The sequence below is a fragment of the Myotis nattereri genome (assembly GCF_964212035.1).
Source record: "Myotis nattereri genome assembly, chromosome: 1".
Taxonomy (NCBI): domain Eukaryota; kingdom Metazoa; phylum Chordata; class Mammalia; order Chiroptera; family Vespertilionidae; genus Myotis; species Myotis nattereri.
This window is the reverse complement of record NC_138075.1, coordinates 58,666,350-58,810,528: the sequence shown is the minus strand read 5'-3', so window position 1 is coordinate 58,810,528 and position 144,179 is coordinate 58,666,350. Positions and strand designations below refer to the sequence as shown.

At 43.7% G+C, this 144,179-nt stretch overlaps 1 protein-coding gene and 1 pseudogene across 2 annotated transcripts; both read right to left on the bottom strand.

Moving 5' to 3' along the window:
* Nucleotides 1-68,517: 68,517 nt before the first annotated feature.
* CYP19A1 (cytochrome P450 family 19 subfamily A member 1) lies at nucleotides 68,518-101,569 on the bottom strand (the record flags this gene model as incomplete). Its single annotated transcript, XM_081094144.1, has 9 exons — nucleotides 101,401-101,569; nucleotides 95,042-95,192; nucleotides 83,508-83,662; nucleotides 80,311-80,487; nucleotides 77,394-77,508; nucleotides 74,231-74,345; nucleotides 73,625-73,787; nucleotides 70,474-70,715; nucleotides 68,518-68,769 (listed from the first exon to the last, which is right to left on the bottom strand). Exons 1-9 carry the CDS (start codon nucleotides 101,546-101,548, stop codon nucleotides 68,518-68,520), a joined length of 1,518 nt encoding a protein of 505 aa, XP_080950270.1. The 5' UTR covers nucleotides 101,549-101,569.
* A 7,588-nt stretch (nucleotides 101,570-109,157) lies between these two features.
* LOC308518691 (large ribosomal subunit protein uL22-like) lies at nucleotides 109,158-111,028 on the bottom strand (annotated as a pseudogene). The gene is made up of 2 exons: nucleotides 110,965-111,028; nucleotides 109,158-109,804 (listed from the first exon to the last, which is right to left on the bottom strand). The product of its transcript is annotated as a large ribosomal subunit protein uL22-like (transcript).
* Between the last annotated feature and the right edge of the window lie 33,151 nt (nucleotides 111,029-144,179).

Here is a 144,179-nt window from a genome sequence, read left to right as displayed (position 1 = left end):
TCTATCTCTCTTTCTCTCTTCCTTCCTCTCTGAAATCAATAAAAATATATTAAGAAAAACAGAAATATTGGATTCCAGGGTCCCATCTCCAGAGAGTCTGACTATTTGGGTCTGGGATTGGCCAAAGGAATCTGCCTTTTTACTAATCAGTGATTCCAATACAGGCGGTCTAATACAGGCCACCCTCTCAGAGATCCTGCTTTAGAATCATAAAATTTCTGAAGGCAGAGCTGGAAGGGACTCTAAATTACCTCATTCAACACTCATTCCCCACTGTGCTGAGAGAGACACTGAGCTTAGGTGACTCACCCAGGGTCACACAGGGAGGCAGTGGCTGAGCCAAAATGGGAACTCAGGTCCCCTGACTCACAGGGTGACTGGCTACCCCAGGAGGCTACCTCCTCTTTATCAGGAAACAGAGCCGTTCCTGGCTCAAGCTAAGGTTGCCCTGAGCCACATCTTGGCAATGGCTTCAGTGCTCAGCCTTCTTTGTCAAAAGGCCTTCTACAAACTGTTTTCTGTAAGGATTGTGTGCTCTCGTAGAGTGGCTTTTTCTTTCTTTCTATAATCTTGTTGAGAGCATCTTCAGGTTAGGAAACATTTCTTCAACTATTTCTTTGATTGTAGCAGGTGCTTTCCTGCACTTATTTTAAAGTTTCTTCTGGCATCCTTCTTAATTAAAGACTGCAATACCTTTTCATGAGAAACCTTTCTTTTGGTTTTTTTTAACCCTTTCATTGTGAAACAAAACATAAATAGAAAAACAACAACACAGAAAACTAATGATAGCTTCCTGGATTGTTATAAGGCAAACATCCTTCTACTTACCACCCAGGTGAAGACCTGGAATTCTGCCAGCGACCCCAGAAGCCTTCCACATGCCCTGTCCCATTGACAACCTCCTCCGTCTCTCCAAAAGTAACTATAATCCTGATTTCTTGGGTAATCACTTCCTTGCATATCTTTATAGTTTAACAATAAAGTTTAATTTTTCTCTTTAAAAAAAAAAAACTGATGTTTTTAAAATATCTTTTAAACTACATTCCCCGCCCCCCACCCCTTTCTTCTTCTTACAATTTATCTTTTGAAGAATCTGATCTATTTGACCTATACAGTTTCTTTCACTTTTAATTTTGTTGCTTGTCAGAGGTTTGGTCAAATTATATCGGATCTTTTTAACTGGATTATTAGTGGTACGTGTTCTTTCATCGGGACACACAGACTGTCTATTTTTCACTCTTTTTCTCTTACATCTGAATGCCTTGATCCATTCATTTATTGCAGGTTGGGAGGTGGTACTATCCTCTCATTTTGTTTTCATTTATTTACTGGAATAATTTTATAAAAGGAGACCACTCCTCATTTACTACTTTTTAATTGGTGACTTTGTCACCTGAGTGAGAGACATATTCCCCAGCACCCCTTGTAGTGAGGCAAGACCTGTGACCGTGTTCCCGCCACTAAGCTGTAAATGGAAGTGTCAGGTGTGACTTCCAGAAAGTCTCTTTAAAGGGAGAGGAGGACATTGTTTTGGCCTCTCCTCCTCCCTGGTGTTAACAGTATAGTTGGAACTCAGCAGGCATTGAGCCATCCGGTGGTTTTGGAGGCCTCCTGTTAGGATGGTGGAGTGAGGAGTAAGAAGGAGCCTGGGCCCCTGATAACAGCGGAGCTTCCACTCCAGGCCTGTTTCCAACACCTGGGCTTCTGCTAAGTGAGAGAAATAGAAACATCTATCTTGTTTAAGGCACTGTAGGTGGGTGTCTGTTATATACAACTGAACGTAATCTTCCCCAGTACCCTCCCCTGATACCGTAGAGGAGGGACATGTGCCAAAAGACATTGGTCAGGGAGAATTGCCCTAATGAGAGAGGCCACATCAGGGAAGGCTTTCCTGAAGAAGCTGGGACCACGCCAAATCTCAAGGAGAGTCAAGAGGTAGCTGTTTGAGGGGGAACTCAGGAGGATGTAAAAAGCCTTTGGCAAAGGAATGGTTTGTGCAAGGCTCTGTGGTGGGAGTGTGTCGTATAAAAGAACCCCAAAAGGTGGAAGAGTAGCTAGTCTCAGACAGTACCTCCTGTGGCTGGAGAAGCGAGAAGTTTTATCTTCCTCCTAAGAACAATGGAAGTGTTTTAAGCAGGAGTGGGGACCCACGATCAGAGTTTTTTCAATAATGCCATTCTGGCTGCTGAGGGAGAAAGATTGGGCAAGAATGCATGTGGGAAAGCCAGTTGGCCAGGTGAGGGATAAAAACTAACTTGGTGTGGGGGAGCTGAAGAGAAGGGGCTGGTTCCAGAGATACATAAGAAATACAGCAACAAAGCTCCATGGTGAATTGCAAGTGGGGGTATGAGAGAGAGGAAGTTGCCTGCACTGCTTGTGGGTTTCTGGCTGGAAGGCGTGCTAAAAGCACTGAAAGAGTCCAGTCTGGAGGACAAGATCATGAAATCAGATTTGGTCTTTATAAGGGTGGAAAAATCTTTTTTCCTTCCACCCATCTTAGGTCCATTGGCTGGGGCGCCGTAAATTAGACTGACAAAAAGACAGCTTAACAAGAGGAAAACAATCAGAAGTTTATGAACATGTGCAGTGTGTATACACATGGGAAGACTCAGTAATAACTCAAAGGGGTGTTTACAACTTGGGCTTATACAGCATCTTAACAAAGAATAATAAATTTTTAGAGACGTGACAAGACAAAGGAAAAGGACTTTGAGTTTCTAGGATGACAAGTTGCGGGAAGGCAAATATATGGGGGAACTAAGGGAAGACAAGGGCTAGGTAGTAAAGTTATTACGTAGATTCCTTTGGTGCTAGCTCTGGGCTGACAAGGGCCTAGAGTTGTCTCTGCTGATTAACTTTTGTCCTTCCTTGTAAAAAAATTTTTTGTCCTGTCTTGGTTTTAGGCAAATAGGGGGAGGGCAGAGAGCTTTTCTTAGATCTGCTGTTTCTCAATTGCCGTCAGCTCAAAATAACCCTTATGCCAAAAGAGCATATTTTAGGATGACATATTCTGCTACCCTTCATCTTGATAGGTATAAAATGTTTGTATTTGTTTGCAAAGTACCACAAATGGGGTGGCTTAAAACAACAGAAATCCATTATCTCAGTGTTGGAGATTAGAAGTTTGAGATCAGGGTGTTGGCAGGGCCATGCCCTCTCTGAGGGCTCTAGAGGAGCCTCTCTCTCTAGTTTTTGTGGGTGCCGGCAGTCCTCGGGATCCCTTTGCTGGTAGCTGCATCACTCCAACCTGCCTCCACCATCACACGGTCTTCTCCCTGCGTGTCTGTGTCTCTCTGTCTTTACCTTTGTATCAGGACATCAGTCATATTTGACTTAGGGCCCACCCTAATCAGGATGACCTCATTTTTAACGAACTAAATCTACAAAACCTCCACTTCCAAATAAGAACAATCTCACAGGGACTGGGGTTACCACTTTAATATATATATTTTGGGGGGACACAATTCAACTAAAACAATGTCTATTCTCCAAGTGGAATCAATGGCTAATGGACAGTGGGCCGTGAGAATCGTAGTGATAGGGCTGTGGAAAGAGGGGAATATGGTGTTGATTGTTAACAAATAGCCCGATATTTCTCTATCAAAATTGGTTTATTTGGGAACAACAAAGATTTGAAATTAGGAATAGGCAATCTAATGGCAAACCATCCAAGTTTAAAGAACAAAGGAGTGGAATGCTCTTTATAGACTTGATATGTTGTAAAGAAAGAGTCCATTGGAGGAAACAGAAAGTTTGAAATATAGTGACTTTTCGTTGGCTGAACTATGGCAGTCTCCCATGGGCTGAGTGGTTACTGGGTAGGGAGGACTCTTCTTGCCGAGGTAGTCAAGTAGTATCACTTCCTGTCTGAGACGCTAGGTGGGTCTCTTCCTGTTGGGGTCAGTGGAATGCAGTTGGCGATACCTATGTGAGAGTCCTCTCTTCTAGCTTCCTAACTCCATTTTAAATGAGGTTTCTGCTTATTAATTTTCAAAATGACAAGAAACAAATGGTGACAATGTAGCATGAAAATGGACAAAGTAAGTGTAAAAAGAGAATTACAAGGTGGGGTCTGTGGAGGAAGGAGGACAGAGGGAGTCCACAGAGATGTTAATTGATTGGGAAGCTGAGTAGGACCTTTCTGGGAAGGCAAGGGGCAATGTGAGCAGAAGCATGAAGAGGTGAGCGCTCACCTGCAGCCTTTGGGGTCTGTAGAGTGCAGGGAGTCACCTGGCTTGGGGTCTTGAGAGATTTGGGGTTTGTGCTATATGCTTTGAGTGCAACCCTAAGGCAGAGACAGCTGCTGGGGGCTTCCAGTGGGATCCACAAGATCAGATTTGAGTTTTAAACCAAAGCTATCAAGCTGCATTGTAAATGGACTGAAGACGTTTTTGTGGGGGTTTGGTAAGTTAGGATACCAGCACCCTGGCTGCCCGCTCTCCCATGCATTCTGACTCTGATTCCCGATTTAGATACCCACCTCTTACCCTAGTGGTTTTGCTGGCCTCAGATGCTGTACAAGAGTTTTAGCTCTGTTTATTCCCCACCCCATTAGCCAGCAAACCAGGTTAACTCAAACTTGGTCCAAAGCCAAAATGCTGACAGTACAAAGGTCGCATGGCACTACATTGCATCAGAGACTCAGGAAGTTACAGAGCTGGGAGGACTTTGGGCAACAGGTAGTCTAAGCATCTCATTTCCCAATATGGAAGTAGTAACCCAGAGAGGTGAAGTCACTGGCCCCCGGCCACACAGCTAGAAAGTAGGAAGCAGAGCCCAAGTTCTCTGATGCCTAGTTCACTGCTATTCCCTCTGATAAATCTTTTGCCTCCTATTATCTTGATAGAAAAAGGAAAGTGTCAGTTTGCCACATAGAATTTTGAAAGTATTGTCATGTGATATTTAATCCATGTTTGGGCCCTTTTCTTCACACTGTCAGAGGGATTATCAAAAGAAAATTATTGAAAAGTGTTAGCCGTGTATTATGGCTTCCAAACGCACGAGCACAGATGTCCACTGGCAAAGTTGAAATAAAATTGGAAGAAATTAAAACTCATTTTGTTTTCCAGGCCCTGCTAATTCTTGCTGCAGATGAGTGCTCAAGCTTAGTCTCCTCCCCCTTATTATTAAACAAAAGCAGAACACAACAAAAATAGATACTAATGCAGAAATCTGCTCCAGTTTCTTCTTTTGTGTACCAATGTTTTTGTTGGCCAAATCACATTACAGAACGTCCATTACAATGGTTTATCTTTGTAAGCCTCAAAGTGACTATTGGAATGTGAAGGGATGGTCTGTTCTAAAGCAAGATGGTGTGACACCCTTATCTCTTTGGTCTCTATACCCCCAAACTAGTGGTGCAGAGAGTAATTAAGCATGAAATCCATCAAAGGATGAATAAGATGAGAAGCCATGTCATCTGGTGGTTAAGGCTACAAGCTTTGGAGCCAGACTTCCTGGGTTCAAATCCCAGCTCTGTCATTGACTAGCAGTGTGACTTTGGGCAAGATGTTCAACCAGGTGGTGCTTTCATTTCCTTATCAGCGAAACGGGAGGATGATTTTGGTTCCTGCCTCCCAGGGTTATTTGAGGACCTAGACCACGAAGGCCAAGTGCTTGGCTTGGTAACTGTTAGCTGGACCATCATGGCACATGACCACACTCCTCTCCTTGACCAAACTGTAGTTGGGCTCCTCTTAGCCCTCTTTTTGATTGAGCCTCAATCTGTGCTTCTGTGTCTATTCTTGCCAAACCCAGTTTTAGTAAGAATCCTGCTAAATCAACTTAGAGGAAATCTCGCCCTCCTACCGATATCTGGTCATCCTTGATAGATGACCAAACTCTTCATCCCCCACCTTTGGTATTCCTGGCCTGCCTTCAGCAAGAATCTTATTAAGTCAGTTTAGCAAGAATCCCTCTACTCTTGATATCTCCTCTTAGAAATTTTTCACCCACTCATCACTGAATACCTCCTAGGCCCCAGGCCCTGTTAGGGGCTATGGTAGAATCAGATGAGGTTTCAGCAGCATGGAGATTATGACTGAGTGCTCCTTGGCTATAAATCCCCACTTGTCCTTGTTGTATTGGTGCTGAGCTTATCTTCTCTCTCTTATTGCAAGACCCCTATTGCAGTGTACAGGGTCGTTTCTGTTCACTCTCTCATTTAATTTTTTCCAAAAGCCTGTGGGTAAGCACTATCACCTAATTCAGAGATGAGGAACTGGAGTCAGAATGGTTGAATGACTGCCCAAAGTCAGTCAGCCCATAGGTGCAAGGGAAAGGGTTTGGCACTAGAGCCCATGCCCATGCCCCTCTGGCCCTGCGGGAGGCCTCATGAGTGGTGGGCACAGGAGTACAGGAGAAAACAATGGGAAATAGATCTCACATTTGATGTAACACAGGGCTACATATGGGGGTCTTTGAGGAGTTGTTGGGGGGCCAGAGATTAGACTTTCTTGACTGACACTCAGACCAAAGCATTTGCTAGGCTAGTAATGGTGACCTGAGAGATGAGAGGGGGTGTGTGTGTGTGTGTGTGTGTGTGTGTGAGAGAGAGAGAGAGAGAGAGAGAGAGAGAGAGAGAGAGAGAGAGATTGGATAAAATTTCTACACCATCTCCTACATTCCAGTCCAGAGCTTATTCACCACCTCTTCCTCAAAGAGGATTCTTGACTCCCTGGGCTGGCATCCACAGACTCCATGGTCTATATTGGCATGAATCCCACTCTCCTCCATGAGAGGGTGTGCTCTAGCAGGTGGGGCCCTCAGCTTTGGGGCCATGCACCTGAGCCGGAGATGGTGCAGTCCAAGCTCTTCAATTTACGGATGATGAAAATGAGATCCCAAGAAGCTAAATTGATTTGTTTGGATTCACAGAGAAGCAGAGTTAGATGTCCTGATTTATTAATTTATCTGACAAATAGATATTGGGCATAGCGTTGTTCTGGACCCCCAGACACAGCCTTTCAGGAACCTCTGAGAACCCTACCTTCTCTATTTGAGCACAAAATTCCATTTTCTTTGTTCTTTTCCTAACTCATCATTGAATTCCTCCTAGGCCCCAAACCCTGTTAAGGACAATGGTAGAATCAGATGAGGTTTTAGCAACATGGAGATTGTAACTGAGTGCCCTCCTGTGTTCCCAGGCCTTTCACTTGCTTTGCTTGTCCACTGCCTTCAGCTCTCCCCCACCTCCTTCCAGATGTCTGCTTGTTTCCCTCTGAGCTTCCACATCCACGTTCCTAGCATTTGTCATTCACATCAGCAACCTCCAGTTTTTTCTCTCTGCCAATTCGTTTCTGGACTTTCTCCAATCTGCCTCTTTCCAACGGATTAAGTGGCTTGTCCAAGGTTACACGGCAATTCCATCATGGGCTTGTCTTTGGACTCAGACTGGAGATGGATTTGCTCAGAGGGAAAAGGATCTATTATTTTATGAAAAGTTTCCAGAAATGGCATATATTCCATATATACATTCCTTTCTTTTAGAAATTCAAGCTTTAAAAAATAGACTAAAATTCCTTATGTCCTGCTTTTCTGCTCAGCTCTGCCCTTTCCTCATGCTGTTTCTTTCCCAAATCACCACCTTGGTCCTTCAGGCCTTTGCTTTCTGCCCACAGATGAGACCCGAGTTTGAATTCCAGTTCTACCCCTCAGCAGTGCTGTGACTTTGGGCAAGTTACATAACTAGCACTTGTGGGCCTCAGTTTCCCTTTTCGTGAAACTGAAAACTATTACCCATCTCACTGGCTGCTGAGACCACATGTGAAATGCATGGCAAATATGTAGTAAGTGTTAATTTTTCTCCCCTTTTAACTGTCCTAAAAGGATTTCTTCTTATAGAAGGGAGCATCCATCTTCCTTTTTCTGTTTTAGAATGTTGTCACTCACCCTGTGTGCCAGGAGTGGAGGTTGGCACCGAGACCCAGGCTTGGCCCACTCTTCTCAGAGCGGGGAATAGTGTGAGGGAGTTCGCAGAGACTGGAGGGCCCTGGGAAGGGGCTGGCCACCTGCCCCTGCCTGTGGGGACTGGCTGCTGTTCTCTGGGGGAGCCTTTGTCTCGCCCTGCAGGAGAGGATGTTTGTGGCCCTTCTCTGGACCCCACTGTGATCTGCTCTCTATCGCAGGCTCCAGGGAAGCCAAACAGGAAGTGAGCACTGACACATGGGCAACACCCAGAACCACCAGCCTGGGTCAGGGCTCAGCTCTGCATCTTGTGTGTTCACCTGTGTGTGTGTAAGCATGTGCACATGTGTGAATCTACCTATATACGTGTGCATGTGTGTACATGTGTGTGTTTTCTCACAGCTCCACAGGACCCTGCCAGGTAGAAGACAGGGAAGGTGAGGAAGAAGGATTTAGTGCAGATCTGGGGAGCCAGGAGACCTCTGCCCATGCCTCCTCTCCCAGCCCTGAGGATTGGTCGAATTACCTCTTCTACTTTGATTCTGGATGCCCACGGCACTGTGCTCTCAGCTGGCTGCCAGTCACCTCATTTGGGCAGCAGGGTTGCAGGTCAGCTTTGTGGCCTGGAGGGTGGCCTGATAGTGATCTGTGCAGGCCCTGGTCTCTGAGTGCAGAGCCACAAGGGGCTGGAGGGGCAGCGGTTCGGGTAGACAGCTATTGAGGGGCAGCTGGGTAAGGTGCCTCAGACATCGCACCAGTTGGCATGGAAGCCCAGAGCTGGCCCCACAGACCTCCACGGAGGATGGCTGGCCCCTTGCTGCCTGTCCCATCCTCCTGTCTACTCCTCTGCCCTCTCTTCACCCTGGTCGCTATCATCATCACTCTGAGCGCCAGCTCTCCTACTCATTCTCCACAGGAACGTGTATCTGCTCCTTTTGTCTATTTGTGAAAACGCAAGCACAATGCTGCCTGAGAATATGTGGGCCCTCTCCAGGCCCCAGTACCACCCCTGGTACCAGGAGGCTCTGTTACAACACCAATAACTCGAGTTTGTGGGCAATAGTGGCTTTGCCTATTGTTTCTAAGTGCACGTGCCCATATCCAAATGTCTGCTCTGAGAGGGACTGCAGAAATGTCTGTATCCTGTAGTTTAGTGTACAGGGGCCCTGGTGCTGGGGGTGGTGTTGGGGGAAGGCCACTTGTTGCTTTTTTCCTGTGGAGCTATAAGACCTGAACCCTTCTAAGCTCCAGGATTGGCTATAGCTCAGGCTCTGATTTCAGGAAGATACTGGTCTTCAGACCTATTCATGGGGTAGTCCCAGTGGATACCCCTGAAAATACTTCCCCCAACACTTGAAAGCTTAATTCTCTTTGTTGCACAGCTCTATGACCCTTCTTTGTAACACTAGTGTGTAGCAGAGTACCTGGCACGTGGTAAGAGTTTAATACATGAATGTGGAACAAATGAGGTTTGGATGCCTGTTAAATGGTATCAGTCATGCTTATCCTAGTGTAAAGGAGCGTTCAATCTTTCCCGGTAAATAAGCACGTGGCAAGGCCACACAGGGTGACTGAAGGCAGCTCTTGTCAGTTTGGGAGTTGGTCTATGCCAGCCTTCCTTTCCCCTCCAATCAGCAGATGCCAGTTTTATATGATTTGCTTTCAGCCACCTTCAGGAGCCATACGAGGTGACCATGGGTGGCCCAGTCTGAGCGTTCAGAGCAGAATGATGCCCCCAAGCTGTTGGTGTCTCAAGCTCCCCGGGTTCTGTCTGCAGACAGTCCAGGCATGACTTTCTAGGTCATTGCTGCTGCCCCTCCTGTGTGCAGCCTCGGAAATGGAGTGGCTGCTGGCATTGCGCTGGTAGGGCTCGTGGGAATCTGGACGTCTGTGGATGCTTCCCTGGTGAAGTTACACAGTCCCCAAGTTGGGGAAAATGTTTATTGAGGTGCATGAATGTTGTTTGCAGAGCCCCGGGAGGCAGAGGGAGGGAGGAGAGCAAGTAGGAGCTTGTCCTGCTCTGCCCAGGAATTCTCTCTCTCTCTCTCTCTCTCTCTCTCTCTCTCTCTCTCTCTCTCCTCTCAGAAAGAAGGAGGCAGGGGCTGATAATCCCATTAGCCTCTGAAGACAAGAGGAGAAATTGCCATAGGGCCTGCACTGCTCAGCATGAAGTGGAAACTTGGCAAATGAGGCGTTCAAACTCCAAGACCATCAGACCTTGAAGGTACCCCTGAGAGCATCTGTCTGGCCTCCCCATTTTAGAAATGTGTAGCTTAATTTCCAAACAGTTGGGGATTTTCTTTTTATTGGTTTGTTATTGATTCTAGCTTGATTCTCCTGTGGTTAGAGAACATACTCAGTAGGATTTCAGTCCTTTGAATTGTGTAGAGACTTACTTTATGGCCCCAAGAATGGTCAATTTTGGTAAACGTAAACATTTGGCAAACTTGGAGAAAAAAGTGTGCGTCCTACAGTTGTTGGATGCAACATCTTGTATACGTTAATTAGATTAAGTGTGTATATGTATATTAGATATTTTTGTGATCTTTTTCCTGCTTGTTCTATCAGTTTCTGAGACATATTAAATCTTCTACCATTACTTCAGAGTGCCTGTTTCTCTTTAATTCGGTCAAGTTTTATCCATATTTTTGAAGTTGTGCTATGAGGTGCAGTTGAATTTAGAATTGCTATGGCTTCCTGGGAGACTGACTTTTTATTACTATGAGTTGCTCCTTTTTATCTGTAAGAATGCTTCTCACCTCAAAGTCTACTTTGTTATTAGGTTCCACTCCACTGTGTTCCTTAGGTTTATGGTTATATGGTACTAGATGCCTGGTGCATGGATTCGTGCACCGGTGGGGTCCCTCGGCCTGGCCTGCACTCTCTTGGATGTTGGATTGCTGGTTTCGGCCAGGCCAAGGGACCCCACCGTTGCACAAATCCATGCACCGGGCCTCTAGTTTGCATATAAGATCTTTGGTTAATCTCTTCCCTCCTTCCCCCATACTCCCTTCCCTCTGAGATTCATCAGTCTGTTCCATGTTTCCATTCCTGTGCATTGAGTATCTGCCCCCTGGTGGTCAGTGCATGTCATAACTACTGGTCGAACGGTCAATTAGTTGAATGGTCACTTAGGCTTATATAGATACTAGAGGCCCATTGCAGGAAGATTCCTGCAAGAATAGGGCTTCCTCGGGCCTATTCCTGCAAGAACAGGGCTTCCTGAGGCCAGAGCAAAGCAGAGAAAGGAGCAAAGCCAGAGGCGGGCTGCGCTCCCTCCCTTCCCCACCACCTCGGCTCCCTCCCTTCCCTGCCGCCTCGGCTTCCTCCCTTCCCCGACACCTTGGCTTCCTCCCATATCCTCTGCTTCGCCTCCCTCCCATGTCTGCCACCTTGCTCCCTCCCGTGTCCGCTGCCTCAGCTCCGCTCCTGTCTCTGCTACCTCTAATTCGTTCCCTTCTCTGCCGCTTGGCTCCCTTCTGCAGTGCTTGGCTTCCTTCTACACTCTCTTCAGTCTTCGCTGGGTGCCTGTGTATGCAAATTAACTGGCATCTTTGTTGGGTTAATTTGTATACTCTTCTGATTGGTTGGTGGGTGTAGCAAAGGTATGGTCAATTAGCATCTTTGTCTTTTATTAGTGTAGATAGATATCTTCTTCCTTTCTTCACTTGACCTTCCTGTATTTTGATATTTAAAGTGTGTCTTTTATAAGCAGCACATAGTTGGGTTTTATGATACTCTCTGTCTTTTGGTGGATATATTAGGATCACTTACAGTTAATATAATTATTGCTACATTGGGTTTAATTTTATCATCTTACTTTTTACTTTTGTCCCACCTGTTCTGTATTCCTTCTTCTATTTTTTTTTTTTTTGCCTTCCTTTGGATAAACCAAGTATTTTCAATATTTTGGTATTTAAAAATTTTTATTAAAGTGAATCATATAACATAAAAGTAACCATTTTAAAGTGAACAACCCGGTGGCCTTTAGCACATCCACAGTGTTGTGCAACCACCACTTCTACCTAGTTCTAAGACCTTCTCATTTCCCTAAAGGAAACCCCATACTCATTAAGTGATGCTCCCCATTCCCTCCTCCCCTTGTCCCTGGTAACCACAAATGTGCACTCTGCCTCCATGGATTACAGATAAATCAAATACATTCATCATTCCATTTCCTCCTGGATTAGCCTGTTATTATATAGTTTTAACTCTTCTTTTAATGGTTACCACAGAGATTAAAGTACACACTCATAACTGGCTAGATTTTACTTTAAATTAGTACTTTTATTGCTTCCAGATCACGGGAAATATTTTAGATTCACTGCATTTTTGTCTATTCAACTGTGCTCAGCCAGTGAGAGCTGAGTTTAGCTTGCTAAACTCATAGGTTCCCTTTTCTGCTTGACTTCTTATCCATCACTCCAAACTACTTATGAATCATCAAGAACATTGTCGGGCAAAGTGCTGGCAGATTGTTGAACTCACTTCAGTTGCTTCCCTTCTCTCTGAAATCCTGGCTCTTCAAGTTCTGGCTGCCAAGGTCTCTCTCCAATACCTTAAAAACATTTTTTGGCCTTTTATATTTTTGTCTAGCTATTTGAGATATTCTCAGTGGTGGGTTGGTCTGTAACAGACTACTCTGACATTATCAGGAGTAGAAATCTTGCTCTCTCATGTTATAATTAAGGAAGCTGAGGTCTGGAGGGGGATGGCAGTCTAGTTTCACACGGCTGATTAAGCCAGAGCTGGAAACAGAGCTCCCCGTCCCTGAGAGCTATTCCAGTGCTGTTTCTACCACAACATGCTGGGCAACAAAGTGATCCGAGTCTATCAAACGCTCGTCCAAGCCATCATTCATTCATTCCACAAATATTTTTCAAGGACCTGTTCTGTGCCAAGCAGTGGGCAAATAAATGTGTGTTTTTTGTTTTCCTCCCAGCTGCTTTCAAGGCTTTTGTCTTGGTTTTCAGTAGTTTTGTTATGTTATGTGTAGGTGTGGTTTTCTTTGTATTTACTCTGCCTAGCATTCATATATCTTCAAATATTCTTTCTGCCTCATGCTTTTTCTTCTCTGATTCAGAGATGCCCATTACGTGTGTGTAATCCATTCAAGAATTATACAATCTTGGTAGCAGGGGAGTTTGGAGGTAGACAAGTATATTATTTAAGAAATAGGTTTAGTTGCTTTTTTTAGTGACACAGGATAACAGTGGCTTAAATAAAATGGTTAATTTCTATTCCAGTGATGGCGAACCTATGACACGTGTGTCAGAGGTGACATGCGAACTCATTTTTTTTGGTTGATTTTTCTTTGTTAAATGGCATTTAAATATATAAAATAAATATCAAAAATATAAGTCTTGCCCTAACCGGTTTGGCTCGGTGGATAGAGCGTCGGCCTGCAGACTGAAAGGTCCCAGTTTCGGTTCCGGTCAAGGGTATGTACCTTGGTTGCAGGCATATCTCCAGTAGGGGGTGGGGGGGGGTGGGGTGGGGGGTGTGTGTAGGAGGCAGCTGATCGATGTTTCTCTCTCATCAATGCTTCTAACTCTCTATCCTTCTCCCTTCCTCTCTGTAAAAAATCAATAATATATATTTTAAAAAATATAAGTCTTTGTTTAACTATGGTTGCAAATATCAAAAAATTTCCATATGTGACACGGCACCAGAGTTAAGTTGGGGTTTTTCGAAATGCTGACACACTGAGCTCAAAAGGTTCACCACCAGTGTTCTATTCTGTGACAGAATGGAGGTAGGTATCCCAGGTTTGGTATGGCGGCTGTGCTCCATTGGGTGTTGCCCTCATCTTCTTGAACCAAGATGGTTTATAGTACATCCCTGCTCCACCCAGAAGGATGGAGGGAGTGGGAAAGAAGACCGACCACAACCTCCCCCCCCCCACCTCAGTTTCTCCCTGGAAGTTATCTATCTCTCTTGCTTTCACACCCCATTGCCTGGAATTTGGTCCTATGGCCACAACTAACTGCCAAAGAGAGTGGGAAATGTAGTCTTTCTTCTGGGAGATCACTTCTTGGGCTAACATTTAGGGGGTCTATTGCTATGAGGGAGAAGGGTATGCGGAACATTGGCAAACAATTAGCAGCCTTCTCCACAGCAGGTAATCACCATAGAAGGCAACAGGTGTCAAGCTGACGTCTCAGAGGAGGAAGTTGGAAAGATGTCACGAAAGAGGTAACATTTGACTGAGTATTGCAGGGTGAGTAGGAGTCCATTGAGTGAAAAGTGATCAAAGGGCTCTCCACGCGGGGGCACTGGCATAGGCACTGACTCCTGGGAGCACAGTCCACACAGTTTCATCTTTCTGACTTCAGTGCCCAGCACGGAATAGGCTGCTGTACAGGTGCTGTCAGATAGAATTCATTGCGAGGACAGCAAGAGGGAGGCTTTTGCTCTGGAGAGTGGAGGCCTAGTGGAATGGAAAGGCGCTGCTGTGGGGGTGGGAGAGGATTTATGGCATTATAGACATATTGGGGTTTAAGGTGAAAACAGGCGTGCCCAGCGGAAATTGTTCGGCAGGCGCTGAGAGAATGGGGACTGGAGGTGTGGGTTTTGGAGCTGTCCTTGGGAGAACGATAACTGAGGTTGTTATAGAGACTATTTTCCTCTAAGAAGAAAATACATGAAGAGTGAAAGGCCAGGCAAGAGCTGAATCATTGTGATGGAGGGGAAGAACGCGTAGGCAGAAAGGACTGCAGTGCAGGGCAGGCTGTCCTTGGAGAGCTTTCAGCAGCCTTCTCCTCCAACGGGCTTGCCGACACGTCCAGCCTCGTCCACTCCCCTGGACCTGGCCCCGCCGTCTTCCAGCGACTTGTTCTTCCCTCGATCCTGGATAGCTTTCAGTTAATGATTAACCCAATTTTGTGTTTATTAAACTTCACTAGGCAATTTCATTTTACTCCTAAAATGATTTGAGGGAACATTCTGGCTTCATTTTTATTACACAAGTAATCCACATTCACTTTAGAAAAATATCAAAAAATGTAGTTAAACAAAGGAAAGAACATTAAATTACCCATAATTTCTCTGCCTAGATGAACATTTTGATATATATATGTCCAGACTTTATCTATGTTCTCTCCCTTCCTAATAATGTGAATATAAACAACTGCCAATATTTATGAGCCCTTACTTTGTGCCAGTCACTGCTCTGTTTTATAAATGTATGATGTTACTTAAACCTCATAGCAATCTATAATAAAGTTATTATTATTACCCCAATTTTAAAAATGAGAAAAGTAAAGCATAGAAAAGATTTGACATTTACCCAGATCGTTGAACTAGTGTGCCATTCTAATCTATACATACATATTGGTTTGTTTTTAAACTTTTGACTATGAAAAGTATTCAAATTTATACAAAACGAAAGGGAATAGAATGGTGAAGTCCAGGGCAGCCCAACACCCCGCTTCAGCAACCATCCATTCACAGTCAATCTTGTTTTACCCATTTCCCTCGCCAGCTCTCACCCCAATTATTCTAAAGCAAATCCCAGACATCTTCCCACTTCATCCACATTACACGTCTTTGTAGACAAGGGCCTTTTCTAAGTGGAGCCACAATAATGTTGGCACCATTCATCGAGGTGAACAACTCCCTCACACCACCTACTTTCTACCAGTGTGCGTTTCCTCACTTGTCTCAGAAATATTTCCCATTTATTTGAATCAGGACCGTACATGCTCCCCCATGTGGCTGGGGCTGGAATTCATACCTAGATTGGTCTGGCCTCAAACTCATGCTCTTTCCAAACACCAAACTCACATTATGAATGGAAAAATCTATATGCTTTATACTACAGTTAACTTGAGCATATGCATGTATAGAAATTAATAAGTTTTAGGTGTTTTTTTGGGCAGTCAACTTAAGGGATAATTTGCAATTTCTAATCATAAGGAACTGATGAAAACCTTCTATAGTCTGCCAAATTTCTCTTTCTATATCCTGCAGGGTGTTTGATCTCTAAGTTTTCTACTCTATCTTTTGTCCTACAATAGATTGTTATTTCACTATATAAGGATCTTTATTATGATTTTTATTTACCCATCCATTCATCCAAGAAATTAATTGAGCACTATAATTTGCCAGAGACTCTAATTGGCAGATAATGGTCCCTACTCTTGAGGACTTATATTCTATGGGGGAGAGAGACAAGCAAAAAGTAAATGGATGAATAATTAAAACTTTCAAATTGTTATAAATACCATGTGAAAGCAGTAAGGAGTGACTCTAGAAAATGATGGTGAAAACTTTCAAAAGCATTTAGGAAATGATTTGTTTCACTTGCTCAAAGCTCTTTCTAAACGCATCCTCCATCATTGGTGTTGTTCAATCCATAAATATGTTTTTAATTGAGTTGCCATGTACTTATTGAAAAATTTAAATGACATGAAAGTTTGTACATAAAGTCCCTATGAAGCCCTACTCCTTCCACTCTCAGTCCTCCAGGACCACCCCAGTGGCATCTTGGTGTGCCTCCCCAGCTCCTTTCCTACGAGTATGCGGTCAGCGAGAGGAGACTGGAGAATGCCAGCACAGATGGATGTGTGGATGGGGCGTGCCCATAGCTAAGCTTATTACACGAACCCTCTCTCGTGAGCATCCAGAGTTGTCAGTGGCCATCACACTCCAGGGCACGGTGAGCTTCCCTTGCATTGGTCTCTGTGCTTACTGTGCTTTGAGAAGTGTGCCTTTTGAGTTGGATACATTCACTTGGCACTTGGCAAGTTTGGAGGTAAAAATATAACTTGTGTGTATGGCTATCTTGTCATTGTGGGACTTTTAACTAGTCTTCCAGACTAAAACACACCATGCATGAAAGGAGAGGCTTTGACCCCATCCAAATAATCAATCAAATTGAAGGCAATTTCAAAAGGGATGTTCAAATAATATTTCAACAGGCACCACAGCTGCTGGAACAGTGTAAATATGCAAAAGTTAATGAAAAAAAAAAGAGAAAAAATAAAACAAAAGAAACACAAAATAAAAACAAACAAAAACAAAAGTAAATGAGTTTAAAAAATATTAACCATGTAAGCACTGATTATAAAACAAAAAGCATTTTGAGTATATATGTGAATTTATGCATAATGTTCTGCAACTTGCTGTTTTCACTTAACAATATCCATAACACAAACTTTTATCTCATTCTTTTGATAAAATGCATAACATCCCATAGAATGAATATCTTGTACTGTATATAACCATTCTTCTATTAGTAGGCATTAAGAGTGCTTCTGATTGGGTACTATTACCAATAATGTTGCAACAAATATCTTTGTACAGATATCCTTGAATAGGATAGATTCCCTAAAAGTGCATCTCTGAGCCAAAGGGTATAGCTATTTGAAATGTTGTTAGACTTTATCAAATTGCCTTTCAAAGGTATTAAAACAAAACACAATGTGTGAAAGTGACCTTTCCTTCAGTATTACCATGTCTTTATATATTCCTGATATGATAGGTCTAACATAGCATCTTATTTTATTTTATTAAAAATATATTTTTATTGATTTAAGAGAGGAAGGGAGAGGGAGAGAGATAGAAACATCAATGATGAGAGAGAATCATTGATTAGCTGCCTCCTGCATGCCCCACACTGGGGATCGAGCCCATAACCCAGGCATGTGCCCTGACTGGAATCAAACTGTGACCTCCTGTTCATAGGTCAACGATCAACCACTAAGCCATGCTGGCTGGGCTAGCATCTTATTTTAACGTGAATTTCTCTGATAACTGGGGAGGATGATCATCCTTCAATGTATTATCCCTTTGCATTTTTCCTCTAAAAGTTTCTTGTTCATTTTTCTGTTGAGCTGTTTGTTTATATTGATTGGTAAGAGCTCTTTTTGTCTGGCAGAGATATTAGCATCTGGATTGTTACCTACATTGTGAATTTTCCATTTTATCAAATGTTATTTATCATGCTTTTCACTATACAGAAAGAAGCCTTTTCATTTTAGGGAGTTAAGATTTCAGTCTGTTTATTTCTGGCTTCTAGGTTCTGTTTCTCCCAAGATGAACCATTAACCATCTTCTTTCTCTGACTGTAGTTGCTCAAGTGGTTCCTATTTAACTACTTTATGCACATAAGTAGGTAGGCTATAATCAGAAGTGGAGAGAATGGAGAGAGAAAGACAAGAAGAAGAAGAAAAAGGGAGAGAAGAAAGAGGTAGAGGAGAAGTAGGAGGAGAACAAGAAAGAAGAAGGAGAATGAGGTATGAAAGAGAGAGCTGAAGCCAGGAATTCTTTTTTTTTTAATATATATTAACTCCTTTAATTTCATTTTAGCCGGGAATTCTTAGCAAAACCTGCTACTCCCTTTCTTGTCTCTAAACTTTAAATGGTTCTTGCAGCCAGGCCAGTGTGGCTCAGTGGTTGAGTGTGATCCATGAACCAAGAGGTCTTTTGTTCAAATTTGGTCAGGGCAGGCAGGCTTGATTCCCTGTAGGGGGCAGCCAATTGATGTTTCTCTCTCATCAATGTTTCTATCTCTCTATCCCTCTCCCTTCCTCTCTTTCTGAAATCAATACACACACACACACACACACACACACACTTTTAATTGCTCTTGCTTTCCCCACAGATCCTCCTAGGAAAGCTAATCTCAAGATGGGAGATGTTTGCATTTCTCAGACTGCATCCCTAACTCTCCCTCCCCAGCCATGCTACTACCTCCTGGAAATTTTCTAGATTCCCTTCTCAGCAACAACCCCCATTTCTCATGGCTTCTCTGGGGTGGAGCTTTGGGCCCCTTTCACAAAAAGCAAAACCTGATGCTCTTTACTTAAAAGGACATGTCCCACTGGAGGTGTGGGAGGTACTTTTAGGTGGTCCATCAAGCCAACATAAAATAACTTTGAATCACAGGATTTGAAAGTTATTCCCTTTTTAATCTGTTTCCTAATCTTTTAAATCGCATCAAGGATAAATTTAGCCTGGTGGTAATGTTTGTCATACTTCCCTAACTCATGCTAATCTCTCTCTTTAACAGAGAAAATAGGCCTCCTGGCTGGCATCCTTTGGCAGACAATCATTTAGTTAGAATTTAACAACATGCTATTGTTTTCATTGTATTTATTTTCTACAATTACATTCTATTTATGGCTAATGATTCTGGTAGGGATTTAAAGTAGAGATATAAAGTTTCCTTTAACATATTTATTTTTAGAAAAACAAAGTCAATAATAGTGCTTAAGTTACCAGAATATAAAAAAAAAAATCATGCTGGTGAGCCCTAGCTTGTTTGGCTCAGTGGATAGAGGGTAGGCCTGTGGACTGAAGGGTCTGGGTTCAATTCCAGTCAAGGGCATATACCTCGGTTGCAGATTCGATCCCTGGCCCTGGTTGGGGTGCATATGAGAGGCAACCAATCAATGTTTTTTTCTCTCTGTGTCTTTCCTTCTCCCTTCCACTCTCTCTAAAAATCAGTGGAAACATATCCTTGGTTGAGGATTAACAACAACAACAACAATAAAATCATGCTGGTGATACCCCATGGAAGGGAGTCTGGGAAACGGCTGCCTCAATCAGAGTGTACACAGGCTCCCATGACCTCTACTCCCCTTTACACTACCCCTTATCCAGGGGCCTCCACTGCCTTCTCTTTGCTGCCAAGAGGCCCTTTTCCCTCCTGGCCCCAATTTTATCCTGATCACATCAATACTGACCCAATCTTGGGGCGCTTTTTTTCTAAAGTAATCTATGTTGGGGTGTTAATGGGTGATACCTGTTCAATTTAATAATGTCATTTTAATATTGATAGTTCTCTTAGCTCAAGAGAGAGAGGGTGGGAAGAGCCCATGAGTTCTGTGGTCAGATAAGTCTCGGTCTAATGTCCACCTGAACCAAGCTGTGACCCTGGACAAGTCCATTAACCCCAAAGAAGGTTAGCGTACGGAAATTTGGGGAAGGAAGAAAGACAGCCAGGAAGGGGGCAGAGGCAGAGCCTTAAAAAGCCTCCCCTAGTCCCAGCTAGAATAATTAGACAAGAAAAAAATCAGTAAAATGTATCCAAGTTGGAAAGGAAGAAGTAAATTGACCTCTGTTCACAGATGACATGAACTTATATGTTGCAAACCCTGAGGATTCCACACAAAAGAACTGTTAGAACTAATGAACCAATTCAGCAAAGTTGCAGGATACAAATCAACACTCATAAATTGGCTGCATTTCTATACACTAACAATGAGCCCCACAAAAGGAAATGAAGTCCTGGCCAGTGTGGCTCCGTTGGTTGGGCATCTTCCTGAGCACCAAAGGGTTGCTGGTTGGGGCATGTACCTGGGTGGCAGTTTGATCCCTGGTCGGGGTGTGTATGGAGATTGGCCAACTGATGTTCCTCTCTCTCCCCCTTCCTCCCTCTAAACATGTCCTTGGGTAAGGATTAATGAAAATGGCCGGCAAGGCAGAATTCAGAACCCGGAAGTGGAAGCGCAAGTGAAATCCCTGTGGCAGAGCATCTTGGCCCATGTTGCATTGCAGGCAGCCTCAGGGGTGACTCCACCTCTGAGAGGAGAAGGAATGTTCATGCTTCTGTAGGTGTTGCCTTCATTAGCTATTTTCACTCGGGGCTCTGTGCTTTGGCAGCGCCAAGCAGCCTGAGGGCCACTGTGAGGAAGCCAAGGGTGTGCGATGTTGGGAAGAAGTTGGGGACTGGTTGGGCCAGGTCTTGGAAAGAAAGATGTTTGGGCTCCAGGAGGCAGGGAGTGCACACAAGCTGAAGGTTGGAAGCTGAAGATTGGGAGGGGCCCAGGGTGGGCCAAGGAAGAGCAGGGAGGTCCCCTGGAGGGCTGATCCCCACCCCTAAGAATGAGGAGAGGACCCAGGGAAGACTACTGCTGGCTTACATTCACAGGCATGTTGTACTTATGTCCCCACGTGCTTTTGTTCTTAAAAAAATTTTTTTTAATTATGAAACACACACACACACACACACACACACACTATTATAGGCTTTAGAATCCCCTCTCACTTTAGAAAAATAGAACATGATGACTAAGGCAAAGCCCCCTTCCTCTCCCCAGAAGTGCCCACTCTCCAGAACTCAGGGCTTATTCTGTGTGTGTGGGTCTGAGCACCCTCCCATCCTCTGCTGGGACTCCAACAGGTGTGTGTGTAATCAGAGGTCTTGGCCTTGCAGAGAGAGCGAAGGTTTGGACACACAGGTTCAGAGGCAGGAGCTTCTGGAAAGTAGGGGTTGCTTAGGACAAGGAAGTGGTGGGAAGCTCTGTGGGAAGCTCCGTGGGTCCCAGGGAAATGAGAAAGCAAAGGGCAGGTCTGCAAGTGGTGGTGTCTGAAAGGGCAGATTTTCCCAGGGAAGTGCTGTGAGCTGTGCAGTGTGACCGCTCCCTGTGACCCCACCGTCATCAGAAAAACTGCAATGATAGTGAAATGCACAGAACCGTGCTGGTCGGTGTGAGCGGGGGGTCGGGGGGGGGGGGCGTGGGGAGGGTGAGGGTGGGGGGTGGGTGGGTAGGGTGGGTAGGGGGGGTGTGGGCGCGGGGGGGTGGGGGGAGCACAGGGAGGGGCACCAGTTGCTTCGGGTCACTCCCAAAACGCTGGTCTATGCACAGGAAAGTATGTATGCATCTGGGCCCCACTCCCTCTTCTGTTTTCCTAAAATGCTGGGACTGAGATGTACATGGGATGATTAGAAAATGACCTAATTATTCCATTTCATTGATCCAAAAACACTCCCCTAACACTGTGTCAGGCGCTGAGGAGTGTACAGAGATGGCCAGGCCAAGAGGCTCCGTCTCCGGGGTCACAGCCTGTGCCCCAGGCCCAGGGAGAGGCCTGCTGTGGGAGGGAGGTCTGGGCTAGTGCTGAGCGACCACAGAGGTGCTCGAGGTTCCCGTGGACGGGCAGGAAGAGCTCCCCGAAGGAGAGGTGCTGAGAGGAATCTCTAGGTACAAGGCGGCCTTGAAGCCGAGTCAGCAGGAGTGAGGCTGGAGAGTACGATGTGCACATGGAGGGGTTGCAGGGAGATGGCGGGGCTTGCTGAGAAGCAGGGGTGTCCCCCTGGGCAGTGGGGAGACACTGCGGATTTCTGGAGTGATGTGCATCCATCAGGAAGATCGCCAGGAGTGGAGGGGTCAGTGAGGAAGCACCGCCCTCTTCAGGTCAGGGCAGTGAGGGACGGACAGGAGGCGCTGGGGATGACCCAGAGCAGCGCCACTGCGCATGTCCACCGAGGGCTCCTGGGTGTCAGGAACCATGCCAGTTCTTCACTCATATCCTCTCATGCGTGCCTCTGTAGGCGAGATTGCTAGTCTAGCATTTTATAGGTGAGGAAACTGAGGCTCAGGGAGGTGTAGTCACCTGCCCAGGGTCCCCAGCAGGTAAGCGGCAGAATCAGAATTAGAAGGCAGGTATGTCTTACATTCTGCACTGACCTCTGCCACTCTGATCCATGCCCAACCCAGACCCCCTGCCATTCGGCTGTCACAGAAGAAGGAACATCCCCTGGTCCCCTAATGGGCAACAGGTCATAAATGCTCAGCATTAGGTATCTGTGTGTGTATACAGGGTGGGGCAAAAGTAGGCTTGCAGTATGCAAAACAGAGTTTATTCTTGTATTCATGTATTAATTATTGTATTCTTTTCTTTCATTTTTTTTTGGGGGGGGGGTGGTTAATCCTCACCCAAGGACATTTTTCCATTGATTTTTAGAGAGAGTAGAAGGGAGAGAAAGAGAGAGAGAGAAACATCAATGTGAGAGAGACACATCGATTGCTTGCCTCCTGCATGCACCCCGACCAGGGCCTGGGAACCTGCAATTGAGGTACATGCCCTTGACTGGAATCAAACCCGGGAGCCTTCAGTATGCAGGCCAACAATCGATCTACTGAGCCAAAGCGGCCAGGGCTATTGTATTCTTTTCCATCTAGACAACTGTAACCCGACGTTTGCCACACCCTGTGTACCTTCCAACCACAATGCCCTCTGCCATCATTGGAAAGAACTATCATCTGTGTGTCAGGGCTAAGTGGGAGGTGAGGCAGGGCCGGGACGGCTGGGTGAGAGGCAGGACGGTGGGCGTTCTGGGGAAAGGCTCCCAGACGCAGCCAGTGGGAAGTGGCCCAGGGCGGGATCCTGGCCGACTCCTAAGGGGAGCCCTGGGCTCGGGAACCACCGACAGCGGTGCCCTGTCATTGAAAGGCACCGTGAGCCGTGAGAGGACAGGGCGCGGGAGGCTTCGGCCAGATCCAGGGGGAGCCTGCCAGGTGTCAGAGGCCAGGAGGGAGCAGCTTCGGAGACAGTGATGGCCAATTGCCTCTTTGGATCCTCCCCACTCATCCCTGCCTTAGGGGCCTTCACAGGCTTCCTCCTGGTGGTGTGTGGGTCAGCCGCAGGCTTGGACACTACTGTCCTCATTGTTTAGATGGGAAACGGAGGCTCAGAAGTTCCCCTGACACGGCAGAGTTTGCACAGCTGGGAAGCAGCAGAGCTGGCGCGTCTGTTTAGCTCAGGGCTCCTTCCATCACACCTTTCCGTTCCTCTCTGCACACCTCCCCACGGTGTGGAGAAGGGAGTACTACCAGGAGTATGGTGACATAGAGTTTCTGAGCTGGTACTGGGATTCCGGGAGCTCTCAGGAGACCTTGGTTTTCTTCCCACCTCTACCCATCCTTCCCCTGGACCCCTCTCATCTGTGAAGTGGGAGGGTTGCTCTGCTTAACTGCAAGGCTCTCCCAGCAGTGACATGACCTGTTTTGTGGCTCTTTACCCTCTGGCCCTCCTCAGGGATGGTTGGGAGACCCTGAAAAGATGCCGTTCACACCCCGGAGTGCCATGTGCCATGTTCCATGCATGAGCAACCGTATGCCGGAAGGGCTTTTAGGATAGGCCTGGGCTGCTTTCCTAAAAAGAGGAACTGGCCACGGTGGCTGGAGAGCTGGGGAGGTAAAGGGCTCTGCCTTCAGGTGTTTGGGGCCTTGTTTTATGTTTAAGGGAGGCATATTTTTTCTTTTTATCTTATACACGGCCAGCTTTACAGTAGGAAGTGAACAAGCAGACAGCAAATACACAAATCTATGTGACAATTCTGCCTGGCAAAAGCAGGGCATTGCTGTTTTCTAAGGAGACTTGGCAGCCCCTGACCACGTCATCTTGGTGGGCCCCGGCTTCCCCGTCTGCTCAGGAGGGGTCTGGTTAGGCGCGGGCGGTCTGGCGTCCCCTGGCTCTGTGAATGAAGTGGCAAAGGTGAGCAGCAGCAGGACCAGCTTCATGGGCACATGGCCTGTGCAGTCTCGGGGTCCTGTACTTAGACGGGCCCACGCTTGGTTGAATGCTCTGCTCTCACTGTCTTGAAATTCATATTGTTTTTTGAGCTCCGGGTTGTGAATGTTGTATAACTGGTCCTGCTGGCAGTGCCAGCCCTTGGCCACGCTGTGAGGTGGGGACGCTTGCCCCTGGCCCCTTTCTCCGGCTTTTCTAAGTCCTCTCTGTCAGCGTGGAGCTGAGGCCTCCTGCAGACACGGGTGCTCCTCTGGGGCCGCCATCACGTCCATGTGGGTCTGTCTGGCTCCACCCACCCAGCCCCTCACCGTCCTGCTCCATTCTGGGAACCCCGCTCTGTGCGTGCCCACGGTAGGGCTTTGCGAGGATTTGTTGATTAAATAGGTGATTGACCGGTGAGCAAGCGAAAGCAGAGGAAGGAGTCAGATCTGGGCTCTGTTCATGCCACTCCCCTGAGCCTCCTGTTCCTCGGGAGCAAGAGAGGGCTGGGGAGGCAGCTGGGGCTCTCTTCCAGCCCTGCGGTGCTGAGGAGGCCTTGCCGGTGGCGCCTCTAAAGCAATGCCACCAGCCCTACACCCCTTTGCAGGAAGTCACCTCAGCTGACCAGCGATCAGAGGCCACACATGTACCTCTGTGGTAGACCCTGGGGACCCACGCTTCAGAGTGAGGCTTGAGGAGGGGGATTAGGGAGGATATAAAGGTGGGGGAGAGATGAGAGTGAGTTCCTAAAGTTCCAGTTTTCAAGGATGGAATCTGGAAGGTCACAGCCTGGCCTCCTGCTCGCGGGGCCTGGGAGCTGAGTGGATGCTCCTCATGGACACCCAGCCGGCTTGAGAGATGTGACTTCATTAGTTGTTTACTTATATCAGTTACTTTACTGTTGAAGTTTTAAAGTGAAGTCAGAAAACAGTTACTACCAAAACCATCTCCTGTATTCCAAAGGGATTATTTATGAAAATTCTTGCTTTTAAGTATATGGACATTGTCTCCTCTGTCTCCTCACAATAGGGCCTTGGTCATGCTTCACTCAGGGTGTGGGGGAGGGGCTGTGCTCTCAGTTCCCTTAGTTTCCTTTGCGTGGTTGCCTCTAAGTTAAGTCTATAGATGTTTGGAAGTCAAGGCTGAGCTATCATAAGAAGCAGTGGACTGTCCACCAAAAGGGCCCCAGAAGGGTGTTGCCATGGTGAACTGGCCATCATCCAAGGTTTGTGGGCTTGGACATATGTCTTTCTCACTGACTCAGCGCCCAAGAGCCCACTCAGGCTGACAGAGTTTGCAAGAGACTGACTCCAAGCCTGAATGTCAATGTGCTGATTAAAAAATAGCTGTAACTGACAGATGGACTGCCCATTCGGGCACCCTCTCTCTGAAATGAGGTACAAAGAGAGGCAAATGGGAAAATGTCTCTTGGTGAGCATGATCGAGGGGAGAGAGGAGTTACAGAAGGTGGGTCTCATTCAATGGCCCCAGATTCCAGCAGCCCCACGCATGCAGCTCCCCAGGAGGGAAGAGTCCTCCCAGTGGAATGAAGCTTGCGAGGCCCTGGCCAGGCTGGGCAAGCACTGCCGGTGGCTTCCTCCTTGGGGCTCCCATGGCTGCCCTGACGGGCACTGTCTTTCTTAAACTATGTTAGTGCCATGAGGTCTGATCCAGGCTCCCTAAGCTCCCTGTTGCTCATCAGGTTCTCTAGAAGCAGACTCTCAAGTAGAGATCCATGTGCAGGGAGCTTTAAGGGACTGTGCTCTTGGGATCACCATTCGTGGTGGACTGAAGGAGGCAGGATGGGGAAGAGGGAGTTGAACTGCGATGCAGATGTGACAGGTCTCAGTCAATCCCATCCGAGGCCCTGGAGCTGGAATGGCCTCTTAGACTTGTTCTGTGTGGAGCCACGGGCCCTGGCTTGCCCTGTATTTATTACCGGATGTGGGTTATCTGTGGGAAAGAGTCATGACTTTGGATGAGGCAGCTCTCTTCATCTGGGAGCAAGTCCTAGAGGAAAACTCGCCAGACACTCTTGCATCGTGGGCAGTCGGCGCCTCAGTCCTACAACGCCCACGGTTCAGTCGGCACTGTGACTTGTGAATGTGGGCCTTGCTCCCAGCGCCCGACTCACAATGACTGCTGGGTGCATACAGCACCAGCCATATCAGTGCAGCAGCATGTGAAATGAGAATCAGAAGTGGCTGCCTGAGATTTCATTCACTTAAAACCTTATTATTCTTACAGCCTCGGGAAGACTCAGGGATGATAAATCCATATGATGGGGTGAACATATGTCCACCACATCCGGCGATACTACGGAATCTGGGTCATTGTCACACCAGTCATGCATCTCCCCTCCCTCCCTGCAAAAGGACCACCACCCTTCCACCTGCAGTGCCCTCCACCCCCCTCCCCCACCTCCAGCTGGTAACCTCCTACTCATCTTTCAGGGTCCAGTGTGAATGTCACTTTCTCTCAGAAATATTCCCCGGCCACCTCTCCCCACTGCCCAGCAGAATTGTCATGCCCTTTCTGGACCCCAGAGCACCCATGATCCCTGCCTCAAGCAGCTCTATTGGTACTGATGGGTGTGCTGGCCTGTTTTCCTCTTGATAATGTCTTTAGGGCCTGAATTAGATCTCGCCCCATCTGTATCTTGGAGCACAGAGCAATACAGACTCTATGGATGAGCTAAATGAATGAAGGAGGGGACTTTGAAGGCTCCTGAGTCAGGAATGAAGGAGGGAAGTCAGGCTGAAGAGGAGGCCTGGGAAGAGTTCATGCCAGGAAGCTCAGCAAGGAAGCTACTCATCCTTCTTGACCTGAGCTGCCCAGTTTCTCTATCCGTGTCCTCATCTCTACCTGTGCCCAGTCAAAATAGGTTGAATAAATGAATGAATCCAGGATTTGAGGACAAAGATAAGGATTGGGATGTGGCAGTAGATTGAGAGGATTCATTTAAAATATATTTTGAAAGCAGAAATGAGAGGCTTGGGTGACAGGCTGTAGTAGCTGGAGAACAAGGAGGGCAGTATGTCACAGGTGAAGTCAGGTTTGGAGGCTGGAAGAATCAGGTAAGTCAGGTTCGGGCATAGAGAATGGGCAGTTCAAATGGCCCATATACTGTATGTGAATATTAAGCCAACAAATAGCTCTGTGGTTAAGAGAAAATGTGGCAATAATATTGGAGCCCCGAAGAGGAGTATGACACCCAGATCAGGGGAGCGCTCCTGTTCAGTTTGTGACGCTTCACTTCAAATACTAGAAGCAACTTTTCAAGATCTTTTAACCAAGATGTGTTTCTAATCAGAAATGTCACTCAATTGTGGTTTGGACTGCTAACACCTCTGTGGCCTCTCAGTGGCCTCTCAGTGGCTGTCTAGGTGTGTCATTCGGGCTCCAGACACCAATGCGAGCCTTCTCTGCTGTTTCTTATTTAGAAATGTCCACTAGGTGGCGACATTGTAGAGCCAGTGCTTTTTAAAAATGCGTATAAGCATAACCAATGGACACAAGAGGGGGGGGGTAGGGGTGGGTGGGTGGAGGGGGGGGGTGTGGAATGAGGGCATGGGGGGGGATAGGGGAGGCCCGGGGAAGGTCAAGGGGGGGGGCAGGAAGGGGACATTTGTACTACTATCTGTAATACTTTAAGCAATAAAAAAATAAAAATAAAATAGAATTAGCCTGAAGATAATACATCCAGCTCTATAAAAAAGTTTCCTCTTTGTAAAACACAACACAGAACTTTATGGTATAAAATAATTGGAACTTTAAATATATGGAAAAAACAATTCAAAATAAATTTAATGACCTTTTCGCTCCAACCAGGCACTATCCTACCTGACTTTTCCATTCAACTCCTAACTCAGAGTTCTGTCCGTTGGCCTCAGCTTCTGTCCTATTGTTTTGTTGGAGTTTGTTTCTGCCTGTCCCTGAGGTTTGATACAAACAAGCTGCACTGTTTGGCTCTTCCCTCTACAGTCACTTGCACAGCCTTTGGAAGATGGACAGGGAAGGCTTTTTTAGCTTCTTGAACAGAAGCACTTACTTTGTGGAGCTCAGGCAAGCCATGGCTCTCTGATCTTAGCTTTCTCGCCTGTAAAATGAAGGCATCATACACTTTCCACAGGGGTTGTTTTAAGATTGGGTAGGAAGCGGCCAGGAGATGCTCCAAAAATTGTAAATCACTGTGCCCATTTGTCGATTTACAGATCTGTTTTACAAAGATGCTGCTCTGGAAGAGAAACCATTTAGTTTATTTTTAAAAACATGCTGGCTTTGGAGGATTCTTTCCACAAAGATGACATCTACTAGTGTGCAGGGCGCTCCGCCCTCCTTTGGGGTCTAGAACATGGACCTGGCCGCTCTCGTGTTAGAAGCCATCGCAGTTGCCCCCGGACAGTTCGCCCAGGATAAGGTGTCACATCTGGGCATCACTGAGAGGAGGCTGTTATGAAATCGGCTGGTTCCTGGAGCCGGTCATCGCCGGGATGAAATAACGTTAAAATTGAGAAGCTAATGTTCCACTTCTGTTTCTGGTGCAAAGCAGGCTGTTCATCACCCCATCATCGTGGGGTGGTGAGGCTCCGAGTCCAGCGGGGTCTGAGGTGGCCTGTGCTGCGCGCCTCCATGGTGCACAGAGTACAGTGCAGGCCGGCTTGCGGCGCAGCCTGGAGGTGCCGGCGAGAGGGTCAGAGCAGGGAGGAGCTCACGCTGGTCGGCCCGAGGGCCTGGGTTTCATCTGGCCTGCACAGTGTTTCTGTTTGTTTTGTTTTTAAGAATTTGAGCCAGGATTTAAAAACTGGGAACTTCCATAGGTTAAATCTCGATTTCTGTCTTCTTTTAAAGCATTGGAAAACTCAGAAACATGGATCTTAATTGCCACATGGAAGCAGCTGAGGGGCAGCTGCCCTTTACTGGGTGGGGCACCAGGTAGGCTGTTTGCCCCCGTCCCCACCGTTCCCTGTTTTATCACTGATTTCTTACACCTGCCTGGCCCCCTTCTGCGTGTGCATTTTCAACCTCTGAGTCAGACTATTAACAGTTCTTGGAGTTATACTTGTCATTTTTAAACTTTTTCTTTTGTTTCTTTTAAGGGCAGTGTGGTAACTGCAAAGCTCACACACTAAATGGATGTTACCAGCATTGCAAAATCTTTCACATTTCACCCCTCAGTCTCTCCTTTCTCACTCTCTTTTCACTTTGCATCATTTGGAACTTCTATAGTTGAGACTAGCTGGAGAAGTTTTTTTCTTTAAAAGATTTACTAATTGGAAATTTATACTATATACTGTCCCAAAGTTAGCATTCTGAATGTTCTATTTTATGAGAGAGAGAAAAACAGGGAGAGGGAGTGGGAAAGAGAGAGGGAGAGGGAGAGGGAGAGAGAGAGAACTGCCGGAAGTTGCTTTTGGTATGTGGCCCTAGATTCACTTCCTACTATTGGGGGGGTCAGCGATTGATATAGAAAAAAATAAAATCCTCTTCCTCCCATTAAATGGTATAAGCTTAGAGAACTTAGGAACTATTTAACTACATATAAAACATTTAACTATATGTAAGCAGCAATCAGAAGATATGATGGGAGAAAAGAATCCATTTGCAATTGTGACAAAACAGATGAAATCCACACCAGTAAAGTTAAGCATACAAAGAGATTTATATGAAAACACATTCAAATGCTATTTTAATAAAAAGGGAAGATGCAAAAAGAAGCCTTAAACAACAGAAAGGTCTGCCATACTGAGCATCCATACTTGGGAGATTCAGTATCATACAGATGTCAAATGTCCCTAATTTAGTCCAGAAATATGTTACTTTCCTGATAAAAATCACATTTTAAAGTATATAAATGGAATCTAAGGTCACATGAAAAACAAGCACATTCTTGAAGAGAGAAATTGTGGAATAAAAAGGGTAATGAAGAGATAATGGTCATACCAGACATAAACCATTATAAATCTACACTTATTTGAACAGCATGGTAAACATATATAACTAGGTCAATAATATAGACTGAAAAATTAAACCAAATGCGTAGGGGAATTTTGTATATGATAAAATATCCTTCAGTAGGAAAAAGGTAAATTATTCATTTAATGGTGTTGAGACACTAGATTATTATATAAAAAGTTGGATTTATAATTCACTTATTACAACAAATTACAAGGTGGAGCAAATATACAAACATAAAAAAATAAAATCATAGAAGTAGTTTGTGAAAATATGAGAGATTTAACTAATAATACAAGAATGGGAAAGGCTCCTTTAAGAAACCACACACTCACATTAATAAATTCTGCATAGAAGCAATGAAAAAATTATGTATAATAAAGGATACTCAAGCAAAATTGAAAGAAACAGGGCAAACACAAAACTGGGAGAAATGTTTGCAACTTGTATAACTTATAAAGCAACATCTTCCATAATATATTTCCTTATTCCATAATTATTTCTTTGTATATTAAAAATAATCCTGCAAGTAAATATGAAATGGACAAATTATAAGAACAATTATCAAAAGAGGAATACAAAGGATTCAAACATGACAAGATGCTCATTTTCAGCCTATAGTAGTAGAAAATGCAATTACAATGAGATATTTTTTGTTTTTAAACCTATTGGATTAACAAAGATAATCAAAATAAAAGAACAAGGAACTTTTTCAAATATGAAAGCTTGTTTGCCAAACAAATGGGTTCTATACTTTTCAAGAATTACTCTGAAGTCTGGACTTCTTGAAGAAATGTCGATTCTGATAGTAAAATTAGCATTTTAAAATAGTTTGCAGCAATACCACAATAATAATTGTTGCAGGCAAAAATCATTAGTAGGTGCTAAAATTAGTGGACAAAAGCATGATTAAGATTTAGAATATTTTCATAGTCTCAAACTATCACCCTATAAGCTACATATTAATTACAAAGTGACAAGTAGTAACGCCACAGTGGTAAGTCCAGGCAGCCTGCAATGTAAGGAAGCTCAACTAGCCACATGGAGAGGACCTGAGGCTCCCAGCAATAGACATCAGCTGCAGGTAGGTGAGTAAAGGAGGCTTCAGGTGGTTCCAGTTACTAGCTTTCAGATGTTCCAACCGAGATCCCCAACATCATGGAACAGGGACAAGCTGCCAATGATGTTCTCTCCATGATCCATGAGCATAATAATTAACTGTTTAATGGTATTGAATCAAAGGGTAATTTGTTCTATAGCCATAGTAACTGGGGCAGATGGTGTCTGCTAAATTTCTCCACCATAAAGTTACCATTTTCCCTTTTGTTAGTTATAAGTAATTTGTGGGGGAAAACTTTGAGGCTTTGTAAATATTCTGTTCCTTTAAGGTATTTTAGTGGATACACATTTTTAAACTTTCACCCTTATTAAACTAGTATTATTCTCCACCGAGGAATTTCTAATTCCATCATTCCTTCTATGTTTATTAGTTAGTATATTTTTCATTAGGAAGAGCTTTATCTTTCCCCCTACTTATATATACGTATGTATGCATGTATGTGTATAAGAGTATGATCTCATAGATTCCTATTTTATTCAGTGAATATAATGCATTATTGTCATTGTTGCTCAAAGTCCCATATTTTGCCGGTAGAAGTTCCTTCAACCTGATCCTGGGTCTTCGGTATTCTCCCAACTATTGATTATCTCTTTAGTTTCTGGTGCACCAAGATGTTCCAGGTTCATCTTGTGCTTTTCATGCCCCAATCCTGGAATATAAGACTTTTCTCCAGGGAACTCTGGTTTATTTTAGTGGCAAATGATATTTAGAAACGAAGATCTAAATGCTAGATGTGCTTATTGCCATAGGGGTGTCATTGCTCCTAGGAGCTCTCGTGGACAGGGCTAAAACTATATTTATCCATGTATCTATCTATTGAAAAGCTCACACTGACATTTCCAATTCCAATCTACAACATCAGGGAACATTCTAATCTTCCTCCTTTTCCATATTTATAACTCTTTTCTCTGACAGTAAGAAACCTGGTTCCCAATTCTTCTTACTATATTTATTCATTTGCTCAAGCCTAGGATATGTAGGAAGTAGTTTCAGAATTGCTATCTTATGCCACTGAGAAAAGCAAGCCTACAAACTAGAGTCCAGTTATATTTTCAGTTATATTTTAAGGTAAAATTTCTACAGAGTGAAATGTACAAATCATAACTGTACAATTTGCAGTAATTTGACAAATGCACACACACACACACACACACACACACTTCTATTAAAGCATAGAATATTTCCATCACCCCAGGAAGTTCTCTCATATCCCTACTTAGTTAATCCTCCTAGAACCAATCACTTTTCTATTTTTTGACTATAGATAGTTTTTGAGGGTTTTTTTTTTTTTGGCAGAAATTCATAAAAATAAATTTATACAACGACTACTCTCTTTTTTTGGTTGGCTTCTTTCACTCAGCATAATGTCTATGAAATTCATCTATCATGTGTCAGTAGTTTGTTTCTATTTGTTGCTGAATAGTATTCCATCTGATAAATATACCACTTTGCCTGGGGATGAAAACTTGGGTTGTGTTCTGTTTTGACCATTCTGAATAAAACTGTTATGGATATTCTTGTACAAGTATTTTAGTGGATACACATTTTTATTTCTCTTGGATAAACACCTACGCACATAGTGCAATAAATACAAGTTAAACTGTTTAAGAAACTAACCTTTCCAAAATTGTATGATTTTACATTCCTGTCAGCAGTGTATGAGAGTTCCAGTTGCTTCTCATTCTCATCAACATTTGGTGTTTACAGTACCTTTAATTTTAGCCATCCTAGTAGTTTTAATTTATATTTCTTGGATTGCCAATGTCTTAGCACTCTTCTTCTACTTTTTAAGCATGGGCATCCCCAAGGTTTGAGTTTTGGCTCATTCTCCACTCTCTCTCTTGAGCTGGATTTAGTTCATGGAGTGGGAGTAATTGTGTGGTTAAGATTTTCACAATTAAGCTTGAAGAAATGGATCAAAAAGTTCAAGGATGCTCTTTACATTCCTAATTCAGATTTACATAAGCTTTTGTTAATGAGACAAAAGTGTAGTAATTAGTCACGTGCATATAATTTAGTTGTGTTTGTTCTGTTTGGTAGAGCTGATTTCAATTATGGATATTTATAAAGAAAATGAGTATCTGGCATTGTTTACATGCTAACACTTCCAGAGTTTTTATGAAAATTTTACAAGTGGAAAGATGAATTCTCATAAATTTTTCTTAGCAGCCTTTTCTACTTTTAGGAAGTAATACAAACTGCTCAAAGCTAGCACCAACATATTGCGAGACTGATCATTGTACTGGTGTTTTCATAATACTTTCCTTTGTGCATGCAGTCAGTATGCCCACCGCATCCCCACATGGTATTATGTGGACTTTACAGGTAGAGAAATGGGGGCCTTGCTGGAGGCCTTGTGCTTGGTAGCAGATCTGGAATTAAAACTAATGAATCTGTGTTATGGCCCATGTTGACTCTATCAGGAGTTGCCAGGGCCTGTCAGTGAACCCAATGTGTACCATGGCCCTAAAAGCAACTTGTTTGTTTGCTTCATTTGAAGAGCACCATGGAACAGCCCAGGGAGCCAGATCCAGCCAGGATGGGGAATGTCTATATTTAGTCTGAACCCCAGAACTATCAGCAAGGGGCTGATGTCTCTACTGGCTTTCTATAGAGCGGGACGTGTCTTTCGCTGAGCATCAGCGGGAGCAGCCCTCCTGGCAGAAACAGTTGCAGGATGGGGGCTGAAGGAGGTCCTGCTGGAATCTTTGTAGGAAGGCAGGGTCTGGGTTGGGATGTCCAAGTGGGGTGAGCCCACCCTCTGCTCCTGGAGGCAGCACCAACAGTGTCTTCCTTCTCCTCCCTGGTTCTCTGGTTAGAGAACTTCAGTTCTTTACAAGGCAGCCTCCATCTATATTTCTAGGCCCTTCACCTGGGGTTACATCCAGTGTAAACACCCTTTTCCAACGTTTTCATTCCTCATTCTCTTTTTTAAAAACAATATATCTTATTGATTTTTTACAGAGAGGAAGGGAGAGGGATAGAGAGGTAGAAACATGGATGAGAGAGAAACATCGATCAGCTGCCTCCTGCACATCCCCCACTGGGGAAGTGCCCACAACCCAGGTACATGCCCCTGACCAGAATCGAACCTGGGACCTTTCAGTCCGCAGGCCGACACTCCATCCACTGAGCCAAACTGGTTTCGGCCCTCATTCTTAATTAAGAGGGGTAGGGTCATGACAGCTCAGGCACTGCCCTGTAGCTTCAATCTGCAAGTTGTTTGCCAAGGAAAGCCTCACCCTAAATATTTATAAGTCTGATCATATACTTGTCCCATGTAGATGCTTCTCAGACTATGGAACAACTTTGACTGGAACTATATCACCAGTATACAAAATAATTTGTAAAGAAAAAAAACTAGAAAGTATTTCAAAGAGAACTAGTTATATGCTGAATCTTATGGCATTTTTTAAAATTATTACAGACTTTTATAAAATAGAAACATTTATAGTTAAATCTAAAGATAGCTATTTGGGTGCTCATGAAAATACTGTATCTTTTGATGATACAAATTAGTCTAAACTTGTAGGCATGAGGCCTAAGGGTGTTATGTTAAGATACAGAAGAAATTGTTGTCAAATGAGAATTTGGCTACAAATTAAGAATAAAAATGAGAACATTTAAAAAAATCAGTATTTTATCAATGAAATCTTACTTTGTGTAGTCAAATCTCAATTCATCCTTGAAAAACATAGAGCTTGAAAATACATTGCCGGCCCTAGCTGGTTTGGCTCAGTGGATAGAGCCTCGGCCTAAGGACTGAAGGGTCCTGGGTTCGGTTCCCCTCAAGGGCACATGCCTGGGTTGCGGCCCAATCCCCAGTAGGGGGTGTGCAGGAAGCAGCCGATCAATGATTCTCTCTCATCATTGATATTTCTATCTCTCTCTCCTCTCCCTTCCTCTCTGAAGTCAATAAAAAAGTATATATATAAAAAAGAAAATACACTGCCAGACATACAAAGTGTATGGAAAGTCGGGAGATGGAAGTGTGATTTGATGACTTTCTTTCACGTGTCTGAATAGTGTGTCAAGCCTGAATAGTGTAATAGAGCCAATAGTCTTTCTGACATCTTTGGTAAATGGGGAAAGGGGTCTCAGGCAGTTGGAGTTAATGTTCTTAGAGATCAGGTGGAAATAAGGGCCAATGAATGGGATTTGAACCTGAGAAGTCTAGAAGACAGGGTGGGGCAGTCTCGGGCCTGGGGTTTTGCTGTGAAGAGGGAAAGAATAGAGCAGTGGTTCTCAACCTTGGCCTCACATTAGAATCACCTGGGAATCTTTTTAAAGTGCTGATTTCTGGGCCTCATCCTCCGGAAATTCTGTTTCTTTGTTATGGGTGAGGCCACAACATTAGTAACAAAGAAACAGAATTCCCGGAGGATGAGGCCCAGAAACCAGGATTTTAAAAAGATTCCCAGGTGATTCTAATGTGCAGCCAAGGTTGAGAACCACTGGAATAGAGGAATCGTGGATGGCAGCATTCTGCAGTGGACAGGCCCGGGGCAGCACCCAGCACAGCATCGGGGGGACCCTGGGCTTAGGGGCCAGAGACGGAAGCCAGGGGTCAGGGGCTGGGACAGGGAGCAGAACAGATGCCCAAGGCCCCTCCTGTTCATTTCTCGTTTGCTTCCTCCTATAGAGTTGGTTGTTTAAGTATCATAGGGAAGTTTGCATAGCCTGATGGGTTCTCTCTGCAAGGGCTACAATGCACAGAAACTGTTCCATTATATGGAGCCTATTTCTGGCTATAGACCATGACTTTGTACAATGGCAACTATGATTTAAAGGGGAAGAGCTTTAAAAAGAACCCTATCATAGGGTTGTCCTCTGCTGGGCAGCATCTGGGTCAGATTCATCTCTGTGATCCCAGAGTGGTTATTGAGGACTGTATCATCCAAAATGAATAGACCCAACCTACCTAGCAGGTTGCTAGTTTTCCTCTCCTCTCCATGATAATCTGCTGAGGGTGCAGGAGGGTGGATTTGTCAAGGCTGAGGACCCTAGCAGGCAGAACCAGTGGCTGTTTTGGTGGACAGCTCTTGTCCCGGTCTATTTAGAAAACCCCTACCCCCACCCACAGCCCTTACTCCAGTCATGTGGCACTCATAGGGCACCAACAGAGGGCCTCTCTCTGCTCTGTACCCCAGGCCCAGGAGGACTAGTCTAGGCTGGAGATTGAGTATCTTTTCTGGGATAAAGACTTCAAAAGGCAAAGACTTTGCTGAAGCCAGAGGGGACTGGCTTTGCAGCAGGCATCTTCTCACATGCGGTCCCAGCCATTTGGCTTGGGTGAGGCCTAGCAGATCACATTAGTGGTCAGAGATCTAATGGGGTTAACATATCTTAACCTTCTTTTTCTCTAGTTTCTCAGCCAGGACTGATACCTAGGGGATGTCAAATCCTGTTCAAATAAGAAAATGGGTGGTAGAAAGAGAATTTTTAACTGCCTAAGAATAGCGAAGATAAGCGAAGTCCAGCCATTAAACAGCTGGAGGAAGACTGAGTCTGGAATATAATAAGAGTCATTATCCTCACTAGGCCTCCGAGGCACAGGGTTGGAGAGTGTTAGTGGAAGCACTGACTAAGACAGGGTTAGAGAAAGGCTAAGAGAGGGTTAAGGAAAATATGTGGAACATGGTTAACCTCCCTAGGGGGGAAAGGGCTTGAAAGTTGGCAGCAGAGGTATGTACATTTCTGGACTACTTGAACACTTTATAATTCACAGGTGCTGGTTTTCTATAAATAAAAATAATGCTGCATCAGTAAGATTCAGTGTGAGTGAACTGTGCCAAGATAGCCTTTCTTAAGTACCGGCCAACAATGCTGGGAAGTAATTTGGCAACATGTTTCAGGAGCCTTAAGACATGCATGCCCCTTTGCTCTGGCTCTGCTTTTAGGAACTTATCATATGGAAATAATCATTGCAGCGGTTTGGGGTTTTTTAATAAGGAAAATTGAAAGCATCTTCCTAAATATCCAACAACAGGAAAATTCTAAAAATTAGATTAGATACAAAATGTTAACATTGGGAATCTCTGGGTATAGTACAGGGCCTAATTAAAAAACTTTGGGGTCCGATGCTGTTATGGACTGAATGTTTGTGTCCTTCAAGATTCATTCGTTGAAGCCCATGTGTGGCGGGGCCTTTGGGAGGCGATAGGTTTCTATGAGGTCAGGAGGGTGGGGTCACCATGATGGGATTAATGACCTTTGAAGAAGAGGAAGAGACATTCGAGCTTCTTCTCTTCACCATGCGCGGACACAATGAGAAGTCTGCCACCTGCAAGTCAGGAAAAGGGCCTTCACCGAGAACTGAATCTGCTGGCACCTGGATCTGGGACTCCCAACCTCCAGAACTGGGAGGAAGTGTCATTTAAGACAGTTCAGTTCAGCCCCCATCAGCATCTCTCACTTCTGTGTGGAAAGTCATGCAGGCCAGGCTTCCTTTAAGAGGCAGGGGCCTCTGAGCTCCCGCTGGCTCCTGGCGCACGTGAGTGAGCCGGTGGGTCTATGCTGCAGGCCTTGCCTTTTAGGTTTGGGGGAATGGTGTGGAGGAAAGAGTAGAAAGCTTTTTATTTCACACTTAGAGTTTTATTTCACACTTAGACAGTCCTCCTAGCAGAGCATCCCAGAGGGAGATCTGGGCACGCATCCTAAACTCCCAACAAACTCCTTAGTTAATGCTTTATCATGGCATATTTGGGGAATTTACCCAAATTATTTGTTAGTTTTTCCATCAGATCGCCATCTGAAAGCATCAGGTCTTTTGTTTCTTCTCTTTTTTGCATGCACATTGGCACTGGCATCTCTGTAACAATCTCTTTGCTGTCCTTTGCTCACCAGGGCACATTGCCCTGGAATGTTCCCCGGTTGTATGCTAGTATACTCATTGTGCCTAAACCCAGCTTAGTCTCATCTTCACATTTGTTTTAAATGTATAAATCCCAGAGCTTCACCATAATGCTCTTAATTGGTAGAATTATTTCCAGAATACAATTCACTTGCTTTCTCCAGGGGAAGGTAACTTTGGTAAGCACACTCCTTAAGGTCGTTAAGACCCAGACTCTATAATGGTAGATGTTAGCTCGTAGAAAACTGAAAGGTGATGAATTATTTTTGCCTGGTTGAAATGTAAATATTTGTGTTTGGTAGAGAAGGTAACCCTAAGAGTGACGGTTTTACTGCTCGGTAGGGCATTAACCAATTTTTGTATCTAATTTTATTCCTGTTTCCTTTGATCACTGACTCTATATATCATTTTTGGGGTGTTGTTCTTTAACCAGCTTTTTTCATCCTGCCTTTCCTCACTGATGAGTTATGTAAATCTTTCGACACATACTCCTTATGTATTTACATGAAAATTACATTTTTAGCATTTTGAAGATTATTCTTTGATACCCCCAAATATGACTGAGATTGGATTTCTCACCACTCAACTAGATTTATTTGAGTTAGAAAAATTCAGTGATATGGAATTCCTGCTCCTAAGTAGTGATTTAGAGATCAGCTTTAAGAGAAGGAAATCACAGGGTTAGGGAGCAGTCCCCAACTCACCTGAGGATACTGTTCACAGCTTAAGGTAATAAAATGGAGGTTGGTCTAAAAGTGGGTATGATAGTCTTCCACTGTGCAGTGCATATTACGTACTCATTCATTTATTCAAGCATTTTTTCACCCAGCACACATTTATTGAGCACCTACTATTTGCTAGGCACTGTTCTAGAATTTAGATAGGAATTGGGAATACAGAAGTAATGTACGCAAAGCTCCTGTCCTAAGAAGCACTCAGAGTGCTAGATACTCTGGAGATGGATACATATAGATTCAGTGATGTAAGACTGAATATCATGGGAGCAACATATAGTGGCCAAGAGCATGGGGTATTATGGAAACGTCCAGAGTTGCTCCTTGAGAGTTGCTTAGACTGAGTCTTAAAGTGCGAACAGGACTTAGCTAGATAACGATGAGAAAAGGTCATTTGGCAGAGAAGCACTGAAAAGGGAAGAAAACAGCACAGTGTGTGTGTATAGAGGTCTTTGTCTCCAAGGCATTGTGTGTGAGGCAGAGAGTGGCATGCGCTCCATAAACAAGCTTTTATTTATGTGATGGTTAATTCTATGTGTCCACTTGATCTCCCAGGATGCCAAGATATCTGGTTAACCGTGACTTCTGGTGTGTCTGTGAGGGTGTTTTCAGAAGAGATTAAAATTTGAATTGGTGGACTAGGTAAAGCAGATTGCCCCCGCCAATGTAGGTGGGCATCATCCAACCTGTTGAGGGCCCAAATAGGACAAAAAGTTGGAGGAAGGGTGGAATTTCTCTTCTATCTGATAGCTCAAGCCAAAATAGAAATCTTCTCCTGCCATTGGACTGGGACATACACCATTTGTGCTCCTGGTTCCAAGGCCTTTGAACTCAGAGTGGAATTTCCATCCCCTTTGCAGATGGCAGACCAAGGGACTTCTCAGCCCATAATTGTATGAACCAATTCCTTGTAATAAGTCTTGTCCTATTGGTTCTATTTCTCTGGAGAACCTTTTCATACAATTTATGTTCAAAATGCTAATTGATCTCCTTCACCCCATCCTGTGCTCATCTTCCCCTTCCCCGCTACTTCTATCCAAACCCTCAGACTGGACACACTTCCACGGCTCTGGGGAGGACAGCTACAATAGAAGCACTAGGAAGAGACTTGAGGAGTTTTATCTTTTCCAGCTCAATTTCTCAGTTGCAGGAGTCCTGAGGGTGTCAGTTTTAATGAAAAAGTGTAGTTGTCCATGAGTGAGGCCAGTGAGGTTAGCCCACCAGAGGCATTTGGTTAAGGGATTCTTTGTCTAAGCTCCCAGCTAATTCACACGTGCAGCCCACTTTCCATGGCCCAGAATACTGGTAGGCCCCTATGTAATAGTTGGTGGGACTGGGAATACCTTGGTATAAGGTGCTGTGGAATTGTACCTGGGCACATTGGGAGAAGAAAGAGCTGGCAGAGATCAATCCTCAAGTGGAGCGAAGTAGACTTGTGTCTTTGATTACAGCAAGCATCAGTGTCTAATCCATAAGAAGGGTGCTGAGTGTTTCACATAAATCCAGCAAGAGGTGGCAAGAAGAGGAGGGGAGCTGTGCCTCTGAGGATGGGAGTCTGACAACCTGGAGAGTATGATCATCCAGGTGTCACTGTGGTCATGCCAAGTCGACCCCTTAGGTTCTGTATCATTTAGAAACTGAATATGTCTAAGTGTTAGTTATCTATTGTTGTAGAACAAATTTAGGGTCTTAAAACAATGACAAAGATTTATTATCTCACAGTTTATGTGGGTCAAAATTCAGGAGCAGCTTACCCGATGGTTCTTTCTTGGGGTATCCATTGAGATTACAGTCAAGATGTTGTAATTTCTCAGTTGCAGGAGTAATGGGGCTTCAATCATCTGAAGGCTTGATGAGCTAGTAGGGTGAGCAGCTGAAATGAATAACATCCAGCCCGAATTGGCAAAGGAGATTCAGCTGGGAGACGGTTGCAGCCGGGAAAGGCAGAGGACTCCTGGAGAAAGGTAAAATCAAGGCTCTGGGACGGATAATCTGCCAGACCTCTGAGCCCTGAGGATCAGAGGGAATCCACACAGCACCGACTTGAGCCACGGCCCTTGGGACAGGCACAGTGGAAGGAAGGTACGCAGAACTACTGGTCAGCAGGGGATTCGAGATCTGGGTCCACAGTCAGTAAAGGCTGAAGAGTGCTGGCAGGAGAGGAGCACGTAGAGGTGCAGCCTCTCCGGCCTCTGTGACTTGTGCCTTTCTTCATAGAGTCTAGTGCATAGGACCTTTCGGATACAGACACTTACCCGTGGCTGGAGTGTGGGAGAAGGTGTGGAAGTGTTGAATCTGAGGAGGTAGGGGGGTCCAGGAGAAGTGGCAGTGAGTTTGGTGCTGAGTCATGCCTGAGCCTGGGACCTGCGCAGCCATTTTGTCCTGAAGAGATAGCCTCTCCCTCCAGTGTCCAGGCAACTAATACAGCCACACCCAGATTCCACCCTGAATGGTACAAAGGATTAAAAACAAACCTAAATAGTCCCTGAGAGTCCAAAGGGACTGGCCTAAAGAAACCAGTCACATTAAGGAAGGAATGGCATGTTAGGCACTGGGTAGATGGTTCGGATCTGGGAGGCTTACTAGTGGAAAGTTACTAGGAGGTCCGTATGCCATTGAGAGGGCTTCCCAGGGGAGCAGCTCATTCAGCCTGACCAGGATCAGGAGCCAGAGGCAAAAAAAAAAAAAAAAAAAAAAGACTCCAACAAACAGAACTCCACGTCTTGGAGCAAAACCAGCACTCACAGTTTCATTAACAACAAAGTCACAAGAAAGATTTTACAGAGGACAAGGCTCTCTGAGGAGAGAGAAGGTTGAAGTGATTAGAGATTGGAACTTTCAGTCCCGCCCCAACCTCTGGGGAGGAGTGGGAGTGTTAAGGATTGAGCTCAGTCACCAATGGCCAATGAGTTAATCAAGCATGCCTGTGTAACCAACAGGATATTGAGGAAATGATGGTGTGTGACATTTGAGGCTAGGTCATAAAAGATATGATGGATTCTGCCTTGCTTTCTCTTGGATCACTCACTCTGGAGGAAGTCAACTGCTTATGTCATGAGGGTATTCAAAAAGCCCTATGAAAAACCCATGTGGCAAAGAATTGAGCCTCCAGCCCCTTCCATCAATTGATTCAACTCTTAGAAGCAGATTCTCTATCCGTGGTCAGCAAACTGCAGCTTGGGAGCCACATGTGGCTCTTTGGCCCCTTGAGTGTGGCTCTCCCACAAAATAGCATGTGCGGGTGTGCGTACAGTGCTATTGAAACTTCGTGGCCCATGCGCAGAAGTCGGTTTTCAGCCTGGGCGAGTCTATTTTGAAGAAGTTCTATTGATATTTGGCTCTGTAGACTAATGAGTTTGCCGACCACTGCCCTATCTGCTCCAGGACAGGCACGGGACACATCCGTCTATACCGCCGCCATTTTGTCACTCCCTGTGACTGGTTTCTTAATGTGAAATTCCAGGTGGGTTCTCTAATAGTCTTCATTGCACAAATACCCACTGTTACAATCATGTTAACAGCCCCTAAAAATGGCAAATGTGGAAACAGCTGTTATTAGCTTATACTTGCTCACAGTGTTAGAAACCACAGCCATACTCCCACAGCAGTAATAGGCACTGCCATTTATACAGAGCTTATGACAGTGGTTCTCAACCTTGGCTGCACATTAGAATCACCTGGAAATCTTTTTAAAATCCTGATTTCTGGGCCTCATCCCAACCAAAGTTGAGAGCCACTGGCTTATGATGTGTTAGGCACTAGTGTTTTATATTCTTCAAATCCTCAAGTTCAGTATCTGAGGTCAGAGCTACTTCTTACAGAGAGAGAAAGCGAGAGCCAGAGAGGTTAAGTAAATTACTGAGTGTCACACAGTTGATAAGTGGCAGGGTGGAGACTGCCTGACTACACGGCCAATATTCCCCTCCTGCTGCCAGGGCCGCCATGCTGCATAATATCCCGCTGCTGCCATCTGTGACCAGATTCCCTCTTCTGGGAAGATGGGGAAATGCCCCAGACACATCCTAGCCAGCGTGGCTGTCTGTGAGGGCTGCAGTCAAGATCAGTCCAGAGAAAATTTATTTTAAGACTTCTCCTCACAAGACTCAGAATACCAGTCCTGACTCTAGCCCCCTTTCACACCTCCACCTTTCTTCTCCCTGGATGGTCATTGGGGAAGAAGCAATGACCAGGGCTTACTTGTGGGTGAAAGTTGGCCTTTCTGCCACCCTAGGATTATTGCTGAAGTGTTTAAACCCCTAGTGTAGGCAAAAATTGTGTTTGTTTGGTGTTGGGCTAGAGGAGACGGGGAGGCAGTTTGGTTCTCTTGATTTCCTAAAGGGGCAGGAGGTGGTCTTGGTCTCAGCCTCGGAAGCAGCTGCCATCTCTCTTGCTTTCATATCTGTCTGGCTTTGAAGCCAGCCTGTGGCTAAGATTATTTCTTGGGCTCTTGAAAATAAGGCTTGTCCCAATAAGATATGGGCTGACTGGAAGGCATTATTCCAAGAAGTTGTGTCCTTTATAATTCAATATATATGGTAAGCCTAAAACTGTTCTTCTGTCCTTACTAGAAGGAAGAAGGTAGGCTTGTCAAACTTCCTTAAGAAATGAATTGCAGCACAGAATTCTGTTGACCTGTGTTCAGTTCTCTCTTGAAAATTCTAGGCTATCAAAAGCTGATCGCTTTTCCAACACAGCTGCATTATTCCACAACAGCAGGACGACAATAACTCCTGCTGCCCAGCCTAGATTGCTTGGGGAACTTTTTGTGTGTGCATGCTTTTTATTCTATTTTTCCATCTGGTGACTTTTGTTTTCTTCTAAATGGCGCTGTTTAAATGCTTTCCACAAATGCAATCTTGAAAATAAACACATTGAATGGATAAGAACAAAAGAGGATCCATTCTTGATGCTGATCACTGCTGAGAGGTTCCCTCAGCTACAGGGAGAGAGGGCTGAGTGGATGAGTGGATGGTCCATAGGAAATGCCACCCAAGGGTGCTGCTGGAATTGGAATCCAATCAGAACCACATTAGTGGTGTCCTCACCAGCTGGGCACTTATGAGCACCCAGTGGGCCTTGAAAACTTAAGAGGCTCATCTCCCAGTTGGCCTTTGTCAGAAGCTTCTGTTTCATGCCTCCAGCGCTTCCCAATAGTGGCTAGATTGTTACCGCATCCCTCAGGGATTTCCGTGTTCACCTCCTTTCCCACATCCTCTAACCACACCCCTAGGATCACTGCCCTAGTTTGGGCTCCCCCAGAAGTAGAGATCTGAGCACAGGAAATTGATTTGGGAGGGGCCAAGTTCACCAGTAGGAAAGCGACACAGGGAAGGAAAGCAGTCAACAAGGATGGATTATTACACCAGCCATCACAGCTGGCAAACAGCTTGGTCCTGTGGGGAGCTCTGGCAAGCAGTTAGACATCCGCCTCATATGGTTTCCCCCGAGGGCGCGAGAGCTGGGCATTGACACAAATGCCAGGAGCACCTGTTGAGCGCTGTTCCTGGGGGTGTTCATTCCTGGCATTTCTGAAACTTCCTTGCATGTGAGCTGAGAGACTTTGCCCAGTTCTGGGGGAAAACCCCAGGCACAGGCCAACAGAGTGGCAGTCTGAGGTTGGCTGGAGTGCACTGGAAGGTCCTAGGGTTGTGTCGGGGCTGATGGCATCTGCTCTCATCACTCGCAGGCTAAAGGAAGGCAGCTTCTTCGGGGTTGGGGTCGGAGCCAGCGATAGAGCCACCTCTGAAGGGTTTTCTCCCCTTTAGGGTCTTTTCTTTTCCCTTCCCTTCCCTTCCCTTCCCTTCCCTTCCCTTCCCTTCCCTCTCTTCTTTCTTTCTTTATTTTTAGAAACAATTTTTTAATTTTTCAATTACAGTTGACATACAATATTATATTAGTTTCAGGGATTAGATGTTATAAAACGTACTAAGTGATCATCCTGAAAAATCTCATACCCATCTGACGCCATACTTAGTTATTGGAATATTATTGACTATATTCCCTATGATGTACCTTATACCACCATGACTATGCTATAAATAATTTGTACTTCTAAATCCCTTCACCTTTCATCCATCCCCTCCATAGGGTATTTTTTGTTTTGTTTTTTTTGTTTGCCACCAAGTTACCTGGGCATACATTCTTCATGATTACAAAGAATGGATTCCTTGCCTTTACAGATGAAGGTGCCAAGTATTTTGGCTCAGAGGCTCATGCAGAGCCCTGGACCCTGGACCTAGCTGCAGCTCTTGAGGCAGCAGCTGTTTGCTGGCAGCAGGATTTTAGTTGTTCCTGGTGGTGACTCTGACCTTATTCCCTTCCCAGGAGTGTGCAGCCCACCAGAGAAGTGGCTGATTGGGAGATTTGTATCAGTTACCACCTTTAACAGCATTAACAGAAAACCTCAGTTTAACCTGGTTTAAACCATACAGAAAATGTATTTTATTTCACTGAACAGGAAGTTGGAGGTAGAGTACTCCAGATTCTGTGCTTCTATTCATTTCTCAACTTTGCCATCTTGTGTTCTGACCTTGTTTTCAGAAACTCCCTTCCTTACGAGGTGGCTGCTGCAGGTCCAGGTCTTGTGCATGAACATACACACCATTCTAAGCCACAGTGTGGCCCACAGGCACACCATAGGCAGAGGCTCTGTGCAGATGTGCTGGCCAACTGCCAGTGGAGGTCCCAGCCAACAACCAGTCCTAGACGCCAGAATGTGAGTGAGGACACCTCCAGATGATTTCAGCTCCCCCAGCCATTGAGTTTTCCCAGCTGACACCCAGGCACAGACAACCCATCCTCATGTTGCCTGTCCGAGTTATTGATCTGCAGAATCCAAGAGCATAGTATTGTTTTATGCCACTAAGTTTTGGGGTGGTTCTCACTGAAGCAATAAGGAACTGGAGCATTGTTCCTGGTGGCATTTGCCTCCATCCTGAGGGAAATATTGAGGGGAAATAGAGAAGCTTGCAGTGCTCATTCCCCCTGCTCCCCACATCGTAGAGAGGGGGCCCAGAACCACAGGACAGAGGGACAACTGGCACAGTGCCCCGACACGGGGCTGAGGCTTCATTCCACGGTGATGGGTTCTATTATTCTGGAGACATCAAGAGAGGGCTTTCCAAGAAAGGTTATTAGGCTCGGGGCCCATACTTGGAATAGTCCTTAAAAGATGTTCTCAAAGGTTTCTGATGACTCCCAGATCCCATTGGCTTTAACCTCAAAATGCGTCCAGAATCAAACCACTTCTCATCATGTCCAGTTACCACTCTGTTCCAACCTACCATCATGTCTTATCTAAATTACTGCAATGGGCACTTTAAGTGATCTCCCTGCTTCTCACCGCCCCACAACATTTCATTGCCCATGGAGCAGCCAGAGTTCTTTTTAAACACAAATCAAGTCATGTAATTGGTTTGCTAAGAACCTTCCCCATGTCCCTCCTAAGAGGCCCTACTTGATCTGCACCTCCTGCCACTCTCCAGCTTCGCCTCTTATGTGCTTGTTCTTGTCCACTCTGGTGTAGCCACAGTGGCCGCCTCAGGTCAACTGCCCTCTCACTGCAGGGCCTTTTGCAGTGCTCTTCCATCCATCCAGAATGTTCTTCCCCCATGTAGCTGCATAGCCTACTATCTTACCTGACTCCAGGTTTTATACAAAAGCCCCCTGACCAAGGCCTTCCCTGAGCACCCTAAATAAATTTGTACTCACCCTCAGCTCTCAAAATCCTTTTCCTTATCCTCTACAGATTTATCCCTGTCTCACATACTGTATATTTTACTTATTTGTTAAGTTATATCTAGCTGCCCCCCACTGGAATTTCAGCTCAGTGAGAGTGGGGACTTTTGCCTGTTTTATTAGCCCAGAACAGTGCCAGACACATTATAGGTCCTTAATTAATATTTGTTGAGTGGCAAGTAAATGACCTCTCTATGCATCAGTCCTTGACAATGCTGTCTGGAGGTCCTGCCAGCACTGCAGATCCACCATTCTAGATACACATCCTCACACCTAGGATCGAGGATCAGGCCTCTCAGGGAACGCTGCATACAGTGGGGTTGATGGTCTTAGCCCAGGTTTAAATCCCAGCTCCACTTGGCTTCCCAATCAGAAAGGAGAGACATTTCCCACCTCATGAGGTTGTTATGATCAGTGACAATGCTAAGCCCTAGGAACTATGCCTGGCATTGAGCAAATGTTCAAAAAATGCCAGCCAGTATACTTCCTAGCAACTTTTTTCTCTTTAAATGAATTATTTTTCCCCCAAAGGAAAAATCCTTTTGTTCATACGGTTAGGAATTGTATTTACTTCTTGCTTTGATAAATTAACAAAATCTTGACTTGTTTTTTAGATTGGGCCATATTCACCTAGTGCAGCGGTTCTCATCCTGTGGGTTGCAACCCCTTTGGCGGTCGAATGACCCTTTCACAGGGGTCGCCTAAGTCCATCCTGCATATCAGATATTTACATTACGATTCATAACAGTAGCAACATTACAGTTATGAAGTAGCAACGAAAATAATTTTATGGTTGGGTCACAACATGAGGAACTGTATTTAAAGGGCCAGAAGGTTGAGAACCACTGACCTAGTGAGTCTTACAATGTCTCTTTTATGTCAAGGGAAAATAATAGTAAGAAATAGTGATCCATTGATCAAAACACCCAAGAGCCACAGCATTTACTCACTGCATCCTCCACCAGGAGCTGCAGTCTCCCACTGACAGTAACATTGAAAAAAGCTGCATTTTAGTACATGCAAAGGGCAGAGATGGGGCTAAGAGTTGGATATATATCATAACACTAGAAAGACTGAAATTTAGTATATACCTATATTGCCCAAAAGCAGTCAAAATGACTGCATTGTGAAAGAATAATATCGGAGCACTCTTCACTTACGTTCCTTAGCTTTTCCAATAACTCACTTCTATTCGACATTTCTTTCATGAATTTAGGGCGCAAAAGAAATAAAATAAACAACTTATTAGAACAAGTATCACTGCATAAAGATTCGAATAACAAGTACTAGTTTAGCTTATTGAGCAACTGCAACTTATCAAGTATCGACAATTTATCATGTACTTGTATGTTATCATGTGACGGTAATTGAAAAAAAAAGAAAACTGTTATTTCAATACAGAGCCGAACTGTTATTAATCAATTCAATAATAAGAGTCATTTGATTATTTAAAATTCCCCCCCCCCCACAAGCAGTCAAAATGACTGCTTTTGGGCAATATAGGTATAACACACACATATATATATATATATATATATATATATATATATATATATACCGGAAATGAAGGAGGGGGAGGTAACTACAATTATTAATAAACGCATTTATATGTTGTACAAAAAGTCACAAAATTCTAAGACATTGTGTCCTTATGTACATAATTGTTTTTCTAATTGAAATTAAAAAGCAGTCAAAATGACTTCCTTGGGCAATCTAGTGTTAATTTTCACATCCCTCTCCCCGCCAGGATGGTAGATACTGTGGTATTACCAACATTTTAAAGAGGAAGAAATGAAACTTGGGAAATTTAAATTAGTTGTCAAGTTTGCAAATCTAGGACATGAACAGAGAAAGGACGTAAACCCCAATCCTTCAGAATCCAGGGGTTACGCCTCCTGGTTAGAGCACATTTTGTCTGTTTTGCAGGCCCCCAAGCCACTCAGCAGCCCGAGAGGATGCCTACCGCCCTGGCTTTGCCAGAATCCCTGCCTGCTTGCCCTGGATTGCTTTCAGGTAGGCCACACCTTCGAAACCCCAACCAGCCTTTTCCCGTCCTCGCTGACCCTGACCAGGAAGCAGAACACAGGGCCAAACCTGGGGCCGTGGCCTTACACCCTCATGGGCCACCTGGCCTCCTAGGGCCGATTTCTTTTGTTCTTTTTCTTTTTAAAATATATTTTATTGATTTTTTTACAGAGAGGAAGTGAGAGGGATAGAGAGTTAGAAACATGGATGAGAGAGAAACATCGATGAGAAACATCGATCAGCCGCCTCCTGCACACCCCCCACGGGGATGTGCCCGCAACCAAGGTACATGCCCTTGACCGGAATTGAACCTGGGACCCTTGAGTCCACAGGCCGACGCTCCATCCACTGAGCCACACCGGCCAGGGCAGGGCCGATTTCAGTAGGGCAAAGAGTGGACCTCCCTTAGGAAACCTCAAGGCCACGGGTCTGAACCTGTGCTCTTCCCGTGGCTCCCAGCCTTCTCCACACAGTGCCTCTCTAGTTTGTTGCACAGGAGGCAAGCCGCTTGGGTCTGCGCATGCGCTGCGAGCCCTGGGGCGTTGGCCGGCGTCCGCCTGCGGCCCGCGCTTCCCCCTGCGCCTTTTGCTCCCCGTGTTCTGAGGGAAGACTCCGGGCAGCGTAGCTGGGAGCCCTCCTGGTGACCCGTGCAGGTAGGAAATGACCACAGGAGTGGGGGGCCAAACAGTGGCACTCTCTGGCTCGTGGGCCCGTCGCTTTCTGGCTCCCAGCTCCCCATTCGGGCTCTTCTTCTGGTTCGTTGTAAGAAGCTGTTCATTGGGCCCGCAGTGGCCTCGCAGGACTAACTGCTCTGGGTCCGAGTCCCGGTCTAAGTTCTGCTCTGAACCCGCTCTGAGTCCGGCTTGAGTTCGGGTCCGAGCCTGATCTGAGTTCGGGTGTGAGTTCGGGTGTGAGTTCGGGTCTGAGTTTGGGTCCAAGTTCAGGTTCGAGCCTGGTCTGAGTTCGGGTGTGAGTTCGGGTCAGAGTTCTGCTCCGAACCTGGTCTGAGTCTGGGTCTGAGTTCTGCTCCGAACCCGGTCTGAGTCCGGGTCTGAGCTCTGCCCCGAACCCGGTCTGAGTCCGGGTGCGAGCCTGATTTGACTTTGGGGCTGAGTTCTGCTCCGAGCCCGGTCCGAGCCTGCACCGCCATCTTGGAACAGCCCGGCCAGCTGCCGCCCTGAGGCGCCGTGTGGGGTGCCGCGTGGCCTCTGCTGTTCTTGGGACCCGCCGCGTCCAGGCCCTGAAGTGCTTGTGTTGTTGGGTCTCACTTTTTATTGAAATCGTGATTACGTATATGGTCGAGAAAAACATGACAGAACCACTGTGCTCTCCGGGCCGCTGCCCCCAGGGGTGATCGCCGCCCTGACTTCCACCACCGTGGCCCCCGTCTTTGATCGTTGTGTAAAGGCAACGATGTAGTCCGCGTTCTTTGGTGTCGGGCTTCTTTTATTCAACATCTGCTTGTGAGATTCATCCATATAGTTGTATGTTGTTGTTTGTTCATTCTCATCACCGTATGAAAACACAATTTATCCATTCTGTAACTGACAGACATTTTGGCAGTTTCCAATGTATGATTCGCGTTTGGCCCACAGAGGTCCATATTTTGTGGAGTTTTCTTAGTTTCTAAAAGAAATGTTGTGAGTTGTTTGGCCAAGACATTTTTTTTTTTTTTTTAACAGATGGGTGGGCCTGCTTCTCTTTCGCCACAGTCAGCAATTTTTCTTTTGTTCCTTCAGGTCAAGCATGGCAGCCTCTCTGTGGGCCTTTTCAATGTGTTCTGAGCAAGACCAATGGCAGCCTTGTATTTTTAACCTATGTGGTGACTAGCTCTGTCTACACCTAACCTATGTGGTGACTAGCTCTCCCCCACCTCATGGGAGGTGGGGATGGAGAGATGGGAGGGTGGGAGGTGCTGTGAACATCAGCGACCCAAGGCCTGTTGACAATCACAGGGGAACTTCTCCCTTCTGGGCACTGGGTGGGGGTAGGGCAGTGACTTCTGCTTCCTGCTCTTCTTAGGAAACCTAATGCTGGCTGTCTTCCCTCCCCTTCACCCCTGACATGGATACCAAGCAATTTCTTTCCTAACCTCAGCTTTTCAGCACACACCTGCACTGCCTTCCCTCCTTTTCCTTCTCGTCCACACTGAAGGTGACCCCTGGGCAGTGTCTTTATTTTTACTTGCTTTTCCCTTTCTTCCCAATGCTGTCTTCCTCAGAGGTGTTTTGACTATTGCTGTGTCTGCTTCATCCTTCTTCCTCTCAGGCCTGTTATCCTGGAGGCTGGCACCTTCCTTTCCCCAAAGTGCTCCAGTCTCTGACCAAGCAAGCCCCACACCTCTGGACAGAGCAGGCCGGGGCAAAGATTTATACAGTAACTTAGTAAACTATGAATATAAATCTAATATAAGAACCAACAAAAAACAAGAATGCATATCTGCTAGCCACGAGTGACAAAACAGTAGCCAAGACTGGCCTTCCGATTTGGTGCTGAGCTTCCTCATTAACAAGGACAATAAAAGAGATCAAAGAGACAGAGTTACTCTTAAGATAATAGCTAAAAGATAAAATAGATAAACCATGAAATATGTTCATTGTGATATTTTTGGAGAAGTGTCTTTCATTATTTTATCTCCTAAACACCTGGCTTAGGGCCTTATGCAGAGTAGGTGCTCAATAAATATTTATTTAAGGGATAAGTTAATGAAGCAAAGTCACTGTTAGCTGCTGGCTAATATACACCGAGCACTTACTATGTGGCAAGCAAATTCTTTTTTTTTTTTAATTCTTTATTAGTTAAGGTATTACAAATGTGTCCTTATCCCCCCATTAACCCCCATCCTCCCCCCCCCCCCACCACTCATGTTCTCACCCCTCTGTTGTCCATGTCCCTTGGTTTGGCTTATATGCATGCATACAAGTCCTTTGGTTGATCTCTTCCCCTTACCCCCTCCCTCCCCTCCTTTCCCTCTGGGGAGTGATAGTCTGATCGCTGTTTCTCTGTCTTTGGATCTGTCCCTGTTCATCAGTCTATGTTGTTCTCTATAATCCGCAAATGAGTGAGATCATGTGGTATTTATCTTTCTCCGACTGGCTTATTTCACTTAGCATAATGCTCTCCAGTTCCATCCATGCTGTTGCAAAAGGCAAGAGTTCCTTCTTTTTTACCGCAGCGTAGTATTCCATTGTGTAGATGTACCACAGTTTTCTAATCCACTCATCTGCTGTTGGGCACTTAGGCTGTTTCCAAATCTTAGCTATGGTGAATTGTGCTGCTATGAACATAGGGATACATATATCCTTTCTGATTGGTGTTTCCGGTTTCTTGGGATATATTCCTAGAAGTGGGATCACTGGGTCAAATGGGAGTTCCATTTTTAACTTTTGAGGAAACTCCATACTGTTCTTCACAGTGGCTGCACCAGTCTGCATTTCCACCAGCAGTGCAGAAGGGTTCCTTTTTCTCCACATCCTCTCCAACACTTGTTGTTTGTTGATTTATTGATGATAGCCATTCTGACAGGTGTGAGATGATACCACATTGTCATTTTGATTTGCATCTCTCGTATAATTAGTGACTTTGAGCATGTTTTCATATCTCTTTCAGCCTTCTGTATGTCCTCTTTCGAAAAGTGTCTATCTAGGTCCCTTGCCCATTTTTTGATTGGATTGTTTATCTTCCTTTTGTTAAGTTTCATGAGTTCCCTGTAAATGTTGGAGATTAAACCCTTATCGGTGATATCATTGGCAAATATGTTCTCCCATGTAGTGGGTCTTCTTGTTGTTTTGTTGATGGTTTCCTTTGCTATGCAAAAGCTTTCAATTTTGATGTCCCATTTATTTATTTTCTCTTTAGTTTCCATTGCCCTAGGAGCATTATCAGAGAAGAAATTCCTTTGGCATATGTTTGTGATTTCGCTGCCTGTGGATTCCTCTAGTATTTTTATGGTTTCCTGTCTACGTTTAAGTCTTTTATCCATTTTGAGTTTATTTTTTTGTATGGTGTGAGTTGGTGGTCTAGTTTCATCTTTTTGCATGTATCTGTCCAATTTTTCCAACACCATTTATTGAAGAGACTGTCTTACCTTCTTTGTCGAATATTAATTGGGCATAGTGGTTTGGGTCGATTTCTGGGTTCTCTATTCTATTCCATTGATCTATATGTCTGCTCTTGTGCCAGTACCAAGCTGTTTTAAGAACAGTGGCTTTGTAATACAGTTTAATATCTGGTATTGAGATCCCACCAACTTTGTTCCTCTTTCTCAGGATTGCTGCAGCTATTCGAGGTCTTTTTTAAATTCCAGATGAATTTTTGGAACGTTCGTTCTAGATCTGTGAAATATGCCGTTGGTAATTTAATGGGGAGTGCATTGGATCTATAGATTGCTTTGGGTAGTATGGACATTTTGATGATGTTGATTCTACCAGGCAAGCAAATTCTAATCTGTGCCACTCAACAACCCTAACAGGCAGGCACTATGTTTCCCTTCATTTTCAAATGTAGAGACCAAATGTACACAATAACTTCTCCCATGTCACAGCTCCTCTATCACCTGGTGATGATTTAAACTCAAGTGCCTTGTCTGGAGCCAACCAGACACTCAGGAATCTGAAATGATAGAGCAAATGAGCATTTATGAGATTTTCATTTTACTAGACAGTAAAACCAGTCATACTGGCTTTTCACTGCTGGTCTCTGGCTGACAGCCCGATTTGCTGAGAGGCAGGCTGCCCTCCCCTCTGCTAGGAGCTGCCTGACTGCAAACCTGACAACCCTTTCCCAGGTCTTCCCTCTGCTGGCTGATGTGAGGATAGCAGGGCTTTCTCCCGGATTGTTGCAAGAGCATCTTCAATGAGGGTGAGGTGGAGGGAGGCCCATTGCTTGGCCCTTCTGCCGGTTTAGGGGGATGTTAATATTGCCAAACCCCAGACTGGGACATGTGCCCTGATAAATAGGAATGCCTTAGGATAGACTGTTTAAAATTGGTTGCTGTTTTGGCAGATCTAGTTTGTGTGGTTACTCGACACAGGGTGGAGGCAGCATGGAGGAGCTGAAGTGCAGTTTTAAAAGCACTGGAACAAGACTCAGGAGACCTGGGGTCTGGTCTCAACAGGGCCACCTACCAGAGTGGCAGTTATCCTCATTTCCAAACAAAGCATTGGACTGTAGGACTCTCTAATGGCCCTTCAGTCCTAAACCTCCACCTCTAAGTCCTTTGAAGATTCTCCCAAGTCAGGTCTCCTTCAGGTTACCTTCTCACTCTAAATCTCCTCCCCAACACCCATTTCTGGCTTGCTGACCTGTGTCCCACTGTGGCCAGATAACTTGCTGTGTCCCAGGTATTGCCCATTTCTCCTGACCCCAAGCCTGGCCTTTGTAAGGCATCTTTAGGCTCAAACTAACCAAGCACAGGAATCTTGTAGTTCGGAAGTCAAGCTAGGCTGCACTTCTTGGTATTTGGGCCAGCTTGCCTCCCACCCATTAGCAAGACCAAACTCAGGATATAGAAAGAGAGAAGGAGCAGAAAAACTAGTTATATGGGATTTGGGGGTGGGGTGGGGTGGGAACTAAAGAGTGAGTTTAATGTAATATCAAACCTTTGCCCAATGTGATCATTTATCAGGCATTCTATAAGGAAGGCATTTCTACCACCCACATTTGGTCATGGGAATTGAGGCCAAAAGAGCTACAAAGTCCACAGTCACATAGCCAACACATGGCTGAGCTGGGACCCAGGACCAGGTCATCTATACCAGATCCACAGCTTGCCCCATCAGAAATGCGCCAGGCCTGAGAGTCCCAGACACTAGTAATTAGTCCGAGAGGGAAGCGGTCCGAGTGAAGACAGGCCCACCCACTCTTCCATGAGAGCACCCGATAAGAGTATCTCCTCTCCTTCTGGAACAATTCTGCACTTGGATTTATTACATATGCCTAGATGTCTCTTGCTCAGGCCTCCTGGTGCAGATGCTGGTCTAAGCCGGGCCTGTGTCGTCCTGCACTGAGTGCCTGGACCTGTGTGTGGCATAGTTAGTGTCAGGCTTTGGATGACTCTCATCTTCCCCGACCCTCTGTTTCCTCATCTACTAGATGGGGGTGGTAATACCCATCACAAAGGTAGAGTGAAGAATTAAAACAAGATCTGAGGGGAAAGCTTTTTACAACGTGCAGAACCATCATGTGTTAGAACTTGGCAGGGGGTTAGGGGGCAGGGGTAGAGGAACTTACCTGCCAGCTCCTCCAGTCTGCTGTCCCACCCCTGCACTTCTGGATTGGGTTGCTCATCCCCTCCAGCAGCTGCTAGGGAAACCAGACCCTATACCCTAAATACAAGGGATCAGGAGCAATGAGCTGAGCCAGAGGCCCATGGATGGGACCTGGGTGCAGAGCTGCTGAGGCTCCAGCTGTGGCAGAATGAGCTAACTCCAGGCCTTAATCAGGAGAAGCAGAGATGGCCAGAGGTGTCAAGAAATAAGGGCATGGCAACTGTTGGTGCTTTCCATTGAGCAAATGCCGAGGTCCTGGGGAAACTGGTGCCAAGGAGATCTGGAGAGGCACATAAAGTTGTTGAGGTCCAGTGGTGGAGACCTGAGGAGCCCAGAAATCCCCAAGAGAAATGTTGTGGGGGCTGGGCTTCCTGTGCCAGCAGGGGTGGGAACTAGACCCAGGCAGACATAGCTATTGCTGTTAACATGACCTCATGGTCAACCTTGGTGTTATCTGGGGAACTAAGAGTTACCAAAGAATTTTTGCTATTTACTTTGGAGCACACACATTATACACATTTATTCAGCCCCAGATAGAGGCTTCTGTGGTGAAGGACAAATTATTTTTCTTAATTTTCAACCCATCATGAACCAATAGTTAAGAAAATTTAATAAAATTAAAATACTAGAGCCCTGACCGGTTTGGCTCAGTGGATAGAGCATCGGCTGAGAACTGAAGGGTCCCAGGTTCGATTCCGGTCAAAGGCATGTACCTTGGTTGCGGACACATCCCCAGTAGGGAGTATGCAGGAGGCAGCTGTTCGATATTTTTCTCTCATCGATGTTTCTAACACTCTATCCTACTCCCTTCCTCTCTGTATAAAATCAATAATAATAATAATAATAAAAAGCCAGTGGCTTTAAAAATTAAAATACTAGAAAATGAAATAAAAATGCCCAAATCAGTCTCTACCCTCTAGTGAGACAAGTCCTCTGATCATGTGGTCAAAACATGTGGTCATGTTATGTTGCCTTAAAATTTCTAAGTGATGACTCTGTGCATCTATGACATGACTGTGGTCATTCCTCACCTACTGCTCTGAGGCAAATGTTCAAACTTACAGGCAAATGCCTTGCTGTTGAAGAAAAATGTGACCTTTGTGTTTGTTTTACTTGAACTACACAGACCAGATCCCAGCATTGAGTGAATTCCCTGCTTGACTCCTTTCCATAGAAGGCCAGTTTCAAAGCAGAGTCAGAATCCAATAGAAGACTATGGATTAAAAGTGGGTTTTCAACCACTTCACACCCATTAGGATGAATACTGTGAAATGAAACTAGAAAATAAGTGTTATAGAGGATGTGGAGAAATTGGAACCCTTGTACACTGTTGGTGGAAATGTAGAATGGTGCATCTACTACGGAAAATAGTATGGTTGCCCTAGCTGGTTTGGCTTGGTGGATAGATTGTTGGCCTGCAGACTGAAGGGTCCCGGGTTCGATTCCGCTCAAGGGCACATCCCCAGTAGGGGGTGTGCAGGAGGCAGCCAATCAATGATTTTCTCTCATCATTGATGTTTTTATCTCTCTCTCTCCCTCACACTGAAATGAATAAAAATATATTTAAAAAAAGAAAATAGTATGATTGGTCCTCAAAAAATTAAAAATAGAACTATCATATGATCTAGCTATTCCTCTTTTGGGTATATATAAAAAAATTGAAAATAGGAACTTGAAAATATATGTATGCACCCATGTCCATAGCAGTATTAATCACAATAGCCAAAAGATGGAATCAACCCGAATGCCCACGAACAGACTAATAGATAAACAAAATGTGATATATACATACAATGGAATATTATTCAGCTTTAAAAAAGGAAAGAACATGCTACAATGTAGATGAACATTGAGGACATTATACTAAGTGAAATAAGCTGGTCACAAAAGGATAAATACTGTTTGATTTTATCTCACTTATATGAGGTACCAAGAGTAGTCAACATCATAGAGACAGAAGGTAGAATGATGGTTGTCAGGGACTATGGGGTGGATAAAATGGAAAGTTATTGTTAAATAGATATAGAATTTCAGTTTTGCAAGATGAAAGGAATTCTAGAGATGGATGTTGGTGATGGTTGCACAACAATGTGAATATACTTAATCTACTGACCTGTACACTTAAAGATGATTAAGATGGTAAATTTTGTTTCATGTGTATTTTCCAGCAATACACATTTTTTTAAAAGGGAAAAAGAGGAAAAAAATGTGGTTTTCCACTTATGCCTCCTGATCTGTGCATCTCATGACTACCATTACCATAAGCTTAATGCCAGCCCCTTAGAAATGCAAGGATGACTTGAAAACTTCATGTGCCAGTTTATTTCCTCCAATTCCCCCTGTAATAGAACCACAGTTCATGGGAAAAAGAAAAGCAACTTGAATATGGGCCAAGTAGATGAGGCTGGCGCACATCCAGACCTTGGTGGAATGATGTGTTGAAGTAGTCGGCTGCATTCATCAACAGGAAAGACATCCTTTGCCATTTCAGTCTTGCTTTATTTATACTTCAGGAAGGGAGGGCCAATGTCAGGCCAGGAGCAGAGGGCAGGGAGGCCCCTGCCCTGGGAGGCAGCCTCAAGAGCTGAACTGAAATTTAGACCCCATCCCTGGGTATAGCACCACTGCAGAGGCAGTGAGCAGCCCTCCGTGCTGGGCAGAGTGGCCCAAGCCTTCTTGAGAGCTCAGTAAGCATGCAGAAGAAGCAGGAAACTGAGCCTCTTGCTTGTCTTGCTGCCCATGAGCTGTGTGGCTTTAGTCAGAGTTCCTAACCTCTAAGACTTCACAGTTTGTTGATGGTGGATTGTGTCCTCTCCAACAATAATATTCCATATATCTATGAAAACAGTAAAAATCCTATAAAGAATTTCTTCTGAAAACCTGAGATAATATGCAATTTTCATCCTTATGAACTTATGCCACTTTTATTTCCATAATCTATAATTGCAGGATCTTTTGAAAATGGTAGTTGATTAACTTCTTTTTTTTTGTGGTTAAGAGAAGGAAGCTTCTTTGATTGCCTTTATAGGTACTTTAAAGTTATCTATATTTGGATCATAAGTAACTAGAAGCTCTGAGAATGTATCAGTGTTAAGAGTACATCTTTCTGAGTCTGAGTAAAGATCACATGATCTCACTCATTTATGGATAATAAAGACCATTATAAACTTATGAACAAAAATAGATACAGAGGCAGAGCAGCCTCAAACAGACTGTCAAACTACAGCGGGAAGACCGGGGAGGATTGAGGGGTGGGAGGGGGGTGTAACAGATCAACCGAAGGGCTTGTATGCATGCATATAAGCATAACCAATGGACATAAGACACTGGGGGGTAGGGGAGGCCAGCGGATTGTCAAGGGTGGGAATAAAAAGGAGACATAGAGTATTACAAAGAGTATTACAAAGAGTATTACAAAAAAGAGTAATACTCTTTGTAATACTTTATTTTATTTATTTATTTATTTTTAAAATATATTTTATTGATTTTTTATAGAGAGGAAGGGAGAGAGATAGAGAGTTAGAAACATCGATGAGAGAGAAACATCGATCAGCTGCCTCCTGCACATCCCCCACTGGGGAAGTGCCCACAACCCAGGTACATGCCCTTGACCGGAATCGAACCCGGGACCTTTAATCCGCAGGCCGACGCTCTATCCACTGAGCCAAACCGGTTTCGGCAAATAATACTTTAAGCAATAAAAAAAAAATTATGTGAAAAGTCAGTCAAGCCAGTTGGTTAATATTTTTAAAAACAAAAAATGTGAAACCTGTGAATTTAAAACAAATTAATTTGTGTCAAATAAATCTTATAAAAATACTTTGGGCCAAAGTGTGGAGAAAGCAAGTCTGTAACATCAGGTTGGCCTGAAGCATGTGTGTCATAAACCTAATGAACACACACACACACACACACACACACACACACACACACAAAAGATCAGGTTGTTCCATAAGAACTGTTTCTTGATCTGCTATTATTAGATGCTTCTAACCCAAGTGGTTTTATTGGGAATTATGCTCATAAAGGCTGAGCATTTTAATTATAATTTAATTATAATCATAATTTAATTATACTTAGAACAAAGTATCTTAACCTAAGTAAAAACAGCAAGATGGGTCTTTCTGTGTTCACTATTGCCCAGCCTTTCCATGTGGTAGAAACAATAGACACTGGCTCCATCTATGAGCTTCCCCTACCCTTTTACTTGCTTAGCCACGGGCAAGCATTAAACCTCTCCAGGCCTCAGTTTCCACAGTGAGCAGAGGAGGCTAAGGCAGGGGCTGGGCCATAGGTCTATATAGGTCCTTCAACTCTGAGGGTCTTTGAGGCTGGCTTTGATTCATTTGGGGGTCTAGACAGTGAAGCCTGATACCGATGGTAATTTTGAGTGAGGAGGAGAGCTGGTTGCTGATAGAAGGTTTAGGAAATCCAGCCCTGGGAGCAGATTAAAAGGGCAGAGTTTCTACCTCGGGAAGTGAATACAAAATACAGGCCTCAGTTGTGAGCGTAAAATGAGCACTTGATGTTAAGAGATCTGGGTTCAAGTTTCTTATTAGATCCCCCAGCTTCTATTCTCATTCCTCTGGGAGCCGTTCTCCATACAGCAGCCAGAATGATTACTTCAAAATATAAATTAGGTCATGTCACCCTCTTGCTTGAACCCTCTGGTGACTTCATGTTCCACTTACACTGCACATACCTCATTAGTGGGCTGGTAAATGTTTAACAACAGGCTTTCTTGGAAGGGAGGGAGCATCTGGGAGGAGGGAGAAGAGCCTTGATATATAGCATCTGTCAAATTTCCATGGAGTAAGTATTCCCACTAAGGCAATTGCAAAGCACCAACTTGATGTTTACAGCTCACAAAATTCCTGAAAACTCACCAGTTGACTTTCGTGAGCTGAAATGAGCCAGGACCATCATACCTCTGCTTCAAATCTAGCTTCTTACTGTGGCCCTCATGGTCCAGCATGGTCTGCTTAGTCAGCTCAGTCCGCCATAACAAAATACTATAGACTGAGTGGCTTAAACAATCAAAATTAATTTTGTTACAGTGTTGGAGGCTGGAAGCCCCAGATCAAGGTCTGGCCAGTTTGGTTCTTGGTGAAGATTGTCTTCTTGGCTTGTAGAAGGCTGCCTTCTCACTGTGTCCTCATGCAGTGGAAACACGTCTCTAGTGTCTGTTCTTATAAGAACAGTAATGCAGTTGTGTTACAGTCACAATCTTAGAATCTCATTTAACTTTAATTACTTCTGCAAATATCCTATCTCTATTGATGGTAACATTGGGAGTTAGGACTTCAATGTATGGACTTGGGGAGGCATACAATCTAGTTCATAGCATCTGCCTACCTCATCAATCTTGTTTCATATTCTCCTTTGACCACATCATTGCAGCCACTGTGCTGACCCTTACATGCACAATTCTGTCTAATACTCAAGGTCCATCTAATCATATGTTCTACCCACTTTTACAAATGGGTAAAACTAGGCCCTGGGATATTAAACAACTTGCCCTGGGATGCACAGTTGGTAACTAACGAAGGCAGGATTTTATTCTAGGTTGACTAAGTTCAACTTCACTGATTGTGTACCTCCTGTGGAGGCAGCAGGCTTGTGGGAGGGTCTCTTCCTGAGTGAAGAAGCCACATAAGCAGTGATGACAGATGCCTAATAGATATTAGTTGTAGGAACCTCCTTTTATACATTCTTTGGGATGCATGAAAGGACACATCTAATAGTTTGACTCCTTGAAAGTAAAGGGTTTGATGTGAGCATCAGAAGAGTGGGAAAAGCACATTTAATTGATCCCTATAGCAGGAAGAATGACCAGGATTCCTGGAAAGTTTTTTAGTGGTTGTTTTGTAGTGGTAGCTTTTGTGTGTATCACAACTGCTCTGTTGGTATTCCCATTCTTGGGAGAAGTGGCTGCCTGACTTGACACTTAGGATGTGGCTGTACAATAGAACCGAGTGCAAGAAAGAATGGGGTTAATTTCTAGGGGCTTCCCCTCAGGGGCCCAGGGAAATTCCCACCATGCAGGGAATTCCCACCATGCACTGAAGAACTGCCCTAACAGGGCTAAAGACTCCACAGGGCAGGTGCAGAATTCGGTGGAAAGGGTTTTGGGTATATAGTAGGAAAAAACACACACACCTAATTTCATTGTTTCATCAGAGCTACTTGAACTTTAACATGCAGACAAAGCACTTGGGAATTTTATTGCAGTACAGGTTCGGACTCAGCGAGTGTGAGTGGGGCCCAAGAGTCTCCATCCTAATGGGGTTCCAGCTGCTGCTGCTGCTGCTGCTCTGTGAACCACACTGCTGCAAACTCTGCTCACCTTGGACCACCTACTTCATTATCAGTGTGACTTGGGAGCTGGTTGGAAATGGAGAATATCACACAGACCTTTGAATCAGGTTCCCAAGTGTCAGAAAGCCCAGGTGACTCAGATGTACATCCAAGTTTTATAAACACTGCTCTGGAAAATTAGAACTGCCAGTCATGTCCTGGGGTGGGGAGAGTGTAGTGAGCTGAATGATGGTCCCCCAAAGATATGCCCACATCTAAGTCCCTGGAACACATGAACATGACTTTATTTGGAAAAAGGATTTTTGTAGGTGTAATTAATGGAATCCTAGATTACCTGGATGGGCCCCCATCAAATGATAAATGTTCTTATGAAAGAAAGGCATAGACATATTTGAGATAGACAGGAAGAGGCATCATGATCACAGAGGCAGAGGTCAGAGTGATGTGGCCACAAGCCAAGGAGACCTAGAAGAAGCTGAATAGGAAAGATTATCCTCTAGAGGCACCAAGAGAGAGCAGCACTGCCATTGCCTTGATATCAGACTCTGGTTTTTAGAACCATGAGATAATATATTTCTCATACTTGAAGTCTCTCAGTTTATTATGGCAGTTTGAGGAAACTGATTCAGGGAGAAAGTACCACACCTCATCTAGGTAAGAGCTTGTGGTGGTAAAAAAAGGGGATGAGCACTTCAGCTTCACCGGCTCTGAATAAAAAGGCCCATGAAACCTCTGAACCAGTGACCTTTGCTCAGCAATTCGGGAAGGTGACTGGGAATTGTAAGAATATAAGGAAGGAGACAAAAGAGGTCTAGCAAGAAAATGGGAAATATGGAAAATATGGAAGGTAGATCTGCAGAGGAAGAAGAAAGGGAAGGACAAACAGCAAACCCAGATCAGATTTTCTGGGAGAGGAGCAAGCCTGGGGCCAAGAGACTGTGCAGGGGTTCCCTGAGCACTGCATCTGAGCCAAACGGAGGGGCACTGTGTAAGGAAGGAGCTACCAAGAAGATTCCACAAAAGATATAAAAGAAGTAGGAATACAGGCTACAGAAAGAGACTAGAATGAAACCTAAGAAGGAGAACCAGGAATAATTGCATTGAAATAAGGTGAAATGTGCTTTTTTCATTTATTTGGAAACTAGAAGCCTGATGCACAAAATTTGTGCAAGAGTAGGCCTTCCTTCCCCTAGCTGCCGGCACCGGCTTCCCTCCGGCACCCGGGACCAGTATTCCCTCAGGCCTCTGGCAGGCATCTGGGATCTGGGCTTCCCTCACAGCCCTGGCTTTGTCCAGAAGATCGTCCGGTCTAATCAGCATATTACACTTTTATTATTATAGATGAATTAGACTTGCAAATAGCTGATGTCTCCTGGAACTGGTGGATATCAAATATGATCATTAAGCACAAAAATACCATATATTTGTGGGTTTATGATTATGACTGATTACTAAACTATGAGAGGTTGAGAGATGACCTCTTTGATGTTGTGTGTTCCACAGGACCAACTTTTTGGCTTCTATTAGAAAATGTTAGAATCCTCACCACTTGGTTGTAGAGGAATCTCAAGTTGCAGACGGAGTTCTAAGGTACATCTAGTCTAACCCCCTAATGAGTAGGAACCCACTGCTGGCTCTGCTTTTCTTGTTTTAAATGCATAGCCAGTTTATTCATTGTATTAGGCTGGTTTGGTGGTATTTAGTAGATTGCAAAGACCACATTTGAGAATGTATACATGTGACACCAATTATTATTGTGACTTTAATAGAATTTGCTTCTCTTATTGGTTCAAAGATTCTTCCATTACTCATACACCAAAATGTATTGAGTTCATGTTGTGTGTCAGATACTGAGATGAAAAAAATATGGATGGCTAGAGAAAACATTGATCAATTGACCTTGACTCCTTAATATAGCCAAATCAGTATAACTGGTTTGACTACCCTGGACTGGTGATTAAAGAGACAAGGCAAAAGTCCAAAGTCATTGTTTTTGGACTTATCCCATGGTGGAATGGCCAGTCAGGGCTAGAATAGGAGCAAACATTCTCCAGTTTTCTCAATACCTGATTTTCTACCCCCACCCCCAATTTTAATACCTATACCAATTAAAATATAGTAATTTATCCTATCTAATAAAAGACAAAAGGGTAATTGACCATACCTTCGCTACACTTCCCATTGGCTAACCAGTGAGATATGCAAATTAACCACCAACAAAGATGGCAGCCGGCAGCCATGCAGCTGAAGGGAGCAGGAGGCTTGCTTGCTCCAGTGATTGAGGAAGCCAAGGTTCCCCGCCTGCCATGGCCTGCTCTAAGCTCCGAAAGCAACAACGTTTCAATTATAGAAGCCTAACAAACCCCAGACACCTGCTTTCAGCCGGCCATGGCCACGGAGCCGGCTCTTAGCTCCAGTGACAGCAACAAAGTTTCAATTATAGAAGGTAAATAAATCCCAGAATAAAAAAAAAAGAAAAAAAGGAGAGGCTGGGAGCTTCAGTCGCTGGCCAGCCTGAAAACGGCCCTCAGCCCTTCACCCAGACTGGCCAGGCACTCCAGTGGGGACCCCCACCCTGAAGGGGGTGTGACCAGCTTGAAAACAGCCATCAGCCCCTCACGCAGGCTGGCCAGGCACCCAAGCAGGACCCCCCACCCTGATCTGGGACACCCTTCAGGGCAAACCAGCCGGCCCCCACCCATGCACCAGGCCTCTATCCTATATAGTAAAAGGGTAATATGCAAACTGACCCTAACAGCAGAAAGGCTGGGAATGACTGGTCACTATGACACACACTGACCACCAGGGGGCAGACGCTCAATGCAGGAGCTGCCCTCTGGTGGTCAGTGAGCTCCCACATGGGGGAGCTCTGCTCAGCCACTAGCCAGGCTGATGGCTGCCAGTACAGTGGTGGCGGTGGGAGCCTCTTCTGCCTCCTCAGCAGTGCTAAGGATGTGTGACTGCAGCTTAGGTCTGCTCCCTGCTGGCAAGTGGACATCCCCTGAGGGCTGCCGGACTGCCAGAGGGATGTCTGATTGCCAGCTTAGGCCCAATCCCCTGGGGAACAGGCCTAAGCCAGCAGGTGGTCATCCCCTGAGGGGTCCCAGACTGTGAGAAGGTACAGGCCGGGCTGAGCCGCCCCCCCCCCCCCCACCAGTGCACAAATTTTTGTGCACCGGGCCTCTAGTTATACTATATTTGGTTTTACAAAGGATCAAATCCCACTTTTAGTTAGTATAGCACACCAGACATTGGGATAAGTCAGAGGGTTCAAATTTCTAGCTGAGTGGGGCAAGTTATTCTTTAAGAATCAGTTTTATCACCTGCAAAATGGGGAATAATCTCTATCTTGCATGATTGTTGCAAGGATTAAATGAGATAACCTTGTCCAGGGTGAGTACTTGGTGAATGAACAGCTATCAGTCATGGCACTTTAGTGATTTATAACAATTCTTCTTCATACTTGACAAAGATGTGCCAGCCACTCCTGCATTTCCATGGGCAGGGATTTCTGATAAGTGACAGTCCATTTCCCTTTTTTGGTTGTTTCTTGAGTAGTAAAAGCAGCAAGCTGCATTTTGGGAAGGTGATGAGCATACCAGAGAGAAAGTGTTGGTGGTCAGGGAAAGAGTTAATTTCAGCAGGGAATGGAGCTTTTAGGGATCTAGTTGTTTTAAGTATGAAACCAAGACCACTCAGAAAAAAGGATTATTTACTTCAAATCCACTGAGTTGCTCACAAGTTCAAACAGGGCATAAAGTGACTATCTGAGTGAAATGTGTTCCATAAATTTACTCATCACACCCCTACAGCACTAACTTAGGGCTATATGCAGACATATTAGTGTTTGAGGGTTTACAGTCTACCAATTGACCCACACTGGATGCCCCCAAATCATCCATTCAGTGGCCAAATTGTATGTTTGACCTGCAAGTGAGATCAAACTTAGTTATTCAGGTTTAGATACAAAGGGGAAAATAGTGTTATGTTTATGAATCTAGAGGCTCAGTGCACAAAAATTTGTGCACGGGGGGGGGGGGGGGCGGTGTCCCTCAGCCTGGCCTGTGCCCTCTCGCAGTCTGGGACCCCTCGGGGGATGACCACCTGCTGGCTTAGGCCCGCTCCCCAGGGGATTGGGCCTAAGTTGGCAATCAGACATCCCTCTGGCAGCCCGACAGCCCTCAGGGGATGTCCACTTGCCAGCAGGGAGCAGACCTAAGCTGCAATCGGACATCCTTAGCACTGCTGAGGAGGCAGGAGAGGCTCCCACCGCCACCACTGTACTGGCAGCTGTTGGCCTGGCTTGTGGCTGAGCAGAGCTCCCCCTATGGGAGCACACTGACCACCAGAGGGCAGCTCCTGCATTGAGCGTCTGCCCCCTGGTGGTCAGTGTGTGTCATAGTGACCAGTCATTCCCAGCCTTTCTGCTGTTAGGGTCAGTTTGCATATTACCCTTTTACTATATAGGATAGAGGCCTGGTGCATGGGTGGAGGCTGGCTGGTTTGCCCTTCAGGGTGGGGGATCCCCACTGGGGTGCCTGGCCAGCCTGCGTGAGGGGCTGATGGCTGTTTTCAGGCTGGCCACATGACCTTTAGGGTGGGGGGTCCCCACTGGGGTGCCTGGCCAGTCTGGGTGAAGGGCTGAGGGCCTTTTTCAGGCTGGCCAAACCTCCCCAGTGACAGAAGTCCCCAGCCTCTCCTTTTTTTCTTTTTCTTTTTCTGGGATTTATTTACCTTCTATAATTGAAACTTTGTAGCCTGGAGTGGAGCTCAGAGCTGGCCAGGGCTTGGCTTCCTCCATCGCCAGGGCCAACCCAAGGCTCCAGCTCAGTGGCCACGGCTGGCTGAAAGCAGGTATCTGGGGTTTATTTACCTTCTATAATTGAATCTTTGTTGCTTTGAGTGTAGCTTAGAGCCGGCCACGGCAGGCAGGGAACCTTGGCTTCCTCCATCACTGGAGCAAGCAAGCCTCCTGCTCATTCCAGCTCCGTGGCTGCCGCCGCCATCTTTGTTGGCAGTTAATTTGCATATCTTGCTGATTAGCCAATGGGAGGCGTAGCGAAGGTATGGTCAGTTACCATGTTTGTCTATTATTAGATAGGATAATAACAGAACCAAAGCATTGGAAATGACTGTAGAGCACTGCTGTTGTCATCCATATTAATGGATGAGTCTACTAAGGTCCAGATTGGTAAGAGGACAACATATTTTTTGTATCAGTGTTATCTATACACAACTATATCAACCTCTCATTTTACTTTGACAGTATAGACATAGGCCTTGGCTACATAGATATATATAAAATACAATAGATGGCCCAGCTGGTATGGCTCAGTTGGTTGAATGTCAACCTATGAACCTGGAGGTCATAGTTCGATTAGCAGTTAGGGCCCATGCCTGGGTTGTGGGCTCAATCCTCAGGGTGGGGCATGCAGGAGGCAACCATTCAGTTATTCTCTATTATCATTGATGTTTCTATCTCTCTATCCCTCTCCCTTCCTCTCTCTCTAAAAATCAATAAAAACATATTAAAAAAATATAATAGATGTTCCAAGGGAATTGGATGGGTGAGGTACACTGATCCAGTCTGTTTTTCTCTACTATGCTGCTCCAGTCAGAGCAAAGTAAATAGTGTGTTAATAATCACCGAGTGGATTAACTTGGATACTTTAATTCTAAAATCCTGGCCTTGCTTTCAGAGGTCTGAATTATTTAGCTGATTGTCTAGACCTGACTACAGAAATATCAAGGCACACAGGTATATTTATATATATGTTGGGGCCATATAAATGATTCAAATATTTTAAGTTCAAATATTTCCTTTTCTACTAATGCCCATCCTTGAATTCTTAGAATACCTGCCTCTTCTTTACTTGGTTTCTAGGGTCAGTTGAGAGTGTGAGCAAGCATCTATTCAGTACTGATCATCACAGTAAATATGGGATGGATTACAAAAGAAAGAAAAAAGCCCCTTCTTTCAAGGAGCTTACATTCTCATTTTATACTCAACTGTTGCCCTATTGCCAAACAGTAGGAGGAAAAGAATATTCAGATGTTTCGGTGACAGTTGACTCAATGGCAAACATTTACATTTTGTAAATGAGTTTAATTTTTCAGCTTTTAAATGACATTCAGTTGAAACAGTCATACTATAACACAGGTGGTATTTAAAAAATTAACTGATCTATTTGATTCCCTCTAGTGAGCTACTTCCACGGTGTACATTTTATCCATGGCTACATATAACGATTCAATAAACTAGACAATTGTTCAATCTCTACAGCAACTATTAAATCTGAGGTAGGATAAATAATGGTTGCAGGGGTTCTACACTGATCACATTCTCTACTTGCCCTTGGCTTTGGGGTCATAGAAAGAGAGGGGGGAAATGTTGAGGGAGAAAGATAATGCAATAGGAGTATCACTCCATAGAAGTTTGAACCCACTGGGCTGTAGAATTAGAAATAGATTTAGAGGACTTCTTCTCCCCCACATCATTGGAATTGCTGTAAGAGTTACTGAATGCCATTATTTAAAGTTATTTCTCGGTTAGCCATACTAATGGAGCTAAGAAATAATGCACACATGAAAAAACATTTGAATTTGAAATGCGTTGTGTGACTTTCTGTTCCTACAGCAGATATATGGTCCTAATTATATTTCACTTGAATAATTTCTAAGTTACCTTGTATTACCCGAATCTTCATCTATTATAGAAGAGGTAAGTGGCTGAAGAATGAATTGAGAGACTGAGAAAGGATAGTCTCCTATTTAACTTTTGCTATAGACAAGTCACATGTGGATAAATAAGAGTTAATTAAATACAATTCATAAGAAAAGTCAAATGCTGAATTTGTATTTTTCCAAAGACTATAAGTGCTACAGTCCCACTGAAACCAAATCAAACACTTATTCACACTAGTAGGTGTGTTTGGCTCTAGGCACCCAGACATTGGCCTGGTGTTTCTAATCGACTTGAGTGATCTGCCCCAGGCATTCACCTGCTCTTGGGGCAGGGCAGTGGTGATCCCATGGGAAGCCAGTTATAAGTTTTGCTGATGATCTGTCTTTTCCAACACGTGTTATGGAATTGGGCCTTTAAGACTGCAGTTTCTTCACTGACCATTTCCCCTGCAAACTCTTGGCCTCTGTGTTTTCTCTTGCTCTGTTTCTCTGGTTTGGACAAGATCAGGTGACTGATGTCTCTTAGTTTGCTGACAACCCATAGGAGGTATGTCTGTAAAATGCCATAGATCACCGAATGTTCACTATGAGGATGATGCTATCTGGCAAAGATGAATGGTTTTCTTGTGAACTACTGATGAGAAGTGCTCCAGAGTAGGTACTGACCAATCTTCTTCAGCATTTGAGGCACTTGTCTGAATTTCTTGGGATAAAAATCATATCCAGGAAGTTGCTAGTCTCATCTGGGTGCACGGCCAAGTCATTTTTTACCTGCATCTCATCAACACATACTCGACCTTGCGGTGTCTGCACGTGGAATCGTCTCAGAAGTGTAACCAGGATGACTTTCATCATCACCATGGCGATGTATTTCCCTGCACAGCTACGGGGCCCAAAACCAAATGGCTGAAAATACCTGTAAGGAACCTATGAAAATGATCAGACAATTAGCCAGGGTTTTAAAGGCTAGAATCATGTAGTTGCTGTTTGATTTACCCTGAAAATACTGGCCAATCAGAATGCTCTGGTTTGGGGTCTGAGCCATACTGCTCCTTCACTGAGATGAATGACTGTAACCCATTTAAGCTCCTTTGTCCATCCAGTTTATTCACCCCCTGTGCTACACACCCAACCTTGGTCAGTACCCAGTTTTGAATTTCATATAAACGTGCTGGGTAAAGCAACGCAGATCATTTTATTACAGCCACCATTACTCAAGTAGCTCTCTGAGATGGCCACAACTTTACTACTCTGCAAATCACCAAGGCAAAGACTACTTTTGTGAAATGTCATATAACTTAATGACATTTAGGGAAAGATGCAGATTTCTGACCCAGTAGTGCCAAGCATCTAAATAATTTTAGTTACACAAAAAAATTAATGGGTATCACATCTTATGTCTTGTCCACATTTGGACTTACATGGTGCCTGACATACAGTAGATTCCCACTAAGTCTTTTTTTTTCTTAATCCTCACCCAAGGATAATTTTTTTTTATTGATATTAGAGAGAGAGGAAGGAAAAAGGAGAGAGAGAAGCAGTGATGTGAGAAACATCGATCAGCTACCTCCTGCACATGTCACAACTGGGGATGGAACCCATATTCTGGGTATGTGCCTTGCCTGGGAATTGAACCTGTGACCCTTTGGTGCATAGGATGACATGCTAACCAACTGAGCCACACCAGCCAGTGCCCAATAAGTTTTGTTGATCAATTGTCAACATGGCATGGGTCTCTCATACAGAAACAGGAAGAAATTAGAGAACTGGATTATCATTTTTCTGTACCATATGCAAATGGAAAAGAAGGCACTAAGCAGGGGTGGGCAAACTTTTTGACTCGAGGGCCACAATGGGTTCTTAAACTGGACCGGAGGGCCGGAACAAAAGCATGGATGGAGTGTTTGTGTGAACTAATATAAATTCAAAGTAAACATCAGTACATAAAAGGGTACGGTCTTTTTTTTTTTAGTTTTATTCATTTCAAGCGGGCCGTAGTTTGCCCACGGCTGCACTAAGGGATCTATCTGGATAATATGGGTTAAAAAATCATTGCCTGAAATTTGACAGGAAGGAAGCAGATCTCCAGTATACTCCAGTGACAGAAAAAGAAAAAGCTGAAGCTCTTCTAGTTACCGAGTCCTGTTTAGAATGAGAACTAGTGCTTGTGGGGCCCATTTGGTGACCCAAAGGCAGACTACAAAGACTAAATCTTTTGGTCTCATTCGATTTCCACCTGAAGCAGAAGTGAACTTTTTTTTGGCTTAGGTACTGCTGTAGCTGAATTTACATGATGACAAAGTGGTAACTTTAAATGGAAAAGTAGGTTGGTTGGGTTAAACAAAATTTGCCTAATTTTAGTTAAATTCAGGTCTTGACTTTTTCATATTTTGACCTATTATGTGGCCACCATCTAGAAACTTCCCTGAGTTAGAGACCCAGCATCCTTGGCTTGCAGACAAACGTGGTAGCCATCGTCCAAGCTAGGGAAAATGTGTGTTTCTGGTGAGGCTACAGAGGGGAACAAGTAAACAGAATGAAATTGTACATGATGCAAGCACAGAACCAGAGAGGATTTAACAGTTGACATTTTAAAGAGTGGCGTACTTGGTTTTAAGGAAGGGCACTTACATTTTTTGCAAAGTTTTCAAGAGTAAATTCATTAGGCTTGGGGAAAAACTCAAGTCTATGCATTCTTCCAATATTCAGGATAATATTAGTCCCCTTTTTCACTGGGTAGCCATCAATGATGTCATCCTGTAAGGCTTTACGCATGACCAAGTCCACAACAGGCTGGTACCGCATGCTCTCATAAATAAAGTTTTCCACCACTTTCAATTTCTGAATATCATCAATTTGTATGTCTCTATCACCTATGGGAGCAGATAAAAAGGACAAAGAGGTAATGTTAGTTTCAACAGGAGATGGGCATTAAAACTTCCATAGTTTCCACTGAATAGTTTGCTCTTGTTTGGAAAAAATTTCATATTTATAATTCTAATGCAAACAAGCAATCTGGGCCAAATATGTTATATTTGGCCTACAGAATGTTTTATAAAAATTCAGATTTGAAGCCAATTATCTTAAAAGCTGGGGGATTTCATAGAAAAGCTTGATTTTTCTAAAAATCCAGGTGACACTGGACTCACCTCCCCACATGGCAACAATGGGCTAAAGTTGAATGGCTGATGAGCCTTTAGAGAGGCAATCCCTCTGTAGTCTCATGTAGACCTACCCAATTTGCTCCAAACATTTATCTGCCTGGCCTCTATCGTCTTTGAGTTTTGCTCCCTACTCTAAATTCTTGGGGAAATTTACTCTTCTCTAGTCAAAGCAAGACAGTGATTTTAGTCAGTTTCAATTTTCTCCTGGTTACCTGTGCAGTCATCTGCCCAGGACACATCACTGATGGTCCCTCCTCCCCATCTTATTAGGAACAACCTGTTGATAGAGTGGCAAGAACCCCCCTCCTACCACAACAAAATGGGTACCTCAGATCAGCCCTAGGTGTGCTGGGGATTGAAGGACACCCCCACGGTCTCAGACTGGCCTGACACTAGTCAGAGAAGCTTGAATTACTCGAAGAATTGGCAAAGCTTCAGAGTGTCCTCAAATGGGCTACCACTTTTTGCAGAATCCAAATTAGACCAGGGTTCTGAGTCATCCCTATCTCCTGTACAACTATGCCATGCAGGAAAGGTTTCATTTGGTCAGAGAACTCTAACAGCCCAGCTCCTCACATACTGCTCCTTGTACACTCTAATGAGTCTATGGAGTGTGTTCATCCTGGATGAGGAGGTAGAAGGGAACATGATGGAGAAGGTAAGCAAAGGTGTATCCTAGGAAGGAATTACCTAGAGGCAACATGGACACATGTGCTTTTCAGAGGTCTGTTGAAGTGTCAGAGGGACATCATGGGGCACAAACACTTTTCACTTCTCAAAGAAATTGTGTGAAAGGCTGTGTTCTCAAGAGTAATTCTCCCACCCCCTTCCACTTATTCCCTGAACACCTCCTATGATTCTCTCTCTTCACTCCACTGAGTTTGCTTGTTGAAGTCTTCTCCCACCAGTCTGTGAGTCCCATGAGTACAGGGATGACACTAGCTTGTTCACCACTGTGCTCTGCACCTGGCATAATACCTGTAACCTAACGGGGACATTCTGGGATTTGGAACCTGGGTGCTATTCTGGCTTCTTGTTATCTAACTTGCCAGGCAATTTCCTACCTACAGCCATGCACTTGCAGACCACTTCCCTCACATATTTAAATCTTGTCAACTATTTCAAGCAGCAATGAAATTATTATTTTTTAAATAGTATCTTTCCACAACCAAATAACTTGTTTCACAGGGATCGGGCAAGGTCAAGAGAGAAAAGTCTACATCATTATTTATATCTTGCCACATATGTCAGAATATGTTCCTAAAAAGATTAGCCATATGAAAGACATTCCAAGTAAGGAATTCTGTTTTCTCTCAGAAAGCAATTCTGACTTCTGTATCTGACAGCGTTTCTATGGAAGGATGGTGATGGCAGGAGCAGTGGGCAGAATGATGCTGAGGCTGGGGCAGAGAAGGGAAGAGGTAGTAAAAATTGCTTGAGCAGGGGCTCAAGAGCCCTTACAGAAGAGGAGGAATGGCTTAAGGGAGGAGAGGCCAGACCAATGGACTGGGGGAGAGGAAAGTCCATCACTCCCCTGTCTCTCCTCCTCCTCTACCACCAACTGGAAATTTGTTTGTGAATGGACTGCTTGAAACCCAGAAACACTGCTATGAACGATAGCTATTTCCCTGATTGAACCCACAAGAGCCTTTGACACTGATAAGGTAGGCAAAAAATTGTGCTTGATAAAATTTTAAAAATACAAACAAATATGACCATAGAGATGTGTGTATGTGCACGTAAGAAAAAGAAAACACAGTGGTTTTCCCTGGGGAATGGGAATGAGGCTGGAGAGGAGAGTGGAAGGAACTAGAGCAGTGGTTCTGAACCTTCCTAATGCCGCGACCCTTTAATACAGTTCCTCATGTTGTGGTGACCCCCAACCATAAAATTATTTTCATTGCTACTTCATAACTGTAATTTTGCTACTGTTATGAATCATAATGTAAATATCTGCTATGCAGGATGTATTTTCATTGTTACAAATTGAACATAATTAAAGCATAGTGATTAATCACAAAAACAATATGTAATTATATGTGTTTTCCGATGGTCTTAGGCGACCCCTGTGAAAGGGTCGTTTGACCCTCCAAAGGCAGTGGTGGCGAACCTTTTGAGCTCGGTGTGTCAGCATTTTGAAAAACCCCAGCTTAACTCTGGTGCCGTGTCACATATAGAAATTTTTTGATATTTGCAACCATAGTAAAACAAAAACTTATATTTTTGATATTTATTTTATATATTTAAATGCCATTTAACAAAGAAAAATCAACCAAAAAAATGAGTTCGTGTGTCACCTTTGACACGTGTGTCATAGGTTTGCCATCACTGCCCAAAGGGGTTGCGACCCACAAGTTGAGAACCGCTGAACTAGAGGATGTCACTTTCTACTTTATACAGCTCTCTATCATTTGATTTTTTTCAGTGAGCATGTAATAAAATAAAACACAGAAAGAACGATATTTTTAACCTAACTGGCATCATGAAAGTGAGACAAAATGACTTGCTTTATTGTTCTGTGGGTGGATTATTACAAAGATTTTGTCTGACAGATTTTTAGGACATAAGCTGATATTCAGAAGGAATTGTTTTCTAATTTTTATTTGATGAACTCTTACCAACAACACTCTGGATTTCCTTCATTATTGCTTCTTCAATATTAGGGTGCTTTGAAATGAGGAATAGCATGAAGAACACAGAGACAGACATGGTGTCTGGGGCTGCGATCAGCATCTCCAGTATACACTGGTTCACATTCTCTCTTGTCAGGTCACCACGCTTCTGAATAATTGAAAGAGGGGAGGGAAATTGGAAAAGTGAATAAAAATTTCACAATAGGAAGGGAGATGACACTCAAGGGTCAGCAACCTCACCAAAGTGAAATCATACAAATTACATGTTAGTAATTGACTATGAACATTTTTCATGATCTTCAGCTGAAAGCTGAACTATTAATAAGAAATTTTCTATGTATTTAGTGTCTTTGGACTCTTCCATTTTCATATTTTGTATTTTGGAGGCACAGTAGCTTCAGTCTGAAAGGTTAGTCTCACCAGAATGTCTAATGAGTGGGCCATTTGAATTGGACATTATAGAAGAGCTGGAGCAAAATACTTAGAAGCCAAACTCTGCAACATGATCACAAGAGGAAATCTTCACACATTGACACACAAACAGTCATACACATGTGTTGTGTTGGAATTATGGTTAGTTCAGGTCAGTACCTCAGCAAAAATCAACTCAGTGGCAAAATCTATACAGTCTTCCAGTTTGTCTGCTGTGGAAATCCTGTGTCTTTTTTCTTCTATCAGAATTTCTATGGCATCTTTCAAATCCTTGCTGGAAAAAAAGGTCAAAATATAATCTATCTGTACTCAGTTAAGACATGTAGAAAAAATTGATTAATTTGCCATTTATTTAAATAAAATTATCTGCTGTAATTGAAACCATCAGTGCTTACGAATAACTGAATTTATACTTAATTCTTCACAAATATCCTTAAATTACAGATACATTATACTTCATGTTAAGGAACCAGAGTTTCTAGGCACAGATAGGAAAATCAAGGCTGCAACCTTTAGTTAAGCATTAAAAACTGGTACCGAAAGCTAAATCCAGTCATGTTTTCTGATTTTTCATTTGGCCAGCACAGTGTATTAATGAAAACCCCCAAACCAAAACCAGTGACTGTCTCTAGTGCAGACAGGCACTTTGCAGTTTGCCATGGCACCTCCATTTTCTGTTGTCCTGTATCCACCCTGCCCGCTTCTATTTGCCTGGCCTGCAAGACTATTGAGTTTGAGATTTCTGTGGTACACAGTAAACTCAAGTGACTGTTCATTAATTTTAATACTTATTCTCATACCTGGCAGTGTCTGCCACATAGTAAATACTAATAAATACTAATAAATAATGATTGAATGAATGAATGGCTGCATAAATATGTATAGGCATTTTGACAGTGTGGCGGAGGGAAGAGCTCCTTAGACAAGGGTGAGGTTCTAGTCCAGGTTGTTTTCTTTCTATCAAACCTACTGTAAGTCTCTGAGCCTTACCTCTCTTTAAAGTAAAGGGATTAGACTAGATGAACAATGAGGCCACCTTGAGATCTAAATTCTGTTATTCTTGGCTTCGTCTTTAAGTGTATATGGTCATGGGTGTTTTCCCCAATCTCGGGGAACAGTATTCTGTATTACAGTAAATGTAATACAAACACCCGTTAAAGTGTTCTGTGACTGAAAAGTCTTAAACTTGCCAAAATAAAAAGTAGAAAACAATATTGCTGGAATATTGGGAATTAAAAGAAGCAATAATATAAAATTGAATAAATAAGGATGGAAGTAGATATTCTAGAATCCTTTCCATAAATATATATTTTAAGGTGTTAGCATGATAGAGAAAGACAAATGCTGTATGATCTCACTTATATGTGGAATCTTAAAAACAACTCCACAAACGTGAGCTCATAGATACAGAGAACAGACTGGTGGTTGCGAGAGGTGGGGGTTGGGGCTGGGGGGAACAGGCCAAACAGATGAAGGTGGTCAAAAGGTACAAACTTCTAGTTATAAAATACCTAAGTCCTGGGGGTACATAATGTAGAAAAGATGGTGACTATAAATAATAAAGAACATTGTATTGCATATATGAAAGTTGTCAAGAGAATGGATCCTAGAAGTTCTCATCACAAGAAAATTTTTTTAAAATTATACATGGTAATGGATATTAACTGGATTTATTGTGGTGATCATTTTGCAATATATATAAATATCGAATCCCTATGTTGTACACCTGAAACTAATATGTCAATCATACCTTAATAAAGATATTGGATTTATTGCAAGGCCATGGAGGGGAGGAAATTAGAGGATTTCTCTAGGTCTTTACTGCTCTACGTCATAGGAGATATGAACTAGTGCACTAACCACTGACAAATGTTATATATAGCTAAGCTATTTCTACAGAAACATAAGAGAAACTGTCATACAGTCTCATCAATGAGTTTCTGTGGGCTTCCAAGTCAAACCAAGAACTACCACTAAACCTTACACCAGTGAAGTGAATGAATCCTTTATTTTATTGATTCAAGTCACAATGAGCAGTGGCAGAAATGAAATGAAAGGAAATGTATAAAGAATGACGTCTCCAAACCTGATACTCATTTACAATATAAGAATATGTACAGCAACATCAAGTTGGTTTCCTTTCTGGAGACTAATACTATTGAACTTAAAAATACACGAACGAGATCAAGTTGGGTTTTCAAGTTTGGGAACTTTTAGAGATGGGGAATTTAAGATGAACATAGGGAAGGAGAAAACTAACATATTTAGTGCCTACTATGGTCCAAGCTCTAGGTAATTGCCCTGTGTATAGGATCTCATGAATTTATATCTCCATTCTGGAAGGCAGGTTCTGTTTTACTTTAAATAACTTCCCAAAGCCGTTTAGTTACTAAGTGATAGGTACAGGTTACAAATCACGTCTGTCTGCCTTTAAATCCCACATGCTTTCCACTGGTGATTAGAGGTGGCAGTGTTTAATGGCTGGCTACTTACACTAAAAACAAACCACCCATTGATTAACTAAGGCCATTGGCATTTGTCCAGTTTTTTTGCTAGACTAGTCTAAGATCAAAGCAAAGCCATTTAATGATGGTTTTAGGATTCCTCAAAAACACAAGATATATAATTAAAAAAAAATAAAAACCCCACACATTTTATTAGAGTTTACTATGAAAAAATTCTTTTGAGATTACTGTCAATTCCTACAAGTTGAATTAAGTTAACACAACTATAAGAGGATTTCATGTTTCCATTTTTTCTAAACATGCAAAGAGAATTTTGACCGATAATAATAACAGGCTCATCCAGCTCTTCTGTTCAACTCAAAATACACTGCAGTGTTTTAGTTCCAGATATGGAGCTCTCAGACCACCCACTTGGCCCCCTTGCTGAGAAGCCACCCTGGCCCAAGGCTTCCTTTACTCTTTGGTCTAGCACCAGTGGTCGGCAAACTCATTAATCAACAGAGCCAAATATCAACAGTACAACAATTGAAATTTCTTTTGAGAGCCAGATTTTTTAAACTTAAACTATATAGGTAGGTACATTGTTATTAACTTAATTAGGGCACTCCTAAGGCTTAGAAAGAGCCACACTTAAGAGGCCAAAGAGCCGCATGTGGCTCGCGAGCCGCAGTTTGCCGACCATGGGTAGCCACATCAGCCAAATTGATGTAGAAAGTGTTACATCAGCAGCTTAATCATCATCTTTCTTGTAGGCTCTTGGTGGCCAGAAAACTTGCTGAAGAGGGAAACAATAACAAAGACACAATGAAAAAACAATTCAATCTCACAGACAAATTTTCCAAACTTGTGTTACTTACACAGACTTTTCATATTTTTTATATAGCCAAGAAATCTTAAAGAAGATGTCTGGTTTGAGAAGGAGAGCTTGCCATGCCTCAAAATAACCCTGGATTTTAATTACGATGGCGTTTTCTGGAAAAACAAACAAAAAAGAATAGAGGAATTGAGCAAAAATGAGCCCAAGAAGAGTACTCTGAGCAGAAAAGACCCCTGTAGATTCTCCCACCAGTCTGGGGTTCTAAGCTGGGCAAGGTTCCACCTTCAGTGGGCGTTCTAGTCATGTTATTGACACTAGACAAGGCAACACACTGATTTATTCTGCTTGGCATTTTAGTTGGCCAAGTTGACCAGAGATTTGCCAGTTTTAAACTTAGTATTAAATAGAGTCTCAAATCTCACATGCCCCTCTTTGACATGATCCATGTCTCTCCTGTTTTTCTGGACAGTGAGGAATAAAAGGGACACTGGTAATTATGGCTGTTGTGGCCTCAGTTCTGGCATGTGGGAGGGCAAAAAGCCATGCCACTCTCCTGTTAGGCAGCCAACAGCCACATTTAAACTTCATTTGGTGTTCCTTAAGCAGAGCCATTAGATGAATAATCTACTTGGATTATGTACCTAATTAATAGCTTTTCATTGTATTCTCACCTCATTGTGCCTTATTCAGACTTTTTCATAGCATTCCTCACATAGCTTTCATATCTATGTTCGGTTTAGAATGTAGAATTCATCTTAGTGTCTTCAGTGCTTGTCTTGAGCCTTGTGCATAGTCAGCTCTTAATAAATGTTTTTTAAGTAAATTAAAAATTAGGGAAGAGAAAACCCGTCTTTTTCCAAATGATACAAATGGGAAGGAAATAAACGTTGATTTTCAACAGCTAAATGCGAGCCACTGTGCAAGATGCTTTGCAAAAGGGACTTCGCTGGATCCTTATAATCTTTCTAGGGGAGCGATAGTGTCATCCTTTGGCAGATGAACAAACTGCAGTTCATAGAGATTGAGAAGTCTGCCTAGTACCACACAGCCAGTGTGGCAGCCCGCCCCTGGGCTGGAGCCCAGTTCTGTCGGAGCCCAGGACAATGCTCTTTCCTCTTCATTGGCTCCCTGAGATAAAGAGAGTTTATCAAGGACCAGGGGAGGAGAAGGGAAATAAAATAACTCTGCATGAGTTATATAGGTTTTTAGCATCACAGTCTGTATCCATAAGTTAACAGACATTTATACAGTAGTTCCCTTACATGATCCTTCCTAAGAATCTAGGCTAGCAGGGAACCAAGGAGCAGGGACCTGTAAAATATGTTCCTGCCAAACCCGAGGAAAGATGTGTATAAAACAGGCGAGCTGGGATTGGAGCCCCTGTCTGAGAGGGGATCAGGCAAGGTGTGACTAAAATTAGAGTGAATGGGGGCTCCTGTGGCTCTTGTGAGGAGTAATTGAAGAGCAGGGAGATGAGGTAAGGAGAGCTGGAGAAGAGAGAGGGAGGGCTTAGGGCTTATCTATAGTCCCTATGTGGTAAATCAGGCAGCAGGTGTTAGAGCCGGTGTGGGCAAGTGTTAAGTTATGCCTTGTTCTCGTGACTGTAATGTTTCCCTCAGGTCTGTATGTGGCTTGTGGCTTCACTTCACTTAGGCTTATGTTCAGCTGTCTTCTCTGCAGAGGCCTTTCCTGACCACTCTCTCCCCAAGAACCATGTCCACTTCCACTGACCTGTCCCTTCACTTACTATCCCTTCACTTTGTTTTTTTCTTCAGAGCACTTATTATTGCTTAATATATTATAGGCAAAATAATATTGCTTGCTATTTTGCTTGTTATATATTACAATATGTATAGATAATTACTTGTTTACTGTCCATATATCCACTGAAATGTAAACTCCCTGAAGCCAAGGACTTTGTCTTGTTCACTGTTCTATACCCAGAACCTAGTGCCTGACATGAAATAGGCAGTGAATAAATATCTGTTGTATGAAAAGATGAATCAATAAACACTGCAAAAATTAATTCAGGGAGAATTACATGAAGCTGGATAACAGCAGAATGGAATTAAGCCCAGTAATTAATGTTTGCTTTTAGGTCAGCGGTTCTCAACCTGTGTGTCGCGACCCCTTTGGCAGTCTAACGACCCTTTCACAGGGGTCGCCTAAGACCATCCTGCATATCAGATATTTACATCATGATTCATAACAGAAGAACATTACAGTTATGAAGTAGCAACGAAAATAATTTTATGATTGGGTCACAACATAAGGAACTGTGTTTAAAGGGCCAGAAGGTTGAGAACCACTGTTTTAGATGGTGGCAGAGTTGCTTGTATGTGTTTTAATGTTTGTTTTCTATAGTAGTAAGGAAAATGGCTTCCTGAGTGAGACATCTTGCTGGGGTGGTTAAAAATGCTAAATGACAGACTGTATGTAAAGCAGCTTTTTACACTGCTTGGTACATGGTAGATACTAAAGTAATTAATTGTAGCTATTGTACTTATTTCCTGCTGCTGCAAAAAATACCATCATCATCATACAGAGTCAAAGTTTTCATGCTTAGTAGCTTTGAGGGAGGGGTGTGTATGTATATTTAGGTGTGTGTGTGTATCGTGCCCCAAAAGAATGGTTGAAAATGGTTAAATATATCAGTTTGTTTGGTAGGAGGACCAAATGAACTGATTACATCTGTGAGTTTTGACTGTGGGTAGAATTCTGTTTCCTAGAGCAATGATGAGAGATACAAAAGAAATAGATGGCCCTGCTTTATAGAAATTTATATCTTATAAGTGAACAAGGCAGACACACTGGGAAAAAATCTCTTAGGAAACCTTAGAGATGTTGAAAGGAGAACATGTAGAAAACAGCATGGTTTACTTGAGGCTGCCAGGCCTCTCATCCCCTTGTTAAGTAAAGGGCAGAATGTCAAGTCATGAGAATGAAGATTTCAGTACCGTCCAAGGGGATCCCCAGGAAGAGCATGTTAGAGGTGTCCAGCATGATGCACCGCATGAGGGTCAGCACGTCGACAGTGCCCGACTCGCTTCTGACATCCTCCAAACTGTCCAGGTGCCTTATGATCGATTCAGCACAAATTGTCACCATGCGCACCAGGCCGGGGCCAGACAAAGCTGAAGGGAGCAGATCAGAGAGTGAGCCATTGTGAACTCCAGGACACACACAATCAGGCGATTTTGGCTTTTTATGTTTAGAGCTCAATCATCTACACTTTTTTACTCAATAACTACACATATAAAATAAATATAAAATTTTCATATTATTTAATCTCCCAGTATTCTATAAGAATGGATCATCTTTATTGTTAAAAATGAATGGATGAACGAATCTTATTTTAAACAAACTATTCAAAGTTAAACTTTTCATGCTATGGCAAATCATTTGTGAGATTGCAAGTGAAACATTTAGTACTATGGTCATAAATCAAAAATTAGTGTTTTCTTCATATTTACTGTATATATTTTTCTCTAAAGAAGGTTTAGATTCGTCCAGGGTGATATTATTTTATGTTTCAACAGGTGGCAGGATATTGCTACATAACTAGTCAAACTCTACCTTAACTATTTCATCTAATGTGGTTCCTTTTAAATTTAATTTATATGTTTAAAATGCTAGTGTTATAAGTTATTAAGAGTGCTTTTCTCTTAATTTTGGTATCTTTTTCGAACTATTTCCAGATTTATTTTACTTAAACAATGTCATAATAGCTAAGCGATTCTTTGCTTAGCAGTCTTCCCCCCTGGACTGGGAATTCTTTAAGGGCATTGACAACCTGCCATTAACACTGTACTTCAGGTCCATAGTACTTAGTGGCCCTCAAAACATACTTGTTGAATAGAGGAATGCATAAATGGATGAGTGAATGAGTGAAGACAGGTAGAGTGCACTGGCTCTGATCTCACCCCCTGCTCTGCTCCTTACCATCTGAGTAGCTAGTGGCTTCTGATGGTAGGTGATCTATCTTGAGAATTTAACTCTTAAAGCGCCCCTTTCTCTCTTTGTTCTAAGTATCTTTAAGCTTTAGAGCAATCTTCCTTTTTATGTTTTTTATTATTCAGACTTGCTATTAAAGTCAGAGTCCTTAAGCCACACTGGCCAGGGCCTCTCAATGTGCTTTAGATGGCCTATTGGTCTGTGCTCTGTACACTCTGCACACGCCTCAACCATACACATTATTGAGGAGGGTGTCTGGCAAGGTACTCTGCTCCCTCTCCCATTATAAATTCCTTGAGGGCCAGGATCATATCTTGTTTCTTATTGTGTTCTGGGCACCTAATTCAATGATGAGAAGAGAGTAGTTTGTTAAACAAATGGATGAGTTTAGAGATTCTATCAATTCTTGCATGTCAGAATAGAGAATAATGGTATATGATAGTTAATTGCTCCTAAATACTAGTTCACATATTCCTAATATAACTGGACCAAATGATAAAATAAAATAAAACTTATATTTCTATAGGATCTTAACAGCATGATTTCATTTATTTTTTACAATAACTCTAGAATTCAAGTTCTCTAGTGTTTATTACTTGTTAAGGATAAGGAAACTAAAGCTCAGAGAGCCTGAGTGACTTGTCCAAGGTCATTTAACTAGTAAAGTGGAAGAGCTTGGAATAGAATCCACAACCTATAATCCTGTATCCTATACTCTTTTCATTAACATATTCTGCAATTTTGTCAGGCATAAGAGGACTTATCTGCGCCAATATGAATAGTTGTCCAGACCCTAATCCCTAGAATTTGTTAATATGTTACCTTACATGGAAAAAGGGACTTGGCACATATCATTAAAATTAACGACCTTGAGATGGGGAGAATATTGTGTAGTACCTGGGTGGGCCCTCCTAATCATGTAAGTCCTTAAAAGCAGAAAACCTTTTTAAGCTGAGGTCAGAAAGAGATGTGATGACAGAAGGATGGTCATGGAGATATGATATAAAAAGGGCTCAACCCACTTTGAAGACAGAGGAAGGGGCCACACGCCAAGGAATGTGGGTGGCCTCTGAGGATGGAAAATGCAAAGAAACAGATCCCCCAGGGAGCCTCCAGAAAGGAACACATCCCAGCTTGGTTTGAGCCCAGTGAGACCCATGTCAGATTTGACATACAGAATTGTAAAACAGTGTGTTGTATTAAGCCACCGAGTTTGTGGTAATCTGTTATAGTAGCAAGGGGAAACTAACAGAGTCTACAACAGAGTTGTGGTGAGTCTTCATGATGGACAGCTCAGCAGAGGGGAATCAGCACTCAGCGGGAACAGGCATAGCTTTTCCCTGTCTCAGCAGCCACGCAGGAGACATCTGGGTTTCCTGCAAGGCTGACTGGAGGAAAGAATATTGATGGTGCATGGTCAGACCTAAAATCATCTAGCCAGTTGCCATCACTGACAACATTACCAAGGCATGACTATGTTTCTTGATGTTAATATCAAAGTCTGGTCACGTACATCCCCCAACAGCTTCATTTGCAGCGGGACTCACTAGATAAGGAGACTTGGGTTCTGGTCTCCGCTCATCCATGACTTGCTATGTTGGACAAAAATCACAACCTCTGTAGGACTGTGAATTCAATTATAAAACTCAGAGGCTGATGAAGTGACATATAGAGTCCTTCCTACTTTTAAATTCACAAGTTGCTTTCTGTTAAAACATCTGGATGTCAGCCAGTGATGCAGCGAACACATTGTTGGCTGTGTTTAAATCAAACATATGGCAGACACACTCAATTTTTAATTGAATGATCCTAAATTTAGAGCTCTATCTCTTCTTCATGCCCATAAAATCGCTTTGTATGTTAACCAGAGGAATGGAAGTTGTGGTGGTTAAAAACGTAGGCTCTGGGGTTGTCTCCTGAGCCACCATTTATGAATGTTTGGATCATGGGCAAGTTATTTAACCTCCTTATGCCTCAGTTTTCTCATATGTGAAGTGTAGGTGATTAGAGTATTTTACCACCCACGTTTACTGTGGGATTAAAATATCAAGTATTTAGAACAGTGCCTACTATATAGTAAATGTATAATGCATGCTAGCTCATATCTTTATTTCAAAACTGAAGCAGCAGACTTTAAGAATGAGTTCTAACAAAGGCACATTCACAGACAAGAGCAGGAGGTAGCCAGGCACCCGATTACCTTTTGTAAAGAAAGGTCGAACAACTTTCCAGAGGGCTGGATTATTGTTAAATATGATGCCATTCTCATGCATGCCGATGCACTGCAGCCCAAGTTTGCTGCCGAATCGGGAGATGTAGTGATTGTGCTTCATTACGTGGAACATGCTTGAGGACCTGCAGAGAAAGCAAGCCTTGATGTTAATTTTCACGGATTAGGAGAACCCCTGGTGTGATTTTGACTACAGGTGGCTCTCTTAGCAAGTGCATGTTGAGCTACATGCCATGTATGTTTTCTAGTGTTCATATTGAATAAGCACTTCTCTTAGCATAAGAACATCCCTCTCCAGTTGAAAAATGTCTTTCTTTTTTTATATTTCAAATTTTATTTATTTAATTAATTTTTGGTTAATTCTCACCTGAGGATATTTTTCCCCCATTGATTTTTAGAGAGTGGAAGGGAAGGAGGGAGAGAGAAAGAGAGAAACATCAATCTGAGAGACACATTGATAGGTTGCCTCCTGCACACATCCTGACCCAAGTGTATTCTCTAACCACTGAGTAAAGCCGGCCAGGGCTGTTTTTTTAATTAATTATTATTATTTTTTTCCATCACCATTTATCCCCTCTAAGCCTTCTTCCACCTCCCCCCAGAATCACCACACTGTTGTCCATGTCTATAACTTCTCTCTCTCTAAAATCAATTTTTTTGAAAAACTGCTTAGACGTTAACCTATGGCACTGGGAAGATAAATGAATAATTTAAGTAATTTAACAATCAGAAGGATAAAGGATAACAGGAAAATTATTCTCTTTAGGATAAAGGGTAGGGTGGGTTTATTGGATGGGGTGCAAGCAACACAGGAGAGGGAGAATTGTGTGTGGGAGGAAAAGTCTGCTGGGAATTTATGAAGTTGAGAATTGTGGGGTAGAGGGAATAAATTCTTTTTTCCTCTACCAAGAGAAAAATTAAGAAGTGCTGTGAGTCACTACATTTTCTGTGGAAAGGGACCAAGATTGGAAAATAGGTTAGTGTAGGGCCCAAGAGAAGCAGGCCACCTGGACAAGGGCTAAGTGATGGCCAGGGCCATGAACAGTGTGGGTCAGGAGACTGGAAGTCAAAGTTGACATGAGTTAATAAGTTATCTGTCTGGTGAGTAAGATGGAGGGTGTGTGAAGACAGATGGGATGTTTATCAGAGGACAGGGAAGATAGTAAGCGGGACACGTGGTGTTTGTATGTCCATTGTTTTCATAAATGCCAATATTGTGTTGTAGGCATAGACCAGGCACAAACACCACTTGGGGAAATCAAATGTGGTTATCTAAAGTATCTGGAAAAAAGTCAGTGCAGTGAGGATACTAGGCAGACAAAATAAGGTCCAGAGAGGTGCAGGTAGCCAAACCCCCAAATCCTCACTCACAGGGCTGCCTGGCTGCGGCTGAGTGAGGCAAGAGAGGCCACAGCTCAGCCATCTCCCTCCAAGGCCAGCCTTGTTATACTTAAATCCAGAACATGCCATCTCTGAGGTAGGGGCCCACAGCCACCCCTGTGCTGCTGGGTAGACAACAGGAATACAGAGTACACAGAGGACCACAGAGTCAGTGCTCGGGCACACACCAGGTCTCATTTATCATCCCCTGGCTTCATTGCTAACAAAGTATGCTCCAACTCTTACTCAGACTCCTCTGAGAGGCATGACAATAGGCGCTTTAAATTACCAGGCCTATGTCACAGTATTTATATATGGACAACATGGCCAAATGCAGATTTCCAACAAAATGTAAGCATAGGCAGCTTTACTTCTTTCCATATATTTTCTGCAACTTCAAAAATTTCCACACAAGTATATTCAGATTGATAGCCATTTTTCTTGCAGGTATGAGAAAAAGGGACTGGAGTTTGAGAATTTAAAAAGGGGCAGAGCCCTGGCCAGTGTGGCTCAGTTGATTGGAGCATCTTCCCATGCACAAAAGGGTCTTGGGTTCGATTCCTGGTCAGGGGACATACCTAGGTTGTGGGTCCTGTCTCTGGTTGGAGCATGTGCAGGAGGCAACCAATTGATGTTTCTCTCTCTCTCCTGTCCCCTCTCTCTAAAATCAATGAAGGGGTATCCTTGGGTGAGGGTTAAAAATAACAAAATAAACAGGTAAAAATAAAAAGGGGCAGAATGGTTAGTAGAGAAAGAGCAGAGGTTTTCTGCAGTGCAGCTATGGGAGACGGGAGGATAGCTGAGGCGGGGCAAACTGCCATCAGTCTGTGTTTCAGTTGTGTGAACAGGGCGGGAGGCAAGCCATGCATGAGGGTTGTCCATGTGTGTGCTGGTGGGAATCTGCCACAGGCAGAGCTGCAGTGAGATAGTTCTTGACTTGGGGCTTGAGAATGAATCCACACAGGTCTGCTAGGTAAGTTAAAATAGATCCCCAGAGCTTTTTCCACTTGAGGATTATAGATTATCTCATCTTTCTGAGACCAGAAAGGAGTTCAGAGATAGATCTTAACATTGGCAAGGGACTGTACATTCGAGCAGAGGAATAGGAAGAAAATATGCACATTATTGTGAGAAAGCAGTGTATATTTATAAACATCTCTTTGGTATTTATTACAAAAGAGGAAAACCTGGATTTTTTTTTCGGTGTGCAAAAGATAGAAGATGGAAAGTAATTGTGCAATGCCCAATTGTGCAAATTCAAGAGGCATAAAATATCATTGGTGTTATCTTCATTTTAGACAATGTTATTTTTGTGTGAACTTAATATTTATTCAAGTTTTCATGTGTTTACTGCAAGCCAACTTTGGTTCTTCCTCCTCATTTCTCCACTGAAATTTTGTTTCTTAACTGCAAAATCTCTTACTATGAGCGTTTCCTGAACATATAACTCTCAAACATGGGGTATGGCTGCTATAGTACATGCAACTTGTTCTTGTGAGCCCAGTTCTTACACAGGCTGGAGTGACCATCTTAACACTTGCTCCTCCCTGTCAAAGTTGACACTTGGCTCCTAAAAGAATGACGTTGCCTTAATGAGGTTGTTTGGTTAATGCCTGTGAAAAACACACTCTCATAGAAGACATTGGGCCAAAACAACTCTGTGCTGGCTGAGTGGGTTAGGCTAATTAGCGAAACTCCCACTTGTGATGGATTCCATAGTCCTATTTAAACTTTAAAACAAAGGCCATGAAATAATGGCAGTACCAAGAAATGAAAACATAATTATTAAGTGAATAAATTACTTCTGAAAAAATTATATGTTCAAATCAAAACACTCTGTATTAAGGAAAATGTTCTCTTGACTTGATTCCAGATAATATTCATCAAATGATCCCAACTCTTGGACAAGTTTCCCTCTTCTTAGAAACAAGAACAAAAACAAAAAATCCAGATGCTTCTATTTATATTTCAGGGAATTAATTTGACTGATAAACAGCTAAAATCTTGTCCTGTATAGAAAAATCATGCTAAAGAGAAGACTGAAATTTTTAACAGATTTCAGAACTCTAGCTTTTCTTACCTTCCTTGACCTCATTCTATAATTAAAGCGGATAGGAAGTACTTTGTCTATTCTTTATTCACAAACTTGTATCTAAAATTTTTTAGTGTTTAGAAGCCGAAAACTGTTTTTCTTGCTCTGACTCCTGGAGCTTTTGTATACTACATTAACCACACTGGCCTGTCCACTTATGTTTTTATTACATAAAATAAGTTATTTATGTGGTTCTCTATTGATGTATGTTTGTCCACTTATTTTGAGGAATTACTAATAAATTTTAAAAAGAAAACAAGAGCCCTAGCTGGGTTGGCTCAGTGGATAGAGCATCGGCCTGCGGACTGAAGGGTCCCAGCTTTGATTCTAGTCAAGGGCACATGCCCAAGTTGCAGGCTTGGTGCCCCCTGGGGGTCACGCAGGAGGCAGCCTATCAGTGATTCTCTCTCATCATTGATGTTTCTCTCTCTCTCTCTCTCTCTCTCTCTCTCTCTCTCTCTTTCTCTCTTTCTCTTTCCCCTCACTTCCTCTCTGAAATCAATAAAAACATATTTAAAAATTAATGAATAAATAAATACAGCTCACCTTTATCACAATGTTTATTTAAAAAAAAGAAAACAAGAAGCCCCAAACTAAGACCAAATGAAGTGTTAGTTAATAAAGACCCAACTTTTAAAATCAATGTGTCCGCTAGGGGGCACCAACATCTTAGTTATTTTGAGTCCCAGGCTCAGCCTTGGCAAAGCACGAAGCTGTCAAGATAGAAGTGATACACACAGCAAGCCATGTATGACGGGTGGGCAGACAAGCAATTTCAATTAGGTCTTTTATCAAAAGCAGGCTGGCTTTATCTAACCAGAGTAAATTGGGAAAGTGAGTAAGAGAAGGTTGGTGAAGAACGAAGAACCAGGCCCAGAGCTCTCTGGCACTCAATAGCCCATTAGAGAACTCGCCCCGCCTGAGCTTGTGCACTGCAACACCGGTTGAGGGAGATGTTATACTGATACTTTGGGAGAGTGAGGATTTATCATCTTGAGGAGAGACTGAGGGAGTCCCCAAGCTCAGAGGGATAGAGGGTAGTGTTAGTTGTCTGGTAACTGGAGTCATTGTTCTTTAAACATAACTAAAGTAAAAAGATATCTCCAAAGATAGCAAACCTGTTGTCTATTCAAAATGGAAAGGAGCCAGGAAGTAAGTTCGTAAGTGGTAAGTGTTCTGAGTTTAAAGAACCCACACGTCTATGGCCAGGTTCAAGAGTAATGAGCACTAGAAATATGGAGAAGACAATTAATGGAATAATTGGTCCCCAACATTTGGAAATACTTGCCTTGTCTAGACCTATTCTGTGCCTGAAGTTTGTGCTCCATCAATCCTATCACCTTTTCACTGTCCATTGCCCTTCTAATATCCTCACTTAACCAGCTTAAATACTGGGGTCATTGCACGAGAGATCAAACTGATACTAGATTAAATTTAGTATTATTAATAGTGGGACAACCTTTCCTGGTCTCTTGATGTGAAGCAGTATGAAATGCTTGTACTACCAAGGAACTATTATTATAAAAATGTTTACCCTGAATCTAATTAAGCATTTAGACCTAATTTTCAATTTATAAAAAATGCAGAAAATAGAAAAATATGTGAAATGACACCACAATGAAACAATGTGAGAAATTCAGAATGTGGGGCCGCCTACAAGACAACTGACCTGGTCTCTTCCAAAGATCAATTTTCATGGGGAGGGCAGGGAAGGACTGCTCTTTTAACTTTCCTGTTCATTTGAACATGTTCTCAATAGAAAGTTTGAAAAATATTTTATTATCAATAATTAAAATCACTCTCTTCCATGCATCCTCAATTCCCTTGACCCTCTCCTTACTTTGCCATAGTTGTCTTGTAAAACCACAACCCTGGTTAAACCCAGTTCTTGGCTTACTGTGTGCTTGCACCTGGCAGTTGAATGGTGCTGGAAACTGCCTCCCACTCCCACCCACACACTGCTGACAGGTCTCAGTTACATTTAACCACTTAGTGCAGCTGGCAAGTCTACTACATTTCCCTAGTCCATTCACTCACTCACTCACTCTTCCAGATGACTGTTGTATCCTGCCTCCTCTCTCTTCAAATGTTCCACTTCCTCCTCCCTCACTCTCAGTTAAAGACTTTATTTCCAATTTTACTGAGAAAACAGAAGCAACTGGAATCTCTGCAAGCTTCAACCATCAGGATCTGTGCCCATATATTCAGCCTTCCCTCCTGTTCCTGTGGATGAAATTCCTACTTTATGGCAAACTGCTTGGAAAATTTATTTCACCTGCTGCCTCCAATTCTTCTTCCCCCATTCTTTACTCTAGTCAGACTTTTGCCTTAACCACTCTCTTGTCCCCACCATGCTCTTGTCAAGGTTATCTTTGACCTTCTTATTGCTAAATGCAACACTCAGATCTCTGTATTTACATGTTATGGTTAGCAATCCCCTCTTCCCTGATATGTATTTGCCACCTGGTGTTCAGACCACCATCCTCTCCTGGTTTCCCTTTCTCTGTCTAGCTTCCTTTGCTAGTTTCTGACTATGGTGGAGGATCTTGTGGCCCCCAGGAAGGAATATATCTGCCAAGAAGGACTCCTTGTGGTTAACTGTGCCCAAATTCATAATCAGAGTCTAGCAGCCATTGTTTACATGCACACTGCATATCAGGGAAAAGCCACAGACTGAGCTGCCAACCCCCCTGCATTGTGTTCCTGCTCACTGAGCCAAACCTTATAGAGGAGTTACTAGAATCATATTTTGACAAATGGACTGAGACCTGCCCTGTCCAATCAGAGCTGCATGGCTTTCTCCCTCACTTTCTTTAGGTCTTTATGCCCTCATTTGTATCTTTCCCAACCAATGAAAGCAGCTCCCTAAGACCAATCAAGATCTATTAATCCAACCGTTCAGGACAGTGTTATTTAGACCAATCAAATGATATAAATTTGGATTTCTCATTTGCATAAAATGGATCAATCAGGGTCCAAGGTGGGCACTTTATATATGTGAGCCTCCTATTTGCTTTGGAGGTGCACACTTTCAGTTTCTACTGGAGGCCGCCTTTCTGTGATTTGCAAACTCTTTATCTGAATAAAATTACTCCTTTCACTGCACCACAGACTAGGGACTCCTGTTGGCATTGGATTGATAACAGTGAGGTTTTGTTTGGCAGTTGGAAGGCTTAGACCTTGCTTCTCAACAAACCACTTAGACATCTACAAGACCTGACAAGTCAAAATGTCTGAAATGGAATCAAAGCTGATTTCTCCCCATCCCAAACTTGTCCCATCTATCTCACATAACTCAGTATCTTCATCCTTGCAGGTATTCAGGCATGAACTGTGGCATCACCTTGACTCTCACACCGAATATCCGATCTGTTAGCACCTATTGGCTTTGCCTTCAAAATATATCCAGAATTTTATTTCATCATCTTATTACCTTACTGCTCTCACCTGGACCAGCCACCATCATTTTTCGACTAATTTCTCTCTTTGTACCCATCCCTTGTCCCCTCATCATCTTTTCCTAATAGAATGAATGATTCTGCTGAAACATGAATAAGTCAGATATGTCTTCTGCTTAAACTCCTTAATGGTTCTACATCTCACTCAGGGTACAGGCCAGAGTTGTTACAATGGCCTGCAAGGCCCAAAAAGATTTGGCTATCCTATTCCCTCTCTAACCCCGTCTCCACTATTCTTCCACTAGCCATATTGTTATCCTTCTTATTCCTTACATGTTTCAGACAGACTCTTACCTCAGTGCCTTTGCATTTGCTGTTCCTTCTCTCTGGAATATTTTTCCTCTAGGTTTTTGCATGGCTTTTCCACTTACTTTCTTTAGGTCTTTAATTAAATGCTATTTCTCAATGAGGTCTGCCTTGACCACTTATTTACAATTGTGCTCCCAACCTTACAACAGACCCTCCGCATTCCCCTAACCTATTTTAATTTTCTGTATAGCATATATCTACCTGTTAACTTTGTGAGCAACCATCCTAGTTTGCCTGAGATTGTCCCAGTTTCAGCATTAAAAATCCCACATCCTAGGAAACCTCAAATTCTAGGAAAACTGAGATGGTTGGTTACCCTACTCATATACTATACATTTTACTTCTTTATTGTTAGTATATTAACAGTAGACCAACGTATTTCTCTATGACAGTAGGGATCTTTGGCTGATTTGTTTATGATATCCAGGGAACATAGTAAGTTCTCATAAATATTTATTTAATAAATAAATGGAGAACCAATAATGATTATGATAACTTAGGATCATACAGTGTTTAGTATTGAGAATAGTAAATTCTCAATAAATATATGTTTAAAGAATAAATGAATATGCCCTGGCTGGTGTGGCTTGGTTGGTTGGAGTGTTGCCCTGTATACCAAAAGGTCAGGGCACATACCTAGGTTGCAGGTTCGATCCCCAGTTGTTTGGGGCCATTACAGGAGGCAAATGATCGATATTTCTCTCTCCCTCTCTCCCTCTACCTTCCTCTCTCTCTAAAATAAATAAAAAGAAAACATATCCTTGGGTGAGGATTTAAAAAGAAGAGTAAATGAATAAATTTCCTAAAACATGTACTATAACCCTAATTGCTATGTTAATTGCTAATATACATGCAAATATGACCCTAATTAGCATGTCCATTGCTAATTCTGCTTTATGAATGCTTTCCACAATTTTTTTGTATTCATGACAAAAAATAATTTTTGTATGACATATAGTGTCATGCACAACTTCTGTAGACCCTCATTGATTTAGCACATACCTGATTAGGGAATTGTGCATACTTTATGTACAGATGATTAGATGGACCTTCCCCCAAAGCCTGGAGTTGCTCAGGCCACATCCCAGCAACACTCATGCCTGCCTAGCCCCCATCCCCACCCCCACTCCTGGTTCTTGCCCCGAAGTTCTGTACCCTCACCACTTCAGAACTAAACTGGTTAGAAAAGTTGAGCCATAATCTCTACACAGTTATAATCACTACAGATCTCAAACTTTTCAAAAGAAAAGAGATCTGGCAAACTATTTATATAAAAATAAAAAGCTTTCTGAGGTCCAATGGGGTCTTTTCAAGAGGTACAGGTAGTCCTGGAAGGGACCTGAAGAACAGGCAGGGAAAGGAAATAGGGACAAACATGTCCTATTCCTGTCGGGGGGGCGTAGGCTCTTAACAAAATTGAGTGGCTCAGAGGCAATTAAAAAGAACACGAAGACTCCAACCAGTGAAAAGCCTGTGAGGACAGGACAAAGAAAGAACTGGAAGAGCTGAGGGAAAGGGCAGGATGGGTAGTGTCCACGTCTCCAGCGTGAATCAGTGCCTGACTTGGTCAGGTCGCTAAGGTGACTTTCCTAATTAGGACAGCAGAGTGGCTGGATGCCACCCACCCCTCACTGCAGTGAGGGTCCCACTTCAGGAAGTGGCTTTGGCTTCCAGGGAATTTATCTGGTGATGTAAGCATCCAGAATCTAAGAGTGATTTCTATTCTGGTCCCCTGCTCCTTTCTCCATGCGTCATTCTTCACTCCAATTCTAGTCTAACACAACCACCACCTGAGCTAGACCTAAGAGTAACACAGTAAGACAAAACCATTCCAACTCCAGTTACCCCAGCCCCAGGGAAAGGACCCCTGCTCTGGAAACTTCTTACCTCCTCTCCCCCCTCAAGCTCCTCAGCACTTTGGAATCACCCGGAGAGCTCTAAACACTGCTGATGCCTGAGCATTGGGGTTTTCAAAGCTCTTTGAATGACTTCAATGTGCAGCATGGGTGAGAACCACTGCTCCAGATCCTGAGCTGTGGGCAGATAACCTTTTGGATGAATATCCTGTGGGTCACTGCACCTGTCTGCAGGGGGAAATAGGTGACAAGGAAGGCAGATGCTGACCTGAGGCGGGGAAGGCAGCTTGCTGTGCTGGGGATGTCCAATCCCCACATCCAAATGTCATCAGTCCCAGGACATTTGGAGACTGCAGTCAGTTGCAAAAGTGAGTAAAATATTGATTTTTAAAATGAGAACATACCAAATTCACTCACATTTGGCTGACCAGTTCAAAAGCTCAAGAGAAGTGAAATCCAAGAGTAATCATGGCCTAGCCCTGAGGGTGCTTCTCAAACTTGACTGCCCCTAGCCACCTGGCGAGCTTCTGAAAACATGTAAGTGAGCCCACCCCGGGCATTCCTATTAGTGGGTCAGGTTGGGGCCCAAGAATGTGCATTTCTAATAAGTTCCCAGGTATGTTGATACTGCTGGCTGAGGGACCACTCTGGGAGAACCACTACATTAGAGTGTTTCACAGTGAACCGAATGAAGTGACATTTCCATCTGAAGCTCTTTACATCAGTTGTGTAAGCATGGTCTGCCTTAAAAGTGCAACATCACCAAACTGAAGAAACAGAAAAAACCGAGGCAAAAAGTGAGGTGTTAGATTGGTCAAAAATAACATTAAAATAGTTAACAATATTTGGAAGGATTAAGACATTTTTCTCCCTTACTTCCTTCTTTCAAGTATTTGGTTCAGAGAACTGGGCTTTGAGGGTAATATGGTATATGAAATGATATATGTAATATTGGCCTGAAAAAAAATCAGTGTAGTTTCCAGAAATGCTTCACTTTACTTTTGGGTGATAGTCTATGTATCTAAACAAATCATTCTAATCAGTAAAAGACCCTGGCCAGCCTTAGTTTGTGGGTAAAGCCCCATTAAGTGTTATAAATATAAAAATTCATTAATGAGACAATGTTGGCAAAGCTGCTAACAATCTAGTAAAGATATCTGAAAGTCTAGTCAAATATGCTCTTTCTGACATTCTCCATTTTCTATGATCCTATATAATAAAGCCTAATATGCAAATTGTCCCCTTGACCTAGAGTTCACCTGGGAGTTTGACCACTCGCTATGACATGAACTGACCACCAGGGGGCAGCATGGAACATGGCAGATGTCAGCGATGCGGCGCTGCAGTGGAGGCGCTGCCAGCCCCGATGGGCCCTGACAAGAGCGGGACCGCTGCTGGATGGTGGAGCAGGTGAGTGGGCAGCACCAGGCCACGGCAGGAGTGAGTGGGCGCTGGATTGCCCCACCAATCGTCCTGAAGACAGCGAGCTAACAAGGGGCTGCCATCTAGCTCCCAGGTGCTGAGGGAGCTGGGCTGGGACCCTGGCCCAATCAATCACCCCGCAGATGGGATGGTGGAGCAGGTGAGGGGCTGGTGCCAGGCCAAGGTGAGGTGCCAGGCAGGGCTGTGGGGCTGTGAGGCTGGGGGCGTGAGCTGAGCCCCAGCTCCAGCTCCCAGCCTCACAGCCCACCCCAAGGGACCCCACCCGTGTATGAATGAATTCGTGCACCGGGCCTCTAGTTACTAAATAAGAAAACTGGTATTTCACAAAGCTAATTCTATACAATCAATGCATATTTGATTAACCCTGGAGTAAATTTAATCTGCTGAAGTTATCTAGAAAATATGACAGTGGGGGGCATCATTTCTTCTGATAGGCAATAGTGTTCCTGCTTTATTTAATAAGATCACTCAGCTGGGACACTGGCATGCAGTCATAAATAGGATAGCATCAGATGGATGGCTTCTTTATGTACTGTTACCCTTCTAGCAATGCCCACTAGCCTGTTATTACAAACACCCTAGCAAACTGGTCCTGTGAGATTTTTGTCTCAGGCATGCTTAGGAAAGCAGAAAAGATAATGCCGCTCTCTAAAGTATGTTTTGTTGAAAACAGATCATCTGTATTCTCCACATTCACTGATTAGAGAGATTGTGAATACTTTCCCAGCTTCCCAGAGTTCTTTATCTATGTAGTGCTGGCTTCAGGCAAAGCCCATTCATTGTTTGTTCCACTGGTTTGCAATGTTAGATTTTTTACCTAGAAATATCTCACTTTCACTGAACTAGTAAAAACGTAGCCTCAGGAGCAAAGATAGCAAGATATCAAAATAAGTAAGTTTGTTTTTTGAATAGGAAAAAACCCAGCTTTGACTTTAAAAATGGGTCTCTGATTATTAATAGACTTACTTGCTGATAATGAGTGTTTCCTCTCCACATACCCAGACTCTCATGAACTCTCCATACATCTTGTTGTAATAGTTGCAGGCACTGCCAATCCCCATCCACAGGAACCTGAAGTGGGAGATGAGGGGCCCAAGTCCCATACAATAGCCAGGACCTAGGAAAACCATCAAGTCACAGTCAGCATTCTAGTTACGCCAAAAAGAGAGACTGCTTTTCTACTGCTGTTCTTGTTCTTTTATACCTAAGTGTTTTTTTTACATCTCCTGATGTATATCTGTGAATCACTAAAAATTAAAAAAAAATAAACCAGTAAGCTTAACTAGAATTTCTTTACCCCTTCATGAGTAAAAAGGAATTCATTGTCCACACCATACTAGTTCCATTTGGTCTCAATCATTTCATGCAGAATGAGCGAGGGCATGTGTTACTGTTTTTTTGCCATGTTAAATGGTGTCAAAGAATTTCAAATACAAGTTAATCAGTCTGTTAGTTATAAGCATAGACCCCAGGGAAAGTGACAAGCTGACAGATCTGTTTGACTACCTAGTTTTGTCTGAAAACTTTTGATTTAAATCCCCCAGTTGACCTAATGGGTAGATCAGAATTAGGTTGTAGTTTTGGTATAAACTTTGAAAAAAATTTTATGGTGTAACCTTTTAAACTAAGAAAAACATGGTCTGCAAAGGTAATGTCTAAACAAATAATATTCATCCTTTTTCCTTCAAAAAGGACTCAGTTTAAGAAAAGAATCTTAAGCTAAATCTCATTAGGCAAAATAAACCTAAAACTTTAAGTGGGCAGTGAGTCTGATCAGTTTTTAGACCAGAGTTTTAGTCCTTCAATGTGGTTTTACTCAGCCACTTTCATCCTTGCTTATGCAGACATAGGCAGAATTTTTAAAAATCATTTAATTTATTTATTGATTTTAGAGAAAGATGAAAGGAGAGAGAGAGAAACACTGATTTATTGTTCCATGTATTTATGCATTCATTGGTTGATTCTTGTATACACCCTGACTGGGAAGATGCTCCAACCAACTTGGTAGCTTGAATTTACCAGTGGTGATGAAAAGTTAGACAAAGGCTTCTAGGCAAGATTTTAGGAATTTATAAAGTATGTATTAGTTTTCTAAATCTTCTCCTTTAAGTCCATTCTGTTAGTGAAATAGTTATAAAGCAAAACATGCACAACTGTGTGAGACATTACTCTCACTTTATGGGCAGTAGTTGTGTAATAATAATCTAGATAATCTAAACTTTTTCTTAAGTAATCTAAATTAGATGTTTAGTTCCAAATTTGGCCAAGTTCTTAACGATGCAAGAGTTGCATTAATGTGGGCAAGACTGTTAGCTGTTTTTTGTTTGTTTTTTAACATGAAGAACTTCGTTCACATCTATAGAAGAAAAACATTTTCAAAGGGTTCTTAATCTTTTATACTAATAACACTATAAGTAGATAACTGACTTTATATAAAATAATTTCCTTAAGTTCTTAAAAAGATTTAAATAAGCAAGTTTAATTGAATATGTATTTCCTTAAAGATGTCATGAGATATACTAACCTGCTATCAGTTGAAATATGTATAACAACAAAATACTTTCCTGGATAGTTACAACTTGAAACATTGTAGATGATCCATAAATGTTTTCTGAATGAATTTTTAAAATTAATTAGATGTATATATAATATAGAAAATAAACTTTTACATGTCAGTTTTTTAGAGTATTTTAGGTTGCGCTTATATTTTTATAAAAATAGAAAAATATCATTGTATCAAATACATTTATTCCAAATGAGGTCAAACATCTGGCTATTTGGAAGTAGATTTATTCAACATTTGCTTACTCAATGTCCTAGGCCTGTGGTCGGTAAACTGCGGCTCATGAGTCACATGTGGCTCTTTGGCCCCTTGAGTGTGGCTCTTTCACAAAATACCACTTGCGGGCACGCACGTACAGTGCGATTGAAACTTTGTGGCCCATGCGCAGAAGTCGGTATTTTGTGGAAGAGCCACACTCAAGGGGCCAAAGAGCCACATGTGGCTCGCGAGCTGCAGTTTGCCGACCACTGTCCTAGGCTCATGAGAAACATTTTTTATCTAAAAGTTCGGGAACTACCATTCAAATATAAAAGATGCCAGTGCATAGCTGTGTCTACTCAAAAGGGAGATTGCAATGACCTTTACTTAGGTTGGAAACCTGAGTGTTCTAACCAGAAGAGAATCAGAGTGTTGGGTCCTTAGTGATCATTCATAGGTCAGCTTAATTCCTCCAATCAGCATTGAGACCCAACTATGTGTAGACACTAGCTTCAAATTAGGGACTAGAGATGAGATGATAAGTGTAAGTAGGTCCTCAGCAGAGTCCTGGGCAGGAGAGGAGACTATGTGAAGAAAAAGTGCAAAATCAAGCAATTATAACACAGTATGATCCTTTCATTTACACACATATCTTACACCTTCCAGCTAGAGAGAAGAATGCTTTAGGAGGGGAGAAACTTCGGTAGGACATTAGGGAAATATTCTGGTTGCAGCCACATATTAAGCTGCTCTCTTGGTTTTGGAGATGCTTATCTAGGCATGCAGCAGATGCAGGAACTGTTTTCACCATAAGACAGTGACGGCGAACCTATGACACACGTGTCAGAGGTGACACGCGAACTCATTTTTTTGATTGATTTTTCTTTGCTAAATGGCATTTAAATATATAAAATAAATATCAAAAATATAAGTCTTTGTTTTACTATGGTTGCAAATATCAAAAAATTTCTATATGTGACACGGCACCAGAGTTAAGTTAGGGTTTTTCAAAATGCTGACACGCCAAACTCAAAAGGTTCACCATCACTGCCCTAAGAGGAACAGTAAATGCTTTATTGCAATTTAGTATAGAGACAGCCTTTGTGAAGCCAACAACTGGGCTTCTTGCCTGCTGTCTAATCAAGAAGCTGTTGTGTGAAAGGTATTTCACACTAGGTATACACCCTAGAGCAGTTTTTCTCAACCTTCCTAATGCTGCGACCCTTCAATATAGTTCCTCATGTTGTGGTGACCCCCAACCATAAAATTATTTTTGTTGCTACTTCATAACTGTAATTTTGCTACTGTTATGAATCATAATGTAAATATTTGGTATGCTATATGTGTTTTCCGATGGTCGCGACCCACAGGTTGAGAACTGCTGCCCTAGAGAAACCTGCACACACGGATGTTTCCAGCAGCACTATTCACAATAGCCCCAAACTATTAGCCCCAATACACCCCAAATGTCTTTCAACAGTAGAAACAGTAATTAAATATAAGATGTTTGTGTAACTACAACCCATATGAGCTGCAGCTGCAGGCCACCACCAGGATGAATCTTACAAATATAAAACTGAGCAAAAGAAGCAAAATAGAAAAGCAAGTAATGTAGGATTCCATTGCTAAAACATTTAAAATCAGGCAGCACTAAACTATATTGATTGGGGATGTGAAATTAGGTGGTAAGACTGTAAAAAAGCAGGAAGTAATTGTCACCTAACAGAAGCACATTTACCTCTGTGGGGAGAGAGGGTATGATTGAAAAGACACAAGAACCATTTTTGGGAACTCTGCTAACATTCTATTTTTTCTCCTGGAGTGTGATGACATATTTATCTGTGCTCTATTCCATAAAATATTTTCTTAGGGGAGAAAAGAGAATATATTTCTGTGTCCTTTCCCCCATGTCCCCTCTGGGGATCTGGTGCCCAGAGCAGAGAGAGGCTCTGGGGGAGAAGACTCATGTGCAAGTTTGAGGAATGGCTGTGTGTTTTGGGGGAAGGAAGAGCTGCCAGGTGCCGGGAACTGTGAATCCTGCACAGAGATCAGCGAACTCGTGGCATTTCCCCAGAACTGAAGCTTCTAGAGCTCCTAAGTCCTCACCCAGACTCTCATAGCTCTCCCTGGCATGGAGTCACCTGCCTGTGCATCATCTCTATACCCCCCGTCTCCCTCACCTCCCAGAGCCTGATATAGCAGGGACACTCAGTACGTGTGGGCCGAAGAAGCTTAGATTTGAGTCCAAGTTTCATCACTTAGTAGCCATGTAATATCTACCCTCTTTTAGTTTCAGGTTCTTTACCTGCAAAATAGGCAGAAATACACCCACCCCACCAGAGTGCTATAAGGATCACAAGAGAAAATAGGTATGAAGTTGCTTTGTTGTAAACTATAACTTAAACTTAAGGGCTTTGAATCATTGCACCTTCTTAAGCCTCTTTGGCTTTCGCTGACCCTGAGCTTCCCCAAACCTGTAAAATTGAGAACCCAGAGACCAGTGATAAGAGGGAACTGGCCAAAGGAGTTTAGAAGTATTGGTTGGAACTACCCCAGCAAGGCCAATTTCCTCACTTTTCCTTTCCTAACAAGGAACATGGGATCTCAGAGTCTGAGCAGACCTCACATTTGCAAAGGGAAAGCCTGGACCTAGAAGCTCCCTGGCTAGCAAAATGAGCAGCCACGTGGGAAGCAGGACTTCCGGTTGCCCCGCCACACCTGTGCTTTCACTTTCCATGCACCTGGGCATCTGACAGGCCATTTCCCTCTCACCTGTAAAATGGGGAGGTTGAACTTCATGGTTTCTCATTCTTGTCAAAACAGATCGCCTCTCTGGGGCTCAGTGTCCCCTTCTGTCAAATGAAGGTGTTGGACTTATATCTGTGGCTCTCAACCTTGGCTGCTCAGGAAAAATCACTTGGGGAAATTTTTTTTTCAAATATCAGCATGGGGCCCTCACTTCACGTGTGGCTGAGAGCCACAGCATTATGTGATCTGTCAGTGTATGGCAGCGTGGTGTCCGCAGCCCACAGCAGGGGGCAGAATGGGCGGCCACTGAGGCTCCTGACCCATAGCTCCAGGGATGCCACTTCTCATGCTTGCCCCCTAGACCAGTGATGGCGAACCTATAACACGTGTGTCAGGTGGCACGCGAACTCCTTTTTTTGGTTGATTTTTCTTTGCTAAATGGCATTTAAATATATAAAATAAATATCAAAAATATAAGTCTTTGTTTTACTATGGTTGCAACTATCAAAAAATTTCTATATGTGACACGGCACCAGAGTTAAGTTAGGGTTTTCAAAATGCTGACACGCTGAGCTCAAAAGGTTCGCCATCACTGCCCTAGACTGACCTCTTCACTCATGGGGCTGAGGGAGTTCTACCACTACCTGCAGCATAAATATCTGTGTGTGTGTGGGGGGGGGGCGGGGGGGCTAGTTTAAAATGCACCCACCTCACCTCTACTATTCCTGGAATCTGACCTGGGAGCCCACTGGGGAAGAAGTTCAGTGAGAAAGGATTTCAAGTTAAAAACCATGGAAGAATCTTCCCTCAGACCCCATCAGGGAGTAGAGAACAAAATTAAATGTTCTGTTAAATTGGGCATTGAAGTAACCTGAAGTATCAGGCTGAATTAGACAGAGAGACAGGCAGTTCTCTGGAAATTCTTAAAAGAATCCAGACACAGGGCACATTGCACCAGCCCCATACTCCGGCTCTAAATTACTCTGTGTGGAGGCACCCCCATGCTTGGAAGTGTGTAATGACTATGCTCCTGAAATACAGTCTTACTGTATAGCTTATGGAATTGGGGCAGATGCCTGCCACAAGGAATTTTCACTGAAAACTAAAGAACTAATCTGATACTTCTGATTCATTCTGAATTAATCTGATGGTGATGGAGTGGTGGGGGTTTCTATTGAATTTACCTGGTTATTTATATTATACTCTACTTTTGATTGACCCACAGATCTTATTGAAAAATCTATCCGGGTGTGACGTTCAAAGGGAATTGTAGTGGTCCTCATTCTTCCACCTGCCCAGCCCCATCCAGTCCTTATGGTGGTACCATTATCACCCACTCCCCTTAAGAACAAAAGAAAATGAGAGGGGGTTTAAGGGATGGCATGGAGAAGGCCTGGATGAAGCAGAGTGGGAAGGAGAAGGAAAGGAGTACAGAAGGCATTCCAGAGACTTTTCCACCTTCAGAGCAAAATTGGTATGAATTTGAATTCAACAAATAGACATCAACAAAAACCCTTGAATTTTTACCTTGCTCCTCCCAGTCTCAAACTTACCTTAAAGGGTTTGTGCCAAGTCTGCCTTACCAGAGACAACCACAGAGTAGAAGGTATTATCTAATATATTTTAAAATGCTTTCATTTAAAATGTACAGATAATTGATATAAAAATTTTCACCTGACTCTTCATTTGCCAATGTTGCTGTGGGGTTCAGCCATCTCCCCAGGTTTGCTCTGTGTCTTTTATAAAATTTTCTTTATCCTCATGGACCAAAAGCCCAAGTAAATAATCTTAGATACAAAACTAAATGATAACTTACCTGGGATTGAGGATGTGTCCTCATAATTCCACACCAAAAAGAGAAAGCCAGTGAGCAGCAGGATGGGCATGGTGGCAACAGGAACGGCTTCGGGCACTACTGCGCTGGTGATGTTATAATGCACCGGGTTCAGCATTTCCAGAATCATCCTGTGTTCCTCGATCTCAAGGGAGGCACGTTAAAGTCCTGTGGAAATCAAAGGGGCCGAAAAATTAGAGAATCCCCCAAGAGGTACAGCTAGGACTCCTGTCCCTTGAGAAGATGCTGTAGTGCAGAGAGCTGCACTTCGTTTTATAACGCGATTAGACACTTAGACAAGACAAATTTGACCTGTGGGTACAAGTCAAAACAAGCAAGCCCAAGAGAGATCTTTTGGCTTGACATGCAGCATTTCTGACCTTGATAGTCTCAGGTTCATTTAGACGCTTGGTCTGATAGAACCTTATCATTTTGCCCTTGAGTGGATAGAGTGACTGAATTCCCAATTGAGAGCCAGATTTCTTACCAAAATACAAGAAAATGAAGCTTATTCCAGAGGTGGAGTCATTCTGTGACTTCATCAGCAGATTTTGTATAGGCAATCTTTTACCCTTGCAGCCAAATCACTTAAAAAAAAAAAAAAAAAAAAGCAATCCCCAGCACCCTTCCTTGCTCAAAATTACTTTCCCTAAAGAATAAGCTTCTCTAGCAAGAATGTGTTTCTTGGTCATCAGTGAGGCATTCTCAGAGCCCCCCATTAGATTGTATATTGAATTCAAGTTGACTCACTCAGGACAAGTGAGGCTTAAAACCTTTTGCATCACAAGCTGATTTAAGCAATGCCTGTGGGGCCAATGTCCGAGGTAATAGGAAAGAAGAATGGGAGAGGGAGAATAAAGGAAAGGAGAAAGAACAGGAATGGGAAGAAGGAAGAATAGAAAGGACAGACAGAGTAGAATGCCACCAGTGATAGGCTCAGGTGCCACTCAACAACCTTGCTCCTCACAGCAGCTAACCTCCTGTGTAAGACGATTTTCAGTTTGATTTGCTGGTTCTGTTTTTCAACAACATAATGTTGAGTCTGTCTTTACAATAAGGTTTTCTGATATCTATACTCTCAAGAGAGAGTTTCAGAGATGCTGATTTGTTGAAGATACCTAGATTGAATAGATTTGTAGGGGGAGGAAAGAGCAACCATTCAATGCAGTTCCCCAGGGCCTGATGACTAAGGTTTACCTTCCTTTAGAAAGTGCCTGAAGTTTCTAGGACTTGTAATGGCTCTGAAACAGATTTTGGCTGGGTTTTATCTAGTAATAAGGTGCTAGATTCTTAGCCAGGGCTTCTAATTGGATTTCAGGGGCTCTGTGAACTCCCTGAAATGCTGCATAAAATGCTGTATCTGCTCATCTGCCCTTTTCAGAGGGAAAGAATCCAGACCTCTTATCACATTCTTAAAGACTGTGTACTTAAAATTCTCCCAAGATCCATGAGATCTTAATCATCCAACCAAAGACCCATTTCTAGCAACTGCATTCAATTGCTTGATTCAGTCTATTTTCCCACTTTTTAAATAATCATTAACTGTTAAGTGCAAGGCACTAAAAATACCTGTACATGTATTGAAAAGTGTGTGTGTGTGTGTAAAGTTGAGACTGGAATTTAGCAATGTTTCTGTAACTATCTGGTTCCTTTGTTAATGAGTAGGCGCTGCTTTGCACAGGTTGAGTTTTTTGGTTTTTAATTTCCAGAATGGAATTTGATATTCTGAGTAAGCTCCTGTGACTTTCTAGCAGGACCCTCCAGATTTCTATTCATATTGATGAAACCTGAAACCAGTGTTAACAGCATAAGTGGAGAAAGTGATTGTGACAAAAAGGAGGATGATGTCACAGAGGAAGTGATGCTGGCAGAAAACTTCACATTGAAGGAACTCTCAGATATTTCACAACATTGAAAACACAAGGGATAAAATATTGGAAGCTGATGCAAATTTATAAAGGAGTATGGCAGTTCACTGAGGTGTTCATCAAGGTATGCTCCCTTGGTATCCTAAGTTATACAAAGAAGGCATGACCTTTTCAAATACTCTTGATATGTGTGCTTTTTAAACAAAGAAAGAAAACTCTAAGAATTGCAGTGTTTCTAATGTTTTAAATTACAGTGTATTAAATATTAGTTTTACTTTTTTTTCATTTTCCTATACATTTAAAGCCTACAGTAAGAGTTTTTAATGTTTCAGCAAAAATGTGGAGGATCACAGCAGTGATTTTTCTCTCTTGGTTTTGAAGATAGCTTTGGCGCAGTTTCAGCTTGCATGGTCGCTTTTACAATCTCACATCGTGTGAGGTGAGGATTGCCTTGATGTCTAAATTTTTAGTGGGGCTAAGAAGCTCAGTTTCTCATCTTCCTAAAAAGTTCATCAAGACGACTCAGAAAGTACTGTTTAAAGACCTGACAGGCTAAGATTTTTTAAATTGATCTTTTAGATAGAGAAGGAGGGGGGGGGGGAGAGAGAGAGAGAGAGAGAGAGGCATCAATTTGTTGTTTCAGTTATTCATTGGTTGCCTCTTGTATGTGCCCTGACCAGAGATCGAACCCATAACCTTGGTGTATCAGGACTGTGCTCTAACCAATTTAGCTACTCAACCAGGGCAGGATGAGAATTTTTTTTTTTAATGCTAACAAAGCATTTTGCTATATGTCAGGCACTTTACAAATATTAAGCCATTCATCCTCACTACAGTCATAAGAGCTAAGTGTGTGGATCCCCATTTTACAGGTGATGAAACTGAGGCATAGTCCTAGGGCACCCAACTTGTTTGTGGCAGAACTGAGATTGGCGTTCATATAGTCTGTCTCTAGAGCCCATGCTCGCTCTCTCTTTTTTTTTAAGAAAAAAATATATATATATAATTTCAGGAATGGAGAGGGAGAGATAGAAACATCAATGATGAGAGAGAATCATTGATCAGCTGCTTCCTGCATGCCCTCACTGAGGATTGAGCCCATAACCCTGGCATATGCCCTGACCGGAATCAACCTCCTGGTTCATAGGTAGACGCTCAATCACTGAGTCACACTGGCGGGGCCAGAGTCCATGCTTTTAATCATGCCATTTTGTTGCCTATTATGGGATCATTCGGTTTCTATATTCAGGGACTTTTTAATCATTTATGTTCATTCCTAGGCTATTCAGAATGACTCCCTTTAAAGAAATAAGCTTTATAGACCTCAGAAAAAGATTGTCTTCTCCTTGTGTATTGGTTTTCCTGTTTGGTAGGACATTCTGATAGGCCACACAGACAGTTACACGGAGGCCTTTCAGTGGTGGTACCAGAACTTCATAGAGGTTGCTTTACATGTCTTAGGTGCCAGAAATACTCTCCCCTCACCTCCATGCATATGTATATATATAATTTATACACACACACACACAGGCATTTATTTGCAGGGTGGTCTCTGCTCTCTACTTGCTGGGGCATCCCACAATGATCCTGACACCAAGTAGGGGCTCTGGCCACCTAATGAACCAGACCTGTGCTCCTGCGCTGCATGGAGCTGCAGGTATCCTAACACCTTCACCTAATGCCTCACCGACGTCAGGGCAAGGAAATGCTAGTGCTATACCCAGAGTCCCCAGTCTGAGTGGGCCAAAGGCCCTTAGAGAGAGAGCAGATTCTGTATGTCCTGGTGACCTTGGAATCAGGACACACCATGGACCCACAGTGCCAAGAGGGGCTCCCAGGTGCCCTGATATAGCCCTGACCTTCTGCAGAGTAGGGAGGCAGGCTCCAACCTTGCAGAAGTACTGCCTAACCTGGCCAGACACTTCTAAATCCTACCCTGCAGAATGGGGGCCACCTGTCCAGCAGGGAGATGACCTGACCACTTTGGATGTCAAGCCTGCCTTCCCTCTCATTCTCTCCAGCACACCTGGTTTGTCCTTTATGTCCCCACTCCCAGAGAAATGAGACTCTGCCACCTGCTGCATCTCCTGATTTGGGTATCCACAAAGGGTTGCCTCCTGGGGCTGCTGTTAGGAGAGAGACAGATGACCTCAGCCACCCAGGGCTGACCAGGTCTTGGAGTCAGAGGTAGAGATTCTTACTGAACAGTTTCCAAGGCTAGAGAGTATCCTGTCCCAGGGAGGGGCTGCTGAGTGGGGCTGAGGGCCTGGAGGGATAAGAGTGGGGGAGAATGAGCATGATTCTAAGCAGAAAGAATGATCAGCAAAGAACAGAAAGAAGGCTGGCGACCCAGGGCTCAGAGAGTGAGGGAGTGGGGTTTACTGGGGATGGAGATAGTGATAGGGAACACCTGTGCAAAGCCTTTGTAGGCACATTAAAGATATTAGAATTTGTCCTAAGAGAAATGAAGAAACACTGAAGGGCTTTAAGGAGGGGGTCAACTGTTTCCATTTCCTTTCCAACCATTTCTTCTTTTTAAAACTCCTGGCATTTGCTTCAACTACACTCATAATACCAGTCACTCAGAGGTTACATATGACCTTCCTACTTCCCAGTCCACTCCTTTTTACCTTCACCTTTGTTGTTCTTGATCTCACCCTGTGCCATTGGACCCCTTGCGCCATTCCTCCTTCTTGAATCCTTTTGTTTACACTTACTATGATAGGCTTTTCCTTTTCTCCCATTGTTCCTTCTTGTTCCTCTGTACCCTGTGGGCCCCAGACTAAGTGCTTTGCTTCACACTCTGAGAGCTCATTACTTTTTCTGACTCCAGTTCTTACTGCTGTTTCCTTCTTGGCCCTGTCCTCTCTCTTTAGCTCCATATCCGAAGCCCCAAATGCCTAGTGAACATCACCACTTAGATGTCTCACCATCATTCCACACTTATGTCTAATACCAAATTCATCAACTCCCTCCTAAACTCGTCTCACTACAACCTTTTTATACATTGGTTTCGTAGTCATTCAACTTCAAAATCTTTTCACTTACCCCTTAACTTTCCTACCCACATCCCTCATCCCAGTCTAACCATGCCCAGTCCCAAAGTTCTAAGGATATTCCATAAAAATGTATTGTCTTTGACTCAAGGAACTTTCCTGAACTTCCTTTACTCCTGGGTCCATATCCTAATTTTTATAATGGACCTTAACCCTACCATCTGCTTGGTTTATGATCAAAGCATATTCTTAGGGGTCAATTGAAGTCAGATTCACATCTGCTTTCTAGATTCTTGCCAAAAATTAGCTTCAACTCTCTAATCCAACTGTTTTTAAAAGCCTTTGTGAAAATCTGTTGGGGCCCAACTGGCATAGCTCAGAGGTTGAGCATTAATCTATGAACCAGGAGGTCTTGGGTTTGATTCCCAGTCAGGATATGTACCAGGGTTGCGGTCTCCATCCCCGGTTGGGGTGTGCAGGAGGCAGCCAATCAATGATTCTCATCATTGATGTTTCTATATCTCTCTCTCCTTCTCCTTTCCTCTCTGAAATCAATAAAAAATATATTTAAAAAATCTATTGGGGATTCTTGGTAGACCCTCCACTCTGAGAAGTCCCAAGATCTGATGCCCTCAAGGGCTACACAGGTGACACAAGTGAGGTGAACAGACTTGTAGCACATTATAGAGCATAGCCCTCTTCTCAAAGTATCAGGCATGATGCCAAACAAAACATCTCTCCATGGGTCCAGTCTAGACCCCAGCCCATTCACAGCCTTTACTTAGTATCTAAATCAATTGACATGACTCAAGGAACTGCACTTAGACCTAGTTGTGTCCTATCTGAAATGCCTTTGCTTAGCCAGGCTTTGGTGCCAGGCCATAAGCTAACTCTGAGTGACTTTATAAGATTAGCCATCCATACTGTTTTATCTAAAGAGATGTTTTCAGGATAATAAAATCATTTATATTTATCCTTTGGAATTAAATGTATTTTTTTATGTTTCCTCAAATCCCTGACATATAAGTGGAGCATTAATTCTTAAAAAGTAATGTCTTTCTGTTTCCTCTCCTAAAAGGTGAGTTCCTCAAAGCAAGGGATACATGTCTGTCTCCTTCAAGCCCGTATCCTACTCCTAGAACAGCATCCAGACCTTGGCACATGGTTGCTACAAACCTGTTGCCTGAGTTTTCATTGTTTCTGCCTTTGTCCAGATTTCACTTTCTATTGTAACTCCCTGACCCCTTTCCTCTCAGGCCTTCCCTTTCAGTTCATTCTGTACACCACCACCAGATAGTTTTTCAACTCAGTTTTTTTTTTTTTTTTTATCACATCAATCCTCTGCTAAAAACTCTCTGTGCTTCCAGTCGATTACAGGCTTCAAAATTCATCCTCATCGAGCCTTATTTCTTGGCTCTCTGTACCCAGACTCTGACTCCTCACTGACCCACAGACATCCTACCTGGGAGTTCTTCTCATATCCCTCCAGCTTAGCTGGTTCTGCCCACAGGTCTCCTGGAAAAGGTCTGTATCTTCCTTCCCTGAGCCTTCTTTTACCTGATATGAATACCCCTCCTTACCTTCCGTTTGATGTGGGATATTCTTTTTTTTTCCCCCAACTGTTAAGTCACTCTATAACTCAGAGTCCTGGAGAATTTCATTAAACATTTACTAAGGACCCTGACTGAGTAAGGTGATAGATTCAGGAACGAGAGGCATAAGTTCCAAGGAAGGTGTTATGTACCAGGACTCTTAGGATGGCAGGCAGAGCTGCCCATGAACTGCTACACCAAGGAAACATGGATTAGCAGAAGTTGAAAGACACTTCGAGATCTAATACAGCGGTTCTCAACCTGTGGGTCGCGACCCCTTTGGCGGTTGAACGACCCTTTCACGGGTCGCCTAAGACCATCCTGCATGTCAGATATTTACATTACGATTCATAACAGTAGCAGCATTACAGTTATGAAGTAGCAACGAACATAATTTTATGGTTGGGTCACAACATGAGGAACTGTATTTAAAGGGCCAGAAGGTTGAGAACCACTGTTCTAATAGTATAGTTCTCTTCCTTGAAAAATGCACCAACTACATGAGGTCCAGGCAAGTAAGATCAGTTTCAGTGGCCACTTAAAAGTGGGAAGAGTTTACCCTTGTGCACATTCTGCGATCTGGTTTCCATGCCCTGGCACTGGGGTACTGACACTGGAGGTTCTAGTCATTCTTCCTGGAAAGCGTCCAACTGAGTCACTGGAATTTTCCTATTCTGAAGCAGGCGACATACGAATCAAAAAAGGAAACCTGGAGGGATAAACGTTGTGTGGTTGGCGTGGACTTCTCTTCGAGGCCCTGCGAGATGACCTCAGCCACTAGCATTCCAATCACATAGGGAAGACTATTGACAGTACATAAAGGCAAGTTACCCTCACAGGTAAATGTACAAGCCACATTTCACATGAGCATGCAGACCCAGAGCTCTGGGGCATCAGGCAGGGCTGGGACTTTTGTACTCATCTTTGAGGTCTCACGACTTCAATGCATGTTTGAACTTTTCTTTGCAATAGTTTACCGGCCAGCCACCAGCAGGCCTGGCTGGCCTATAAAAGCTTTCATTTTTGCCCCTTTGAGGGTGCCTTCTTGTCCCTCGGATACCTAATCCATTGTCTTCTGATGGTATTTGATATCCTCTCCAATGAGAGTTTGCTTTAAAGTATAAAACAAATCATCAATGAAAAGTCTTCTAGACCTTGATCACTTTCAGGACATGAGTCAAGGGGTGGGGGTGCCGAAGATTGTGGGACCAGAGTTCTACCAGGGGGCCCTCAGATGCTGTTGTGAAGGGACTGCATGACACCCACCCTGAGCCTGTCTTGTCGAGGAGGCAGAAAGGGCAAGGCTGGGTATCATTCCTGTAGCAAGTCATTTCTCTAAGAGATTTCCCACCCCTTCACTTTTTTTATTTTGGTATTTTATGTTGAATTTACTCCTGGCCTATAAGTTTTTGTTTCTTTAGTATTTTCTGGGATATCTTTTTCTTCTGTGCAACTCCTCTTCTGGTTTAGGGACAATCTGCTCTTTTTCAGTAACAATCATCTCAGTGTGGCAGAGAGAGCTCATGGGTGGATTAACCCACCCATGCTCTGTAAAGTTCTATGCTGAATCTTGGGAGCTTTGATCAGCTGGATGTGTTCAATGACCAGAGAATCAACATCTAACCCCTTAAGTCAGCATTGCTCTCTGCATTTTTAAGCATGTGCAGCAAAAATTCAGTACTCTTTTTCTGCCAACCCTTTGTCCAGCCCCACTATTTGGCCTGGGCACACCTCCCAACTCCACCATTGTAATGACAGAATGGTACACATTGCTTCTGTAGAGTGACATCCTTCAGATACGTGGCTTTTTGGATATGTATACCCTTGATGTCCTGAGAATTTTTGCAAGTGTTCTTAAAGTGAACATGAAGATTTGAACCTCTTGATTTGTATGATTTTGTGGGGTTTTCTGGGTCAAGTGAATAGTGAACTATTTTCAGAGGTCACTTCTGAATACTTTCAGGAAGAGCTCCCACCCCTTCACTTTCAGTTCAGTTTTGCAAGACCTAACGTGTTGTCTCATTGTGAAACAGATAAGACAGAAGAATTTTTCAGTCCAATTTTGGCTTTTAACCTGAGGGAAAATGCAGAAGTGACAGTGTCACAGGAGCAGGATTTGGGGCCAGGGGCCTGAGTTCAAGTCTCAGCTTGTGGCTAACCAGCCAGCCACGTGACCTCATTCACTTCCCAAGCCTCCTTGAGCCCTGGCTGACAAGTGAATTCTACCTCAGGACACTGAGGTATGGATTAAAGTGAAAGTTTCAGAGTTATGTACCAGTGCTGCTTGCTGTCGTTCCTCAGGCTTATGGTTTCTGTGGCACATGGAATGATATGACCCTGTGACACTGGAAACAATGACAGGTCCCCAAGTGGGGCTGCTTAGGGCATCCCTGATGCCACCAGCCAGAGAGGCCACTAAATCTCTTTCTTGTGGTAAGATCCAGAGTCATTCCTGAGCCTTGGTGTCCAAGATATTATCATGCTGAGATCCCAAGAGGCCTTGTTTTCGGCTCACTTTCATTTTGTAAGGGCTATAACAAACCAGTCCTGTAGGGAAAACACTCAGCTGCCTCTGCAATGGGATGTCTTCATCAGTACCACACCATAAATTCCTCCATGGCAAAGACATCTCGTTGATCTGTAGCCCCTATGAAGGCTACCATGAGTGCCTGGAACCTGTAAATGCTCAGTAAATGTTGGCAAATGAACAGGGTTAGCAGGTTAAGTTTTTTTTTTTTAGGGCTGAGGTCATTAAAGAATGACGCATTCACATAATCCTAGAGGAATGTTTCCTTATTCTGTGATTCCAACTGCCAGCTTTCAGCAATGCAGCAGCCCCTATCCACCACCCAAACAGTCAGATAAGAGCAGCATTTCTGCCCTTTTCTGGTGAGCTTATCTGTTGTTTAATGAACAAGCTGTGAGGCCACAGAGATGGCCTAGAGCAAGGCCAGTCTCTGGCAAGGCAGCCAATGGCTGACCCCAAGTGCTAGGCTTATTTAACCTCTCTGGACCTCCTTTATCTATAAAACAAGGGGGCTGGGCCATATGAGCTCTTCTAGCTCTGTGTCTGATGTCCAACATTTTTACCCTTTATCTTATCTTCTCCTCCAGAAACTCCCGAGTACTTTTGCCCTGCTTCATCTTCGTTCATTGTCTCTTTCTATACCCAGTGCCTTTGGGCCCCAGTCCCAGAGCTAACCTGGGATAACAGGGAACCCAGGGTGCAAACGGCCAACTTTGGCCATTTTCTCAAGTTCTTCTCATTCTCTCTAGAGTAGCGGTTCTCAACCTGTGGGTTGCGACCCCTTTGAGGGTCGAACGACCCTTTCACAGGGGTCGCCTAAGACCATCGGTAAACACATATATAATTACATATTGTTTTTGGGATTAATCACTATGCTTTAATTATGTTCAATTTGTAACAATGAAAATACATCCTGCATATCAGATATTTACATTACGATTCATAACAGTAGCAAAATTATAGTTATGAAGTAGCAACGAAAATAATTTTATGGTTGGGGGTCACCACAAAATGAGGAACTGTATTAAAGGTTCGCGGCATTAGGAAGGTTGAGAACCACTGCTCTTGAGCCTTGGACCCATTCTGAGAATCTAAAGAAAACCATGGAACAGCACCCTGGAGAGATACACTCAGAAATCAAGTGCAATGCTTTGAATATAATTTGGGTTCTGGATCCCCCTAAGACCCACCCACCCACTTTAAATGAACAATTTGGGTTAAGTTCCTTTCTTTATCTTCCACATCAGGTTCCCAATGCCCCAGAGGCTCTTTCTATATCAAAACCACCTTCAGTAACCAGTGAACTATGGTGTCCATTTTATAAGTGAATGGAATTTTCTTTGGGCATTTTACATTTCACCTGGACCCTGAATATGGGTGAAGATTTAATAAGGTGATAGATTATGCAGCCAATGGAACCAAGGAGAAAGATTTAAGGGGAGAGTAAGGATCATGTCTGATAACCTGAAGTCCCATCTGTGGCCTACCTTACACTGACACTCTCCATGGCCACACTTTAGCCCTCAGTGGGCAGTAAGGCTCATTGGATCTCTGGGCTTCCGCCATGGAGAGTCCCATCTCATTGAGAGTATACATGTGCAGACCTGTGTGTTCACTCCCAGAATGAATGTCGTCAATGCCCTCACCACTATGTCAGGCTGTAGCAGTTTAGCAATGAACAGAATGAGGTTGTAGAGGCATAAAACAACCATGGGAAGAGAGGAGAAAAATGATCATCCTGGGAAAGTTGGGTATGGCTTGAGACAGGCTAGTAAGCCAGGACAAGTGGGTTAGGGAAACTGAGGCAGATAGTTAAAGGGCCAAGCAGTTTGCAGCCATCTAATAAATCACAAAATCCTGTCTTCCCTAAACCAAGGACACGTAAGAGCAAATGGTTTACACTTCTCCTCCTCAACCTGAGGCTAAGGAGCTTAAATCACCCTACTCAGGGAGATAGCAGAAATCTAGTTCGTGCCATTTGTGCCAACCACACCCAGTGACAGGTGAAGTTAAGGGAATAAATCTCATTTTGGCACATCCGCATAAAGCCCCTAAACTCCCAACCTTGAAGACAAAAGACCCAGGACATGTATCCCACCCAGGAGCACACCCACACCTTTCTTCCCTCTTAGGCATGCACCTCCTAAATTCTAAGGGTCCCCATCAGACTTGCAAGAAGGGGAGTAATGGGCAGCAGCCAGTTATCCCAGGCTAACCCCCTGAACCTTTCCCCAAAGCCCCCTTTTCTCTGTCTTTCCAGAGAGCCAGAGCAGTGCCACCTAGGCTCATTTCTTTCCTATGACATTTCTAGAGCCAAAGCAGCTCTGCCTAGTCCCTCTCCCATTGCTTCTATCTTAGGCCTTCCTGTTTTACTGTCCCAAGCTTTAATAGACATACTCTCAACATCACCTGAAGTCATGCCGTGAAATCTTTCCTGCACGAAGTCTAGAACGCTCACACTACCAGCCAGCCGGAGACAGACCTGCTTCCAGCCCGGTTCCTGTCTGTTAACATAATGAGCAGTCCTAGAAGGAGAAGCATTATTTTACAAGGTATCAAGTTAAGGGAAAGGCATTGCAGGCTGAGGGAGAATGAGAAGAGGACTGATGGGAAACTCAAAGGGGCTTCTGCATCTCTCCTCGTGCATGCATTGCTACAGCTCTACTTCAATTTCTTCATCAGAAAAATGGGGAACATAGTAGTGTTTTTGTTATATTATTGATTTACAGAGAGAGAGGAAGGGAGAGGGAGAGAAAGAGAAAGATCTATGTGAGAGCAGAACATCAAGGGGCTGCCTCTTGCACATTCCCTAAGGGGGTTCGAGCCTGCAACCTAGGTATGTGTCCTGACTGGGAATTGAACAAGCAACCTCTTGGTATAGGGGACAACCCCCAACCAACTGAACCACACTGGTCAGGGCCATAGTAGTGTTTCTTGACCTGGTAACTGTAAGAAATGAGTTAAAGCATATTGGGGCCTTATGGGAGTAGCTAGCACATAGAGTTCAATACAACAAGAGCATAGGTAAGGGGCAGTCCTAGAAGTCACTGGAAGAAGCAGTCTTTGGACTGTAGCAGTGTCCTCAGGGGCCACTGTAGACTGTGTGCTTTTGGGTAGGTCACTTTACCTCTCCTGGGTACTCTGAGGAGTAAGGTGGTCTGTTGGTGGCCTGGAGGTTAGTCGTTCTATGACCCTTTATCATGTGAGATGCTGAGGTGGCCTGAACAGAATTGTGGAACAGTTGACACTAGCCTTGAGTGCCCCTCCTCACCCCTGGTTCTTTTTCTATATCATTTCCCCACATTTCCTATCTACCCACTTTCTTCTTCCCAGACAGAGGCAATTGCCTCACCAAAATAGTCTCTGGGGCTAATCCTTCGACTTGTTCTGCCCTCACTGGGATATTTTTATTTTAGTAGGTGCCTGGAGCAGTTCTTTGGGGCACAAAAGAAATGTTTAGCACTCTTAGCTCTATGAGAGCCTGTAGTCTAATAGAAGAAAAAACCACACTAATAAGCATGATACTGTTGACAAATCCAAAGAAATATTAGCATTGAGATGTGGCCAAACAAGGCTTTGTGTGAAAGGTGGGACTTGACCTGGGCTTTGAAATGTGGTTGGGATTTTTATGGTGAGTAGACGAGGGACTTTATAAATGCTTGGAGGTCAGAATGAGTAAGGAGGAATGAATAGGCAGCTGAGAGTAATGAGACTCAAGAAGCTGGTTTCATGCTGGGAAATATTACTATCTACTGGTGGAACTGTAAGTACGGTTGGGAGTCTGAGGGAAGATATGGGAGAGGCATTGGTCTCTGGCTTTTAGTTTGATCGTGTATTTCTATGCTAGGAAAATAGCATACATGTCCTCCTATACAAGGAAACTAGAGGAAATTTTAAGGGTTGGGGGGCAGGAGAGAGGGGGGTAAGAGATCAACCGAAGGACTTGTATGCATGCATATAAGCATAACCAATGGACATAAGACACTGGGGGTAGGGAAGGCCAGGGGATTGTCAAGGGCAGGGGAAAAAAAGGAGACATATGTAATACTCTTTGTAATACTTTAAGCAATAAAACAATAAAAAAAAAGAGAGAGAAAATAGAAAATTCTGTTAGCTAAACTGCCTACGTAGGTACTAATAGTAGATAGAGGCAGGTATCTTCAGAACTAATTTGAGCCTTGCAAAAATATTTTAAATTTATATCATATTTACCTTACATCTCAATGTCAATAAGAACTGAGTTTGATCATCCATATTTTCTGCCACACTTGGCTTCAAATGACCATTTGCTACTTCCCAAATCAAGTCTGTGGATGAAAGAATTGGTCACACTGGGTGTGACTTTTATACTCTGAAAATTCAGGCAGTCCTCTTCAGTTCTAGGATATTCTTGGCTAATCTTTGTTTAAATATTGCCTCCCCTCCATGCTCACTAGTTTTATTACAATATTAGACAAATGTTGGGTCTTATGGGTCCATCCTTTATGTTTCTTACCTGTTTTCCATATTTCCCATCTATCTTATTGTGCTGCATTCTGATATAATTCTTTGATTGAATCTCCCAGCTCTTCCACTGTTATTTAGTTTTTCAGTCCTTCCAATGAGTTTTATGTCAAAAATATTAATGTCTATTATTCGTTTGTTTGTTTTTTATGGATGCAACAACTGCTGCTATCTCTGAGGCTATTAATTCAGCATATGCTCCAGTCCGGTTTTGATGGATCAGCACATCTCTTTCCTCAGGTACAAACTCTTCCATTTGCTTATAGTTTGTGACTCCCTTTGGTGGTGTTGGCATTAAACAAATGTTTGGTCTTACTTATTTGCTCACTTTTGTGGCTGGAATTTCCTTAGTTAGCTGGCTGCTTCTGTTTACTCACCTTTTGGAGGGGGATGAGAAGAGGCAGGATATTTTGCTACAGGTTATACTTCAATCTGTTCCAGGAAGAGTGAGGAAGGGAACATACCCTCACTTATCAGAATATCTTAGCAGTTGGGCTTGTGGGCTTGGGTGTACACTGCATCTCCAGCTCCAGCTCTCTATGCCAGTGGCTTTTTTGGGCAGAGCCCCAAGTTAGCTGCTGCTTGGTAAGGGGAAAGATGTACAGGAACTCCTGAAGCCAGTTCCCCAAATCTGCTGTTGCCTTGGTTCTCTCCTGCCCTTATAAATCCATGTTCTTCAGGTATGGAGCTTTCCGGGGTTCTGTCTTTGTAGGGATGCTCTTCTTGCCTATATGTACTTTGATTTGTTTCCTTTATCAGGTTAGTCCCAGCAAGTTTTTATACTTCCAGGATTTCTGGCCCAAGGAGGACGTCCATTCTTGGTTTATAGTTCAGTTGGGGATTTAAAAAATATCTTTTCTATCTATTCTGGAGATTTTGGGGTGACAAATAAAGGCTGTTGCCTGTGCTTTATCCACCATCTTGAACCAGTAGTTTACTAAGGTTGTAAAAATAAGGTTCCACAGATTTCTGAAAACAGTTCCAAAGAAGGAGCTCAGGTGATGTTCTTGTCATATAGTGAAGTGATCAGGCTGCGTAGGAGAGTCACATGTATGGTGGCTTGAATGTCTGATGTAGACACCAAGGAAAGACCCTGTGACAGTGAGGCAGCACTCAAGGAGGGCTCTGAAGCTGAGATATGTAAACAGGGGAGGCTTCAGGGGTAATAAAGAGATATGTTTGGAGACTCAGAAGAGCAAACACAGATTAGATATGGAGGCTGATGTCCCAGCTGGAGGGAAAGAAGCAAGCAGAAAGGCAACATAAAAATGTCTTCTCAGAGAATGGGTAGAACAGAGAACATGGGAGTTTTTGGCCAGGCATGAGAATTCCAATAAAATAATCAAAATTTCTGTAAGGCAGGGTAGCTTGCAAAGAGGCGATGGATGAATCCTTAATAAGTGACATTTGAAAAAGGCTCAAATGATCTGTGACCAGTTGGAATTTGGAAGTAAGACATCATCAGCCTTGTTAAAGTTTTTTCTCTTTTTTTCTCGTTACAGTTCTTATGGCATTATGGTTGTATCATTAGTAGGGAATAATTCACTTTACAGTTCTGATCCATACTGTGAGATTTGGGGCATGTTACACCACCACTCTGAGACTTCAGTTTCCTTGCCAGTAACATGGAGACAATAGAAACATCCTTGCCTTGAGATAACATAGATAAATTATCTAATAATAGGATAATATGCAGATTGGTCAGGACGCAGTCACCTACCTACCGATCAGCAGGGACCTGAGGCTATGTGGCACCTGGCTGGGGCAAGGGACCTCAGGCCGTGCCCCCTGCTTGGTGGGGCTTGATGGGGGACCTCAGGCCACACCCCCCGCCTGGCCAGGCTTGATGGGGGAACCTCAGGTCGTGCCCCTTGCCCCAGTGCCGGGTCGGGGGACCTGAGGCTGTGCCCCCCGCCTGGCAGGGCTTGACAGGGGACCTGAGGCTGCACCGCCCGCCTGGCGGGGCCTGATGTAGGAACTCAGGCCACACCCTCTGTGCCAGCACCAGGACGGGGGACTCCAGGCCATGCCCCCTACCCCAGCACCAGGCCAGGGCACCTGAGGCTGTGCTGGGGGACCTGAGGATGCACCCCCTGCCTGGTGGGGCTTGATGGGGGACCTGAGACTGTGCCCCCCCCCACCCGGCGCCGGGCCGGGGACCTGAGGCTGTGCCCCCTGCCCAGAGGGGCTTGACGGAGGTGGGTCTGACCTGGTTTGGGTCTCCTGTGATTTCAAAGCACGTGCGAGTGGGTGGGGACTTGACTCTGGGTCCCATGGCATGCCCCAGACTCTGATAGGACGGACATTTTTATATACATTTTACTAATTTTATTTCATCTCTGACACTTCTATTATAGAGAAAGGACAGATAGCAATATTAAAATATTTCCTCTAATTGCTTTTTAATGTGCACAAATTTTGTGCACCAGGCCAGTAGTCCTATATAATAAAAGGCTAATATGCAAATAGACCAAACAGCAGAATAACCAGAACAACTGAACAACCGGTCGCTATGATGTGCGCTGACCACCAGAGGGCATGTGTGGAACATGGTGGGTGTCGGGTGTGGTGGGATGGTGGAGCAGGTGAGCAGGGGTGCCAAACCAAGGTGGGGCGCCGATCGTTGTCATCAGGACGAGCCTCTGGTGGTTGCTGAAAATTCTTTGTTCTTGTGCTCTGTGGTCCCACTTGGCGCTCGCACCTGCAGCTTGCACCCACTGCTGGCACCCAACACTGGTTCTGATTGCCCAGTGCTGGTCCTGATTGCTTGGTGCCATCAGTGGGTGCGAGTGGTAGCTGGCAGCCCTAACCTCCCCTGAGGGCTTCTCCACCTACCCCTGCTCCTGAGGGACAGTTGGGGCAGCAGCCACCACTTGCACCTGTTGCTGGCACCAGCCCCAATCACTCTGCGCCATTAGCGGGTGCGAACAAGGCTGGTGCTGTCAGTGCATGGGAGCAGTGGCAGTGGAGCAGGGCTGCCGGCAGAGTGGGGACCGGGGCCTGCGGCAGGAGAGGCCAGGCGGCGGTGTGGAGGATGGGCCGAGACCCACCTCTGTGCCCTCTGAAGCCTCGTGGCCCACAGTTCCTTTCAGGTGCATGAATTCATGCACTGGACCACTAGTCTACACTAATAAAAGACAAACATGCAAATTGACCGTACCTTTGCTATGCCTTAAGCCATGCCCACCAGCCAATCAGAGCGACTATATGCAAATTAACCCAACCAAGATGGCGGCCAGCAGCCACGGAGCTGGAGCAAGCAGGAGGCTTGAGTTGCCCCTGGCAATGGAGGAAGCCAAACTTCCCGATCCACCCTGGCCAGCTATGAGCTCTACTGAAGGCTACAAAGTTTCAATTATAGAAGGTAAATAAATCCCAGAATAAAAAAAAGAAAAAGAAAAAAAGGAGAGGCTGGGAGCTTCCGTCGACGGGGGACTTGGCCAGCCTGAAAACGGCCCTCAGCTCCTCACCCAGGCTGGCCAGGCACCCCAGTGGGGACCCCCACCCTAAAGGGGGTGTGGCTAGCCTGAAAACAGCCATCAGCCCCTCACTCAGGCTGGCCAAACCTCCATGGGGTGAGGGTCCCCACTGGGGGGCACTTGACCAGCCTGCAAACAGCCATCAGCCCCTCACCCAGGCTGGCCAGGCACCTCAGTGGGGGCCCCCACCCTGAAGGGGGTGTGACCAGCCTGAAAACACCCATCAGCCCCTTACCCAGGCTTGCCAGGCACCCCAGCGGGACCCCCACCCTGATCCGGGACACCCTTCAGGGCAAACCAGCCGGCCCCCACCCATGCATTAGGCCTCTATCCTATATAATAAAAAGATAATATGCAAACGGACCCTAACAGCAGAACAACTGGGAATGACTGGTCACTATGACACACACTGACCACCAGGGGGCAGATGCTCAATTCAGGAGCTTCCCCCTGGTGGTCAGTGTGCTCCCATAGGGGGAGCTCTGCTCAGCCACAAGCCAGGCTGACGGCTGCCAGTACAGCAGTGGTGGTGGGAGCCTCTCCCGCCTCCTCAGCAGCGCTAAGGTTGTCCGACTGCAGCTTAGGTCTGCTCCCCGCTGGCAAGTGGACATCCCCCGAGGGCTGCCGGGCTGCCAGAGGGATGTCTGATTGCCAGCTTAGGCCCAATCCCCCAGGGAACAGGCCTAAGCCAGCAGGTGGTCATCCCCCGAGGGGTCCCAGACTGCGAGAGGGCACAGGCCAGGCTGAGGGACCCCCCCCTCCCCCCAGTGCACAAATTTTTGTGCACCGGGCCTCTAGTCTACACTAATAAAAGAGAAACATGGTAATTGGCGTACGACCACTACCCTTCCCATTGGCTAATCAGCGAGATATGCAAATTAACTGACAGCCAAGATGGCGACCGGTAGCCAGGCAGCTTAAACTGAACATGAGGCTTGCTTGCTTCAGTGACGGTGGACTCCAACGTTCCCCGCCTGCTGCTGCAGGCCTCTGAGCGGGCAGTTTGAAACATAGTAACATATAGAAGCTAAAAAAAACTCCAGAAACCTGCTTTCAGAGAGCCGGGAATCTCAGAGCTGGAGTTGATACAGAGTTTCGATTGTAGAACACAAACAAGTCTGGGCCCGAGGGTTTCCGCTTTCCCAGCAGCAGAGGCCGCAGAGCTGGAGCCACAGCTAAAGCTGGCCCAGAATAAAAAAAAAAAAAAGAAAAAGAAAAAAAGGAGCGGTTGGGAGCTTCAGTCACCCAACAGCCTGAAAACAGCCCTCAGCCCCTCACCCAGGCTGGCCAGGCACCCCAGTGGGGACCCCCACCCTGATCGAGGATACCCTTCAGGGCAAACCAGCCGGCCCCCACCCATGCACCAGGCCTCTATGCTATATAGTAAAAGGGTAATATACCTCCCAGCACCGGGATCAGCGGAGCTGCGAGGCCTCCTGGCACTGGGATCAGCGTGACAGGGGGCAGCGCCCAAACCCCCTGATCGGCCCTGCTCTGTGGGTGATAGAGGGCGGTGCCCCAACCCCCCCCTGCCCCCCCCTCCACGGGCCCTGCTGTGTGTGTGACGGGGTAGAGCCATAACCTCCCCATCAGCCCTGCCCTGAGTGTGACAGTGACGGCGCCCCAACCCCCTGATTGGCCCTGCTCTGTGGGTGATAGAGGGCGGCGCCCCAACCCGCTGATCCGCCCTGCTGTGTGTGTGACAGGGGACAGTGTCACAACTCCCCTATCGGCCCTACTCTGTGAGTGACGGGGGAGCGCCTCAACCCCCTGATGGGCCCTACTCTGTGTGTGACAGGGGGGAGCTCCCCAACCCCCTGATGGGCCCTGCTCTGTGTGTGACAGGGGGGAGCTCCCCAACCCCCTGATGGGCCCTGCTCTGTGCATGACAGGGTACGGAGCCCCAACCCCCCTGATGGGCCCTGCTCTGTGCGTGACGGGGGTGGCGCTGCAACCTCCCCATCGACCCTGCCTTGAGTGTGATAGGGGGCGGTGCCCCAACCCCCCAATCGGCCCTACCCTGAGCGTGACTGAGGGTGGCATCGTAACCTCCCGATCTGCCCTGCTCTGTGCATGACAGGGGGCGGCGCCCCAACTCCCCAATCGGCCCTGCTCTGAGCCCGACCAGGGGCTGCACCTAGGGATTGGGCCTGCCCTCTGCCACCCAGGAGCGGGCCTAAGCTAGCAGGTCGTTATCTCCCGAGGGGTCCCAGACTTCGAGAGGGCACAGGCTGGGCTGAGGAACCCCCCCCCCCCCCCCGAGTGCACAAATTTTTGTGCACCGGGCCTCTAGTATATATATAAAAGGCTGACTGACTGTCCATCTGACCGACCAACTGACCGGCCTGTACATATGACATGCACTGACAATTTAAAAATAAATGTTGACTCTTGCATGCGTGATACATATAAAGCTCAGAATAGATATTGAAATCCCCCATGAAATGATTTGTAATGGATCTGTTATTGAAGCTACCTTTGGAAATAGTATATCATCTAAATGTGCAATTCTTTGTCCAAAAAATGAGCATGTTCATAAATTAAATGAAGAAATTTTGGATATACTCAGTGGAGATTTTCACACCTATTTGAGTGATGACTCCATCGATTCAATGGTTGATGCCCAAAATGAAAATTTTCCCATCGAATTTCTTTTTAAAAAAAATACTGATTTTTTACAGAGAGGAAGGGAGAGGGATAGAGTAGAAACATCGATGAGAGAGAAACATTGATCAGTTGCCTCCTGCACACTCCCTACTGGGGATGTGCCCACAACCAAGGTACATGCCCTTGACCAGAATCAAACCTGGGACCCTTGAGTCCGCAGACCGATGCTCTATCCACTGAGCCAAACCGGTTAGGGCCCCATCTTATTTCTTAATAGTATTACTCCTTTGTGAATGCCGTGTCATATATTAAAATTGAAAGTAGGTGCAATCATCACACTACTGAAAAAACTTAATAGTTAATGGGGTCTTGGTGATGGTACTAGATTTATTTACTTTTAAAATATATTTTATTGATTTTCTACAGAGAGGAAGGGAGAGGGACAGAGAGCTAGAAACATCAAGGAGAGAGAAACATCAACCAGCTGCCTCCTGCACACTTCCCACTGGGGATGTGCCCGCAACCAAGGTACATGCCCTTAACCAGAATTGAACCCGGGACCCTTCAGTCCGCAGGCTGACGCTCTATCCACTGAGCCAAACCGGTCAGAGAGGTACTAGATTTATTATCTAGAGATTGTGACCTAACATTATCAAAGCTGAAGTATTAACAGGATCTGCAGAAGGAGAGGTTGTTCTGATTCTAAGAATTGATTTGGGAGGCCACATCTGACACTGGCCTCCCATTTAAATTAATTCGAAGACAGTTTCCCATGATGCCAGTATTTGCAATGACTGTTAATAAATCACAAGGACTAACTCTAGACAGTGTAGGAATATTCCTACCTGAACCTGTTTTCAGACATGGTCAGTTATATGTTGCTTTCTCTCGAGTTCGAAGAGCATTTGACGTTAAAATTAAAGTTGTAAATACTTCATCACAATGGAAATCACTAGTCAAGCACTCTGCAAGTGTTTTTACTCTTAATGTGGTATACAGGGAGAGATTAGAATAAGTTGAATCAATTTATCAGTCATTGTTTTTATCAATGTTATTTGTATATCATGTTTTTGTTGTTATGTCATGTTATTATTTATCAATCAATTTATATATTTTATATACATTTTACTAATTTTCTTTCATATCTGACACTTTTATTATAGAGAAAGGGCAAATAGTGATATTAAAAATATTTCTTCTAATTAGTTTCAATATGCACAAAACCATGCACCGGGCCACTAGTGTCTATATCAACTATAATGGGATATAAATGGCAGACATAATTTTGCTCGAGTTTCCTTCTAATTCTCCTGGAGTTTAGGAGCAAAGCAGAAATGAACAGTGAAATTAAAAGTGAACTCCGCTTGAGAGAGAGAAGCAGCATCTCCAGCTCAGGGAAGCATTCCACATCCAGGGGACCAGACCCTTCTCCTGCACGGTGCAGTGCCACATGCTTTCAGAGGGCCTCCATGCCAGATACTGCGCCAGGCGTAGGGCATGGCTCACAACTCAGTAGTGAAGGTTAGGTGCCCCGTTAAGCTGATTCTTAAAAATACTATTTTCCAGAAAGAAGGTCAAAGGGGTGATTTATCCAGGAAGTGAGAAGAGTGTATACAAAGACTTTAATGATTAAGAGGACAATGCTCTTACCTAACATGGGAAAACTTCCCTTTTTCCAAATTATGCAGGCATTAGTCCAGGAGTTGGGGCAGACATTGCTCGTGCTGAGGCTATCTGGAACAGCTGGCTGTATGTTTCCATGGTTTCTTGACCTGTAAAGGATATGAAGAGGGGGACTGGCCCCATAGCAGGTGTGCTCACCTGAATTGACTTCCACCATTTCTCATGAAAGTCACTCATGACATGGAACACAACGAGGGACCCTTTTCTCCATAAAAACCAGTTAAAGTAACTCAAAGGAATTTTTACTCAACAGAATATTTCAGAATCATTTTTTTCCCCAGTTTGTTATGTTTGCAAGTGGGTGGAGAGGGAAGCTTACTGGTATTCCCACTCCTCAGGACTGGCATCAATGCCACTGTTAGAAGTTTGGAAGCCTTTAACCCCCTGGATGGAAACCATCCCGGAAGCCCATTTTTGTTGAGACAAACATTGTGACCTGTCTGCTATTGATCCCAAGTTCTACATGGAAGTTATTATCAGTGATCCTAAGAAATCAGCCAGCAGGTGCAGAGGAAACTTTCCACTTGCCAGCACGTGATGAATGTAATGAGATTACTTTTGGACTAACACCCTCGAGGTGACAGGCTCTGTAATGATAGATGAGTAATGTGCTTGCTGAAGAGCTTTTACACTCAGGCCAGTGCTGCAGGAAGCAGTCATTTTCTTACACCATTGGAACCATCCTCCTAAAAATTATGGCCCCACAAATGATAAAGTTGCCCAAATAATTCAGCTGAACTCTGCATAGCATTCTCCAATTTTATGGGAGCCCTAGCTTTGCTCCCATGGAACCAGACATTCAGAGTTAATGTTTTCTGCCAACAGACACTTAGTGGGTAAGGCAGTGTATGTGTCTCACTAGGGCAGAATCAGGCATGAGCATCCTTGAAAGAAGTATCTACATACAGCTTTTCAATAAAGAGCATCAGGTCTAGAGATACAGCTTTCTACCCCCCCCCCCACTCTGAGAATAACTAAAATGGAAAAAAATAAGGATAAAATCGGCTGCCAGCTTAGCCATACAATCTTTAGGTCTTAGGAAAACTGCAGGAGATTCCATTGACAAACAAACCAAGGGCAAGTTTAATAACCTATATTCATGAAGCCCCCATTTCTATGAAAATCAGAGAGCAGTCAATGGTCTTCAGCCCACGTCTCTGACCTGAGTGTTTGGGAATTAGTGTATACATGGGAGGAAGATGTGTACCTTGGCACCCACACTGTAAGCCCAGCAGTTGCGGGGTGGGAGTGAGGGCCCCACTGTGGGACCGCCCCCCCCCCCCCCCCAAGGCTGGGTGCCTTTGAAGCCCTAGCAAAGCCCGGAGCTAGGCGCCACCTCTGTTTGTCCAGACAGTGGTAGCTGAAACTACTCCCCCATTTATTATTATGTAAATCCTTGCTGATGGGCTAGTCTGTTTGTTACTAGGGGGTCACCTGCCTAAGGGCTACTCCAGATCAATAAAAGATTGGAGCAGCCTGAGCATGGGTGGAAGTCCCTCTCCTTGAGTTGGACTTGCCCGCCTGGACCTCCAATATTGCAAAATTATCTCGTGTCTTTTTCTCTCATTTGTTGTGCGGCTCCTCTTTCAGGTACCGAACCCTACTCCACACGGGTCGTGGAAGGAAACACTCGACACCCACATAAATCCTTGTGGGCTCACCTCTATACATCTGATCCAGTAAAGGTCATAGTCTTTAACCTACATGATATATCCCCAATATGCCATTTACAAGGCTCATAACCTCCCTGAGCCTCAGGTTCCATAGGTGTGTAATGGAAGTAGCATCTATCCCATTGTGGTTGAGGATTTTAGAGCTCACTTAAAGTACCACATACAATGGCTAACACACGTTTATTCCCCAGTAAGGGATAGCCAACCATAATGGTAAAGTAAATACCCTTCAAAGGACAAAAGACATCAAGAAGGAGAAAAGTATTTCACTAAGTACTATTGTTTTGAAGAAAGAGGTGTAGTCAGACAGTTTGGCCTTGGAGATGAGCAGTGGGGGATGGGTAGAGAGTCATGGATTGGTTTACCCAAGGTGGTCCCAATTTAGGCCTATGGTACCAACTCCACTATTAATAGCACTCCCATTACTCTCAAAAGTGCCCCGGGATTTAGACAGTAAATTGTATGGTCACTTGAATTACTGTATATGTGAGTTTCAAGTGTGCTTCCAGCAGCAGCCACCCCCTTCCCTCTGCCTGCAGCATCAATACTACAGTAGTTGCAGCTCTTAATAACTGGAAGGGCTACCTTGTATTGAATGCCAACCTTTACCTCATTACAGCTAAGCCTCCACAGTCCAGTGAAGATTTTATTTTTATATCTATTTTACAGACATGGAGAGATCAAGTAACTTGCCCAAAAGTCCTGACTTCACTGTTTTGAACTTGGGGTGAAGGCCCGAACTTCCTACACTTTGGAGCTAGATGTAATACAGGCCTGTGTGTGCCCTTCAATCGGGGCAGGGCAGAGCAGGTGATGATTCTGTCAGGGTGAGGAGAGCCACTGGAAATTTCCCTTAGCAATGGAACTGGTCTATGACCCCCAGTGCCTGAACCACAAGCACCTTGGGAAGGATTTAGCTCAAAAGACTGTTGTTGGCTCTTGGGTTGGAACCAACAAGAGCTTCGCCTCCATGCCATGACATGAGGAATCCAAATAGGCCTTGGCTTCTTAGACACTGTGCTCCAGTGCCTGAGACCAGAAAACCAAGGTCAGTCCCAAACAGCATCATTTTCAGTGCAATATTTTCCTCTAAATGCTATCCCAAAGCGTTAAACCGTGTAAAAACAGCAACACATGAAGGTCGAGTCCTCTTTCCCTGACCTTTCATGGCGTCTCTTAGAATATAACAACTCTCAATCTATGGTGTTAATACTACTTGTGGATCACAAGAGGCATATGTGTACATATCAGTACACACATGCATATATTTATATGCTTGTGTGATCATAATAATGGCTAACACATATTGAGTGAGCACTTACTGTGTGCCAGGCCTGTTCTAAGCACTTTGTAGGCAATCGTCTCATTTAATTCTTCCACTAAGTCTAGGAGGTAAGTACTGCTATAATATTGAAGTCCAGAAACTAGCCGCAGCTTACCCATGCTACTGAGCTACTGTGGCTCAGAAGCACACTCTTATCCTCTCTATTGCCTCTTGCTTTCTTCCCTATCCTCTCCTTTGTACTGGGTAGCTAACATTTTATAGCCTACCTACTCCCAAAGGCTTGGAAACTCCTTGAACAATCACTTGTTAGGACTCCCCTGGAGGGCCCTGCCAGGGGATGGGACTATGCTTTCTGCTTTTAGCCAGGACTGCATGCTTTCTAAATCACTGTCTCTTCTCCCCAGAGCTTTCTAGATCTCTTCAGCCCAGTCACCTCTCCCGCCTTCGCTTTCCTTTTATTGTCCCCTCCCCTCCACCACCACAGTTAGCACTTGGTGTGCATCCTTGGTGACATCTCTAGAAGGTCTTTATTTCAATGCTACCCAGCTGCTTTTAAGCATGTGGCTTGACTCTCAGGTTAGAGTATAAACTATCCTAACAGCAAAGAGGTCAACCCTGCTCAGAGGAGTGAGATGAAAATCAGAAATTGACTCCCAAGGAAGCAGTCCCTGCCTGGCTGGAGCTCCTATGCAGCTCATTGGTGTGATTTAGAAAAAGCCATCTCTGGGAGATTAAACTTTGAAAAAGGTGCCCCTTTCAGTGGTGCTTGGGCTGGATTCCAGGCCTTCCTTCCTTCCCCACCCCATCCCCCACATCTCCCAGCCTGTGCCAGCCTCCCTGTGCCTAGCAGAAGGGCTAACAAGCCAGTGCTCAATATATATCTGTTGGCTGCCTGCTGAAATTGTTACAAAGATTTACAGCAACTAACACAACTGTAAAACGTGGGTTCTCTTTAAAATGTAAATCTGATTTATACAATGAAAAGAGTTTAAATCCAAAAAAATAGGAGAGGCAACTTAAATGGAGACCAAATGTCTAAGGAACCAACGCTGGCTGCTGCAAATGCTGCTCATGACAAATTTGACAAAAGCTTGAGAAAGTGGAAAAGTTTAGGAAGCTGTGGGTTAAGTACTTCCACCTCCACCCACCACAATCATTTACAAACCGTGCAAGTGTAGGAAAATTACAAGATTTCTCTCCCAGCCACAGATCGTGTATCTGTAAAATGGGGCTAATGATCCCTGCCCTCCCACCATGCAGAAGATGATGCGATCAGTAGAGGAGATAGTGCTTAGTGACAGCACCCAGAGAGCTGTGCTAGGCAGAGTTAGGACTTAGGATTACTATCACCAGGAATATCTGTCAAGTAATAACCAAAGTGAAAAACATAAACAACACACAAAACACTTTTTTTTTTTTTGCATGAAGAATAAGGGTGCACACATTCCACAAACATTCATTTCTGGCTAATACTTAAGTTTAAGAATAATGGGAGGTAGCTGCAGCGTTTGGGCCATGTGAAAAAAAAAAAAAAAAGGTGATATAAGGAAAGAACCCAGAGAGAGAGAGACCACACTATTTTCCTCAGTTTCAGGGAGGCTTTAGGGGCGAATTGGGCGCTGCACATAGCTTCCTTTGGTTCCAAAGACAACCATCTCCTTTTTGGAGGGAGACAGCACCATGGGTTGGGGGGGGGGGGGTGCTGTTATCAGGACAGGAAATTCCAGCTCTCCAGAGGGAAGAGCGCTAAACTCTGGAACTAGCCTGACTACTCAACTTTAAGAATGAGTCAAAAGAGGGAGTGATGGTGCAGGTGCCAGGGTTGCAGCAGATTGGAAAGCATTTTAGAGGTGGAGGGAAATGGCAGACAGATGGGGAGAAACTATAGGGAGCCTATAGGAGTGGGCAGAAAAGAGGCTGAGGGCTTTCAGTGTGGGCAAAGGCAGGTGATGCATTTCTTGGGAAAAATGACCCAATTCTGCATATGATTCATTCATTTTCTAGAATCCTGAGCTTCAACTAAGCGAAAAGCCTGTGTTTAGGATTCCAGTATGAGTTTGTGTGTATGTGTGTGGGAAGGGGGGGGAGGGGGCAGGTAGGAAGGACACTAAGAATAGTATCTCTGCCTTTAAGGAGCTTATGATACAGCTAGAGAGAAAGTGACAAATGCAAACAAAAATAAGGACAGGAAAGGAGTGTGCAAATTACGAAGGTGAAACAGCAAAGGGATCAACCCTGCTCAGAGGAGTGAGATGAAAATCAGGAACTGACTCCCAAGGAGGCAGTCTTTCCAGCCACATGGAGTCATTAGAATTCTGCTGAAACTAGATGGCAGAGTGCTCTTGGTGATGGTTTAAGACATGAATTCAGAAATTTTTTTTGAGAGATTTCACAGAGGCTTTGGTCCTAAAGGGCTACTAAAGCCCTAGTGAATGTTTAGGGAAAGCATTAACTATGAAAAGGCCTCTGTAAGCCAATGCAGAGCATATATGAGCTAAATAAACCATGTTATAGTATGCGTCCAGTATGACTAATAATGCCTGGCTCCTTTTAATAGGCTCCGTTAGTAAAGCATGCACACACAGATAAGTTGCAAAGAGGTTCATTAGAACCAGCTGAGCTGGAGTGAGATTACTGTGGGCCTCCAGAATGTGAGTCAGTTAGAAGCTCAGAGGTATTGTCTCAGGCTGTTTGGAGTTCGGAGATTGTTTACTTTGAAGCCAAAGGAAGGAGTAGCCCAGGATCATCTAGGACCGTTATATAAATCTTATCAGAGAAATGAGTAGTGAGCATTATTAACATGTCCCACCAGAACTTTGTTGAAAAAGAAATGAGAAGATGCTTTGCTTAATTATAAGTCAAGGAAATATAGTAAATGTGTGTCCTTTTAAAAGAATACATATTATTTTTTATTGATTTCAGAGAGGAAGGGAGAGGGAGAGAGCGATAGAAACATCAATGATAAGAGAATGATGGATCAGCTGCCTCCTACATACCCCACACTAGGGATTGAGCCTGCAACCCAGGCATGTGCCCTGACCGGGAATCAAACCATGACCTTTGGTTCATAGGTCAACACTTAACCGCTGAGCCATGCCAGCCGGGCTGTCTTTCAATTTGATTTTTTTTTCAACTGTTCTAGTTTGAAGTAGCTCTTTCATCATAGATGGCACAATGCCTTGAGAGAGTCCACTACACAAACACTTGTGTTATATGAAACTGGCTATAATAGTGACCATTTGAACAAACTGCTGTGGTAGGAAGTGAGGGAAAGAGTCATTCTCCCTGGGGTAATCAGGAGAACTTCATAGACACCATGATGGAGGAATAAGAATCCAAGGAGTTAAGTGTGGAGCAGGTGAGAGCCTGAAGAAGAGGGTGATGGGTAAAATATTGAAGTCCTTTGGTTTTGGGCAATCTCTCACTGCCCACCATCCCACCCTCAAGGCCTCAAGGAGTTTTCAGTATTTTAGAAAAATGGATTAAGGGTCCAGGGGCAGCAGCACCCTGGAAGATACCAGCTGAAATTGGGGGGATTTGTGATTGAAATCACATCCTCTACTTGAGAGGGCAGACAGGAGAACAGGGTCCTCAGGGGAAGAGAGAAAGTTGAGAGGATCACTGGGGAAGAAGAAGAATTTGGGAAAGCCTAGGGAAATAGAGAAGGGTACTAGAATGGGGGAAGGAAGGGTAGGCAGAAAGCAGTAGCAGTCCTTGGAATAGCAAGAAGGCTTGATGACAGCTGTGGCACACCTCTCAAAGGAGTCTGGGGTTATGTATACCTCCTAATGAGTTCAACCAGTGCCAGCTTTGTAGAGGTTAAGACCACCCCAACTAGGATGGGCATGGTTTCCAGATCATGCTTTCTGAAAGCCCTTTATGTCACTTTAAAGTACATGGATGAGAAATTACACAGAACAGATACAGAACTGCGTCACTTACTTAACAAAAATAACACATCTGAGCTAATTAAATTTTTTGTTTTCATATTGAGTTTTGTTTCAACTACCTTTCCAGTCCCCTTTCCTGCCATGAATCCTGGACAACACCCAGCTGTCCCAAACTAGTCCTAACTTGGCAAGCATACCACCCCATTCAGGCCATGAGACTTTATGTGATATCCTTCCTCTAGCATAAGCCTGGGCTGGGTGCAGCCAGCTAGTATTACCTGTTACCCTTTATCCCCTCTTCTCATTACCTCATTACGTTAGCTGAGCACTTTTCATTGCCTCAGGGAAGCAGAATGCAGAAGGAACAAATCTTTTCCTGGCTTTTGAGTTTCAAAATCTGGGCCTATAAGTGTGCAATAACAGCTTTGGGAAAAGGAATGGGTTACAAGAGCAAGACTATTTTTTTTTTTATCCTCACCCAAGGATATGTTTTTATTGATTTTTAGAGAGAGAGGAAGAGAGAGAGAGAGAGAGAAACATCAATGTAAGAAAGAACATCAATCTGTTGCCACCCATATGTGCCTCGACCAGGGATCGAATCTGCAACTTAGGTATGTGCCCTGACCTAGAATCAAACCCACGACCTTTTTGGTGTATTGGATGACACTCCAACCAATGGAGCCACCTGGCCAGGGCAGGAGCATGACTTTTCACCTTCTGCTCACACAGAGAGATAAAATCTCCTCAGGCCCAAGGGAGGAGGAGAGAGAAGGGGAGAGGAGAGGCTGAGGCAGGAGACCCGCTGGTGGGATAAAGACCTGCCAAGGCCCTGCTTCCTCTCAGCACTCTCTGAAGGAGGCAGGGTTTAGGACTATGTAGCTGTTGTACTTCCCTGTCTTAACTGGAATTTTTGTCATTCACCTACTCAGCCTGTTAACCTGTCTCATTTTGGATTACACTGTCCTTTAAATTTGCTTTCATTGCCATTCAAGAATTTGTATATCTTAAATTTTAAAAGTCCAGATTTTAGGTGTCTCTTGAGAAAACTCAGGTAATCTGGCCACGCTGGACTCAAATCCCCTTGTGGCCACGATCTGGTGTCCCTTTCAACAGAGCAGTACTCTCCACTCCCCTGGGTTATTGTTACCTGCCTGAACTTTGTAGCTCTTTGAACTTCAGAACCCTGATGCCCAATGAGTCATGTGCCAGGCTACAGGCTAGTGAATGTGATCAGTCTTGATAAATCTAGTTTCCCCAACACTGAGGAAAATAGCTGGTCTCCTTTGTGCAACGATGCAGTTAGCCTGTTCTCTCCCTAAGTGTGCCCAGATGCACAGCTCAGACTCAGCCGAGGAAAGACTTAGCTTTCACTTTGCAAAAAAACTGCCAGATCCAACCCTTCTCTGCCAGTCTCGGAGAGTAGCAAAGAGCAAGATACTCGGAGAGTAGCAAAGAGCAAGATGTGTGGCAATGCTCTCACACATTATGTGCACAACGCTTTCCTCTCATCAAGAGGCACTTGCATATACTAGTATGCTGATAGAGCAGGGCAGACACTGGCATCTCCTGAGAGGTTAAACTCTGCACTCAAGATCTCACACTAGTTACTGACAGTCATTCAGGACGCGGGCCTCCTCATTCCCCAGCCAGTGCCCTGAAGGCTAGACTGCTTTATCCTGCCTTGGAGAAGGGCTGGGCAGAAGGAAAAGCCTTCCCTCCTCACGTAGTAGAAGTAGACAAGCTTCTGCCAGTTCATCTCCAGCCCATGGAGTCAAGGATTAGTCCCTAATTTCTATCACACCCTGACTCATTTAACAGAACTTTCCCAAGTTTATTTTTACTTCTAAATCCATGAGTTGAACAGATTTGTAGAACACGTTTCCTAAAAAGAACTCCTATCTGCTCTTGCCCTTTTTAGAGTAAGCTTTAAAGCTAACGTGGACCGTGTGGAGAAAGAAAGCTGGAGGCAAAGAACTGACAAATCAAAGAAGTGCCACTAATCTCTGGAGGGCCTGGGCAAACACACGTCCCCTCTTCCCTTTTATTGCAGCTGAATTATTTTCTGACTAAAAGCCTTTGTTCATTCAGAAAAAGAAATCCAAGGTATTAAAATTTGGTGATTACTACGTCAAGACCATGGACTTCAAATGATAGCACGGAGAGTTACTTGACCAAGATATGCCAGTTTGAAAAAAACACTAGAGAACTAAAATTTGCTGCTGATTTTAAATCCGAGTCCTATAGAGCTTAACCTATAGCATCAAATTCATATCAAGATCTACTTTTGAAACATCACAGAATATGTATAGACTGAAGAAAAAATATATGATCTGAAACAGTAAAAATTTATTTACTGCTCTGTTTACATAACATTTTAATATTTTTTATTTTTGCTAATCCTCACCTGAGGATATGTTTCCATTGATTTTTTAGAGAGTGAAAGGAAAGGGAGAGACAGAGAGAAACATCAGTGTGTCACATTGATTGGTTGCCTCCTGCACACACCCCGACCAGGGCTGGAAAACCTGCAACCAAGGTACACGTCCTTGACTGGAATCGAACCCAGAACTCTTCAGTCCACGGGCCAGTGTTCTATCCACTGAACCAAACTGGCTAGGGCTACTGTATGTAACATTTTAATTGTTTCCCATTAAACACATGACATGTGAAATCTTTATTAAAGAAAAATATTTTTGGATCATATTTGTAAAAAAAAAAACACACAAAAGAAAGTGAGCTTGGTACATTTTTATACTTAATGGACTTGGCCGTTGTCATGGTGACTTTTCAAAATACCAAATTGGGACTTTCACCCCTATTCCACACTGGAGAGGAAATCAGAGGACAGGGAGGTCTGCATCCAGAAGAATCTCATGAGAGCAGGATTGTCCTGTCTCTACCCGAATACACATGCTGCTCCAAGGGAGAGCAAGTCAGCCCTACATTCCAGACTTCCATGTAAACATCTCTGTCTCTGCCACTGCTGGGCTGGGTAAGTTTGAGACAAATCTTTCCCCTGGGGTGGTTGGAAGCTTTTGAGTACAAAATCAGACCAGGTCCTCTACTGTGGCAACCCATGGCTGGAGTGCTGGGCAGGCTGGCGGGAGTGAGTGTGGTCTCTCTCAAGCAGGCTGCTTGGTGACAGAATTTTCCAGGCCCAGGGCAAAATGGAAATGGGGAGCCCCTTGTTCAGAAAGCAGGAAAAAGCCTTTCCCCTTCTTCCGCGCTCTTTCTCTCCACTGTCATGGTGTGTTTTATTTGCCAATGTTGTACTTCCCAGGGTACAGGGGTTCTTGCGCGGGCAAATTCAGACTCACAGGTGCCTGGGGGTAGGGTTTGTATGTGTGTGGGGCAGTGGCACCCTGTGACTCAGTCCCCTGGCTGTGGGCCCAGCCCTACCCCCCTGGTGGAGGTGGCAGTGTTCGCTGGGCTGGGACCAGGAGGAGCCTGCAGCTCAGAACTCCAGGGAAGCAGCAGGAAAGGAGGTCCTGCGTGAGCCAAGGGTCTGAGTTCCCAGCGCATCCTAAGTCCCATCAGACTTCGCGTATAAAGACCACATGCAAAAGTAAAATTATTAAGAATTTCAGTGTGGTGACTGCAGTGCATTAAAGGGCAAGCGCAGCCCCCTTTGAGCACAGCCCTATGTGATGCATTGGCCAAGGGCCCAAGCAGCTGGGCTGCCTGCCCCCCACACAGAGAAAGGTCCTCCGGTGTGGAGCCGCCCCACCCAGCAGGCAGGAGTGCTCAGGGGGTTTCAATGTGACAGCTGGTTAGCACTAGGCATTGCTCCTAGTACCAGACTCACTTCTTCCTAAATTTCTTCTAGGGCACTGTTTCAGTATATTTATTGTACAAGCGGGGTTGCATTGTACATCAGACCCCATCTCCCATCCCCCCCATCTCTTTAAAACCACTTTATTGAGGCATAAATGACATATAATAAGCCTCATATATTCAAGGTTTACAATTTTATGTTTTAGCATATACTAGTATATGCTCAATACATATACACATATATGTACATATACAAATATATATTTATATGGTAGTCTTCTTTAAAGTCAAAAATTGGATAACAACCTAAATGTTCAGTAGCAAGTGAAGGGATAAACTGTCATTTAATTATACAATAGAATACTACTCAGCAATATTAAGGAACAAACTGTTAATATGAAAAACATAAATGAATCTCAGAATCAATATGCTGAGGAAAGAAGCCAGATAGTAGAGAGTGCAGACTGTATGATCACAATGACATAAAATTCTAAAAGATGCAAACTAATCAATAGTGACAGGAAGCCATCTGTAGTTGTCTGGGGATGGGGTGGAGGAAGGGTGGATTACAAAAGGGTGATGGAGATGTTATCCCTTTTTTGCCTCTTCCACCTCCCCTACCCCCCTTTCCCTCTGGTAATCACCATACTGTTGTCTATATCTACTTTTTTTGTATGTTTATTTTTTTGCCAACACCCAACTGTTTTGATTACTGTAGCTTTATAGTAAGTCTTGACATATAAAGGTAAGGTTGGTAAGTTGGAAGATAAGTTCTCCAACTTTGTTCTTTTTCAAAATCACTTTGTATGGTGGCCATGGAGAGACACTGCTCAGATATCCTTGAAAGGACCTGCTATTGGGAGTCTAGTTCCGTGGTCGGCAAACTGCGGCTCGCGAGCCACATGCAGCTCTTTGGTTCCTTGAGTGTGGCTCTTCCACAAAATACCACGCGGGCGCGCACGTACAGTGCGATTGAAACTTCGTGGCCCATGCACAGAAGTCGGTTTTCGGCCTGGGTGAGTCTATTTTGAAGAAGTACTATTGATATTTGGCTCTGATGACTAATGAGTTTGCCGACCACTGGCCCTAGTTGACAGCTCCTCTCTATGGATTCACCACCAAGTTCACAGAAAGGCCATGTTTCTTTGGCCAACTCCTAACCAATGACTAAATATGGCAAGGGTACTGAGGGTACTAGTGATAGCCCATTCTATCCAATACAGGACTCTTCCAACAGACAATCTTTGCTTGGGGACTTCCCATTCCTGGCCCAACTCTCAGAACTACACTGTAGTCTAAAGCCCTTTCCACACAATTCTTCCTTCTCTCTGTTCTCAGGTGTCAGACTTGCACTGGTCTGACAGCTTCCTTGCCTACTCCTGCTTCATTCCCTTTTATCTTCCCTAGTTTCCCCCCTAAATCCCTTGTATACTGACTGCTCAAAATTCCTAACTGACATATTTTGATTATTGTAGGTTTTTCTCACTTCAATATAAATTTTAAAAATAAAAAAACAAAAATAAAAGCCTGCTGAAATTTTATTTGGAAGTTCATTGACTCTAAAGAACAATTTGGGCAGAATTACTACCTTAATATTGAATCTTATATCACAAAAATGTCTGCCATTTATTAGATCTTCTTTGATTTTTCTCAGCTGTGTTTTGTATTTTTCAGTCTAGAGGTCTCAGATACCTTTTGTTGGATTTATTCCTAAGTATTTTATGTTTTTTGTTACTACATTAGAATTGTTTTTAAATTTTTATTTTCTAATTGATTGCTACTAGTGTCTAAGAATATAATTTGATTTTTGTATCCTGAATTAATAACCCGAAACCTTGCTAAACAAAACTTTCCATAGAGCCCTAGTGCTCTGGTAAGAGTCGGGTATGGGTAGCTGGAGCTCCTCCTATCATGTTCCCTCTCCCTAGCCCCCCTCACCCCAACAACACCTTCAAAACAGTTTCTGGAAATTTATGAAGAACTCTTAAGATTTCAAATAATACAGCTAAACAACCCACTGTTCTAGAGGACTTGGTATTTACTGAGCACCTCTGCCATATTTTATCTCACTTTCATTCTTAAAAGAAACAACCAACTAACTTGTGAAATAAGTAGTAGTAGTTCCATTTTAAAGAAATAGAGATTGAATTTCCTTCTTATAGTCACATGGTTTCTGTTTGAGGAAGGATTAAAATCCTGTTTGACTCCGAAGTCCATACTCTTTCCTCTTGCCTCAAACGGGTTCTCCCAGGCTGGCCCAGGTAGACAGCTGGATTTCAAGATGGATGTCTGATGGGGGCCAAGTCTTTCCTGGCTGATCTTGCATTCAGTCAGCCCACAGAGATCAGGGGCCCTGTTTGGGCTCTGTTGTGCCACCTGTGTGGCACCTTCCACCAGGATGTTTTCCCAGCTTCCTGTCCCACTCATACTGCTTTTTGAAGGTACCAGCGACCTTTCTCTCACTCATCTGCTTACAAGTCTAAGCATTTTTTTACTTCTGTGCTGCCTTAGCAGAGACTATCTTCTTGGAACTGTATGACCCACTTTGCTTCTGGTTCTCTTCTAAAGTCTCTGGTGTCTTCCCCCTCCCCTCCCCCCCATTTTTTAATCCTCACCCGAGGACATTTTTCCATTGATTTTTAGAATGGAAGGGAGAGGGAGAGACAAACACCGATGTCAGAGAGACATCAATTGGTTGCTGTCCTCATGCCCCCGACCAGGGCTGGGAGCCTGCGACTGAGGTACATGCCCTGATCGGAATTGAACCCAGGACCCTTCATTCCTCAGACTGACGTTCTATCCACTGAGCAAAACCGGCTTGGGCTCTGGTCCCCTTTTATCTGTCCTGATTCCTACCTCTTCTCAGGATCACCCCCTCTGCTGAATTCTTCTGTTTTGTCCCTCTCCACACTCATTCTTAGAGATACTCAAACACTTGTAAGAGCAAGACCTCTCTCATCAGGGCTGCCAGTTGCCTAAAGGTATGGTCCCCAGGCTTCCTGAGTTTTCCAGGATAGCCCTCCTGTCCCCATAAAACAGCTTGGAAATTCTAATAGTTTAGCAACTAAATGATATTTTTCAGACCCCTCCCCCACCTTCCTTGACTCTCAAAAGAGCACAAATCTTTTCTTAGACCCAGTATGTCTTGATTTGTACTTTGAGGGACATAGTTAACATTTCTAAGGAATGTCCCCACTTATGATGGGCACATTTTCAATCTCTAAACCTTGATGAAGAAAAGCAATCTCACCATCACTCTACCTAAAGTGAGAGCGAATTCCTAAGTTCTCTTACTTCTAGAGATGCCACCATCAAATTTTTCTTTCCTCCTTCCCTTCTGCCATCTAATCACCAAACCTAGCCTCAGACCATTGTTGGCTCTATGCTTGTCTTGGGTTGGGCTCTATCTTCTACAGCTATTGTCCAGGCCAGGGCCAAAAATACTTTATAAACCAAGTTTATTATTCATATTTTCCTCAATATGGAACTTTTATAGGCAGAGAAGAACCAAGGTTTGCTGGCCCTTTTATGTGAATCATTTTCTCCTTTATGTTTCCCCCCATTTTATTATACATCATGAATACCAACTTTCTGTCAATCTTCAATTCCCCCCTCATTGTAAACCCTGGCCCTATACTTCCCATCTTACGATTTTTCTCTAACCCTTTCCAACACTCAAGATATGTGTTCTGCAGTAAATGTTTTAGAATTTACTTCATAATAACTGATTTGCTATTAAACGAGCTCTGAGGGTCAGAAGTTCCCACAATGAGTGGAAATGAACATCATCAGGCTTTAAGCTTCTTCAAGACAAACACCATGTCTTATTTAACTTTGTATTCCCAGCATCTAGTCCAGTGCCAGGCATATCATTTAAGTACAGTAAAATACATTGAATAAGCAAACACTACTTTATGGTGTTGCCCTCTTTGATATGTTCCTTAAATGCAGAAGGGTTTCAGCTTCCTCACCAGGAAAATCATGCTCAGAATACTGACATCATAATTTAAATAAGAAAACCGATGTAAAGGTCCTACCACAGAACTTGGCACAGAGAGCGCAAACCATGTGAGTTCACACTTTCCCATTAAGTTTTTAGAATTGTCCTCAGAATTGTACAGTTCCCAATAATTGCTCCCATATATCAGGGTCTTTTTGCTAGGGCTGCTCCTGGGGTAGTACCACATCCAAGTGTGGGAACTGTAATAATCATAAGAAAAGAAATCTTGGTCCAGCAGAAGGAAAACCCACAAGGATTGCTGCTTAGAGTACCCTTTGTTATCAATTTTTGGTGGGCTTGGCCGTGTCTGTTCTGACATGCAGATATACACTGGTTTAGCTTTTTAAGAGATTCCATAAATGCATAATCTATTTGAACACTAGGCTTTATAACACTAGGGACCATTTTTCCCTCCCTTTCCTTACTTCCATACCGGGGAAAAATAATAAGACCTGCAAGCTGAAAAGCCTTTGGACATTCCAGTATGTTCACTATAATACTGAATCCTGCACATTTGTACCCAGCAGGGAAAATGAAAATGATTAATCCCAAAGACCTGTTAAATTACTTTTATAGATTTAATAATTTCAAAACTTTTGGAGTGGCAGTTGTCCCTAAATTTTTTCTATGCCCTCATTTTTTCTATCTGTAAAATAGGGGTAATAGTTTGTACTCTCATCCTCTTCTTGGGATTAACAATTATTATGATAAAGAGGAAAGAGCACTGGACTGGGAGTCAAGAGAACTGAGCTCCATTCCTCGATAGGACTAGTTACATAGACCTTGGACAGATCACTCCAACTCAGTTCCTTCGCCTCCAAAATGAGAACTCTAAGCAATCTCTAAGCTAGCTTCCAAATTAAGGATGATATGCTTTTAAAGAAGTGAAATGAGTTAAGTGGCTGTCTTCTTCTACCTAGGGATGCCAGATGAGAGACTTTCTGTGCACTGTATAGAGGGGATTTGGCCTGTGCTGCCCATGATAAGCATGTGACATCTATACACCAACCATGTATGTCATAGCACTACATGCCAGACAGTAACCCACCTACATGAATTATCTTGCTTTGGGCAAGACACTTCAGGTCTCTGAGCTGATTGACATAGTAAGGATCCAAAGTAATGGGGATGTATAGAGTGCTTTGTCCCAGGGCTCTTCCCAGCTGCCCTGGGCTTCATTCTTCTACAAATCTTCTACCCAAATACTGTTTTAGGGAAGTTTTTAAAATTAACTCTAAGACTGGTCTGTCAGGGATATTTGAAGACGGGCAAAACATAAGCCAGGAAGGCTTTAGAACCAGAGGGGACAGGCCACTGCAGTCCTGCAGCCATGAAGGGATGTCCTTGCTGGATAGTTCTGCTTTCTGGAGCATTTCACCCTGCCCCCACCCCAGCTACACCTGGGCTTCCTTCCCAGCCACGCTAATATGGTGGCGCTCCACTTGGCCCATTCTGGGTCTTGGTCTTTCTTCCTCTCTACTAGTGTAGCCCCTAACTGTTATGGTCCGGGGATGCCTCTGGAGAGTCTTGTCTCAGGCTCTTTTCTTACAGAAAGGGTACATCAAAGAGTCCTACCCCACTGCATTTGGGATGTGCATCATGGCAAGGAATGGCGACAGGCCCTGCGGCCTCTGCTGCCTAGCCGGGTGCCCGCCTCCAGTTCATATCCTGTGGTAGTCATTGAAATGTGGGATCTGAGTACCTCCAGCCATCAGAACCAGGAGTAAGGAGACTTCTGTGAGAAGATGCCTGGATCAGAGCTTTGGCTTTACTAAGACCAGAGGGACTATTTGAAAGTCAATTTAAAATAGTTGCTTGTGCGTTGTGGCCTGAGGAGAGCACATTGGTGGAGAGTAAGACTGGCCAGCTTTGCCATGCTCTGTGTAGATAATATCTTGGCAAACTGCTGAACCTGGTTGACACGTGTGTCAAACAGAGATGCTGATGCCTTTGTGCAGCTGTTGTGAGGATTAAAGAGAACTGCACATTGTCAAGTGCTGAGTCCACCGTAGGTTTTTCCAACTTCCCTCTCACCAGAGAAAGACCAAATTATCCAAAGTATGATTCATTTAGAAGGGTTAATTTTTTTTTCTGTTAAAAGTAGTAATCGTGTTCTACCTGATCATTTCAATTCAGGTATTAAGCTGTCCAAAGTAAATAGATCCATTTGCAGCACAGATCTCCCACACAGCAGAACCGTTAGGAAGTGGGTCTGCCAGCTGTTACATGCCCCCTGTGTACTCTTGCCCCCACCAGTTCAACCCCTGCCTAAGGTTTGAAGGAAAAAAACAAGTTTGTTTAGCATTTTTAGACACCAAATAAGGACTATGATTGGAAACTTTCATGAAATTAAAGCTATCCTTTTTCCTGTGTATCCCTCACTAATGGAGAGGCTCCTTTTGATTTCCTGGTTTATGATTTATATTGAGACCATTTGTGGATATGTGTATGTGTCTCAGAAGCAACTAATTCCAACACAGAAGAATGAGTCAGCTTAGTATGTAGTGGCCAGTCTATTTGGAGTATTTTCATTGTGTGCATTAAATCTTGCAATTGTTCTCCAACTTGGTCAGATGGCTCATTAAGACAGCCAAAATGACAAGTTCTACAGTGCCATTGGCCCCCTTTGTCTGCTTGTGCATAGACAAAGCTTACAAGAAATAAATCTCAAAGGACATAGTGACTGGATTTGAAAAATCTTAAAGAACCACTGCAGAAACTTAGCTCCCACTTGGGATATAAATGCTACCGTATCTTTGCTTATTTTTATTCCCCTTCATATTTAGGAGTGGTACACTTAAAACTGGAAACACATCCACACACAGGCAGCACAAGTTATAGCTTATTTATCCAGTTCCTTAAAGCCACAAGCATGTCTCTATAGTAATGACCACACTGCAATATAAGCACACCAAGTCGAATTCTAAATGACAGAGCTGTATGTTTTTCTGTGCTTTCATGGTAAATGACTTTAAAAAACTTTCTGACATTCAACATATTTGCTAATTTCTTTGCAAATTTCTGAGCAAAGCAATCACGAAGGAATTCTTTGTGCTTGAAGTTGGTAGCAGTAACAGAAATACAACTCATAAGCAGCTTCTGAAATCAAGTTGTAATCATATTGTGCTGATAGTCTTTTCTTAGAACAACTGTAAGTCACAAATTTTCTGGGATTGTCCTGATTTTGAATGCCCTGACCCATTGCCAAGCTCCGTATTTAGATAAAGTATCCCATTTTCTGGTTCTGAGAAGATGTCAGCATACAGCTCAATTTAAAGATAAGTGGCTCATACAATTCTTATTAAAAAAAACAACAACGCAACGCACAAAAGTATCACCATCCCAACTTGTCTTTATTGAAACTGTGATTTTTGTAGTCTGTTTGCTTAGATCTGTAATATCTCTATGTAATATTTCTAAGCTCAATTAGAGACATTTTTATTTCTCTCACAAAACATCTCCTTTTTATGCACTTTGAATACCACAAGTGGATTTTTAATCACAGTCTTAATTGAAGGGGTATAGATAACAATTTTTCCTCATCTCCAACTCCAATTTTCTAGAAAGACATTTAAGTCTTCAACTCCTGGCTACCTGAAACAGAGTACAGATGGCTGGGATTTCTCTATTTTTAGTTTTGTTAATGAATCTTTTTTTACGGCAATGAAGATGAATAGAAAAATGCTTGTTTTTATGCTATGAAAGAGAAGAGAAAAACCAGTACTTGAATATTTGCAAGAAAAGACCACCACTTGCTACTAAAACTGATCCTGGATTTAAAAGCTAAAGTTTGGAAGTAAAATAATTTTGCCACTAAATATTTTAGCAATTTAAAAATACACTGAAAAAACCCCACACTTACTCCCCTAGCACTGCACAACAATCGGGTGATATTCTGCATGCTCATTGATTTAGCCACAGTGTGGAATTTTTCCCTTCAAATGAAAACCTACAGAAATAAACTAAAAAGAATAGATTGTTTCCCCCTCTATCCTCTCATGTCAATGAAATATTTTGAATGAACTGTTTTCTGATCACAAAATCCATGTCCAAGTTGTTTTTAAAAAATCAAGAAGCAGTTATTTAATAGAATACATTCTATTAAAAGTTAGCCAAGACTAACTAATAAGACCTCAAACAACATTTCAAAAAATTTTCTTCTCTTCAATAGTTTTGCATGAGTTTGTTTGTTTTTTTTTTTTTCAGGAAAATGTGCAAATATCAATGTTACCTGGGTCTGCTGGTCACTTCTAGTTTTTGGACTCTTGAAGATGGAGAGTTTTGCTAATGATGCGCGGCTGTTTAGGAACCGGGTGGCTTTTCTGGCAATCACTCTTTGTGTGTGCCATCTTTTATAAAGGTGCTTCTTGTTGCTAAGAGATCAGTTGCTTAGAGACCAAATCATTAAAAAAAATATATATGTCAGGGGCCAACATAAATTATGACCAAATTTTGTCATTTCAGCTCGCCCTCTAAATGTTTGGCTTTTGTAATAGATCATAACGTACCGAGAGAAGCCAATTACTAATCACAAATAGAAAACTGACCATGAGGGGGAGAAAAGATCTGCATGTACGCTCCCATGGACAGAGAGTAATGCCTCGGATTTCCTGTGAAGGAGCTACATCATCGTGAGGCTCGCTGAAACTTGCTTCCTGAAACTTTGACTTCTGTGGGGGTCCCAGACATATGCTGGGGATATGCACGTATGTACGCACATGTACCTGTCCCAGGCAAACTTGAGTGCAGTTTGGAGTATGAAGACGTGAAAATTGTGGAGCTCCTTTAGTCTTTTCCAAAAGAAAATTAGGAGAAGAATGTTACACTTAAGAAAATGTTAAGTTGGAAATCTGAAGTGATCTTAGCCTTCAGCCAGATGTTTTCATGTGAGAATGACTGTTTTCACTACTTTAGGGCCAGGTGTGTATGTGCTGGAGGGAGGGGATGTGCACCCAAATCTGCCTTCTGTTGTCTCCCCCCGTACTCAGAGCATTGACCAGGAGCAGGAGTAAATGCAGTTGGTTAAATAGGTAAGGCATGGCTTTAGAGTTCTCTCCCCCACTGAGACTTTCTCCCCTCAAATTGACTGTCACCTAAGTATTTCCTCTCCCAGGGACATTTGCATTTTAGGAATATATTTTTAAATGAAAGACTCTTAAATTTTTTTAAGATTCAAAGGAATAGTGGCATTCCAAGCTCCTTAACAGGTAGGATGGGAGATGTTGGGGAGCTAAATAAAGCTAGACACAGCTCTTCACTGTGTAATGCGATGAACACAACTTCCCCCTCCATCTCTCCTTGAGCCCATCTTAGGAGAGAAGCAGCAAATAAGGGAATTAAATAAGCAAAGACTTGAAGTTAAAAATCAAGATAAGAGGGAAGAAGTGGAAGTGCAGCTACCCTAAGGCATCGTGTGTTGCCTCCAGACTCCCTAGCCTGGCCATACTCCTGGGCCCATGGCTGCCCACCCCTATGGACAGGGCGGGGACAGCCAGCCCATCTGTGGACATGGTGCTGCCAGACCAGAGCTTCCTGTGGCATCTTTCATAGGCTTGATGAAGACAGGACTGTGTCATCAGTCAGTGAAGTTCAACAAGCACTATGTATGCACATGGACTCCATTTAATCCCATGATTAATCATATCAGTGTTTTGACTGCAAGAAGGCTGGCATGAACTTCAGCGAGTTCGCAGGCACTGGCAAGTACATCATGGACTGGCAGAATGTCTTTCGCACCTATGACAGGGACAACTCAGGGATGATGGACAAGAATGAGCTCAAGCAAGCACTCTCAGGTTTTGGCTACTGGCTCTCTGACCAGTTTCACAACATTCGAAAGTTTGACAGACAAGGATGGGGACAGATCGCCTTTGATGACTTTCTCCAGTCATCCAGGGCTTCATTGTCTTGCACTGACTGACAGGTATGTTGGATTCACATGTCATATGAACAGTATCTCTCCATGGTCTTCAGCATCATATAACACTGGCCTTTTACAAATAGCAACATGACTGACGGAAAAAGGACTGAAAATGCCAAATCTCTTACCAGTAAGGAAACAAAGCACAGATGCAGTAGATGCTGTTCTTCCTTTAGATTTTATACAATTAATATTTGTACATATGTGGATAAGCTGATTAACATTTTTGCAGTTGTAACCACAGTCATATTGTTTATTCAGATACAATCATTTGGATTTGGGACTGTTTGTGCCAGGAGGTAAGATATAATAATGTTTCAGGTATTCTGCATGTAAAACATCCAGCGTGTGTTTTTCTAAGTAGCTTCAGTTCTGTAGTGGAAATACTTTTATTAGCCAATAGGAATTTTTAAGTAATACAGAACTTTCACAGAAGGCTTTTCATGTGCCTTACTTTAAAAAAGGGGGGCCCTCCGTCCTCGCGGGGCCAGCGAGCGTTTTACCCTCCTGCCTCGCGCAGAGTGTGCGGCAGTTGCTGGGTGCCAGGGTGGCTCCCAGCGGCGGGGATGCTAAAGGAGTTGTAGCATGACACTACAGAACTAGAAAATGAATATTTGGAGGATAATTACATCAAGTCATCTATAACTCTTCAAATCCTCAAAGATGGAGAAGATGAAGCAATTAAGGAACTCATCTTCTCAAAAACAGAGGAAGTAAAACCACAGATGACAAAAAGTATTTGTCCTCCTCAAGGAAGATTGAATAACTGTATTACATGGAATATTTTTCAACCCCTTCTTTTTGGTTTGGTTGGATTGGAAGTATCTATTGCAGCTCTTAAATCAGATGCTATTGGTATTTCTATTGCTAGTATGAGTTTGGCATTACTGGTTCAAATTTTACATTTTTCTTGATGTATTTTGCTGGTTTTAGTTTTAAGGAGAAAATATTTATTGCTCTATCA